The sequence below is a fragment of the Polypterus senegalus genome, chromosome 9, assembly GCF_016835505.1.
Source record: "Polypterus senegalus isolate Bchr_013 chromosome 9, ASM1683550v1, whole genome shotgun sequence".
Classification (NCBI taxonomy): domain Eukaryota; kingdom Metazoa; phylum Chordata; class Cladistia; order Polypteriformes; family Polypteridae; genus Polypterus; species Polypterus senegalus.
Genome location: NC_053162.1, coordinates 33,898,291 through 34,042,469, shown reverse-complemented (window position 1 = coordinate 34,042,469; position 144,179 = coordinate 33,898,291).

Here is a 144,179-nt window from a genome sequence, read left to right as displayed (position 1 = left end):
TACCTCCACTTAGCTAATGAACGAGAGCACTACTTAATGGATTTAGTTCGGGTTTTTTCCCATAATTTGCTTGAACATTCCGGTTGATTTTGCAACTTCTCTCATCGCGCTAAGAATCATAGTTCGCTTGCAGGAGCGATATATTCGCGCTAATCCGAGAGAGAGACTGCGGGCTGAGGGGAGGGGGAAGCGTGACGTCAGGAGTGGGGAGCCAGGCAGGCCTTCCTCACTGTCCTGTTTCACTACTATGTGGGCGGAGCCACAGGGAAGGCTAGTCTCAGATATAGCAAGAAAGTTCTATCTCATATTAACTTACAGGGGGTAAAAGACCATACCACATTCCAATAGATATTCTTCTGTAGGAGTCAAGCAAACACTAAAGCATTAACTTTCTAAGATTGGCTCTTACAGTCACTATAATAAAATATTCTGCACCTTCCAAGTGGTAAGCATGTTGTGCAAATCAAATGATGCTAACCTCCCAAAAATCCATCTCAATTCCTGGTTGTAATGCGACAAAACAGGAGAAACACTGAAATGGGGGATGAATACTTTTGCAAGGCACTGTAAGTATACATATAAACTTTATGCCTAATTGCTTGTTGTATGCTTTACGGCGCACCATATAAGCAGAATTCATTTTTTTTATTAAGGTAGAAAATACTTCCTTAAACACAGTATTTTGAATAAACACTCGGTCTTCATTGCAAATTAATTTTCCTTGATTTTCCGTATTAACTTTTACTGCCAATGTTGTTCTACAGTAGAGCGTGTAACATATGCTTGGCCATCTACAAAGCCTAAATAAATACCAAAAATATCTGGAGATATGGAGGAAATGGTACACATGCTTGCATGCCAAAATGTAGAATGAGCACACATGCAGTAATATAAAGGCACACATCAGCATCAGCCTTAAAATCTGAAGTGTCTCCAGAGTTTCTGCGGTACGTTTAGTGTTCACTACATATTCACCGTATTCAGTTCTGCTTGTTTTGCCACTGCATTCATTTTTAGATATTGCGTACCTTTATGCTACAGTATATGCTACATGGGAATACACGGGTGAGACTCCAATTTGTGAAATCTAAAGTGTTATGTGTGAGGCATAAGAATACATGTTGCATTCTGAGCATGCTAGCATATTTTGTATGTGCATTTTTTGTTGGTAGTGTACAACTGTCGAGATTCTGAGGAGCCACACAAGTCTAAATGTCACTGAAATGTATACGCATGACAATAAATTATCGCTATCGACAGTCTGTGTACAGTTTGCACGCACAATTTGTTGTACCGCCTCAATGTTAAATTCAGTCCGTATCATTAAAGGACAAACACTTCAGTTGGCATCTACATCGGTTTCCCTTTGTGCCAGCGGACTACAAAAATGGTGGTGAAGCACTTGGTCACCAAGCAATCATGTGTAGTGTTTCAGTTACTGATTTACAGAGATACTGGCAACACTGGGTGCTGTCTTGTTGCTCAGTGAGTGGACATTTTTTGTTTAGCCAATGCAACATACACATATACATTTCTTTATGAAGTCGGAGCTTCTAAAAGTAACCAAATGCTTGGCATCACGTTTATCTAATAGTACAAAGCTGTTAAATTATTTGATGGTGCAAACATAGGAGAGCAGTTTCATTATACAGTCACACCTCCTCTTAAGTGTACAGTCTTACACTGGCAGTCAGGAAATATAAAACAAAGTGCAAGAAGTCAAATAATATATATTAAATATATATTAAAAATAAAATCACAACTACACCTCAGCACAGACCCAAATGTTTTCTAGACATATGAACTGCGTATCTGTCTTAGCGTAGTACTTCACGTTTACCTATCTGGCCTGACGCACCTTTATACAAGGCGACTTACAACATTTATGATACAACGGGCTCCATTGCTTTTGGTTTTCCAGTTACAGCACAGGCAGGTCACGTGACTTGTTCACAGTCACTTGGTGTCAGCAGATTTGAGCCCCCAACCTCACGATTTGTAGGCCAAAACTTTAACCACTACACCCTATTGGTGTGTTTTCACAGGTTTCTTTTTTAACGTAACAATTTCATCTCTAACCTTAGTTTTAATTTTTGATTTAAGGATGTTGTTTGTTGCTACCGTGTTGTTTTTCTTGTTCACTTAATGACCTTTTGTCTTCCTTGGTCACAATCCCATTCTCATTACTACTTTTCTTACAGATATGGCAGAATGCAGCAGGTTCAATATTCTTTTTTAGATATTCTAAACAACCAAAAACATTAGCAGCAGTTAGCTTCTTTACCCATCAGGCCCCACCATTACTTCTGCACTGTTTCTGACGTCTAATTTCGTCTTTGCCCTTTGATTTTGTTTATTTGCCGGACTTCTTGGCTCTGACCATGTCTCATCCCCGATTTTGTCTTTTAGTCTCCATATCAGGGGTCTCCAACTTCAGTCCTGGAGAGCTACTGTGGCTGCAAGTTGTCATTCTAACCCTTTTCTTAATTAGTGACCAGTTTTTGCTGCTAATGAACTATTTCCCTTTATTTTAATTGAATTTTCTTGAGACTCTGTCTGCTGAATTGATTCCTTCTTTCCTTAAATGGCACCTAAACATAAATTTGATGTGAAGTGAGCCAACAGATGACCAAACTAAGTTGGGGCCTCAAACTCCAACCAGCCTCATTCAGATTCTTAATTTGAAGCCTATTCTTGTTTCTAATTAAACCCTGTGACAGATGGGGAATGCTATTGCCCCCTTGAACCCTCAGACCACATGTCAGACACCAGATAAAAGTCCCAATAATGACTTTTTTATTATAATAAAGTGCACAAAGCACCTCCACAATATTTCCAATAAACAATCAATACAATAATCAATCCTCCACTCGCAGACACTTCGCCACCCTTCCTCCCAACTCAGCTCACTGCTGGGATCTCTCACAGTCCAAAATTCTGCTTATGGTTTATAAAGCTTTAAATAATCTCGCTCCATCTTATATATCAGAATGTCGACACCTTATATTCCACATCGTAACCTCAGATCCTCAAATGAGTGTCTCCTTAGAATTCCAAGAGCAAAACTTAAAAGAAGTGGTGAGGCGGGCAGCCTTCTGCTGTTATGCACCTAAAATCTGGAATAGCCTGCCAATAGGAATTTGCCAGTCTAGTACAGTAGAGCACTTTAAAACACTGCTGAAAACACATTACTTTAACATGGCCTTCTCATAACTTCACTGTAATTTAATCCGGATACTCTGTATGTTCATTTCTTTATAATAACTATTCATGGTGGCTCTAAAATCCGTATTAACCCCTACTCTCTCTTCTGTTTCCTTTGCTTGCTTGCACCACCACCATCTGCTCAAAGCACCGTGATGTTCCAACAATGATGGATGCATTAAAAGGCAGAAGTCTGTATGACCATCAACATCAAGTGACTCCGTGAGAACCCTAACTACAAAGAGGACTGTTTCATTTATATTAGGTAGAATGCCCAGAGGGGACTGGGCGGTCCCGTGCCCTGGAACCCCTGCAGATTTTATTTTTTTTCTCCAGCCGTCTGGAGTTTTTTTTTGTTTTTTCTGTCCACCCTGGCCATCGGACCTTACTCTTATTCTATGTTAACTAATGTGGTCTTATTTTAATTTCTTATTTTGTCTTTTATTTTTCTTTTCTTCATTATGTAAAGCACTTTGAGCTACTTTTTGTATGAAAATGTGCTATATAAATAAATGTTGTTGTTGTTGTTTTAAAGTCCTGACCCGGAAGTGCTTCTCCCTCAGTCCACGTGGTCAGGTGAAAACTCCTTCTTTTCTTTATCCCGGAAGTACTTTCTAGTCACGGGAACGGAAATAACGAGCTAAAATAAAAATCCTTGTGCCTTCCTGCAGCGTCCCCTGGTGGCCCCCATGGTATCCAGCATGGCTGTGATGTAAAACTCCACTGTCTATGATGCCCGGCTGGAACTCGGGGCACCTCCATGTTGCAAGAAGGACTCCATCTGGCGGTGTGGGGGTATTGGCCGGGATGAACTGCCAGCCATATACCACAACCCGTTATTTAATTCCATGGCGCTCATTCTGCCTTGGCAGACATTTCTAAAACTGTTGATTTTCTTTTTTAAGAGCGCTGTCAAAATGTTTTGTTGATCTGAGCAGATCAACATTACTGTGGCCTTCACCTTTCTTTATTTTGCGTTATTGTGTGATGGACGCAGGTTGTTGTTTATGTGTTGGTTTATTTTATGTCTTAATATTGTTTGGTTGCTAATTAAGGACAAAAAGAAATAATTAAAATTTAGGCAAAGAGTTAATTAGCTGCAAAATCTGGTCACTAATTAAGAAAAGGGTTAGAATGAAAACCTGCAGCCACAGTAGCTCTCCAGGACTGGAGTTGGAGACCCCTGCTCTACATCATCTCACAGCAATTCTTGGACACACTACTGCGTCCAGAACGCTTACAAGGTGCAGCCAACAAGTTCTGCAGGCTCGTGGGTAGTTTATGTAGACACGGAAGAGAAGAGTTCCTGTTGACTGTAATCTGAATTTTAAATCGCATATTCATCAGACCACTAGGACAGCATTTTTTCACTTAAGAAACATAGCAAAAGTTAGACCTCTTATATCATTGAAAGATGCGGAGAAATTAATTCCAGCTTTTGTTTTCAGTCGACTAGATTACTGTAACGCACTCCTCTCAGGACCACCCAAAAAAGACATAAATCACTTGCAACGAGTGCAGAATGCAGCTGCTAGAATCCTAACTAGGAAAACAAAATCCGAACACATTTCTCCAGTTTTGATGTCACTACACTGGTTACCTGTGTCATTCAGGATTGACTTTAAAATATTGCTTATGATTTATAAAGCCTTAAATAATCTGCTCCATCTTATATATCGGAATGCCTGACACCTTATATTCCAAATCGTAACCTCAGATCCTCAAATGAGTGTCTGCTTAGAATTCCAAAAGCTAAACTTAAAAGAAGTGGTGAGGCGGCCTTCTGCTGTTATGCACCTAAAATCTGGAATAGCCTGCCAATAGGAATTCGCCAGGCAAATACAGTGGAGCACTTTAAAACACTGCTGAAAACACATTACTTTAACATGGCTTTTTTATGACTTCACTTTAACTTAATACTGATACTCTGTATGTTCAATTCATCATAATAACTACTCATAGTGGCTCCAAAATCCGTACTGACCCCTACTCTCTCTTCTGTTTCTTTTTCCAGTTTCTTTGTGGTGGCGCCTGCCACCACCACCTACTCAAAGCATCATGATGCACCAACATTGATGGACTGAAAGCCAGAAGTCTACGTGACCATCATCATCAGGTCCTTCCATGAAAACCCTAAATACAAAGAGGACTGTTTGACTTATGTTAGGTAGATTGCCCAGAGGGGACTGGGCGGTCTCGAGGTCTGGAACCCCTACAGATTTTATTTTTTTCTCCAGCTTTTGGAGTTTTTTTTTTGTTTTTCTGTCCACCCTGGCCATCGGACCTTACTTATTCTATGTTAATTAATGTTGACTTATGTTTATTTTTTATTGTGTCTTCTATTTTTCTATTCTTCATTTTGTAAAGCACTTTGAGCTACATTTTTTTGTATGAATATGTGCTATATAAATAAATGTTGATTGATTGATTGATTGATTGAAGAGAGAGGAAGATCATCCACTGATGGACACCAACGTCATACTAACATCTTGCACCTGCTTAAAAAAAAGACATTGAACAACTACTCTGTGGCGTTGGGTCCAACCTCGGGCATGGAAAAGAGGGGGAGACCCCAAAAATTTGAATACAGTGCAAAGTTAAACTGCCGTGTTGTGTGTCTCTTTAAGTGGCCACTTCATTTTTTTTTCTCCACATCTCGTTCATCACGTTAACCCCCCACTATGTGTGAAGCCCAGCTTGCAGCCACAAAGAATGTTGACATGGAAGGTGAAATTTCAAAATAGCTCTAATGTGTGCTCCTTCTTGGGTTTTTTTTTTTTAATCTGCCACTTTTAGCCTAATTATCACATTTTGTTTCCACAACTTCCTGGTATCAGTAATTATCAGGCGTATTTCTTTAATGGATCTAAGAGGAAAACAAACAGGAGAACTGTGCTGGAGTTCATCTGTCCAGGAAATCCAACCTCCACCAGGGTTTCATGTGAAAAATCTCAGCACCAAAGAGTTGCATTTTTTTTTTTTTAAATATGTGTCACGGCAAGCCAAAGACAGCGTGAGGAGGATCCTGCTGAAAAATTGGTGACATCAAGGCCCAAGTAAAACTCTTCAAGGTCCACATTCTGTTAGACCAGGGATGGGCAAAGTCATTCCTGGAGGGCCACAGTGGCTGCAGGTTTTTGTTCCAACTGAGTTGCTTAATAAGAAGCCCTTACTGCTCAAGTAACACTTGAGCTTCACTTTAGTTGTCTCGCTCGTTACGATTCGGAACCCATTGCTTGTTTGAGTCTTAAACAGCTGTTCTCTTGGTTTGTAATGGCTTTTTATTAGCAATAAGATTCAAATGACAAAAGAAAGCAGTTTTTCTCCATTTAGCTTGTTACCATTTACACTTGTGCATGTTTATCATGCACTATTGGGTTTAATTAAATACTTGGAAGGAAAGTGAAGAGAAAAAAGTGAAAGATTCAGTATTACTCATCCATTTTAGCCTTCAAATCATTTGGATGATTTCCTTACAAAGGGGAAGAACATCTAGGATATGAGAATGGCCTGATATGGCAGAGTTAAAGCACTAACAAGCCATGAAGTTAAATTATTTGCAAGGATTGTTTTCTAATTAAGCAACTAGGTTGGAGCAAAAACCTGCAGCCTCTGCGGCCCTCCAGGACTGACTTTGCCCACCCCTGTGTTAGACGAAGACATTGTCTTCCGCTTCCTGAAAACAAGTTGTGGACACTAGAGGCACTGTTGCCCCATTAAACCCACCAGACAGACGTCCAGGACACACGTTTAAAAGCGCCAAGAAGAATTCTTTAATTATTTTCTTCAAATAAAGTGCACACTCTGCACTGTACACTCCACAATTCTCCAATACCAATAATAATCACAACAATAATCAATACAATAAATCAATCAATCTTTCACTCCCAGCAGCTTAGTCACCCAACCTCCCAACTCCGGCTCTCCTTCATCAGTCCTTTAAATAGTCCATAACCCAGAAGTGTTTCTCCAGGGTTCAACGCCACATCATCCTTCCTCAAGTAGCCCTGAAGTACTGCGGGCTTTCGTCCTCGTGACTCCGAAATACTTCCCGGTTGTCATAACAGTAGAAGTCCCCAGGTTCTTTGTCAGCTTCCCCTGGCGGCATCCATGGCACCCAACAGGGCTGAGGAAACTGACTCCATGTCCCAGGATGCTTTGTGGGAATCCGGGGAACTGTTGCTGTCCAGGGGAGCTGCCACCTAGCGTCCCAGGGGAGGCAGTGTCCTGAAAAGGCTGCCTTCTTCCATTCTTTTATTCCAGGGACATCCCGGCTGGACTCAACTACCAGCTCTCCATCACAAAGTATATGGCTGGCAACCTCAGTTCTGGGGCATTTAATTTAACTCTTGTGTCAAATATGTAAAGTTTGAATACACAAACACAACAGAATGATACGAAAATGTAAATAAACAACACGTAAGCTTTGTTTATACTAAGCGTTTCAAAACGCCATAGCTTTTTTTGTATCCGAGATTTAACAGTTGTCGGCTGTCCTTTTATAGATGTTATTAAAAATGTATTTGGAAGGATGGCTGAGTCTAAGCTCAGAGCTCATTACTTATGTTGGTTTTTCAAATAACCGCCTGCACTGCAGTTTCCATAAGGGGATTTTGAGGCGAGCGCTGCTGCCTCACAGTTAGGAGACCTGGGTTCACTTCCTGGGTCCTCCCTGTGTGGACTTTGCATGTTCTCCGCGTGTCTGTGTGGGTTTCCTCCCACAGTCCAAAGACATGCAGGTTAGGTGCATTGGCGATTCTAAATTGTCCCTAGTGTGTATATGTGTGGGTGTGTAGGTGCCTTGTGGTGGGCTGGCGCCCTGCCCGGGGTTTGTTTCCTGCCTTGTGCCCTGTGTTGGCTGGGATTGGCTCCAGCAGACCCCTGTGATCCTGTAGTTAGGATATAGCGGGTTGGAAAATGGATGGATGGATGGATTCTGAGGCGTAACTGTTACTCGAGCTTACTTCACTATCCTTATTTGAGACAGCCTTCAGCACATCTATTATTGATGCAGGACTGGGACTTGATCCCAAACACTGGGCCTTAAATCTCAAACAAAGCTTAGAAACATAAAGCAGGTTCAAAAGCACAAAATAGGCCCAACACCAAAACTCAACAGGCAGGTTTTGCACCCAGAAATGGGGAGCAAAGCCTATAACTCCCAAATGGAAGAGGAAAACTGTAAAACTCCTGGCTCAAATGAACAAAAACTTTTATTCAAATGTTAAAAAACAAAGCAAGAAGCAAAACGAAAAAACAATTAGGCAAAAGATAATAAAACATCCAATGCATGAACTGTGCAAATTCTGTGATGCAAAAAAATCAACAGCCAAAAATGAGCACAAAGAATCCAGAAAAACACAAGTGCTTCTAAAAAACAAAAGCAGAACTCCAAAAAGCAACAACGATAGCCGAAAAACATGACTTTCAGCTGGCGAATGATTCAGCAAAGGTTTTGTGGCAGAACAGGGCTATTTATAACTCCGACGTTCAGCTCGATATATCAGAAACAGGAACGTTAATTAAAAGAATTAACATACCAACGCTCACACAGGTTTAAACGAGCCTCGCACTGCAATGGATACTCTTGTAGATGACGGATGAGACTGGCTGTGCTGCCAACTTTAGTGGTAATCTTATTTGAACAAAGTTTGCACAATACAGTACTTTGTTTCACACCCGTCCTCTAGAAGCCAAACCAATGCCATAACACAAAATGTGGAATTTCTTCGGTACAAAATCTTTATTCTCCTCTGTCTGTCCCTCACCTGTACTGCCTGCAGTCTCCATTTTGCTTCTTAATTTCATGCGCTTACACAAGGGCTTTGCGCTCAGTGATCACGAAGGACTGAATGAAAAGCGCAACTATGTTAACACAACGTTTACAGCATTGCCAAGGTTTGAATCTCCAAAAATACAATCCTGAATATGTCTCAAATATTTAATACATCGCACGCCGTAACTGAAGTAAAACAGAATCATTCTCTGCTTTAAGACAGATGATATTGAATTTCTAAACTTTTTAAATGGGAACATCTGAAATGTTCCTCTTTCAAGGAATTGAACTTTCCTGAGAAATGTTCTTGAAGAATAAATGTGCCAGATTTCAATAAAACCAGTCCAATAGGAGCCGAGCTAATAAATGCAGACAAACAGATGAACTTGACAGTGAAAATCAGCTCCTCGTATTTTAACTGAACACACGAAAAAATTCGGACATAGGCTTTGCACCCCAGGAACCAAGTTAGCCGAACGATTCTATACCATCTCATAATTATTTATTGCTCTGATGCTGATCTTTCCAATCATAAAACAGGCAATTATAACAGCAATTAATGAGAAGAATCCCTAATTAATTGCGAAATTACAGGGGGTTCCTCTAGAGGGGCTCTTTCTAATTGTACGATTTCACTCAAAAACGAATCAGCACATCGTCATCTCATAACAGGCTTAAGTTTCGAGTTTGGTATTTTTCCATCCTGCCGTTTTAGCTCTACACTGTCCTCAAGAAACTGTGACACACACCTATCCTCGAGATATCAATGTTTTCGGTATCAGGAGACCCTAAAACATCGAGATCCATCAAAAACCAGAGATTTTTGACGAATCTAAAGCTTTCTTCCTTCCCCATAGATGACGGGTTATGGTGGGGAAGGGCGCAAAGCAAAAGATCTGTTCATTTTCATGCAGTAACTCTATTTCATGCTCATCTTCATCCTGGATTTAAACTTCCAGAAGGTAATCTCTTAAAACTGAAAGGCAGATGGAGGAAGAGTGTGGAAGACCCGTGGCTATTGACTTTTATAGTCGCTTAACTTATTTTGATGATTTTAAGAAGACCTAAACCTTGTGATCACAGTGTAGGCTCAGCATTACACACAATTATCATTTCTATAAGGTAAAAAGAACTAACAAATATGTGACTTTCTGTGACAAATGACAGTTTTTAAAAATCGCATCTAAATAAACTCAAAGCCAGAGAAACTTGGGAACTGGAGGTAGATGGTCGGATTTCTAACTTCTGTCTTCTTTAACACCATAACACCAACATGTGTTGATCTTGAATGAAAAGGCAGACCGGTGCATATGCTCTCACACAGGTGGATATGGGGGGTATCTATCAGGTAAAAATGTCAGATCTGATTACAGCTTCATGCAGGGGGAGGCTGAGATGGAGGGCTGCTGGGTAGAAGAAAGCCAAGCAACAGACTAAGTGGCCATGTCTGTCACTGCTATGGGAAGATTCACCTTTAGTGTAGAGAATGGGTGCCAACTCCTGTGTTTCAGTGATGCTTCTGATCAATAATTGTCGGGTAGAGGGGTCCTTTCACCGGATTGGCTGGCCCAGCGCTGCCCCAGCTGTGGAATTACCAATAGGGGAGGCAGCTTGATGGCTGAGGTCTCCAGGACTCTAAAAAAATCTAAATCATATTGTGTGATACCATCTACTGTTGAATTCTGTCCTGTACTTGTAATATTTCTATCGCACTATTATATTGTATTCAGGATTACTTGTGTTCTGTTCTGTGTATTGCATTGTATTGACCCCCCATTTTTTTGACACCCACTGCACGCCCAACCTACCTGGAAAGGGGTCTCTCTTTGAACTGCCTTTCCCAAGGTTTCTTCCATTTTATTCCCTACAAGGGTTTTTTTTTTTTTGGAGTTTCCTTTTCTTCTTACTGAGTCAAGGCTGGAGGGCTGTCAAAAGGCAGGGCCTGCTAAAGCCCACTGTGGTGCTCCTTGTATGATTTTGGGCTAAACAAGAAATAATTGTATTGTACTAAAATAGGGAAGGCCGTCATAAAATTTACATTTAAACGCTCGTTTTTTTAATCATTTATAACACACCAATAAATTCCTCTTTCAGGTGTACATGAGGACTCAGCCTAAGGCCTTTATTCGGACATTGCATTGGGTAACTAGGAAGTGGTGAAGTTCCACATACAACGTACTGTAGATAGAATGGGTTACCTGGTGGTATCTCATCCCCAGACCCTTCAAATGGTGGCTCAACCACACTTTGGAAATATGAATTAGTGAGCTCTGCTGGGATGAATGGACGATTCTTGGGCAAACGTTTTCTCGTGTGCATCTTCTTCATCTGGTCCTCACCACTAAAGAGGGAGAGATTTTCGGGAAGAGACCTCAACAGAGCTCAACGGGAGTACAACAGGAACTCTCAAATGCTATTTTTCTAGTTCTTGTAGACAGAGCAGACAGCACAGATCCTGGATGTCAAATGAAATTCTGAATAAAGCTGTCAGATCAAGTGCAGTCAGTGGTTACATGGTCATGGTGTTGGGTACAATAAGGATTCAATCATGTTTTAGAGTCCGTTTAATCCAATGATAATGTCGTGGCGATTCAGAGTCTATCCTAGCAGTACCACTGAGAAGCAAGAACTAATGAGACGGGATGTGGGGCTCGCTTACATTTAATCTTTTGGGGCAGGTTTGTACTCATCTATGAATTCAGCATTCACATCCTTGAAATGTGGGAGGAAAACCCATGCAGGCACAAACCAGTGTGACATTCAAACCCAGTCTACTAGAGCTATGAGGCAGTGGGCATGAGGACAGACATACTCCAATTACAGTATTAATTATTCATCCATTTTGAAGGCCGCCTCTCCGGTATAAGGTATGGGGTAGCTGGTGCTTATCGTGGCACCTATAGGTGCCAGGCAGGAAACAACCCTGGAGAGGACAGCAGTGTATTGCATTGTCCACCCCGAAGCCGATTTAGAAGTGCTAAGTCGCCTTATGGACATGTCTTTCAGAGAAAGAAAGATCACACAGAAAACACGCACATAAATCCATAAAGAGGAGGCAGTGGCTGGAATTCAAACCTCAGACGGTACAACGTGAGACAGCAGGGCACCACCCAGTACTAACTGAACTTAAGCAGCTTGAGATTCCTCTCTCACCAGACACGTAAGAAGATGTTGAACATTAACATCTCAGTGCTTTTAGAGTCCCATTATGAGCGGGGACGGTAGGCCCAAGCCTAACTACAGGGGGGAAAGTGAGAGACCAGCCCATCATAAAAACACCAGGAATGGCCAACCTGTAAGACCCCCCCGCCCCCATCAGTGAAGTGCAAGCTCCAGCAGCAGCAGAGAGGTCTTTACAATTTCCACTCCCGCTCTGGAGTGTCAACTCGTCTCACTGACATTTCATTTTTTTTTTTTTTTGATAAATATATGAACACGTTACAATGAAGGGCTTTTGCCCCCCCTAGATTGTAGAGCTGCACGAGACAGCCAATCATCTTGCGGTGTTATTTTCTTCTCTTTTTACAAACCTTCATCACTGATGTCTGTGGTGTCAGTGGTTTAATGTACATCAGCAATGACAAGAAACAGCGGTGACAGATTAAAAGTACGTAAAACATAATATTCCCACAGGCCGCCGCTCAGCAGTGTACAAATAACACTCCTCTAATATCTGACGGGGGGAACTAATGTATATGTGCTGTCTGAGACGTTTATTTGTTAGGTCGATGTCATTTCGTAGACTCCACCGTGAGCCATGGCATGATATTGTACATTGTCTAAAAACAATATTGTGTGCGAAAAACATCAGCAGCCACAGTGCAGCAATTATCACCGTTAAATTTAGTCTGCAGGCTTTGCTCCGTTTTGTAAAATAATGTATGTCAGTGCAGACACCGCTTTAAGGAAGCTGAATTACATCAACACTGACAAATCAATGATTCCTGAATGTATAATTTTAGTCATCTGCACATGGTTTTCTTTTTTTTTTCCTCCACTAGTGTGGAAATAAAAGATTCATTTACTGACCTGCTGGGGTGTTCAGTCTGGATCATGGCCTACATTTTCCACCAAAAGCAAACCGAAGAAACTCAATAGATTTGTTCTACGGGATCTGTAACAAAGCAAATCCAGAAAGAAAGCAAAGATACAAACACATCTAAATAAAATCAAATGGAAAAAGATGAGGTACTTCTCATCTGACCAGTGGACGTCAACACCCAAGAGACAAAGGACGTGAAAGTCAATGAGAGCTTCGATCCAGTCCATTGAACCTTGTACAATGGCACAGCCAAGTCTCTCAGCCTAAGGGGGGTCCAGCCAGGAAACCAGCTTGTGAAAAGGCAAACTGTCCACCCCTCCTTCGGTTTTCTTTGCTCAAGGACCAAATGGAGGAGTCAGCACTGAGAAGTATCTGTGCCAAAAGGAGTGATGTCAAGGCCATCGGGGCTGGGCAGCTATCAAGTTAACAAAGTCAAGTCAGTTTCTTTTTGCATAGTCTTCCTCACTGAGAGTAGGCGGAGTGCTGTAGGTTAACAGCTAAAATACAAATTACACAACATATGAGAAACGCACGGAGAATTACTGATTAGGATAAAATGGAGCAATGTCAAACTGATGAACATACACATGTCTGTTATATTATAATATTATAGTTCAGTTACAGCAAGTCCACAACAGAGAACAACAATTCCAGTCAGCAACATCTCGGGGTCCACGCTCACAGTCGGCTAAAGTCACAGATAAAGTCAACTCCAGTCACAGTTCTAGTGACCAAGGCCAACTGGCTACTCACCCCCTCTGGGTATTCTAGTGCATTAGAAAAGTTTGGGTGGCGCCATTCAGTACCCTTCCCACTCTGTACCCTTTCATCCTTGAATTCCTAGGCTCTCTGCATCTCCGACTTCTTTCGGGTGAGTAGAACAGTATAGCAGTGGCACCAGCTGACAAAGAAAGATACCAAGAAGAGAAACCGAATAGAGAAGGGTCAGAAACAGTTCAGAATGTTTGTAATACTTACAGTATAATATTATACAATTGGGTAGCAAACAATTATGACTAATGACTGAGATGTAAGTAACATGTTCGGCCTACTAAGCCACCAGATGTCTGTCTCACTAAGATACTCCAATTGTGTTATTAGATAGATAGATAGATAGATAGATAGATAGATAGATAGATAGATAGATAGATAGATAGATAGATAGATATGAAAGGCACTATATAATAGATAGATAGATAGATAGATAGATAGATAGATAGATAGATAGATAGATAGATATGAGAGACACTATACAATAGATAGATAGATAGATAGATAGATAGATAGATAGATAGATAGATAGATAGATACTATATTAATCCCAAGGGGAAATTCACATAATCCAGCAGCAGTATACTGATACAAAAACAATATTAAATTAAATTAAATATTATTATTATTATTATTATTATTATTATTATGAATTCTTAGCTGGCAGGTTAAGAAGGCTAACAGAATGTCAGGTTATATAGCGCCTTGATGCATGGAGTAATAAGGCCAAGGAGGTTCTGCTCAACCTTTATAATGCACTGGAATACTGCGTGCAAGAGAAGAGCGAGTAGGTTGATTCCGGAGCTACAGGGGATGAATTATGAGGAAAGCTTAAAAGAGCGGAGAATATACAGTTTAAGATAAAGAAGATTAAGAGGAGACATGACTGAAGTGTTTAAACTTATAAAGGGAATTAACATGACATGAGTTCATCAGCCTACACATGTATTTGCTTCACACAACACATTTTCAGTAGCCATGGGCAGAGGCATCCACAAAATACACTTTAAGAGGCAAATGTTTGGGCACTCGCATTATTCCTCCTCCTGGCTAAAATAAACCATTTTAATATTTCAGAAATATAACTGTATGTTGATGAACAGAATGTACGTGCAAAACTCAGCAACACAATCTTGAAGTCGTAGGGTAACATGCAAAAAGTAATGCGCGTTAATTAGTCCAATTACTTTCTTAAAGTAACAAGTACCCTAATGCAATACTTAACATACTGAAGTAAATATACCTGCGTTATTATTATTATTGCAGCAGCACTGCCATGAAGCACATGCACCAGGCCCTTGGAAGAACTCAGTCGCACAGCCAGGCAGGAAACAGTGTGCTACATTCCTTCCGGTAACAGAAACAAAATAATAGAGTGTCAATTGGACTAAACATATTTATAATTCTTCTTCTTTTGGCTGCTCCCGTTAGGGGTTGCCACAGCAGATCCATTTTTTTCCATCTCTTTCTGTCCTCTCCATCTTGCTCTGTCACACCCATCACCTTCATGTCCCCTCTCATCATATCCATAAACCTTCTCTTAGGCCTTCCTCTTTTCCGCTTGCCTGGCAACTCTGTTCATATTTATAATAACCACAAGAAAATCATCACAGGCGCCATGCTTATTTCCGGGATCACGGCGGCCGATGATGACGTTTTAACTCTTTTTTTGTGCAGTTTAACGACATGGGGTGTTTTGACAAAGGAGAACTCCAGATTACTTGCCTATGTGCACGCTGATTATTAAGAAACCAAGTTGCTGTCTTAACCGGGCTATTCACCTTAATTCAATTATGTGTGTGCACGTAAACACACTCATTGTTTTATCTTCCAGTTATTAGAAGCAAATGATCTGTCTGCCAGACGCTTGTGAAGACAGACCTGGACCGTGCAGGCAGTAAAAGCTTCATGCAGCAGCCAAAGTGTCCTCTGCTCAGGGCTTTCAAGCCTTGAATGGATGTGCCAAAAATTAATTTCTGTCTGCTCTTTACACTGTAAATATAGACATTTGCCATAACATTTACTTGCTTAACTGATGTGTTTATTTTAACAACAAGTGTGTAACCCATTTCTTTCCATAGCAGCACAATGGAATCATTGTCAGTTTAAGTCTCTCGCTCAGGGGGGCGTAGTTAGTCAGTGATGAGCACTGAACCGACCATCACATGGTTACTCTCAGATTGTAATTGTGAGCGGTCTTACAGTCCACCATCAGAGTTATAAATGAATGGCATAAGGCAGTCAACAAACAAGGACATCAAGCTCATTCGGTTGCCTAAGTTGTTCTAACACCTCATCCAGCGTGTTTTTAAAAGCAGCACTCAAACATCAACTGAATGACTGGGTTGACAGAATTGCTGACCAGTTTACATCTTACATTTAATTTTCACTGGACTATGGGGATGCTTCCTTAGGCGTCACACTGAAACTCCATCTCATTCAATGACTTTCTCTCGATTTGGCTCTAGCTCTCTTAGATCCAAATAAGCAAGAAAAGAAATGGATGAATTGATGAATATTTAATTTGCCGCTTTAGGAAAATGCAAAAGGGTGCCAAGGAAATTAAGCAAGCAAATTTTATTTATAAAGCACATTTAAAAATAATCAAAGTGCTGTACATAAGTAAAAGGCAAGGAACAAGAACAACAAAGTTACATATAATCACTAGCACAGACACATTAAAGAGCACAATAAAAAATATGCATCCACAGTAGATAGACTTGGAAATCTAATAAAAAAAGGTGTGTGGTTTGAGTTTACATTTAAAAACAGCAAATCTAGCATTGTGGGGGTAAGCCATTGTAAAATCTGGTGGCAAGAACCTTTTAATCAGGATCGAGGTACACCTAATTATTGGGGACATAAAGATCTAAATGGCCTGTGGTAGAGTGAGGACAAAGCCAACTCAACAACATCAGCAATTTAAAGCCTTCAAAACAAAAGGCAGTATGTCAAAATGAATCCTAAAACGAAATGGGAACCAATGAAGAGAAGCTAAATTTGAAGTGATGCAACAATTCTTTTCCTAGTGCCAATCAATAATCTCACAGCAGCATTCTGTGCTGGTTTCAGGCAGAGCAAAGACTGAAACCCATATATAAAGAAATAGAATAAGATATGAATGCATGGATCACCGTCTCCAAATTACACTATTGGCTTCACCTTAAATATCGTTCTATTTTGAAAAAGAAAAAGCTTCCCTTAACCACCGACTTTACTCGCTTTATCAAAATTGAGGTCGGATCAAAAAATCACCCCCCGATTTGTAAGCTTGTGTTTTCACTTCTATCGACATGTGCTGTAAGCTTCCAGGGAGTCCAGACGAGATGTATGGATGCTATTTACTGGCCACTCCTCTGGGACATTGCCAGCGCCCCGGTGCTTTGTCACAATACGCATGATGAGAGCGAAAGAACGGCGATGAAGTGCGAAGTCGCGCGGCGCACTGAAGACAAAGCTCGAGTCTAGGCAGGCGAGCACGAGCGCCCAGCAGATGGCGCCCCCGATTCTTGGCATTTTCCAGCACCACCGCTCGGAAGGTGCTGTTAAATTGGGCTTAGCCAGTGCGCCGAAACGCGTGTTTGTTGAATTAAGTGGCGATTTCCTGCTTGTCGAAAAAGAAGGTTTTTCCTCGCGTGCATACAATGAGAGACTGCGGAGTTGACGAGCTGAAGAAAAGTTGGAGAGCAACTTAGGGGTTCACTCTTAGGCGAGAGAGAGGTACGTGGAAACAGATACGATTTCTGGAGCGTTCGACTGGAATGACATTCGTTCCGGACTGCTGGGTCGAATCAAGTTCGGTCTAAACGTGCAGACACGCTTGCCAAAAGTTTCAGCGGATCCTGCCTTCTTCGCATCAGCCTGGCTGAAAGAAAACTCATGTGCCCGTGCACGCCATCGTTACTTAAAGGGTTCAGTTCCGTTAGCCTGGCGTTTTCAACGTTTAGCTGGCCGGTCCATGTTGGTGACCAGGAGTGGCCGGACCAATAAGGATGATCACGCGTGTCACCAGCAACAAGCGGAGCGGAGTGGCTTGAGTGGCGTCGGCATGAGGCTGACGGACCAGCTGGGAATATGCAAAGCAGCACATTTGACCTTTCGTGCTCACTTGGGGTCACGAGTTCGAGGCGCGCGCCCAGTGCGGTGCGGCGTTACGTGACGTGACGTGTGAGGGAATCTGTTCTGCGCTGGCGGCGAGCAAAGAGCGCGCGCTCATGCGGCCGCTTCTTCAATCACAAGAGCTTTTATGTGATTGATGCCTGCCTGTCGGCCGGATGGGGAGAAACCCGAGACATCTCCAAAGTCTGTCGTGCGGGACTGTGAAAACTCCCGGAGCAAATCTGTCATCTGGCTTGTTTGCTTGCGACTGAATATTGAATAAATAATTAAGGGCGAGGTAGCGCTTGTCGCGCTACGCTTGCTTTTACTGGCGGCTGTGCCGTTAGACACGTGTAGTTTGTGGATTTTTTTCTGTTGTACGTCGCGATCAACGGGCTTCAAAGTTGACAGCGCCTTGTGTCTACACGCATACCGGGATTGCACACATAAATGTCGCGAAAGTGCGAACCTCCGGGCCTTTAAAGGCATCGTGGAGATAAGCGGTTCGCGTGTACCAGTAGTGATGTGCCTGATTACAAGAGCCTTTCAGCAGTCTCCTCCTGGGGCTTCCAGGGGCCGCACAGTGGGCCAATGTACATTTGTAAAAATTATACAGATTATCCGTTGATCTGGTGACGACTCAACGCCCGAAAGGTTGAGTTTAAAGTTTGTACTTTTAAGGGAGCTTTCAGCATCTGTCTGCCAGTCCTTGATAGTAAGTTTATTAGAGACTACAGTGGGACTGTCTGTCTAACATGAAGTGCCTTTCATATCTGTCTGATCAGCCCGTTCCAGACTGCAGTAATAATATCAGTCCATCAATCACATCTACTTTATATCATGTAGTGCCTTTGTTATCAATTTGTCTGATAATAAGCTTGTTCCACACTACAGTAATCATCTTTCACAGAGGGCCTGTCATATCTATTATAAGTCTTATGTAATAAGTAAGTTAGAGACTGCCATAGGGATATCCGTCTTAACTTATGTACGTATTGGCCAAATATGGGTGCTTTGTGTATCACCCGTGCTTGTTCTGCATCTACATGCTTGATAAAAACTGCAGCAGGTTAGGCACTGGATGGAAATGGCACAGATTTTTAAATAAACCGTTTATTTATCAAAGGCTGACACCTTTAGTTATGTATTTGAATTAGAGTTAATGAAGGCACAACATTGTCTGTACATGATTAATATTGCATATTTTCCCTGTTCTGTCACTGTATGGGTGCTATATGTGCATGTTTTGTACCAAAAATTAATATATAGAATATACTTTTAAACATGTACATAAATTAAAAAAAAAATAAAATAATGTGGTTTTACCAGTTTAGTTTCCATGATTAACTTTCCATGTTTCCTGTGTGTGTATAGTTACTATATGCATACAGAATGTATTTATACCAAATCTGATTATATAGTTTACGCATTTGAACTTGGGCTTATACTCTAAATACCAGGTATTTCAGCTTTTTTATTTTTCAAGGTTACCTTTTCATATATTTTTTTTTAGAAGCTGTCATTTTGCTTGACTTCTCACCACATCCATAACGGTTAACACGGTATAACACCCTAGTACTATAGGCCATGTCCTGAAATTCTAAAGGCAGATGGATTGTGTGTTTCTTCTTTGTTAGTTTCCAGGGTTAACTTTTATTTTTTTATGTATTTTTCCTTGTTCATTACACTATGTATGTGTGTATGTATCTTTTTACCAAATCTGAGTTCTTTATACAGAACTACATTCAAACAGGTGCCTATTTTCTAAATGCAAAACACTTTAGCATTCAGCTTTTTCAGTTTCCATGGTTAACTTTTCATATATTTTTCTGTTTATTGTATTTTGTGTGCACGTGTTCAGACACTATATGTATACATGTTTATGCAAATAATAAATGAAAGCTTGCATATTGTAATTTTTTTATTTAGCCAATAAAAGCTGTCATTTTGCTTGACTTTTCACCACATCCATAATGGCTAACACGGTATAACACCCTAGCACTATAGGCCATGTCTTGAAATTCTAAAGGCAGATGGATTGTGTATTTCTTCTTTGTTAGTTTCCAGGGTTAACTTTTATTTATTTATTTTTACTGTGTTCATTACACTCTGTATGTGTATTGGTGTTACATGCATATGCATATCTGTTTATACCGACAATGAGTTCTGTATACAGAATTACATTCAAACAGGTGCCTATTTTCTTAATACAAAACATTTTAGATTTCACCTTACTCAGTTTCCATGGTTAACTTTTCATATATTTTTCTGTCTATTATATTTTGTGTGCATGTGTTCAGACACTATGTATATACGTGTTTATGCCAAAAATAAATGAAAGCTTGCATATTGTAATTTTTTTATTTAGCCAATAGAAGCTGTCATTTTGCTTGACTTCTCACCACATCCATAATGGCTAACACGGTATAACACCCTAGTACTATAGGCCATGTCCTGAAATTCAAAAGGCAGATGGATTGTGTATTTCTTGTTAGTTTCCAGGGTTAACTTGTATTTTTTTTCCTTGCATTCATTACACTCTGTATGTACGTACGGTATATAGGTGTTACATGCCTATGCGTATCTGTTTATACCAATAATGAGTTGTGTATGCAGAATGATGTTCAAGCAGGTGCCTATTTTTTAAATGCTAGACACTTTAGAATTCAGCTTATTCAGTTTCCATGGTTAACGTTTCATATTTGTTCCTGTTTATTGTATTTTATGTGCGTGTGTGTAGGTACTATTTGCATGTGTATTTATTACAAAAATGATTAAATAGAATATACTTTTCAACATGTGCTTATATTTTAAATACCGTGTATTTCTGCATTTTTATTTTTCATGGTTAACTTTTCGTATTTTTTCTTGTTCATTGTACTTTGTATGCGTGTGTATCAGTACTAGGCATATGTTTATACCAAAAATGATTATATAGAATAGAGTAGTGAACCTAGTTTCAAGTTGTAAATACAGACTTATTGAGTAATTCTGCCTTTTTAATTGCTAGGCTAATGTTTCCTATTTTTTCCTCATGTGTGTCGGGTGCGGCCATTTACTGTACACAGAGCAGTCCACAGTTGTACTTTGGGTACTATAATGCATAAGTTTATACTAAATATTATATAGACAATGCAGTGTGAGTTAAAATTATGTTAACACTAATGGTACTGCTATGTATATACTTATATACAATTTATGGGCCACATGTGGTACTTGTGCTGAACGTGATGGCTGCTTGAAACATTCCTGTAAATCATCTTGCACATATGAAGTATGTTTTGTGAATACATTGTTTCCGCCATTCAAATGTTAACCTAATTTTGACTCGCCCCGTACTTGTGCACCTATATTTAAGTTGCCAACGAGTGTGCTTTTGGAGGTTCTGTAGTTGCATTGTCTTGTGTGTTGCTGTATCAGCACCGTATGCACATGGGTGTAAATTCTGTGTAAAACGTGTACATTCTAAACACATCCCAACTGGAGCTGTGCGAGTGCGATAACCCAAAATAAAATTGCCGACCACATGCTTTATCAAGTAAAAAAAAAAAAAAAGTGTGTTGTCTTTCCAAGGATCTCGAGTGTCAATGTGTTTGAGTCGAGTTGCGGTGTCATTGTCCTGTTGTGAACGTTTCAGACCTTCCTTCATCTTGTTCTGTTTTAATAACCATACGGTGGCCACACAGTGCTATTCCTATGACTGTGGGCGCAGTTTTCAAACAGGGTGGTCCCATCGTGATATAAAGCCTTTGTTTTCTTATTATCTGTTCACAGTTTGCATGAGCCAATTTTTTTGTTAGCAACGTTAAAGTCTTGAATGGAAGGTAAGAATGTAAAAATAAATTGCAAATAACAGCTCCAACATTTTAGGTTTTTTTTTTTCACTTTACAAATGAACGCTTTGCCCTTTCCACGTGTTTGACTAGCTAACACTTAAATTGCCTCAAATATTTTGAAGAAATCGCCTAAAGAGTCGGACGATTTAAAATGTAGCAGTAGCCATTGCTGCCTAGTTGTCATTTGAAATAAAATTCTCAAGAAGTGTCCAAAGTGAAGCGCTGTAGCCCTTTTTTTGTTGATTTTCTTCTCTTTTTTTTATCAATCTGACATTCTGTGTGGCCTTATAGACTTGGATTACTTTCTTAGGGTTTGTAATGTGTGTGTGTGGTGCGTGTTTTAGGTTTATTGCGATGTTTAGGTTTATTCAAGGATGGGTTAGTGCATTGGTGCAGATTCCCTTGTGTTTGTCTTCATATCCTTATGATCTGCAAGTTGAATTATGATTAATATGTGCACTACATAAATAAAAGCAAGTGTATGCTTTATGTTTATGTAATAAAATGTATATGTAGTCAATGCCTGTTTTACTGAACGAACATATATATCGATGCCACTTTTACTACTGTCTGTTTTCCAGATCTTTTAATTCACATCTTTTCGGATATTGGGCTGTGAATGAACTGATCCAGTAGAATAATAAAGTATGTGTCATGTCGAGTGTGGAACTGTGGCCAGATTGGCCATAACTGATCAATAATCTGCAGCTTGTGTTTGCATTATTGCAGTTAATAAGCAGAAAATGTGTTAGGGGATGGATTGTGTAACTTGTCTCTAAGCGGGGGGCTTTAGTCAAACCATCTCACGCTTCAGTATTTAATTTGTGTGATATCCAACGGGTGCTTATTACAATCTATTAGCACTTTCAGTGATCCACGGGAGGACAGTAGTAATGCAGCAGAGTTCATACAAGACGGTCGCACGTTGCTGCTCCCGGGGGTCTCCGGCTAGCGGCTTGGAATTAGTGAGGCCACTGCAATCCTTGAGCAGTTCTGGGGATTCGCTAGGTGTGTTCAGTGGAAAATATCTCTAAAATAAATAAATAAATAAATGAAGGAATGACTGCTTTTTATTATTTGGAGAGCAAGTCTTTAGAAAAGCCTGTTTAATGACAGCAGTAATTTCATTAATCATACTACTTGATTTCCATAAACACACATTCGAACAAGCATTGCATTTGCTAAATCCTGGAAGAAATACATAATTAATAATAAAATGATATAAAAAAATAGTGAAACTTCTATTTGAAAGTTGGATGCCATGAAGAAAGCAGCCCAAAAGAGTACAATATTAAACTGTTAATTTATGTGAATCATAAAACCGTGCTTATTGAAATTGTTATAAAGTGCCCGTTAAATGACTTGGCATACAGTTATTTTTTTTCTTTCCAGTTTAAAAATATTAATATGCCCTATCAAAACTGAATGCTTGATTTATCATTACTTGTATGTGTGTCACATCATTCTGCAAGCTAAGATGGCTCATTTTAAAACTTGACAGATTTGTGCAAAAATTAAGACAAGGAAAGCGCTGGCCTTCTTTTCTGTGATCAAACGAGTTTAATCCATTCCGATCTCCGGGATAATCATGAATTGTTTTGAAAAGCGAGCCCTGCCTCCCCTATTTTTACGACCCCAGACACACTGCTTATTATATAACGTCGGGAGGCCCTCGCCTTTTCATTTGCTGCTTCAGGTCAAGAACAAATCGGACTTGTTGGGCAGCTGCCGATGCGAGGGTCTAATCTGCCGGTCCCGTTAGTCGGTGTGTGCGCGTTGGGCTCCAAATGTAAATACGGCCTGGCTAACTGTTACTCGCAGACTCAAACATGTCACTTAAGCTGGATCAGGAACAGCTGTTGACTCTCTGATGTCCGGCGCAGCTCGAAAACCTGTTGGCAGCTTGTTTTAATATTTGTTTAAGAAATGGCCCGCTGACCCAATTTCAATTAATAATATTTAATTAGCAGTCGGAAACAGCAGATATTTACTTTAAAAAGTGATCTGTCTACACTCCCACCCCTTTGTATTTTATGATATTTTTTAAAAATAAAACTTTCTTGAATTGTCAGTTCAGTCGGGAAGCCCATTCATTGCCCAAGCTGCCCGCCGAGTGCAGTATTTTGGATTTTTCCATCAGCATTCCAAGTCGTTCCAAGAGGGTCTGCCGCCTGTTTTCTTCTGGTTTGGCACCAGTGCAGCTGTAACACGGTCAAGTCTGCTGCTACAGTCAGGGAACAGTAAAACATTCGAGTATGATGCGTGAAACAATAAAAGAAAAAAGCAGCATGCAGTGGTGCATGGGGACTTTTACGAGGGTTTGTGCAAGCATGCCATGCATTGGAAAAACAAAATAGTACACAGCGTATTTTAGGGAAGCAGAAATTCGTAATTATGTCCTGAAGTGTTTTTATTCATTCTTTCCAGTTAAATCGGAGCTGCAATAGCACATTTCAACTTTACCATTAACTGTGTAATGTGCAGTACCAACACATGCATGCTGTTTATTCCAAGTTTAATTTTCAGACATCACTGTACTTGCGTTGTTGGCAAAGAGATTATCTCTAAGGTATCTAACAAAACGGAAATGCATGCTCGCTTAAATTGCTTTTCTGTTCTTTGTGCCTTGCCCGAGAGTACAATGTGTGCCCTGCCTTCATGTTACTAATTGCCCTTTTCCTCCTTAATAGTTCGCCAGTATTTAGGTTGTATGTGTTTTTTTTCAGTGTTTTCAAGTAAGGAGGAACACTTTTGAAGTAAGGTCGTCCTGCTCACAAGTGGCAACGTGATGCATGTTGATTCGCACTTGCAAGCAAGAATTTCACCGTCTTCTGCACGCATGATCATAATGACTCAATAAACCCATAATCCATTATGCGAGGCACATGAGGAGCTGGAGAGGTAATGAAATGTTCGGGGTGCCAACCGAGTCACCCCATTTATTGCCAATGTCCAAAAAAGTGAACAAAAAGGAGCTTGTGTTGGTGCAACTGAAAATAGGAGCGAAATCTGCCTTTTAAGCCTCAGCGGCTTAAAAAAAATTTTTTTTTAACCTAGTATATGTTTTTTGTTTAAATTACAGCCCTATCCAGCAGGTCTGGGAGCTCACTCATACTGGGAAATATTTCCACCGCCTGAGACACGTGTTTCTGGGAGGATTGATATCATCCCGACCGGAAGAGGTGTGGTTTAATTGAGTAGGGGGTGGGGCTGGGGTTCCTTCATTGGGCTGCTTCTCAGGGCAAGGGAAGAGAAAAGAGGCGGCATTGTTAGCATTGGCGCCCCCTCTTGTCTTGTTGGGTTACTGCATCCTTACCCGAGCTTTGAAGGTGATTTTTAGGCGCCTGTGTCTGGCGGCATTTTTATTTTTTTGCTTTCTAATGATCCATCTTTTTTATCATCTGTCTTCATGTAAAGCTATGGCGTTATTTCAGTGCCACTATTCTGAGCGCACGTAAAAAAATATTGCAAGTGCAAGTGTTGCATTTTGAGGAGAAATTTATTTTGAGCGTACAAAAGCTGAATTTGAGTGAACAAAATTCATTGCTGCGTGCAAAAAATGTATTTCAGTGTTTGCACTTATCCATATACACACACACAATAGCACCCCCTCTCGCTCAGTTTTTTCATTTGCGCTTGCTCGCAATGTGTTGCTTGCGCTCACAACATTCTCTGCTGCAAGCGCGAAAACTCTCTGTACACCGTTTTAAGTGTGCCACAAAACCAACCAATCACAGACTTGGTTTCAAAAATTCTGATTGGCTCTTACGGTCTCCAATCAGCTCGCTAGCTGCTGCATTCCGGAAACAGTCCGAAATGTAGCTAAATCCAGCTAAACTCAATTAAACCCCAATTTGCGGATAATATCTTTAATTATTTTATTTTAAAATATATTATTTGTTAAGACTATCGTTGGTGTAGTATAATGTAGTTGCATTATACAACCATGCCAACTGACTGTTTCCGGAATGCAGCAGCTAGCGAGCTGATTGGAGACCGTAAGAGCCAATCAGAATTTTTGAAACCAAGTCTGTGATTGGTTGGTTTTGTGGCACACTTATAACGGTGTACAGAGAGTTGAGCGCTCGCAGCAGAGAATGTTGTGAGCGCAAGCAACACATTGCGAGCAAGCGCAAATGAAAAACTGAGCGAGAGGGGGTGCTATTGTGTGTGTGTATATGGATAAGTGCAAACACTGAAATACATTTTTTGCACGCAGCAATGAATTTTGTTCACTCAAATTCAGCTTTTGTACGCTCAAAATAAATTTCTCTTCAAAATGCAACACTTGCACTTGCAATTTTTTTTTTACGTGCGCTCAATATTTTTTTACGTGTGCTCAGAATAGTGGCACTGAAATAACGCCATATAAAGCCTTAAAAGAAGTCAGGAACTGGAAATGCCCTCATGATGATGTGACAGCGCTTCCACTGGAGGGGCCTTTTCCACTATAGGAGCTCAGAAAATTTGCTTTTCTTTAGAAAAAAATGAGGGTAGTTCTTTTGAGCTGTCATTTGTTTGTAGGAAACGTTCTTAATTAAATAACAGGGAGAAACTGGTAGCCTTTTTCAAATCAGCTGTGAAGCCCGTAGCGTGTACAGCCGCCATAACCCAACACAGACAGGCAGGACACAGGTTCCCTGCACAACAGACGTGTTTATTCTTCTCCACAATATACAATCAAGGGCAACAATGCTTGCACAGCCCTTCTTCCTCCAGTCCTTCACACCGGCTTTGTCCTTCATCCCAGGGCCATCTTAACAGCATTATAGGCCCCCCGGGCAAAGCAGTGCACTGGGGTCCCTACCTACACACCCACTCAGCAAGTCACAACATACATAGATTAGCATGGGGCCCTCAGGCAACTGCCCAGTGTGCCCATATGTTAAGACAGCCCTGTTTCTTCCTCCCGACTTTGGCTGGGCCCCTTTTATAGGACACCCAGAAGGACTCCTGGTGTCCAATGACCTTCTTCCAGCAGCACTTCCGCCAAACAGAGCCTAGCAAACGTCCAGGCACTCCCTGGCAGTGGTCACAGATGCCAGCTGGGTTGAGCTTCCATGCTCCAAACCTGTGGCCCTGCTGCAAGCCAAGGGGGCTGCCCTCTATTCGTCCGGGGAAAAGAATGTCCTGAAAAAGCTCTCTCTCCCGGTCCTTCCATTGTCAGGGCTTCCTGGCTGGGTCCACTACACAGCTAGCAAGTATAAATCATGTGCCATGCTCATCAGTTATTTAGAAAAAGACCAGGCTTCCCCAAGCATCCCATTTTCTTCTGTGATCAGTTCATTATCATGTGTTTATGTGGTTCTCCCTGTATCTGGATAGGCTTTTGTCCAGTTTTTCTTCCCACACCTGCAAAAAAAATGGAGGTTAGGTTGGTTGGTAATTTGAAATTGGTTATTGTTATTGTGGGCTCTGTGATGGGCTTTGCAGATGTTCAGGCCCTGTTCCTGCTCTGAGCCTGCCATAAAAGCTCCTGAGCTATACAGTATGTTATTTCATATAACATCTGTCCACCTTCCAAACCTTCTTTATCCTGATCAGGGTCATAGAGAAGCTGTAGCCTATCCCAGCAAACATAGGGCGAAAGGCAGGAACAATCCCTGGAAATGCTGCCACACACACACACTAAGGCCAAATTAGCATCACCAGTCCACCAAACCTGTTTGTCTTTGCTCTGTGGAAGGAAACTGGAGCGTGTCTATAAAATAAAACGCAAATGTCTGCGTGTGTCCGGTCCCTAGGTGCAATCTGATTGGTTAGTTTGGCTTTGGTCTGATTGGTCAGTTTGGCTTTGTTCTGATTGGTCAGTTTCACTGTGGCTGCTTAGTCGAACTTGATCGAGATAGGAAGTGGTGGGCAAGGGAGGTTGACACACATGAGGATACAGAGGAAAAGTGTAGGAGGAACACTTAAGAGTTGCCTTCAAAGATGAGAAGGATTTGCAAGAAGATGTGATATTTGCAAGTGATGTGAGTGACAGGAGGTGAGTGACGTGGTTCAAAACGAGTCTAAGAAGCAGGCGTTACAGGAAGACAATCATGAGAGGGAACCACTGGCCAGCACAAGTTGAGAAACAGGAGGATAATGAAGAACGGCATTGGATGAATGCTGAAGGTACAACACGTAAGGCAAGAGATGTCAAATATCAAAAATGTTTCCATTTCTTCTCATACCTGTCTGCAAAGGTAACATGGCTAGTTTTTTAAGTTACAACGGGAAGCGATCGGGAATACTGAAAGTTTGAACCTCGTCTGGCTTGAATGGGTGACATGGTGTAAATTCAAGGACCTCCACGGATGGCTGATGTGTGATCCTGACCAGGCCACTTAACCATCCCGTGGCCCCGTTAATTAGAACACATCTAAACAGTTCTGAGGTCTCCTGCAGCTCTACGTCACGTTAGCAATTTGTGTAATGATAAAGAGAGAATCCTGCAGAAAAAATATCCCCAAATTAATGAAAATGCTAGTCCCTTAACAAAAGCCTTGGAATTAGCCACCTACTGAGAAAATATTAAGTTGACAATAGTCACAAGCGGTTCATGTGCACACATCCCGGTTTCATTTGTGTGTGCGCGTGAGGGGCGCAGCAGGCGTTTATCCTTTGTTAATGGTTTCAGTTTTGGACAGTAAGTCCAATCCTGCATGTAGCATTATTTTTAATAGGACTATGGTATAAAGCTAATTCATTATTCATTTGCTATGTTTTGCATTCTATTTTTAATGTTAAGTGGATTAAACTCTTTACTCCATTGGCTTGGATGTCCTATATTATTAGGTCCGGTGAGTTCAGCCTGTGCAAATCTGCTAATACATAAGAAGATATGAAGCTGCTTAGTGTTCAAACCAGGTTACGGTGAAGAGACTCAAGATTAATATTTGATCATGCAAAAGGGTTCTTAATCAGATTTACTCATTTCTCAGCTGAGTGTCTCAGCAATTATCATAATTGTTGCGCTAAACATGTTTATCTTTCTATCTGGCTTTGGGCATTAGCTGAGCTCTGCAGGCACCGAGGGAGACACTCGGATTCCTGCACAAAACCTAATTAATATTGAGATGCCTGTCCCCGGCGAGGCAGCCGCACAGCCAACTCCGGTACGCTCCTGGGAAGTGTCTGTGGTACGCGAGTGACAGAGGACTTGTGAGGAAGAGGGGCAATTCAATAAGCCCTGGCCAGGGAAGCCAAGAGTCCTGAAAGATAAGAGTGAAGTATCTTCAAGAAAATGACAGTGGCAGCCCAATAGCGTTTCTAATAAAACACCCAGTGCAGAGATTTCCTGAGGTCACCAGGCTAGTGCTGCAATATTACGCCATTGCCGTTTGTTGTTTCATATCATGGAAGAGAAGTAAGCGTGCTGTTCTTTTTGTTTTTTAATATTTTTTAGGTAATGCAGAATGTGCGTTTGGTTCAATTATGTGCTGTACCCACTTAATCCAATTGCATGGTTGTAGTGAGGTGGAGCCCCTCCAGCACAGGCAGGTACCTACTGAGGAAGCTATGCCCGCCTGCATCAGGGACCCATTCTGTCCCTCACCTCTTCATACTATGCCAGTTTTGAGTTAGCCTAACCTGCTTGTCTTTGGGTTGTAGGTGGATGGCCACAGTACCCCAATGAAAACTTAAACAGCTAAACCATTGTGCCACCACATCTCTCCATCTTCCACCCATGAATTCTGAATTCCACTTCATTCAGTGCCGGGTCATGAGGGTTTGGAAGCTACTATTGCAGGACAGGGCCCAAAGGTGGGATTCAGATCGAGACTATTGCAGTGCCCACTCCCATATGCCCTCAAATTGGGCCAATTCAGAATTGACAGCCTACCGCAGATATTTTTGGGAAGAAAACCCTGAGAAACCCAGGAGATTTATTTCCGTAGAAGGACTATACCTGGCGATGCCTTGGTATAAATAAACAGGGAAGAGCTGTCTTTTGCAAATTCAACAGGGCTAAACACAACCCACGATGAAACAAAAAGATGTACATTTTAGACAAAAGATGTTATCTAGCGAGACAATGGAATTGTTATCCAAATTCAGAAGAAACGGGGTGGCGACTGTAAGTGTTAGATGAGAGGTGGCTACGAAATCCAGTATCCTATAACGATATAGCCCTGGTGCATTCCTACTGCCTGATGGGATTTGTAGTCCCCCATTGGTGCCATTTTTTGACATATATCCTATATTTTAATTTGGGACAAGGCACATGCAAAGTTTTGTGAAAATCAGTTTAATAATTTTTTGTGTGATTATTGAACAAACAATAAGCTTATTTATGTAGATTACTAGCTGCCCCCAGTGGCTGCACCCACATAGGACAAACTTTAAAAATCAATAGACGTTTGCAATATATCTGATCATGTTCAGGTCTGACGGGAGAGCGATATTTCTGCCAATGAGCAGGTACCCTCTAAAACACACGTAGCTCTGATGTCTCTCTCAAAAACGTCAAACGTTACTCCTTAACAATCTCCAGATAATAATGTCTGCTGAACAAACAGGCATCGCTAGCTAAGTGGAGGCAAGGTACACTCCAACACATAGCGACAGGCAGAGTGACTCGCACGGAGGATGGTGCGTGAGTGAGGAGGGCACCGCCCGGCTCTCCATTCCTGACGTCACACTTCCCCGTGCCCCGTGGCCCACAGCCTGTCTCTCGGATTCGCTGGTAGAAATCCGTGCCACAACTAAACTAGGATACTTAGCGCAATGAGGGAAGTCACTAAATCAGCCGGAATGTTCAAGCAAATTATGGAAAAAAAAGATCCAAATCCGTTGAGTAGTTTTCTCGTGAAAAGCGAACAGACAGCCAGACAGATGTTGGTCTTTATATAGATAGATACTGCTGTCATTACATGGTGTATGATACCAAGGATTTCTAAAGATAGATATACTGTAAATTCACATCAAATAAGAAGGTATTCCTGCTTCCTGTAAAAACTGCCTTAGAATGGTATCCCCTCTGAATGGTACTGCATAAAATAAAAGATTGATTATTTATGCATGTGCTGTATATTTTAATGTAGAAATGCAGAGAATATGTAATATTGTTAAAATCCATTAATATTCTGATTCACGTTTTTCAGTCATGCTTCACATCGTCTCAGATATTTTCCCAACAACATGGGGCAAGGCAGAGTTAACCCTGAATCAGAGTCCATTACAGGGTACCGTCACACACTCACTCAAGCCATTGTCGAGTCACCAGCTACCTTTCTGTTCTCGTGCAGAGAGAACAGACAGTGCCCATACAGATGGGGATAAGGCCAAGAGGTGAACCACCATGCTCTCCCTTTAGAAGGCTGCATGCTGTCATTCCTGGAGAAACGTGAACCTCCATTTGAAATGCAAATCTTTGCATAAAAGTACAGAATTTTCTTGTGCTATGTATTACTTTTTGTGTGTACTATCAGTCATGCAAGCTTTGGAAGTGTTTCATAGGCTCTGGTGAAGGAAAACATCTACGGGGGTTGGTCTTTAGGTGTTGAGCCATCACTAATCACATGCTGCATTCATTGTGGCTCCTAGAATGACAAACACACATGTCTTGACCCCACTTCCGCCTCCTCCATATGTCACAAGCCCTGCCCCTTCTGGTCACAAGGGTATTTATACAAAGAGTTCGTCGAAAGTCAGCACTCATTACCAGATCAGCTTCTGAAGAGGACAGAGCTCCCAGCCACAGAAGCTAAAACTCAAAACTGTGAGGATGGTATATAACGGCCCTGTTTTGCTATTATTTTCCAGTCCAGTGGACGTCAAGAGAGCCAGGTGGAATCTCCTGGGAATGGCCTACAGGAAAGGGAGAAAAAGAGTCAGTGCACTCCACCACATCCCAGCCTGCCTGACTTGAGGCTGGAATTGCTGCCAAAGGTGCATCGACAAAGTATTGAGCAAAGGCTGTGAATACTTATGTACATGTGATTTCTCAGTTTTTTTATTTTTAATAAATTTGCAAAAACCTCAAGTAAACTTTTTTCACGTTGTCATTATGGGGTGTTGTGTGTAGAATTCTGAGGATAAAAAAGAATTTAATCCATTTTGGAATAAGGCTGTAACATAACACTATATATATATATATATATATATATATATATATATATATATCCATCCATCCATTTTCTAACCCGCTGAATCTGAACACAGGGTCACGGGGGTCTGCTGGAGCCAATCCCAGCCAACACAGGGCAGGAACCAATCCCGGGCAGGGTGCCAACCCACCGCAGGACACACACAAACACACCAAGCACACATTAGGGCCAATTTAGAATCGCCCATCCACCTAACCTGCATGTCTTTGGATTGTGGGAGGAAACCGGAGCGCCCGGAGGAAACCCACACAGACATGGGGAGAACATGCAAACTCCATGCAGGGAGGACCCGGGAAGCGAACCCGGGACTCCTAACTGCGAGGCAGCAGCACTACCACTGCGCCACCGTGCCGCCTATATATATGTATATTATGAGAGGGTTTGACAACCACAGGAAGAGGCTTGGGGGCAGCTGCCCATATACATGAACTTGGCTGCCAGTAATGAAAGTTTGGTTCAAATGAAATAGGTCTCGAATGTCATCAGTCTAACATTACAACACACAGGCAGGCAAACATGGCGGTTTTCAAGTGAGCCGGGGGGAGTGATTATCAGGGCTGGAGCAGACGTGCCATCATCAAGGCTGGAACTGGAAATGACGTCATCGAGTCCAGGCGGAATCTCCTGTGCATGGTCTGCCAATGAAAAAGAGGAAGGATCAGCGCACTATGCCACCACCTGGCATGGAATTATCCGTTTTTGAGCCCTTCAGTTGTCTCCCATGTGCACGTATGTGACAATCTATCTATGTGAAACAACTGTGGTAAATGGAAGAAATCATTTATATTGTGTTATTTAGTGAGGCCCAATTTCAAGTAGAGGCAGCGTGGAGGTGCAGTGGTAGCACAGCTACCACACAGTAAGGAGACCATTTGCATTTATTTATTCAGCCGACACTTTTATCCAAAGCAACTTACAACATTTCTTTTGTTTTTCCAGTGGAGGACAGGGTGCGTGAAGTGACTTTCTCGGGGTTGCACAGTGTCAGTGATGGGATTTGAACCGACAACCTCATGGTCTGAAGTCGAAAGCCTTACTCACTGTGTCACGCTGCCTGCCACTACTTGAAAAGCCAGGCTTTGTGTTCCAGGTCCTCCCTTTCGCGGAGTTTGCATGTTCCCTCCGTGCCTGTGTGGGTTTCCTCCAGGTGTTCCCATTTCCTCCTGTAGTCTAAACACATGCAGGTCAGGTGGGTTTGGCTACACTAAATAGGCCCTAGTGTGTTAAGGTTGTGTATATGTGTGTGTGTGTCCAGGGAGGCCTGTCCAGGATTTCTTCCAGCCTTGCGCTGTACCTGCGACCCTGGTTTTGGTTTAAGTGGGTTAGAAAATGACAACAATTTTAAGTAAACTGATAAACGTGTGTTCGGTTCAAGGAGTGTATTTAGTCAGTTAAGTGGTGTAAACTGCATGTTGTCTTTTCTAGCTCGTCATGTTTTGGCGATGGAGGATCTTCTGATGTGTGGCTGTAAACCATGGAACACCCATCACAGTCAATAGACTGGCTCGAGGTAGGGCACCTGAATTGTAATCTTGTGTTTGGGTGAGGCTTGCTTCCTTCAAGTGTTGTAGTCTTTACTTTTTGTTCCACTACTCGGTCACACTGGGCCTATCCTGGATGGACAACAGTTGGACACTGGGCTTGCTCATTCACACACAATGGCAGACCAGTGTTGTCAAATGTAAGAGGTGCCAGTTTGCCTAACCTAACATGGGGAGAGCCTATCTATCCTGGTGGCTTCAAGGGGCTGAACAGGAACTAAAACTGTACTGGTTGTCATTCCATCATGTGGCTCACTCGGACACCATAGTGTTATGGAGAAGCAGGATGCACGTTCTTGAGAAGTGAGGGGGCTCTGTACTGGCAGCTGTTAAATGAGAATAGTCAGAGTTAAACCACAGGGACACAGAGAGAGAACACCGACTGTGACTAAGGCAGAAATGCTAAGAATAGCATCAAATTAAAAAAAAAAGAACTGTTACGGCAGAGAACGTAGAGAGGACAACACAAAGCCAAGTTGTGCTACAAGCAGTTTGGAAGACTGCAAAACACAGGAGTCCATTGCTGTGAGGGCCGCGTTCAGCAGAGCAGCACTATAAAGTGGTTTTCCATGGAAGGAGGAATGAGCGGCTCAAGACAACAAGAGGGACAGGAGAAAACAAGCATGGGGGAGCTTTGAAACTTGTTTAGAAAAATTGTAATATGTATTGTTTTTTCAGCTTAGCCCACTTGCCTTCATATATTTGTGATCGGTAAAGTGTGTTGGATTAGTGCATCTGTTGTGGTAGTTCAGCCTCGGCACAGACAAACACACACACAATGTTCCAAAAACACACTCTTTACTAATAAAAGTCCAGCACACAACACAGTGCCCCTGCACCAAACACCCTTCTTTCGTCCTTTTCTCTCCTCTCCGGACTTCTCCTTCCGCCTTTCCACCTCTCCTTCCGAGTGTTGCCTTCTTCTTCCCTACTCGGCTCTCTCACTTGGAGGAGGCAGCCTCTTTTATAATCACCTGGATGTGCTCCCGGTGCTCTCTGATGATTTTCCAGCAGCACTTCCTGGTGTGGCGGAAGTGCTGACACCCAGGGCTCCACAATCCTCCGGGAACTCCCCTGTGGTGGCCACTGGCCCCATGGGGTTGAGCTTCCCTGCTCCATTCCCGTGTTCCCCATACAGGCCAGGGTGGCCACCCCCTCGTGGCCCAGGGGAGGTATAATCCCTCTCCTGGTCCTTCTAGGCGTCCTGGCCGGGCATGGGTCCTGGCCGTCCACCACACTGTTTAAATGAATACAACAAGCATGAGAGGCATGGTGGAGCTTCAGTGTCTGTGTCATTCATGTCCTTCCTGGTGCCCCAGTTTCTCTTCCACAAACCCATCCAAGTTAGGGTTACCCGACGACTCTTAAAGTGTGCCCTCTAATGGCCTGGCACCCCATCTAGGGTAGTTTCTGAACAGGATTAAGGCAGATGTGAAAGCGGGTGGAGGGAAATGGCTCCCAAAGTGTGCACAGTGTACCGTTCTTGTTCATAAATACTGATGGTTCTTACCTGCTGCTTCCGATTTTCAGAGTATTGTCACGCTGCCCACCCAAAGCTGTCGAAGAGATCTGAAAACCTGACGCATGAACGACTCTATGGGTGAGTTTCCATGTGTCTGTCATCCCCCCGCCAGCCACCCACCCACCGAGCTAGCTACAAATAATCTGATCTGTTTGGTTTAATTCATGTTGTCCATTTCTAATTATAAATAAAACAGACATCTGATAAAGGCGTAAGAGCCAAGCCGTCATGTTTCTGTCTCTCACAATGAGGTCCCCCCCCCTCACCCCTCGTTCCATCTGCTGTCTTTCCTGCCTAATTGTAGTTTTTTTTTTTTTTTTTTAGCTTAATCCTAATTGGTTGTCTGGCTCAATTTCCCATTTACACTGGAATAAGTTGCCTCAGATACCAGCAAATTGTGTTCCAAGAATTTCACCACAGTGGCATGGAATTTGTCAAATGGGCTTTCCTTGTGGTGGTGTGTATGTTTAGGCGGGCAGTAATAATTGGGTTACTTGGTCAGTGGCTGTCAGAAATTGGCATCCTCACAGTGCCTTCCCAGCAGCATGTAGTGGTAAGCTGTTGTGGTGGTCGTGGAGTGAGCTCTACCTTTAAAAGTGGGATCCCCTGTGCTACTGCACTCACGTGGTCCCTGAACCCATGCCAGTCTGATCTGTCATGACAATCAAATGCTACTTTGATGTGTAAGCCGCTTTCCTCGGATTTCAGTCTGATCTCTCTCTCTCTCTCGCTCTCTCCCCACTTCCCACCACAATGACTACCAATTGCTTACCTTCAATTGTGCCTGTCTAATTTTTTAATCACCCCCTGCCTCCTCATGCTCACTCTCTAATTTATTCCCATTGATCCATTCACCCCTGCCATGGATGCCACCACTGCGCACAGAACGCGAGCGCGACTCCAAATGCCGTCCATCAAGGGCACCAGCGCTCAGTGCCAGTTGGCATTCTTTGCATGGGTTGCTCACATGAACACTTTTGCTCCAGTGCCAATGCGTAACCACCGTCTGCACCGTTTATGATCTCCTGCCCAGATCTGGCCTGGCTCACACAGTCCCGAATTAGGATCAGACGTGAGCCAAACCACAACGTCGGCTACGTCCATCAAGGACGGCTATTGGGAGCATCCTGTGGCGAATTACTGCACACAAAATGGTGAATGAAAGGGTGCAGACCTCTAGATATCTAAAAGTGGAACAGTGCTGCCCTGGGGGCCTCATTTTGAAATCTAATTTTAAAATATGTGCATTCTAAAAAATAAAAACCTGAAAACACGTACACCAAACAACAAAAAATCTGATTTATAAAACTGTCTGTATGCACATTTCTACGTAATTTATTATTTATCAATTATAATCACCTTGGTGCTAATATGGGTACATGAACGCGTCTCAAATGTTGCATTGAAACATTCATATATGGAGCACGTTAATCGATCTGTTACACATGTAGTGCTGCAGAACTTCACTGGCTGGTGGAGCCGCTCCATCCTGACGCATCGAGACCCCACCACCTGCATTCAAGAATATCTGCTTGTGCTCTGCAACTGACCATACAAGATCATGTGGCGACTTGTGCATTAACCTGCTTGGCATTACTTTTTTCTCAAAAAAGTATCAAAAGATGCGTCTACACTGTTGCCCAGGTAACGCTCGAGCCTGACGCTTATGCAAGACACGCCTCTACTGTTGCCCGAGTAACACTCAGCTCTAATGCCGTTGGCTCTTCTACAGCCTGAGTAATCCTAACGTCTTATTTGAGATGTTTCTACGCTGTTGCCCAGGTAACGCTTGGGTCTGACGCTTACGCAAGACACGCCTCTAACGTTGCCCGAGTAACACTCAGCACTAATGCTGTTGTCACTTTAACAGCCCAAGTAATCCTCATGTCTTACGTAAGCCACATCTGTGCAGTTTCCCGAGTGTCCCTTGGGACTAGCTAATGCTGTTGGCAGTTTTTACAGCCCAAGTGACACTTAGGTCTAACGCTAAGGGTGTTAATAGAATGTCACTGCTTACGGTTAATCAAAGCAGCTTGATTCTCGCTAGGTGTCCTTATTGCAATATAAGTGCAGTAAATTGATCCAGTTATGTTAGGAGAATCGGACTCTGCTGCAAATTGACTTTTTATATTGGCAGAAACAAGTTATGTTTTATGTATGTGCACCCACACCATACAAAAACTGGATGTAGCGCCTCACCGGTCAGTTAATGGCTTTCCAGCACAGCAGGTATGATGGGATGAAGCTTGCCTGAGATATTCCTGATCTGTCGGCCAGTTCGATGAGAAGTGACAGCAGGTAACCGACATAAACTGACAAAGAACAGAAAAAAGTTCTTCATTGCCAGTACGCTGCATGGGCCCTTTTTTGACGGCCATTGAAATGCAGCCTGAGTATCATATTCATAGTTTTTGAGGTGTAATGTGTTTGTCATGTCATGGTACATTATATGAATTATCACACATGTGAGTCATCATTTAGCCACTTTGGCTGAATTTCCGTACTTGATCAAGAATGTCCTCATTTCCCAGTTGGCTACGCATGGGTCAGAGTTGCCATAATTATTAGCACATTCCTCCATCAAGTTTTCTTCTATAAATTCTGACGTTTGTGTGGGAAGTTACGTACGCTCATTTCGAGCCTCTCTTTGTGTGTACGCAAGCTTTATAAATGAGGCAACAGTAGTTTTGAAAGGAAATGGAATCACGAAGTAGCAAGGATCAGTCAGAATTCCTTCAAGGATGACAATACATAAATGACAATGCTCAGGACGTGTATCCAAAATGGAGTGGTAAGTCGTAAGCCAGCAAGGGCACACATAACTGAAGCCAAGAAGCACAAGCCGTCAGTCATAATCAGAGGGCAGAAAAAAAATATCGTAATCGGTACATCCAAAAACTATCAATATCGAATGACGCAAAGTTTTTTCTTTTATGGATCAAAATTTTGGATGGATAGAAATATATGTCATTGGCTTTTTAAGACATTGCACTAGTGATTTCATGATCGTCATGATTCGGGCTGAAATTTGAGGTCTTATAGCTTTTTCTCATTATGGAAGCCATTTTTGTGTGCCATTTGTCAAGGGGTATTTCCTACATTTCTAGGGGTGTGGTCTCTGGGGTCGTGATCTCAAATTAATCAGCAGACAGGAAAAAACAATCTGCGGATAAAACCTTCTAAACCTTTGTGATTATGTTTGTGTCTTGTTTAGGTTTTTGACTTCTGGCCTGATTACTGACTGAGATTTCTGCCTCTCAGCCGGGTTTCGGTCACTTCGTTTTTATTTTATTTTCATTTGTTTTGCGTTTTGCATGAATCAAGAAGACAGTTAAACTGTTTTCCTGCTGAGTCAGGATAATGATGCGCAACCTCCAGGAAGTTCCTGCCAACAACTCTGATAGGACTCATGTCATAGCAAACAGTGTCCAGCATGGTGGTGTCCATAAAGAGGATAAGACGGCATCATGGGAGAATGTGAATACTTTTTGCTGATGTTAAGAACACAAGGAATTAAAAATAAATATAAAAACTAGATTCCTTGACCTCAGAATCCCAAACAACCATATTGAAATAATTTTTAGAGTGCAAGGAATAGTTAGAAAAATGGAAGATTATGACAATCTGGAACACAAAAATAGGCTTCACCCCAGGCAGCCTGACCCCAAATCGTACTGACAGGCTTCGGTGTGTCCAGGTCCCAAAAATGGGGAGCAGGCTTTTAAATGTTTAAAGTATTTCAAAGGTCCTGAATTAGGCCAAAATATACCTCTCTCTTTAAAACATTGTTATCACAAAAGAGCACAAAGGCAAAAAACAATGTGGCAAAAACAGTAAATCCTGAGTGATAATCCAAAAATCGTAAGCCAAAGACGGAATCAAACACTCAGAAACCAGAAAAGCTGTCGCACTAACAGGTGTTGTGCCTTTAAAGCAGCGACTGGGTGGAAAGATTTCTTTAAGTAGGGAATGGAGTGATGAAGCCTAGTCAGAAACCGAAAAGTTCATAAGCATGAATCAGTCCTGTGTTTTGACAAAACGTAAATCAGAAACAAAAAATCAAAGTCGAAAAATATCAAAGCGAAACGTCTTTACGCTGGAGTTCACAAATAAAACAAGGAATACCATAGCACACACTTGTGCACGGTGGTGACTTTTTAAACTGCTGCACAAAGATGACGCACACCTGCACACTCCCAGGCAGTGACCAGTAGTAACTAAAGACGCAGGAAACACGACCTTGTGAAGGCCAACACAAAACAAATTGGTGTCCGGAAATGAAAATTAACATGTTCAAAGAACCTAAGGCACATTATAAATCATTTTTTAGTGTGCAGAACCAGATTCAGCATCAGTTGAAACCTTTGTGCCATGCAAGGTGCATAAAAAGACCAGGAATATTTTTTTAAAATTCGGACATGAGCGTCAGTAGGCTTTGCGGCCTATGAACCATGTTACCCAAACTATTCTCTAACATTTCAGTAATTATTTATCGCTCTGATGCTGATCTTTCTGGATATTAAACAGGTCATTACGATAACAATTGATGAGAAGAATTCCTAATTAATTGCAGAATTACAGTATTTGAGGGTTCCTCTAGAGGGCATCGTTCTCTTACACGATTAGGCACAACAACTAATCAGCACATTGTTATCCCATAACAGGCTTAAGTTTCATGTTTGGTATTTTTCCGTTTTAGCTCAAGAAACTGTGACACACAGACAGACATGCACCTATCAATGATATATCAATGTTTTCGGTATCAGGGATTTCCTAAAACGCAGAGAAACAGAGAACAAAATTTTTGACAAATCTAAAGCTTTCGCTCCCCCCGCCATAGATGATTGGTTACGTTGGGGGAGGGTGCAAAGCAAAAAATCAGGAGTGGTCTCCCCTCGACTTTCTCGTATACTCAGATAAAGGGATGGATATTTGAGGAGTAAACCGCAAGACAATGATTATATTTTTATATTACATACAATAAAGAACCATCAACAACAAATCAAATCAAATTGAACAATTATTATAAAAGTAAAGTTGAATAAATCTAATTCTGCAGCTGCATGAATAAAAGATAAAGTACCACTTCTGGTTAACGGAAACACCCCAAAAGTTGATAGAAATCTACGTTTTGTACCTAACACTTGTGTGCAAAATTTGGTTGACCTAAGTGAAGGCATACTCGGGTTATTGTGTTTACACCCACACTCACACTGAGAGACACACAGACCTAATTCCAAAAATGGTATTTTCGGACTCAGGGAGGTCTAAAACGTTGAGATTCGTCAAAATCTCAAAATGAAATTTTTGGACAATTCCAATACTTTCCCCATACTTTGTATACGAGAAAGTCAGTTAAGTCTAAAACATCGAGATTCATCAAAATCTCAACATTGAATCTTTGGACGATTCCAATACTTTCCCCATACTTTGTATACGAGAAAGTCAGTTAAGTCTAAAACATCGAGATTCATCAAAATCTCAACATTGAATCTTTGGACGATTCCAATACTTTCCCCATACTTTGTATACGAGAAAGTCAGTTAAGTCTAAAACATCGAGATTCATCAAAATCTCAACATTGAATCTTTGGACGATTACAATACTTTCCCAATATTTATAAAAAGGGACCAACGAGAAAAACGAGAAAGCGTTCTTCACCACTGAAGGACCCATGACCCAACTTCAGCAGGCTCTTTCAGCAGTGTCTTCAGGGTGGCCCTGCCTCCTGCGGTCCAACCTACAAAAAACACGGAACATAAGTGAACACATCATATAAACAGTAGATACATTATAATAAATAAGCAGAAAAATATATTTAAAATGTACACACATGTCAATAAAAACACATGGAAAATCACTCTATTATAATAAATAAATCCTGGGATGAGATGTGACTTTTTCAGTGAGACACTTTCATGTAACACAAGACAAGACTTTGTGCCAAGAATTTTAACCACGCCCGGGCCGGAAATAAAAGACGTAGAGTAGATGACAAAATAGAACGTCTTAAAGAGGTTCAAAAACGTTGGCGTGATACACATGCAGAGCAGGTTAGAGATAATGGAAGTATGAAAATTCGAAAGTCTCCAAAAAATGATAGTAAAGATCACATTATCGCAAATAAATTAGAAATTATTATTCGGTGAAATAACGGAAAAGCGAAAAGAGATTGAAATATATTGATCAGATTTAAACTTTAAGTCGGAGATCATCTAGATCATCTAATTCGTTTTGCCATCAGGGAAAAGTAGTGTTTCTTCTCAATGAAGAGGCCTATCTGCGAGAATTAAAAGATTTGTTGTTTGGTGAAAGTGAAAAGCACTTACACAAGCGTCAGAGACACAAAGTGGCCCCTTGGCGAGTGAAGTGATCAGGAGGCGAATCCCCCTAGTATTACTTTAGAAAAAACTAGACGCGAAGAAGAAACATAAGCCAAGGAACAAGCCCTGCCTGTAGCGTAACACCTCCTGATGATGGATTCATTTCTGATCTACCTTCTGCCTCTTTTGAGTTTTTGACCAGGTGGTCCCCCCTGATTTCAGTGTCCCCATCTCTTTTTCCTGGGCCCATCTTCAGTTCCTACTCGGCTGCTCAACATTTGACCCATCTGCTCTCCCTCCATTGCTGTCGGCCTGATTTCTCAAGCCCTCTTTGACTTTCTGACTCCCTGGAGCCCCAGCCTGCTTTGTCCTGTTAAACTTCAAGGTGTTCATCCAGTCCACTGCTAACGTGCTTCTCAGATGTGGTCCCTCGTAGCCTCCCACCCCAGTCTAATTTCATCAAGGCCCAATTACAATAGAGGTGCTCCTGCCACAAGTGTGTCAGGCTGCTTCCAGGAGTGCAGGTGTACTGCATTATACTGGCACAATTGAAAATGGCAGGCTCCCATTTGTGAGGAATTTGTCGTTCTGACAGTCTCGAGGCGTTCCTTTGACAGGCATCGATACATATTTATTGTGCTGTGACATCTCCCAGATGATGAGCGCACGGCTGTAGAATTAAATACGTTCAATGAGGACTGCAGGTTGCTTGTCAGTTGCCTTTGATATGAGGTGACACGTTAGCTTTTTATACCTGAACGCCAGGGAAGCCTGCAAGGGAGATCGACATAGTTGCCGTTTGCAAGAGAGCGGGCTGTTCTTTTGTGCCATTTTTGCAGTTTGTCATCTCTTGTGCTCACTACCTAACAAGTGAATCAGATTATCTACAGGAAGGAAACTGAGTGAGCGCGTACCATCAGCAGAGCGCCACCATGTGCTCAAGCATGGGTTGTCTAATTTGACTCAATTAATCTGCCTACAGTACACCATAGAAGGACTTGTGGTGTGCCTTTAAATAAAGCACTGTGGCATGGTGGTAAAGCTGCTGGTTCAAATCCCCCTCTCGCAATTTGACCTCGCTCAAATAACTTGAACTGCCAGGGCTTGCATTGCACTAGTCCACCATAAAAAATGAAAAAGTGTCTGTCTGTGTGTCCATCCAGTTGCTCTGTCATTCCAAAAGATGGCACATCACAAACATTTAACTGCATTGCATTTGTCATTCCAACAGAAGGCACATTGCAATCATTAATTAAATCCCATACCAAATGGCATACAACAGATGCATTGCATGGTGCACTGCAAACATTTTTTCTGAAGACTACGCTGATTTGTAGATTTCTGGCACAGCTAGTATGGAAATAACAAAGCTTTACCTTTAAAACAAGCAATGTTTGGTATGTTGGCAAAGATGAGGGACTGTAACTCACAAGAATGATGGCTCACATCCCAGTACTAACTCACTGCTAAAATCACTTAACCTCTATAAAAATAGAGAAGTCATTTTCAACAAGCCAGCACTGTGGCCTTCTGGAAAAGATCATCGTCTGCAGCTTGCAAAGCTGGTGGTTCAAATCTCAATATGTGCTGTCTTTTCTGACCACTCAACCTGCCGGGGGTCGTGTTATCCAAATACCGAAGCAACCCTGAAGCAAGCAGTGCGGCACAGTGGCAAAGATGGTGATTCAAACCCCCTGTTAATGCCTGTGCAAATTACTGACCCAGCCTACATCCACAATTTAAATACTAAAAATAAAATACACAATTTTTACAGCTACCTGTGTGGCTAAGTGAAGAAGACCCTTTACTGAAAGTCACAGGGAACTGTGATACAGACTTACTTTACCAGTCTGACCACCGGCCTGCACTCACACTTTTGAAATAGAGAAACCATTTTGCAAAATCCTGTAAGGCAAATACGGTGGTTTATTGGAAAATGTTGTCAGGTGTAAGTCGCATGGATGATTGTTTATTAGGATATGTCACCCATGTGCGGGTGGTAGGCAGCAACAGGGTCTGGTTCATTCTAAAGCACGGAGATGCGGAACAAACCATGTGCACTTAATGCCTTCTCTCTTTCCTTGCAGGAATAAATAAGAGCTAACCCACTGCCTTCTGGCTACAGACCACACCCCTCATGACATCATTTCCTCCCTCCTCATTAGATGATCCACCTCTTCCTTCCTCACGACCATAAAGAACCAGCGAGTCTCACCTGCGGCAGTCTTGTATACGATTTTACTCAATACTAATGATTGCTCTTTTCCCATTTGTCCTGGTCTTGATACACATGTTAGAAAAAATATGCCAAGAACAGGCCATTCAGCTCAGCAGAGCTGATCAGTCCTATCCACTTGGTATCCCCAGAATAAAGAAAGTGCGGCCTATTCTCTAAGGAGCAAGTCTATACAGTACCTGTTAAAAAATTGTTCACCTCTTTGGAAGTTTTCACAATTTTATCGTTATACAACTGTCACTCATGCGCGTCTGTGGATCCCCCTCAGTGCTCCTCTAAGGTAGGTAATACCACTGCAGGTCAAGAGGGGGCGCTGTCTTTAATCATGACCTCTCCTGTTCCTTCAACAGCACTGAGAAGACGATCAGTGAGGGCACCTGACTCCACCCCTTCAGGTCTCCCGCCTATAAGTGACAGGGTTGGCAGAAGGAGGCCTGACTCCACCCCTTCAGGTCTCCTGCCTGTACGTCACACGGTTGGTAGAAGGAAGCCTGACTCCACCCCTTCAGGTCTCCTGCCTGTACGTCACACGGTTGGCAGAAGGAGGCCTGACTCCACCCCTTCAGGTCTTCTGCCTGTAAGTCACAGTGTGGGCAGAAGGAGGCCTGACTCCACCCCTTCAGGTCTCCCGCCTGTAAGTCACAGGGTCGGCGGAAGGAGAAGTCACTCGGGGACCAGAGCACGGCACAGGTCAGAGCACCTGCACAACTGACCAGCTTTAAAGAGTAAGAGGTCTAAAGTCCGATTTTGCTACTTTTTTGTTTTTTTTATTATTCTCACTGGCTCTCCGCTATTGGCCGCTTGTATTTTGTTTTATTTTCTGTTAGAATTAAACAGGAACAATCGGGTTAGCACTCCCAACATTTACAGTGTGATTCCTCACTTGACCACACAGCATTGAATTATAGTAGATTGAATTTGACTTTTTTTTGATACTGATCAATAGTGATGAGAGAACTCGATGAGAAATCATGGAAGTGATTGTGAATATCATCGAACTCAGCGAAATGCATTGAAGTCATTGGGAAAAGACTAACTGCAGGGTCCTCTTACCGGCAAAGTAGTCTGCTGGGTCCCCTGTTTTGATAGCAAAACAGAAACATGCATAGGCATCAGAAACACCGGGGGCATCTATGCTTCTGGGCCAGTGCCCATTGTGCCCATACATTAGGACGGCCCTGACTAACTGAACTAGATCTGACTGGATTATAATGATGCATTAACCTTTAAAGTGTCCGTGAGGGCTAGGGAAACATCTGCCAACTATACTGGACCGATTATTGTGGCCAAAAAGGTGACCTGAGCTGTGTGGCAGCAGTGCCAACCACTGCACCACCGTGCCCCCACGAGATCAAAGAAGAAAGAACGCAGTCAGAGACACAAATCACACATTTCGTCAAAACAAAAAAGGAAAGTCATAGTCAAAAGTCTTTATTGGCGTGTCATGACTGAAGCTGCACACTGGCTCATTCTGTTTTTTGAAGTCGTGCTGAAGGCTCTCCCAACTGTCTGTGCTGATACTTTGTACTTTTTCTCTTATCAAAAAGATAAAAACACCTTGTAAATAGTAATACATATTTCATTATTATTATTATTATTATTTCATGGAATCACCTGTGCATGTCGCCAGTATGCATGCATAGGGCATGCGCCACCTTCTCTTATACTGACGTGGAACTCGAAGATTGACCTGCATATTTGGTGACAAGCAGTGATAACTCGCTATTTATGATGTATATGTTTCATAAAAATTTAATTTGGAGAATTCTGCATTATTTACTAATCTGTTCTAGCAGTCCCACAGAGCCTGTAATGCAAATGATCAGCATTGCATACCCATTTTTGGGACCCAGACACACTGAAGCCTGCCAGTACAGTTCGGGGTCAGGCTGCTTGGGGTGAAGCCTCTTTTTGGGTCACAATATGCCTTATAATGTTGGCTGTTACAGCTCCTGGGGATGGTGTGCTGGCCACACAAAGCATTATGGGGTAATGAGGGAAAAAAGTTCTAAACTGACCAAATTATCTTCTTATAAAATACGCTACTGTGGCTGTCTGCTTGTCTGTCCAGGATTTTAAATCATAGCTCGCAAACCGTTTCACCTGTTGACCTGAAATTTGATACACATACTGCCTACTAAGTGATATCTACAATCCGCCTACGGGGTGATGATTGATCTCCAAGGTTATTCGTCTTTTTATTTTATTTTATTATAGAATCAGCTCTCAGCAGTGGCCAGCAGGGGAGATGGCAGCGCATGTCTATGAACGCCATTTTCATCCCTACCACCTTCGGCGTCATTTCCCCTACCTCTTCACATCTTAAATCGTTCTTGAGGCAGATTGAAGACGTAAGTGCCAGCGTAAGTGAAAAATTAAGAAAAACATATTAAGTAAGTGCAACACAAACACCGACTTAATCAGTTTTAATGTGAAAAGATGCCGAAGGAAGAAGAGAAGAAGCGGCCGCTAGGCTGCAGAAAATAAGAGCTGCTCAGGAAGCAGCTAGTGCATCAACCTCGGAGAAAACGAACGCTAAATGTACAGAGAAAGAGGATGAAAACTAGAAACGCTCAAGTCAAGTGGATTCACTGCACATTATCGTGCAGTACGCCGTTACTGGTCAGTAAATGATACGACAAACAAGGGAAAACATGACTGCAGCAAATTCGCTACGAGTGACGCTTTGGGGAAATTCGCTCATCAACACTACTGATCAAGACTTTTTAATGTAAAAGTGAACACAGATCTCGACAAAGTGGTCTCAATTAATTATAACTATAAAACACCAAATAATTGATCACCCACTTTAATATAACACACCTGGAGCAGACCATCATTAGTTCAGTGAAGACCACCCGCCCGGGGTTTCAGTTGACTGGAGTCTAAATGCTCCTGTTTATGGTGAGTCAGTATGGTGAGCTAACCAATACAATGAAGACACAAGAGCACACCAAGAAACCCGAGGATTGAAAAGCACAAGTCTGGATGAAGACTCCAACTCCCTGACTATCCCCTGGAGTCTGGGTAAATCAGACATTAAGAAACGGAAAGAGTGTGGCACGACTGTAAATCTACCTAGAGCAGGCTGTCGACAAAAACCGGGAGATCATGTAAGAAGACAATGAGCAAGAAATTCCACCAAGAGAGAACTCTGAAGGAGTGACAAGCTACAGCGGCTGAGATTGGTGACACTTTACAGCCAACAGCTGTGCTCAGGTGCTTCACCAGTTGCAGCTTTTTGGTTAAGTGGCCACCACACGTGACCTCACAGCAGAAGGCACATGGGAGACTCTGACATCAGCTGGGAGAAGGTTCTGTGGTCTGATGACACCAAAATGGAGGTTTTTATCCATCAGACTAAACACCATGTTTGAACAATGCGCATTATCAAGACACCATGAAGCAAGGTGCTGGCAGCATGATGGTATAGGAATGCATCTCTGGAGTCCATACAGTATCTCAGTCCAATTGGGAATTTATGGCTGGACTTGACATAGGTCATTGACTTGCAGTCCCCATGAACACCTAAAAGAGACTGAGCAGCATTGGAATGAAGAATGAGGAGATGTGGCAGTGTGCAGGTAGGCCGAGAGCTGTGCGCACAGACTCAAAGCTGTCATGGCTGCCAAAAGGTGCATTTGCTAAGTATTGACTTGAAGGGGGTAGGATGCTTATGTGGTCAGTTATTTTGTGTTTTATAGTTATAATTAATTTAGACCACTTTGCAGAGATCTGTTTTCCCTTGGACACTAAACAGTCTTTTCCCGTTAATCAAAAAAGCCAATTTAAATCCAGTGTGATTCAACTTCCAAGGGGCTGAACACTTTTTATAATCTGATTATAGCACTGATTCACAATGTGACCCCCGTAAGTCTTAAGATTGTGTAAGTGGGGTAATAATCAAATGACCCTCTACATGCAAAGAACTTAAGGTTTGGGCCTGAGACCCATAAGGATGCCCAGTGACACACTCTGTGACACTCAGGGTGACGAGTGTCCAGCCAGCACTGCCACTCTAGTAATTTATGAGTGCTGGTTTAAAAGCCACATATTCATACATTAAGGTAATTGCTCAGGTTTTCTTTTCTTTTCTTTCCTTTATGTTGTTTTTTTCTTTATATAGCGCCTTTCACGCCAAGGAACGTTTCACAAGTCAGCAGCCAGTTTTGCCTTTCCGCAGCTTCTTGTAAGTCACCAGATGCCCTCTGAATGCCAATGGAGACTCGTATCTCGACCGGTTGAGGAGACTGTGCTGCCGTTGACTCGTAGTGCCAGTAATTATATGTGAGGATCTAAATTCCCGTTGTATGCCTTTAAATACAATTTGTCTTGTACCGGGGATTCAGGCATTACTGCACGTTAAGTCCTAATAGGCGCATACGGCAGCAACCGGGAGATGCTGCCCTCTTTAATCTGGGCGCTCACATTCTCTGACAGTCTTTAAGATGAATTTAGCCCTCGCGAATCCGACGACGGCACACGGTTTGATCTTCCTGTTAGCATCCTTAATGCTTTACGGGACCCGTCACATGCCCACCCTCGGCCTGCTGCCGCTGCACGATAGCTGTCAGCCTGACACCAGCAGCTCCAAACTATCCCCTTGAGTTTGCTTCCAGGCAGCATTTAAGGTAGTAGGAGAGCTTTAATCTGTATTTACCCTGGAGGGGGAGTGACGTGGGGTGCCATCCTCTTCCGTACAAAGCAGAGACGTCTCGCCAGGGCCCCTCCTTTCACTTCAAGTTACCTTCACCAAGTAAAGCGGCTTTTTGTCAGCATCTTGGGGGATGATCCACTTTCACCTCTTTTTGTGTTCCCACTCTCCCAATAAAATGTAGCGGGCGATGGGTGCAAGGCAGCACTGGCCTCAGGTGGGATGTCACCCCACCTTTCATCATGTCTTTGAGCCATGAATGGAAATTGCAGATAAACTCGGTGAGTAGGCACATATGCCAGGTGGGAAGTGCTAACAGGGAGCCACACTGCCTGCTATGCTAACATGTGCTCATTTCAAGGGCCACAAGGTGTTATGGGCACAGCAAGGGTTGTTGCCCTTTCTTAAGTTTCTTTAATTTCTTTGTTATTATTAAAGTAAGATAAAATGTAGCATTTCTGGTTTTGTTCTGTCTGCTTTGTGCTTATGTAGTATTGTGTTCTTTATTAATTTTTCTATTCTACAGTACATTACTTTAAGAGTGTATTGAGTGTTTATTGCTGTCTGCTCTGTCCCCTGTATGTGGAGCCTAAGGAGGCGGACCTACCAACAGCAATGTACAACCTATGCAGCCAACCCCAGCAGCATTTAAGCCAAAGCGTCTGATGCTTCATCAGCTTCATTAGCTTCAGCATTGCACTTTTGATTTGCATTTCTGTCTTTTGTGATTGTGTTCTTCATCTTGGATTTACTGGTTTCAACCTGTTGTATTTTAAAGGTACTGGTTCTTTTTTTATGATTTAGTCTATTACTGCTACCTTGCTTTTGTGCAAAAATACTTATCTTATGAGTATATATATATATATATATATATATATATATATATATATATATATATATATATATATATATAATGTATGCATATATACTGTGCTTATACAACACTGGATCACAAACCCAGCCACAGGGGATGCACAAGCCAGTGTGTGTCTTTGTGCCGGTCCCAAGCCTGGATAAAGGGGGAGGGTTATGTCAGGAAGGGCATCCGTTTTAAAATTTTGCCAAATCAATATGCGGACAACAATTTTGGATGATCCGCTGTGGCAAACCCTAGTGGGAGCAGCTGAAAGAAGAAGATACAACACTCGATCACAGTAGATTGAATTTAGCTTTTTTGATACTGATCAATTGAAAAAGACACCTTTAATGTCAGAGTGATCACAGTCAATGTCAAAGTGGTCAAACTTAACTATAAATATTGTATAAAACAACTTAATTCCCCTCCTTTTAGTCAGTGTGTTTAGTAGATGCACCTATGGCATCCATGACAGCCGTGAGACTCTGTGCACAGGCGACTCTCTATCAGCTTTACTCAGCTAAACACTCTGACCCTGATTAATGAGTAAGTGTAGGAGGGGTGGGAGGGGCATTGGGTGTGATGGCAAAAGGCTCCAGCAAATGTCCCTGGGGTGGTTAGTACTGCATGTGTCCACCAGGGACAGCGACTGTCACAAATCCTACATGAAAAGTTATACAGGCCTGCTGAAAAAAAGAGAAAAAGAGTCTTTATATAGTGCCTTTCATATCTATCTATCTATCTATCTATCTATCTATCTATCTATCTATCTATCTATCTATCTATCTATCTATCTATCTATCTATCTATCTATCTATTATATAGTGCCTTTCATGTCTATCTATCTATCTATCTATCTATCTATCTATCTATCTATCTATCTTTATATAATGCCTTTCATATCTATCTATCTATCTATCTATCTATCTATCTATCTATCTATCTATCTATCTATCTATCTATCTATCTATCTTTATATAATGCCTTTCATATCTATCTATCTATCTATCTATCTATCTATCTATCTATCTATCTATCTATCTATCTATCTATCTATCTTATATAGTGCCTTTCATTATCTATCTATCTATCTATCTATCTATCTATCTATCTATCTATCTATCTATCTATCTATCTATCTTTATATAATGCCTTTCATATCTATCTATCTATCTATCTATCTATCTATCTATCTATCTATCTATCTATCTATCTATCTATCTATCTATCTTTATATAGTGCCTTTCATATCTATCTGTTTATCTATCTTTCTATTATATAGTGCCGGGGTGTGCCAGTCATAGTGCATCACCAGTGGTCTCAAATTGGGAGGGTGGGAGAAAAGCTACCTTTTTAAGATAGATAGATAGTACTGTGTAATAGAGAGACAGATAATATAGAATTTGAATCAAATATCTTTAATCAATACATGATATTTTTTAGTGCCTAACGAGCCTTATTTTGTTGGATTGCTACCCAATCCATTTACTTTAGCTTCATATACATTAATAATTCTTGGAATCGATGTATATATATATATATATAAAATATACTTATTTGCCTATAAACCTCTGGCTGAACCCCCCCCCCACTGAAGGTGCTACCCCTAGAAATGTGTTGTTTATGGCCAGAGCGCTGGATCTGCTCAAGGGGGCACAGGCCCCATGGCTGCGCCTTGGTTTTTAATGGCTGCACGATTTCATCAGCATAAATTAAAATTAAAGAGGCCTGTGATCGACGCCTTTATCTCTCTCATTATTGAATCTCGACGCACATTACTGGGCCACTGGAAGGAAGTCAAAAGCACTCGACACAACTTCATGGTGAAGATTCTCGGCAGGATTTATGCTTCTGATAAGAAATGGGAAAGGAAAAAAAAAATATCTGAACATATTTGACAGTGAGAGAGTTTCGGCGGACAGAGGCTCCAGTTGTCCTTTACTTCTTTGTGTCATGCGGTTTTGCAAAGCTGAGATCAGGACATGAAGCTGCATCGCTCATTGTAAATGAAATGGTGAACGTATGAAAAGCATTACTGCAGTGAACTGCACTTTCTAGGGGTGCTTTGTGCCGAGCGCCTCTGCGTGTTGCATTGACAGTTAGCTACTGGCTAACAGAGACTTCTGGAAGGTTCTAGAACAGGTACTGATATGCAGCAAGTGAAAAAGGCTGACAAGGCAGCCGGGAGGTAAGAAGTGACTAAGGAAGCCGTTTCTCTTTCTAAAAGTTTTTCAGTCCCAACCTTTCCTGGTTCTGACGTTTGCTTTGAATTTTTCCCCACAATTCTTGTCTGTCATTTGGACTTTGACACTCGTGCTGTTGATTTCCCAGATTTGACCCTTTTTTTTTCTCTTAACTTGTCTTTTCTCCCGGTCATTTCTAAAGTCGCTGACATAACACTGAGCAGTCAGCCCCCAACTACTGCCTGCAGGCTTCGGCCTATGCAGCCCCAGAATGGAGAGCTGGCTTTGAAAGTCCAAGGGAGAGAAAACCGTTCAATTCTGGCTTGTATGTACAATCCAGACAGGACGGTTAATAAATTGAGAATTTTTTAATAAAAGTCAGAAGGAGGAGACCAAGTCCCAATATACAATCATCAGGCAAATCCAAGAACAGAAGTAACCAGAAACAAGAAACAAAACACCAATGCTTACAAACCTCGTACAACAATCAATAATCCACTGGTGGACCCTTCTGTCCGACGCCAGCATAAAGAAAGAGGCAGGACCCCGCAGCAGTGACGTCAGGGTTTGTAACTTGCTGGGACAGGCTCCTCAGCTCAACTGGTTCAGAAAATGGTGCTGTCTGGATCCCATCTCTGGATGTCGCATAGCCCCTCCTAGTAGCTGCAGGGGGGTAATGCGTGAGAACTTGGGGGAGGTGAGAAACGGGGTAGAGATACAGAAGTAGGCAGCGACTAGTAAAGGTTTGTGGGGGTTCAAGCTAGGTAGAACGAAATTGGGAGATGACGACCGATTAGTGGTCTCTCAACTCTTACCCTGCAGGTGCCCCTCTGTGGTGGGTGAGCTTTTCCCTTGTGTCCATATTGACAGAACATCCAGATTTTCCTCAAGCGACTATCTGGAGGATCATCGAACCTCTCAGTGTCCTCACAGCCACTTGTTTCTGTACCTTATAGGCTTGCAGCTCCAGATTCCAGATGAGCTCATAGAGACCACCTTGAGGCCAAACAGCATCTTGTTTTTGGAAGCATCCAAGCAGGTGGTTATGGTGGAACTCACAGTCCCTTAGGAAGAAAAGATGGAGGAAGCCCCTGAGTTGGAGGAAGAATGCCACAGATGGCAGTGGTGTTTGGGTTGTTTGCCCATAGAGGTGGGCTGCAGATGTTTTGCCACTGTGTAAGGCTTACAGTCTTCTTGGTGTCACAGGGGTGCGCAAGATTAAAGTTACAACTGAGGCAGCAGAAAAAGCCTCCAGATCAGCAGTTCCCAAACCGGCCTACAGGGGCGCCGTGAAACATTCCAATATTAGACATCTTTTGCAACCGTAACAAATCCCAAAATAATTGAAAATATATACTCAGGGGGACCCAAAAATGACAAGAATTTTTTTCTGTAGGCTGGAGGGGCGTTAGTTGTGATGTTTGCTGCTAGGTGTGTGTACTAGACTGCCCTCTGCATCACTTGGCCAAGCAGCTTTCTTGGAGTGCTCAAGCGATGGTGTGATGCAGTGCGGAGATAACGCCCCAAATTGTGGTGATCCAGCGAGTGGCTTCTGCACCATGATAACGTTCAAGCCCACACAGCATTGAGTGTGCGGCAGTTTCTCATGAAAAACGGAATGACAACTGTTTCCCACTCCCCCCAACTCCCTGGATCTTGCGTCCTGTGATTTTTTCTTATTTCCAAGAATGAAGAGGGACCTTCAAGGAAAGCGTTTTCAGGATGTAGAGGAGGTCAAGAAGCAAATGAGAGTTTCACAGTTTTGAACCATGGAAAAAGCGGTGGGACAAGTGTATTGTGTCTCAGGGAGAGTATTACATTTTAGAAATATTCTGAGAAATATACGATTTAATATAAAAAAAATGACTGTTATTTTTGGGACCCCTCTCGTAGATAACAATATCCAACCTTTTTTCTAAGTGAAGTGTTTCTCCAGCGGTACTGTCGATTTATTCATAACAAATGATGCGCCCCTGACGAGACTGAACAGTGACCCGAACAAACTCATCCAGACGTCAGGCAACAAGCGTAGAGGCACGAAGCCCAGAAACCAGGAGGACTCATTTAGATCATTTATGTTAGGGTGGAATGCCCAGTGGGGGCCGGGTGGTCTCTTGGCCTTGGAACCCCTGCAGATTTTTTTCTTTTTTCTCCAGCCTATCTGGAGATTTTTTTTTTTTTGGTTTGTTTTTCCTATCCCCCCAGCCATCTGACCTTACTTTATTCTCTGTTACTTAGTATCGTAGCAAGCCTACATAGCACTACAATCGGGTTTGCCTTCTGGACTGCCGTCACTATATTATAGGGTCAGGATAATGCTGATGAACGAGTATCCCATCAGGCATTATAGCTGACGTCTAAGTCTGGCAGGACCCCACCCGGTAAGAATTCCAGCTGCCTAGAGCAGGTGTCATGTTTCTATGACGACCGAAGCAGGAAGTAGACCTTTCCATGGGAAACTTTTTTTTTTTTTAAAGGGGAACGGCTGACCACGAGAAGAAAAGGAAAAAAGAGAAGCAGAAGCCTAAGAAAGAGATAATGTTATGACTGTAAGAACGGTCAGAGCAGACTATACTTTCTGAGAAGGCTGGCGTCCTTCAACATCTGCAATAAGATGCTGCAGATGTTGTATCAGATGGTTGTGGCGAGTGCCCTCTTCTACGTGGTGGTGTGCTGGGGAGGCAGCATAAAGAAGAAGGACGCCTCACGCCTGGACAAACTTGTTAAGAAGGCTGGCTCTGTTGTAGGAGTAAAGTTGGACAGTTTAACATCTGAAGCAGAGTGACGGGCACTAAGCAAACTCCTGTCAATCATGGAGAATCCACTGCATCCACTGAACAGGATCATCTCCAGGCAAAAGAGTAGCTTCGGTGACAGACTTTTGTCACTGTCTTGCTCCACTGACAGACTGAGGAGATCATTCCTCCCCCACACTATGCAACTCTTCAGTTCCACTCGGGGGAGTAAATGCTAACATTATTCAAAGTTATTGTCTGCTTTTTTATTTATTATTTTTTTTTTTCATTTTTATTACTATTTAATTTTTTTTTTTTGTATCAGTATACTGCTGCTGGATTATGTGAATTTCCCCTTGGGATTAATAAAGTTTTTATCTATCTATCTATCTATCTATCTATCTATCTATCTATCTATCTATGTATTATATAGTGCCATTCTTATCTATCTATTTATTATATAGTGCCTTTCATATCTATCTATCTATCTATCTAAGAAGACCGTGAGATTGAACTTCACCCAGGGACGTCTGCTCCTTGTGGGTGATCACACCAAGAAGATAAGAAACAGCATGGCAAATCCCCGAGAAGAGGCAGTTGTTTCTTTATATGGCCCAGTGGTTCTTGGGGTACTCCCGTTGGTGAGTTGGACAGAGAGACAGCAGCCATATTCATCTACTGTCCACATGTGACGATACGAGTTGTGCGCCATGGCTCCCACTTCCCTTTAGGGAGCCTCTTGAACCCGACACAGTATGTAATGTAACCAGATGAGCTGGACAATGAGGACACCAAACGAAAGCAAAGGGAAGGTGGAAAGTGCAAACAGTGCTTTTAGTTTAAAACCAGAAAAACCAAAAAAAAGTGTTCAAAATAAAGTGCAGTGTTCCAAAATGTCATTAAATAAATAATCCATTAAAACCAGGGTGAAACAGTGGAGGTTGAAATCCAATAAATATTTCCATTAAAAGTGAGGTTAAAACAATGGCTGGTAGCAATCTTTTAAAAACAAGACCCGGTGCCGCCTTCTGCTGGCGGCTTCCCTGCTTCTCCCGTCCGGGCCATGCACCAGGGGGGTCACCCTACCTCAGCTGACTTCTCCTAAAGGTCTGTAGCCTTTCGGACCCTGGCTCCATAGGGCTCCTCCAGGCCGAGACTCGAGTTCCCCAGTGACCAGGGTGCTCACCCTGGGGTTTCAACCTCCCCAAGCCTCAGACTCCCGCTGCCTTCCTCAGCAAGCCAACCGCCTTCCGGTCTCTCCTGCTCCTAATGAGTGCCCAGCAGGAGCGACCACTACCTCCTGCCCCCGAGTTCCGGCCAAACAGCCCACTAATGGGCTTTTCCTCCAGGTGCCTGTCGATAATACTACAAGCCTACTCTCAGTCGCTCCCACACCAGCTCTCTGCTTCCAGCTTCCCTTTCTTCCTCCGTTCTTTCTTTCGAATCTTTTTTCTTCTTTCCCTCAGCGCTTGTGCTCCTACTATATATACAGTAATCCCTCCTCGATCGCAGGGGTTGCGTTCCAGAACCCCCCGCGATAGATGAAAATCCGCGAAGTAGAAACCATATGTTTGTATAGTTATTTTCATATATTTAAAGCCCTCATAAACTCTCCCACACTGTTAACATTATTAGAGCCCTCTAGACATGAAATAACACCCTTTAGTCAAAAGTTTAAACTGTGCTCCATGACAAGACTGAGATGACAGTTCTTTCTCACAATTAAAAGAATGCAAATAGATCTTCCTCTTCAAAGCAGCGCCGTCAGGAGCAGAGAATGTCAGAGAGAGAGCGAGAGAAAAGTAAGCCATCAAAAAATCAATACGTGCTTTTAAGTATGCCGAAGCACCGTGATAAAGCGCCATTTTGTAGAGGAGCGTCCGTATCCTCTAGACAAACAGCCCCTCTGCTCACAGCCCCTCCGTCAGGCGCAGAGAATGTCAGAGAGAGTGAGAGAGACCGAGAAAAGCAAACAATCAAGCACCACTCGGGAAGCATATCGTATATCATTGAGGAGTTTTAGTTAATACGCAATACATGCTCTGATTGGGTAGCTTCTAAGCCGTCCACCAATAGCGTCCCTTGTATGAAATCAACTGGGCAAACAAACTGAGGAAGTGTGTACCATGAATTAAAAGACCCATTGTCCGCAGAAATCCGCGAACCAGCGAAAAATCTGTGATATATATTTAGATATGCTTACATTTAAAATCCGCGATGGAGTGAAGCCGCGAAAGTCAAAGCGCGATATAGCGAGGGATTACTGTAATGGAGACGTGGCTCATGTGTGGCGATTAGCACCTCCCGGCATCAATCACAGATGCGGCTGACTCCTCACCTGTGCACGTAAGCGAGGAAACGCCCGCAGCACGTCACGTCCGAGAACCGCTCCGGCCACACTACCATGCCCCTTCTAAAAGCTGCGTGTGCTGCGATTATTTATTAAAAACTCACCTTTTTTTCTAAGCCGCGGACCCTCTATACCACACCATACTGTTTTTTCTCCCGATGTCACACAACGAGAACTGTAAGACCAGATTCCTTGTCGTTTCACACAGACTATGCGCAATCATCCTCTTTCTGATCTCCTCTTCTTTTTGTGTGTGTATTGTACCGGGGATTAAGGTTTGGCCGCTGTGGGTAGGGAGGTTGGGGTGGACGTCCGGGGACAAAAGGGATCACAACAAAGCACCCGGTCACCTTTGACGTATACAGTATGTTTACACATTGAATATTTAAGCAATCTAACTGTCATCTGGGTTTCTTTTAAGTATTGGGGGGGGGGAGAGGGGTCGAGGACCAAATATTTTTTAATGCTGATTTACAATTTTGAATATCGTCCACTGCTCTCTCGGGTGGTGAAGTGTAGCGATCGCACCCTAATATAAGGCTGTTGTTCCTTAGTGTGGCCTAATCTTACTTTTGTTTCATAAACACTTTTCTTTCTTCACTTTGAGCTACGCCATTTGTATGAAAATGTGCTACGGAAATAAATGTTGTACGAATCCTGTGAATATAATAGGCTCGTTCCATTCGTGATGTATGAACTAGTCGGGGCCAATCAACATGCGTAAGAGGAGTCGCATGGTCGTAATGTGTGTTTCCTGATTCACCTTAGAGAAGAACGGATTAAAAACTCTTCTGAACATTTGTGATGATTCATGTTTCATTTCACAAATCGTGCCAAGCCACCAACTGTCAGGTATTTATTAAAGAGCTATAAACGATACTGTGCCCTAACTTGGGGCAAAATCTTGAAACATTAAGTGCGCTGCTCTAGGTGGCTGTAGATGGAGAGGAGTGAACTGTGGTCACTTGCCACTTGCGCACAAGCCAGGAACTAATCACACCCGGTTGGGTCATCTGATGTTGGAAGACCCGAAACAGCCAATGACCCCAAGATACATCACTGATGAAGTGTCCGAGGGCATTGATACATGTATGTCGTACCCATCGGGTCATTGATTAGTGAGTCGACATCAGAACTTCCATCCTCCTTATAAGAAAAATCTCAGAGCATAATGATGTTATAATGAAGTTTTCTTTTTTTTTATTTTAACGGTATTATATTTTAAATTGTGTAAAAGTTCACCAGATATACAATTTACAATACACATAAAGTGCACCGGGCCTTTGATCAGAATGTGAGCGGCCTGTCGATGGCTCCAAATCGCCTTGCTTGAGCAGCACTCGCGCCCCGATTAGTACGCCTCCCTTTGTATTCATTATCTCCGAGCTGCTTGGTTAACGCCTAAACTTAATAGGGTGTATAATGTGAGCCGCACTGTCGACAGTATCTTAAGGCAGAGAATTGATTACCCCTTCAGCACTTGTTTGAATCTCAGGATGACAGCAGCAAATTGCTGCTGTCAGAGGACACCAATAAATTACAAATATGGCTGAATATTCATTTACGGTTTTTGCAGCGAAAAGCTGACGTGACTTATGAGTTTCCTTGCCTGAAAGAAAGCAACAAAGCTGGAGAAACAACAGACAAACATTTGTTTTTTAATGAATCGCAAGGTAATTTCCTCACAATCACATTGTGTTCAAACTTTATATCGTTGGCAGAGCTTGGGCCCCCACTCAGGCAGTGACAATGACAATTGGCAGCTGGTAACCTTTACAGGAAACTTTCAATTGCAGTGGCCAGGGATGACCTGACTGATCAAAAATATTACGTGGCCACTCTATCTATCTATCTATCTATCTATCTATCTATCTATCTATCTATCTATCTATCTATCTATCTATTTATCTTTCTATCTATCACATAGTGCCTTTCACATCTATCTATCTATCTATCTATCTATCATATAGTGCCTTTCACATCCATCTATCTATCTATTATATAGTGCCTTTCATATCTATCTATCTATCTATCTATCTATCTATCTATCTATCTATCTATCTATCTATCTATCTATCTATCTATCTATCTATCTATCTATATTTTATATAGTGCCTTTCAAACTCTGTCTACTGATTCTAGTGCAACTGGTGGCCTCCAGAGTTTAATGTCTCCTTTCATCAGGTCAGCTTTAGAGGACAGTATGAAATCCCTGATCCTATTTAAGGCAGGGTGTAGACCCTTTGTTTTGGTACAGAGACCCCCACATACACCACCACACAAAACCCCCAGTCTAGTAGCCAGTATCAGGGAGATGATGGAGACTCCTGCACTTAGGCAGTACAGTATCAGGCATTCCCTGTTGATCAAGGGGCTGAGGGGAGAATGATTTTCAGAAGGTAGAGATAGTAACAGATAGTATAAAGAATGGCGACCCTACCTGACAGCTTTGCACCACTACATGTTGTAATGACTGGTCACCCTGACTGTGGTAGAAATCCCAGTGGGCCACCCTTCAGAAACCTTCCCTATTGTTTTATTATTTTGTGTGTTTCATTTTATTTTTATTTTTTTTGTGTATTCAATTTTATTTATTATTTATTTATTAATGTATTATATTTTTTGTTTTGCTCTCTGTAATTCTACTTTTTCTGTAACTTCTTGTAAAGCCCTTTGAGTTTTATGTTTTGAATAAAAATGTGCTATGGAAGTAAATGTTATCATTGTTTGTTTGCTCTTCCCATCAAGTGTGCATCATCATGTCCCACCTATAAAAGATGGCTTTCTCACAGCTCCTGATATCCCTGTGTTGGATTGCTCTGCCTTTGCTACCATTACTGGAAGCTAAAACAGACTTCCATGATGACTTAAGGACTGTAAGGACTGTGCTAGCTTTGTTCATTTGATGATGATTCTGATTTTGTCTCTTTATTTTATTTACCCTGTTCTTTGATGCCACTCTATTACTTCCCCTCTCTACCACCAACCCCGTTGTATGTCAGTTTCCTGGTCTCTGTTATGAATTCCAACCCCCAAAACTCAAAACAAACCCTTCAATTCCGAAGACTCAGCCTGGCCAATAACTCCAGAAGCTGGCAAAATGGCCTGCATGGGTCAAAATGAAGTGAAAATTGGAAACGTCAAAGAGGCAGAATGGGTGTCCTAAAAAATCCATGGCTCAGGTGTGTTTCTAGTTCATTTAGTTTTGTGTTGTTATTTAAGTATTATTTTGGGTATTTTGTTATCAATTTTGTTTTTATATTTTCTTTGTATTTATGTAATTATTATTTGTAATTTTGTGTTTTGTAATTACTTTGCTATTTTGTTTTAATTTGAGTGGTTTACTTTTTTTTATTCACCCTGTCTCATGTAAGTTGAGCCCAAAGTGGTTGGGCCCTCAGATTATGAAGTTGATTAGCTGTGCCAATAGTGAAGCTAGTGACTTTGGCCTTCTAGTTTGACTCCTTATGTTCATCTATCTATCTATCTATCTATCTATCTATCTATCTATCTATCTATCTATCTATCTATCTATCTATCTATCTATCTATCTATCATATAGTGCCTTACCACTCTATCTATCTATCTATCTATCTATCTATCTATCTATCTATCTATCTATCATATAGTGCCTTACCACTCTATCTATCTATCTATCATATAGTGCCTTATCTATCTATCTATCTATCTATCTATCTATCTATCTATCTATCTATCTATCTATCTATCTATCTATCTATCTATCTATCTATGCTCTCTGCCTGTTATATGGTGTCTTTCATATTCTCAATCTTTCTACCTACACAAGGAACATTCAGCCCTCTCAAAATACACTTCAGCCACTATGGACTCCTACAAAGAGGTGACCCTCAGATCATCTGGAGACTTGTTTCAGTCCAACATCAACTGAAATGAAACTGAGATCAACCACCACAATGTCTACTTTTACAATGAAGTGACATTCAGATTTTCATGAGACCCTTCAGTCCAACATCTGCTTAGGTGGCACTGAGACCTTCATCAGATCATCCAGTCCAGTGTCTACTTTTACAGTGAAGTGACATTCAGATCCTGAGGAGACTCGTCCGTTCGACACCTGCTGAGATGACACTCCCATCTTCTTAATGTCCTTCAGTTGTTTAACTAAAGTGACTGTGAAAGTAGTTCTGACATTTTCTTGGTATACAACATTGAATCTCAATGGATTGAATCTGACTTTTTTTTGATACTGACCAACAGAAAAAGACCCCTTAATGTGAAAGTGAAGAGAGATCTCAGCAAAGTGCTCTAAATGAATTGTCTGAAACATGTGGATTCCATAATGTAGTTGCACTCAGATACTCATCATTTAAGGCGATCCTCACATTTTCTTTAGCTTCCCTATCTGAGCACCAGCCCTTTACCCTGAGGGGATCCTCAGATTTGCCTGACACCCCTCAGCTGATTAACTGCTACATGACAGATCTTCATAAGACCCATCAGTCCACCATCACAATCACATGAGACCTTCTACCCAAACCACTACCCTTACCCGGTGGTGATGTTCAAATCTGTGTGACTCTCCTTAGCTCTGCATCCCCCAGTATCAGCCTGGTCTCCACCAGCTGGCCCAGCAGTGAGAAGACACCCAGAACCTCATAATGCCCCCCACCCCTGGTCCATGATGGGATTCTCCTGTTTATTTCAATGACACTGAGGCCCACTTGAGGTCCGTCAGTCCACACCTACTAAGCTGATGCTCAGATTCATATTAAGTCCTTCAGGTCAGCACATACCCTTGCCCAGGTGTTGCATTGTGACCATTTAGTTCACTTGGCGCTTGATCTTCATGAGGCCCCCCCGCCTTCTCCTGTTAGCTCAGGCCAGTACACTCCAGTCCTATACCTGTGCTCATGTTGCATCAGTCCATTACTTGTTTGACTTGATATTCTTGATCCATGAAATAAATCAGTAAGTGACACTTGTTAGGTGGGGGTTTGTCCCAATGCAGTCATCACATCAGCAGCAGCACTACGGAGGCCAGCCGAGCCCTGAAGATATCCATCCAGTGCAACCGGGGCTGTGGAAGTGTCTGACGGAGTGCTCATCACTTCCAGCTCATTGATCCCCAATCGATGGTGGAGCTGTAGGAGCTGAAGTGTCTGATTAGCTGGCTCTGCACCCCCATTCTTTAATTTGAAACAAATTCCTCTGCTCACAGGGTCACGGCGACAAAATCTCCCGTTTTGCGGCCCTTTGTGTTTGTTGAATCTCAAGCCCCTGCAGCCTTTTTGTTTCGAGGCTGTGCCAGCCATTGTTCTTTGCCTCCTCTTGATGCTTCTATTGTTTTCAATTAGTTCTTCTCATGTCATACCTTCTTATCTCTGATTATTCATCGCTCTGCTGTCTGCCCTACAAAATTAATGGCAGCCACCGTCACAAAGGTCTTAATATAAAAGCACAAATAGCAGAGGGGCCTTCACAAAGGGAGACAACAGGAATAGCAGCAGGACGAGCGCTTCACGTGTCTCATTATTCATGAGGCTGTTTTTAGAATCGCTGGGATTATTTTCAGTCTTCTATTATTCTTGGTGGGTATATGTTTATTTCCCACCTGTCAAATGGGGGGCTTACCTCTCAAACTACATGACATTTTATATATATTAACAGCTTTCTCAGCGACATCTGTGTAGTACTCACACACGGAATGATGAGCAGGCGTAAGGAGGACATGAAAGGCCCCACCAAGTTGTGCTGGACACAAGGGTGGTACTGCCTAATGTGCCCACCAGGGGCAGCAACTGCTAGGAGTCCCCCATGAAAAGTAGGGTGCCATTTGCACAAGACACCTGAGAATAATAGAGGGAAACATCTGGGGGTCCGGGGCCTGGACATTCTGTGTTTCCTTTGCCTGTTTGTATCTATTTATCTATCTGTCTATCTATCCGTTATATAGTGCCATCTATCTATCTATCTATCTATCTATTATATAGCGCCTTTCACATCCATCTATCTATCTATCTATTATATAGTGCCTTTCACATCTATCTATCTATCTATCTATCTATCTATCTATCTATCTATCTATCTATCTATCTATCTATTAATAAGTGCCATCTATCTATCTATCTATCTATCTATCTATCTATCTATCTATCTATCTATCTATCTATCTATTATATAGTGCCTTTCACATCTATCTATCTATCTATCTATCTCATAGTGCCTTTCACATCTATCTATCTATCTATCTATCTATCTATCTATCTATCTATCTATCTATCTATCTATCTATCTATCTATCTATCTGTTATATGGTGCCATCTATCTATCTATCTATCTATCTATCTATCTATCTATCTATCTATTATATAGCGCCTTTCACATCTATCTATCTATCTATCTATCTATCTATCTATCTATCTATCTATCTATCTATCTATCTATCTATTATATGGTGCCTTTCACATCTATCTATCTATCTATCTATCTATCTATCTATCTATCTATCTATCTATCTATCTATCTATCTATCTGTTAATAAGTGCCATCTATCTATCTATCTATCTATCTATCTATCTATCTATCTATCTATCTATCTATCTATCTATCTATTATATAGTGCCTTTCACATACTATCTATCTATCTATCTATCTATCTATCTATCTATCTATCTATCTGTTAATAAGTGCCATCTATCTATCTATCTATCTATCTATCTATCTATCTATCTATCTATCTATCTATCTATCTATCTATCTATCTGTTATATGGTGCCATCTATCTATCTATCTATCTATCTATCTATCTATCTATCTATCTATCTATCTATTATATAGTGCCTTTCACATCTATCTATCTATCTATCTATCTATCTATCTATCTATCTATCTATCTATCTATCTATCTATCTGTTAATAAGTGCCATCTATCTATCTGTTATATGGTGCCATCTATTCTATCTATCTATCTATCTATCTATCTATCTATCTATCTATCTATCTATCTATCTATCTATCTATCTATCTATCTATCTATCTATCTATCTATCTATCTGTTAATAAGTGCCATCTATCTATCTATCTATCTATCTATCTATCTATCTATCTATCTATCTATCTATCTATCTATCTATCTATTATATAGTGCCATCTATCTATCTATCTATCTATCTATCTGTTATATGGTGCCATCTATCTATCTATCTATCTATCTATCTATCTATCTATTATATAGTGCCTTTCACATACTATCTATCTATCTATCTATCTGTTATATAGTGTCTTTCATATCTATCTATCTATCTATCTATCTATCTATCTATCTATCTATCTATCTATCTATCTATCTATCTATCTGTTATATGGTGCCATCTATCTATCTATCTATCTATCTATCTATCTATCTATCTATCTATCTATTATATAGCGCCTTTCACATCCATCTATCTATCTATCTATCTATCTATCTATCTATCTATCTATCTATCTATCTATCTATCTGTTAATAAGTGCCATCTATCTATCTATCTATCTATCTATCTATCTATCTATCTATCTATCTATCTATCTATCTAATATAGTGCCTTCATCTATCTATCTATCTATCTATCTATCTATCTATCTGTTAATAAGTGCCATCTATCTATCTATCTATCTATCTATCTATCTATCTATCTATCTATTATATAGTGCCTTTCACATACTATCTATCTATCTATCTATCTGTTATATAGTGTCTTTCATATCTATCTATCTATCTATCTATCTATCTATCTATCTATCTATCTATCTATCTATCTATCTATCTATCTGTTATATGGTGCCATCTATCTATCTATCTATCTATCTATCTATCTATCTATCTATCTATCTATCTATCTATCTATCTATCTATCTATTATATAGTGCCATCTATCTATCTATCTATCTATCTATCTATCTATCTATCTATTATATAGTGCCTTTCACATCTATCTATCTATCTATCTATCTATCTATCTATCTATCTATCTATCTATCTATCTATCTATCTATCTATCTAATATAGTGCCTTTCATATCTATCTATCTATCTATCTATCTATCTATCTATCTATCTATCTATCTATCTATCTATTATATAGTGCCTTTCACATCTATCTATCTATCTATCTATCTATCTATCTATCTATCTATCTATCTATTATATAGTGCCTTTCACATCTATCTATCTATCTATCTATCTATCTATCTATCTATCTATCTATCTGTTAATAAGTGCCATCTATCTATCTATCTATCTATCTATCTATCTATCTATCTATCTATCTATCTATCTATCTATCTATCTATCTATGTATTATATAGTGCCATTCTTATCTATCTATCTATTATATGGTGCCTTTCCTATCTATCTATCTATCTATCTATCTATCTATCTATTATATAGTGCCTTTCACATACTATCTATCTATCTATCTATCTGTTGTATAGTGTCTTTCATATCTATCTATCTATCTATCTATCTATCTATCTATCTATCTATCTATCTAATATAGTGCCTTTCATTATCTATCTATCTATCTATCTATCTATCTATCTAATATAGTGCCTTTCATTATCTATCTATCTATCTATCTATCTATCTATCTATCTATCTATCTATCTATCTATCTATCTATCTATCTATCTATCTAGTGCCTTTCACATCTACTGTCAAACTAAAAAGTATGTGAAGCCCTAGGAATTATCTATATTTATGTCTAATTCCCATATAAAACATGGTTGTATCTTCATGGCAGTCTCCTATAACTAAACATAACACAGATTTTCAGAGAATTGTTGACCATAATGAATAAATCATTCAAACTGTGAAGCTGATGGTTGCAAAAAGTAAGTGAACCCTAAGCTACTGACTTTTAAAGCTCATTGCAGTCTGAATTTAGCACACCTGGAGTCCATGTAATGAAACGAGTTCAGAGGTGTGGCTTTGAATTACTTTGATTAATAAAAACACTATAAAGTTTGAGTTTGAGCTTTTGACAAGAAGCCTATCCTGATGGGAATCATGCCTCGCACAAAAGAGCTTTCTGAAGAGCTACGATCGAGAATTGTTAATCTACATAAGGCTGGAAAGGGTTACAAAGTCATCTCAAAGATTTTAGATATTCATCAGTCTACTGTTAGGCAAGTTGTCTATAAATGGAGACAATTTGTTGTTGTGGCTACTCTGCCTAGAAGTGGGCGCCCTGCCAAGATGACCCTAAGAGCACAACACAAAGTCAGCAGTGAGGTAAAGAAGAACCCTAGAGTGACAGCAAAGGACTTGAAGAAGTCATTAGATCTGGCTAACATCTCTGTTCATGAGTCAACTATACGCAAAATATTGAACAAGAAAGGAGTCCATGGCAGGATACCAAGAAGGAAGCCACTGCTATCAAAAAAGAACATTGCTGAACGACTGAAAGTTTGCAAAAGAGAACTTGGACACTCCACAACGGTGCTGGGAAAAAGTTTTGTCGAGTGATGAAACCAAAATTGAACTATTGGGAGGAACAAGCAGAACTTCATTTGGCGTAAAAAGGGCGCTGCATATCAACATCAAAACATCATCCCTACAGTAAAGTATGGTGGAGGGAACATCAAGATTTGGGTCTGCTTTGCTGCATCAGGGCCTGGACAGCTTGCCATCATTGAGGGGAAAATGAATTCACAAGTATATCAATAAATTCTCCAGGATAATGTGAGGGTGTCTGTCTGTCAGCTAAAGCTCAGAAGAGGCTGGGTGATGCAGCAGAGCAATGACCCCAAACATCGCGGCAAATCCACAGCACAATGGCTTCAGAAGAACAAACTCCGCCTTTTGGAGTGGCCCAATCAGAGCCCAGATCACAGTCCTATTGAGATGCTGTGGAATGACTTGAAGAAAGAGAGAGAGCCATACACAGAAGACAACCAAAGAACATGGAAGAGTTAAGGCGGTTCTGCAGGGAAAAATGGCTCAAATTCCACCCGCACGATGTGCAGGTCTGATCTGCAGTTACAGGAAGTGCCTGGTTGAGGTCATTGCTGCCAAAGAAGGGTCAACCAGTTATTAAATCCCAAGGTTCACTTTCTTTTTCCACTACCACTGTGAACGTTGAATACGTTTGTAAAATAAAGACAAGAAAGAGTAGAATTTTTTGTGTGTTATTAGCGTGAGCTCATTGTGTATATCAGGACCTGTGACTTAGATGAAGATCACATCACTTTTTATGACCAATTCATGCATTAAACCAGATAAGATAATTTCAAAGGGTTCACATACTTTTTACTTTGACTCTATCTATCTATCTATCTATCTATCTATCTATCTATCTATCTATCTATCTATCTATCTATCTATCTATTATATAGTGCCTTTCATATCTATCTATCTATCTATCTATCTATCTATCTATCTATCTATCTATCTTTTATGACCATAGAGTTAGGACTTTTACGTCACTTCTGGAGGATGGCACCATATTTAAAGCACAGTGTCCCCTTCTCTGTACTGGGATCCCCCCGATGGCCCCACCATCACCTCCTCCTCAGTACTCCAAGCCTTTCCTAGTTGTTCACCCATCCAAGTACTGGCCAGGCCCTATCGAGCTTGCATGACCCATTGTGCAGTGCAGGTGATGTGACTACAATGGCTTTGCCCCCCTCTGAAGACCCACTCACGTCTGCTGGCCTGATGGAGCCCACTGCTAAGAACAGAGGGTGACATTCAGCAAAGCAAAGGCCACACTGTAGATGTGACATCCAGGAGGAGGAAGGCCAGCATCACCTTTTGTGAAGGCCACACTTCTGCTTTGGGGTTCCTCAGTTCTGAGTAACTTGGTGGCATAGCCTCCATTTCTCCAAAAAAGTAAAGTTTCTTATTATTGGATATTTCTGGTGACTTTGTCTTGCTAATATAATTAGGCAGTGCACACTTCACACAAAAAAAAGAAGTAGAAGAAGAAGGGCCCGCACTGAACACGCTGAAGTGGAGCAAGTCGGCTCTATAGGCGCCTTTCAGATATCGAAGCACTGACTATGTAATTAATAAATTTTGATAGTCACTTTAATCAGCAATCTTGTAATTGTAAAAGATCGCTCTCTTCACCGTAATTTTATGAGCGGAGGGGGAAAAAAAGAAATGTAGGCTGTACGCTTTATTTAGTAAAATCCAAATCGGAATCGAGTGTATAGTGACGACTCGCTATGTTTCGAGACATATTTACCGTACGTGGACGTATTAATGTTCTTCTATAATCCTGCCGTGGTAATTACTCTGCCAAGCACCCTGTTGGCATAATTATACTAAAACCCTAATTAGCAGCGTCAGGACTAGAATGGCTGCATGTCAGATCTGTAGAGCTTTTACTGACGGGGGATTTCCAACAGTTACAAAACATTCGATGCCTCCTATTAAGCGTCCTCATGCGTGTGTGAAACAATCCACATTTGTCGTTAAAGTCAAGAGGTGCTTCTAGTTAAGGAGGCAAAGCCGCACAGCAGGGATCAGCGGGTTTTTTGTTTTGTTCCTATTTTGTACTCCCGAGTCGGCACTCTGAACGAGATGAAGGAACGGCAACCCCCTTGCTGAAAACTTGAAACTCGGCCTGGCAAATTCAAGGTACGTTCAAAATGTCAGGAGGACGTGACAAGCCGGACATGCGGCCTACTAAGCCACCAACTAAAGCCATGCCAGGCGAGCGACTGAGAAACAAGAGAACTGGCAGAGTGGGCCACTCAGAGACGCAGAGCTCAAGTCGGAATGATCTAGTGAGCCTGACGTGAGTGCCATCCTCATAAAGCAACCTTCCTGGGACAGGGGCAACAGTGTAGAACATCAAGACTGGCGATGATCAGGAGTGGAGTAGGTGAGAAGGTGGCACACGGCGGTCACACGGTGTGAGAGTCTTAAGATTGAATCCTAGCCTGGGGTCGGGTCCAGTTCATTCTGGTCAGGTTTACTGTCAAGTGTAGTCAGGACTTGCATGTCTCCTCAGATGAGTTTGCACCAATAGACTACAGGTCAGGTCAGGTTGGGGAGCATGCAGTGGTACAGCGCCCTGCTGCACCGACCACACAACAAAACAGCTGGGGCAGACTTGCAGTCCAGTCCCACCCTCTAGACATGACCCTCTATCTGCTGCAGCCAGGTGTTACAGTACGTGGGCATCCCCTTGGCCTGGTCTAGTCGCTCAGGTCCGCAGCAATGAGGATCACCCTCAGATAATCTGACAAAGAGAAGCAGAAGCCTGATGCTCCAGCCCATCTGTGGTCGGGGAGGGGGGGTCTCTTTTATAGTACAGGACTGTAAATGAGGCGGGACTGAAATTATGTCACGTCTCTGAGGAGGTGTCCAATGGAAAGTGAGATAATGATCAACTGGCCTAAAGTGGCCTAATCAGCTAACATGGGAATGGGAAGAAGAACACCTCAGGTACCTGGAGAAAATCCATACAGTAGCGAGGTCAGGTCAGATCAGGTTGGGGAGCAGGCACTGGGATAAGGTCTTGACGCACCCACAACACGATGAAACAGCTCAGGATCTTGATTGGTAACCCCCCAGGCTGACACACATTCCTGTCCCACCCTTTGAAAAGGATGTCCCCTTGGCCTGGTCCAGCCACTCGGGTCCTCAATAGTGAGGATCACCCTCGGGTAATCGCACCACTTAGCCATAGTGCCAAAACTGACACTCCCTCACAATGCAGGTAATGTGCTTTATTCAGGACTACATGAGCAACACAAAGTCAAACCAGCGGTACTCAAGGATTCTCTGAAGAGACACAAGGAGTCCAGTCTCAGGTCATTGGATAGTGTCCATGTCTCACAATCATATAGCAAGACAGGAAGCACCAGGACTCTCTAGACTTGGACCTTCGTTCTTTTGCATATATATAGGAAGCACCACACACCCCTTTATAGAGACCTCATGACCCCCCATGCTCTCCCAATCCGTCTACTGACTTCACAGGAAGAGTCACCAGAGACATTAATGTTACTGCTGAGGTAAGTAAACCTCTTGACGAGGTTGACACTCTCCGCAGACAGACACGCTGCTGATGGCTGTGTCCAAACAGAATACCCAAAAAACAATAAATAAAATAAATGAAAAGTATACGTTACATGCAACATGAAAACCTGAAAACTTTAAAATTGAGATAGAGATTCTAAGCACCGTAGAGTAACATTGTGCTTACGTCTCACATCATGAAGACCTCTGAGTGACTGTTCTTGCACTATAGGAGTCCCCTTGTAGTAGACCACCTGCTCCTGTTGCAGTGTGCCTACTGGAAAAAAAAGACGAGTGGAGGATTCAATTGTCTGTCTGCTCCACGGGGCATATTCTCAACTGGGCAAAGCTGGCAGCACTGTGAGGGTTATGTTACTTGATCTCCCCTGAGCCTTCAGTACCCTCCAGCCACCCCTGTTAAGGGGTAAACTCAGAGATATGCTGGTGGGGGGGCCTGTGGTGTCCTGGATAACGGACTCTCTGTCAGGGAGACCACAGTCTGTGAGGCTCAAGGGCTGGACCACCAAAAGCAACAGGCCTGTCTGCTTTACTCTTCACTCTGCACACCTCTGACTACAAATATAACAGCAGGTCAAGTCACGTGGAGACATTCTCATCTGTTATGGGGTGCGCTGATAAGGGGGATAGGAGTCAGGGGGAGACGTCTGCTTCTTGGTACATCTTAACATCAGCAAAACCAAGGAACTGCTTATTGACTTTCACCATGCCAAAGCCTCTAAGTCCGGACACTATTCAGGAAAGGATGTAGAGGTGGTCAACCCAAGAAGCACAGAAGCACAGTCCGGCTTTACATCTAAGAGATCTACCATTGACCGCATCCTGGCACTGAGGGCTCTCATCAAGTGAATATCAGCAGAGTTTCTTTGCAGCCTTTGTTAATTTTTGTAAAGCGTTCGAGTCAGTTGATCGAGCTGCCCTGTGGGACACTCTGAGACTTTATAGGATCCCCTCGAGGTTGCTGGATATCATGGCTGGCCTGTACACTGGTACTGTGAGTGCTGTGCAGAGTGGAGGCAGAACCTCTGTGTTTTTCCAAGTTGATTCTGAGGTTCATCAGGGGTCTGTTCTTACTCCTACTCTGGTCAGTGCTTGTATGGACTGGGTGTTGGGCAAGATCGTGGGGTCCAGTGGCTGTTGGGGGTCTGTTGGAGAAGAAAGATTCATGGATCTTCACTTTGCAGACGATGCTGTGATCTTCATGGAGTCAATGGAGGCTCTGATCAGGGCGCTCAAGAGACTGAGCGAGGAGTCTAAGTGACTGGGCTGGCAAGTGTCCTGATAAAAACCAACATCCAGGCCTTTAATGACCTCTTGGGCACGGCCATCAGCAGTGTGTCTGTCTGCAGAGAGAGTGTTGACCTCATCGAGAGGTTTACTTACCTCAGCAGCGACATACATGTCTCTGGTGACTCTTGCTATGAAGTCAGTAGATGGATTAGGAGAGCATGGGGGGTCATGAGGTCACCGGAAAAGCTTGGTGCACCTGATATCTCTGCAGAAGGACGAAAGTCCAAGTCTTTAGAGTCCTGGTGCTTCCTGTCTTGCTATTTGTTTGTGGGACATGGACACTCTCCAGTGACCTGAGATGAAGACTGAACTCCTTGTGTCTCTTTGGAGAATCCTTGGGCACTGCTGGTTTGACTTTGTGTTGCTCACGGAGTCCCGAATGAGGCACATTACCTGCATTATGACGGAGAGTGAGCCATGTGGTGTGATTACCTGTGGGTGATCCTCACTACTGAGGACCTGAGTGGCTGGACCAGGCTAAGGGGACACCCATGTAACACCTGGCTGTGGCAGGTAGATGGACATTTCTGGCGGTGCGTCTGGACTGTGTGTCAGTCTTGGGAGCTGTTTCATCATGTGGTGGGTGCGGCAACACGCTATGCCAGTGCCTGCTCCCCAACCTGATCTGACTTAGCTCCTGTATGGATTTCTCAAGGTACCCAAGGTGTTCTTCTTCCCATTTCCATGTTAGCTCATTAGGCCACTTTAGCCCATTAGATCATTATCTCACTTTCCATTCGACGCCTCCTCAGAGACGTCACATCATTTCAGCCCCACCTCTTCTGGTCCTGTACTATAAAAGAGACCCCACCATCAGAGGTGGGTTGGAGCATCTGGCTTCAGCTTCTCTTTGTCGGATTTTATCTTTGGGTCTCGCATTTGTCTTGGGTTACCTAGTTTGTCCAATGGACTTGTATGAGTGATTGTTGGTATGTGCACAAGTGTGCCCTCTTATGGGCTGGCATCATGTCCAGGTTTGGCTCAATGGTGCTGGGATAAGCTTATGTCACTCTGAATTGGATTGATAAGTGACGTTTCAGGGCAAAAATCTTAATAATGTGTGGAAAGATTTGCACCACACTAACACACCTTACTTTTATCCATCCATCCATTATCCAACCCGCTATATCCTAACTACAGGGTCACAGGGGTCTGCTGGGGCCAATTCCAGCCAACACAGGGTGCAAGGCAGAAAACAAACCCTGGGCAGGGCGCCAGCCCACCGCAGGGCACACACACACACAGCACACACCAGGGACAATTTAGGATCGCCAATGCACCTAACCAGCATGTCTTTGGACTGTGGGAGGAAACCGGAGCACCCGGAGGAAACCCACACGGACACGGGGAGAACATGCAGACTCCAAGCAGGGAGGACCCGGGAAGCAAACACCTTACTTTTAGTTATTGCAAATTTTGTTTTACATTATTTTCACACTGAATTTAGGGCTGCCCTCTCTGTGTGTTTACAAAAATGCAGGTTCACAAATCAAAGTCACCGTATATAGCATCTTATAGCAGCAAGTGCCATCTGGAAGTGCCACGCAGCGGTGCCTTCTGGTTTAAAATGCTGATGCTGCCCAATGACTCAGGTCACCAGCCTGGCACAAATAGGCCAAGGCTCAAAAAAGAATGTGAGTGTATGATCTGTGGTCTATAAATCTGTATAGGCCCACTCCTGACTATATTTAACATTTAAAGAGAAGATCATCTTTTGTGGGCATCAGAAGAAGACGTGCTGGGGTGCAGAAGAGAATTCTTGACCCAGACTCTCATAAACTGCTGCCCGACTGGAAAAACACTAAAGAACAGGCTGGACTTCTGCTTTGTATTCACAGTACAGGAGCTTCCATCATATAAGTAGTGTGGGATACTCAGGGATGTCCCTACCATGAAGCACCTGGAGGGCTTCTTCTTGTTGGGACTCCTCCAATCAGGATAACTGCCCCCTCTCAACAACCTCCACTTTTGTGACAAAGCTTTTCCTTTCAGGATAGAACCTCTAAGATTGGTCTCCTCCAATCAGAATCCACTCTTGAGGTGGGCCTCCTCCAATCAGGATATCAGAATGAAGTTCTGAGTTGTGTCTCCTCCAATCAGAATGCATTCTTGAGGTGGGCCTCCTCCAATCAGGATATCAGAATGAAGTTCTGAGTTGTGTCTCCTTCAATCAGAATGCACTTCTGAGATGTGACTATCAGGATGAAGTACTGAGATATATATAACTCAATCACAATGCTCTTTCAGGTGCGGCTTCTCCTATCAGAATGCACTTTTGAATTCTCCAATTAGAATTCACCTATTAAGGGATCTTTCAGTCAGAATGCCTCTTCAGGTGTGACTATTGCATTTGGAATGAAGTTCTGAGATGTCTCTCCTCCAATCAGGATGCACATTTGAGGTGTGGCTATCAGAATAAAGTACTGAAATATGTGCCTTGTAGTCATAATGGCCTTTTGACATGTGGCTCCTCCAATAAGAATTCATCTTTGAGGTGTGGCTCTTTTGGTCAGAATGCATTTTCCAGGTGTGACTCTTGCATTCATAATGAAGTTTTGAGATATGGGGTTGACTTGACTCAAACCTAGTTTTGTAAAATTGGACTTGCTTGTATAGAATGTTATTTGACTTTAATAAATTCAATAAAATGTTTTGAGATTTGTCTCCTCCAATCAAAATGCACTTTGTAGGTATGTCTCGTCCAATCAGACTGCACTTTTCTGCTATGTCTCTTCCAATCAGAATGAAGTTATGAGATGTGTCTCGTCCAATCAGTCTGCACTTTTCTGCTATGTCTCTTCCAATCAGAATGAAGCTCTGAGATTTGTCTCCTCCAATCAAAATGCACTTTTCTGCTGTGTCCTTTCCAATCAGAATGAAGTCCTGGGATTTATCTTGTCCAATCAGAATGCACTTTTCTGCTGTGTCTCTTCCAATCAGAAAGAAGTTCTGAGATGCATCTCATCCAATCAGATTGCACTTTTCTGCTTTTTCCTTTCCAATCAGAATGAAGTCCTGAGATTTGTCTTGTCCAATCAGACTGCACTTTTCTGCTATGTCTCTTCCAATCAGAATGAAGTTTTGAGATGTGTCTCGTCCAATCCAAATACCCATTCCCGGGACCCCCTTTCCCCTTCTTCTTGCCTTTGCACTGCCCAGCTGTTGTGCTGACCTTCTCCGCCCTCCTTGACTGGTAGGTCTGTTTGGAGAGCAGTGCAGGCCCGGAAGGTGAATTGAGAGTTAAAGGCCCTCTACACACACACCCTGTCGTACAAAACAGAAGCCATTTGTTCTGCATCTTGCTGGCAATCCACTGAGAACGCGTCTAACATCTGCATACTTTATCAAAGAAAATGTGCACTCAAATATTAATTTTGTCTGTCACTTCTCCCAGCATATGAGCAGTATGTGGAAGTGTTAATTGTGTGAGTCCAATTAGCAGAGCTGAAGTGCAGGCGCACAGGCAGCACTGATGGGGTATTCTTGCCGCCATGCCCACAGGACGTCTGCTCCAACACCAGGTGTTTGTCGCTGAACCTGTTGAAGTTTCCAGAAGGTTTGTGCTACTCCCCAGAAAAATGCTCATCACAGCTGCAAGAGAGTCAAGGCATTAATGAGCCAAGAACTATAAGGGAAGTCCTAATGAAAGACAACAGGATGCCATGGGTTCAAGGCCTTTGGAGATGGAGCGTCTTCTTGCATTTTATGACATCCACCTCAATGAGAACTTTGCTACCATTCAAGACTGTAAGTGTTGTTAGGTTGAGAACACAAACTTCAGCTCTTTTCTTTTCTGCCCCCAAAGTCCTGCAAGTCAGCTTTGCATGGCTCTGACAGTCAAAATTTCTACAGCCAGGGCTGTTAACCTTGTTGGAGGTGGGAGCCTCTTGGCTTCACATCTTCTGATTTTCCACTATGGATGACAGCTCATGGGTGAGACTTCTAAAATTGCTTTATGTATGACAGTCCTCTTGTGGGCCACACTGAATGGGACATCTGCCCCAGTATGGAGAATTCTCATAGAGGGGAACACAAAACATGCTGCTTAACAGCGAGGTGTGGAAGTAGAAGTGGGCACTCACTCCTCTGTGCCGATGCCCACATCGGTGGAGTCATACAGCCCAGCTTCACTCCTAGACAAATTCTTCTGTGCCAGTCTCTGTACTTGTGTGCTCGTGAAGCCCCTCTGATCTCCACTCCACTTCCATTGTTTGATTTTTTTCTTTTTTGTTATCCAAGCAGCTGAGTTCCACTGTTAAGCCCACTCTATCTTCATCTTCGTGCAGATCTGGGACCCTCTGTCACCTAAGTGTGTCTCTCCACTTTTGTTCCAGCCAGGTATGCATCAGCTCAGCCAAGACTCCAAATGAACTCAGCGTGTCATGGACTGTCTTTATAGAGAGGGGACCACGTTAGAAGACACAGCCCACTGCCCAGTGGAGGTCCCGGGAATATCAGCCGGCAACCCTCTCAGCTCCATTCCTGAATCGGCCGGTTTGTGTTCGCCTGTGTGGTCATCTGTGCAGATTCTGGAATCACTGATCTCCACTCCACTTCCATTTTTGTTTGATATCCGGGTAGCTGAGGTCTCCTCTGACGCCCACCTTGTCTTGGGGTTGTGGGGCTCGTCTGTGCAGATTCGTGGTGCTGTCACCTCTCTGGGCTTCTCTACTTGTAATGCTAAGTCTGCAGCAGCTTGCCAACCCCTCAGCCCCATTCCTAAACATACCCTGTGGAGTCTCGCAGCCTCTTCATGTTGTCAGATGAACAGACGACTGCCACAGAAAAGGTTTGGGGCAGCCACCCAATTCTTGAAATCAGGCTGCAAAGTCAGCAGTTAAATGCGAGCTGTTTACGAATTCGAGTTCAAAAGAGAACTGACTGGATGAAACAAAATGGCGGCTTTATGGTGAGGCAGAGGAAGTGAGGTCAGCAGAGTCAGAGGCCAGAAATGATGTCATCGGGGTGGGTGGAAAGTGATGTCATCAAGACCAGGCTGAATTTCCCATAACTGGTCTGCAGAGGAAAGAGAGAAAGGGCTAGTGCACTCTGCCACACCCTGGCCTGGCATGTTCAGCCATCTTAACAGTTCTCACAATCATATTGGACGAATGTGCCAGTCTGTTCTTTAACACTGTGACATTTTTGTTTGACGTGTGCCATTGGTGACTGTGAGCTGGTCCAGTCTCGGATGGTTTCTGCAGCATGCCAGGTGGGGCCGTTATGGCACTAAGCAGACTCTTGCCACCGCACATCTGTGGCTGCTGTATGGCAGGAGACAAATCAGACATGGCCATGCACATCTAGTGGGTAGCACGGCACTGGGTTCAGAGCTAATCAAGCATGTTGGCAGCCCCAAAATTACCTGGACTACTTCAAGGCAAATAACCTCCAACACTCCTTTTTGTTTGTTTCTGCTAGATCCAGGAAGGAGGGCCTGGTGGTGCAGTGCTTAGTACATCCAAGCACTTTCCATGTGGAATATGCTGTGGTCGATTGAAGTACACACAGAAATCTCGGGGTGCCAACCTGCTTGTACCCATTTAATCTAATGAAAACGAATCAAACAAAAGTAGAAGCCCTGGGTGCAAAACAGAATACAAACAAAGGAGCTATCGGGTGCTGTAAAGAGTCTGTCATCGGGTCGGAGATTCGTCCTGTGGTGTGATCTTTTCACAGAGTGACCCCTCCTTCCATTGGCCTCAGGATTTATAGGTGGGGGACCAGTAGGGGAAGAGCGAAATGCCCCCACTGGGTGCACTCTCAGTACTGGGGAGGAATCAGAAGTAGACATATTTAGCGCCAGCGCATCCTCTCGCCCCGTATTGTTAGTACGTACCTCAGATGAGTCCGGAGAGTGATCCACTGAAGCCCATGAGTGACAATGTGGGTTCTTCCTGTGTCTGTGTGGGGTTTCCTTACATACCCCTAAAGTTTTAAGGTTTAGCTAGCCCTGGTTCGGGTTTATTCTTTGTTTGATGGTTTTGTTATTGGTTATGTTAATTTTTTTTGTCTTTTTTAAATGTAACTAATTCATAACTTTTGTTTGTATTGTTTATTAATTAGTCAGTATGTATGCATTAGGCAAACCCCTTGGCTTTCATTCTGTGCGTTTTGTGGGCTGGGCCACCATGACATCATTTCTGAAGGACCGCCCTCCAGCTGGGGAGCAGCTCCTTCAGTGGCCCCTTGACGTTCACAGAGTGTGTGTTCTTCTAAGTATTGTTTCACTTCTTAGGGTTTATTGGATTTCTTTCTTGGTTTCTAGGAATTTATTTATGGATTCTTTTTTCCTTGGGTTGCATTTTTTAGGCATGCCATTTTTGCCTAATTTTTCCTTTTTTTTAAACATTCTTAGGTTAGCTGAAACCTAAGATGCTGCATTGGACCTGTCCTTCAAGCCAGAGGGTTTACAAGTTTTCCTCTCCCTTGAAGGGTATTTTTGGTGTATTTTGGCACATTTAAGACAAGCTCCCTATTTAGGGGCTGCCTGAGGAGTCTGGGCTTGGGTTGTCTGGGGTGAGGCCTATCTTTAGACAGGCTAGTTAAGGTTCTAACTTGGATTATTGGTCTCCTGATGTACACTTCATGCATTATTATACTTATCGAATGTTTTTTCTTTGCATGAAACTACTTCTTTGGCATCTTGTAAAGCACTTTGAGCTGCAATGTTTGAATGAAAAGGTGGTATAGAGGTAGATATTGTTGTTGTCTAGCCTTTTTTGGTAATGGTGTGTACCTCTTCACCACACAAAGATAAGCAGTTGGTGATGCCATGCTGGTTTTCAGTGTTTTAGCCCACGAGGATGCCCTGCAATGCTCTGGCAACCTGCCTAGACTGGCACATCCCCCCAGCTCAAAATTCATTAAGTGGGTTTAGGGATGTTATGTTAGATTCTGTAAATGCAAGTGCCAGTCAGATGTACGATAATGCCAGGGTCTGCCTTTACAATCTGCAGTGCCAGACACTCTCAACATGATGATGTCAGAATTCTAGGTGTACTCTTGTGCCAGACTCTGTTGTGCCAGTTCTCTGCTTGTGTGGTGGTGCCAGTCTCTCTAAATACACTAACATTAGACTGTACTGTAAACACTGCTGCCAGGCATTGACTATGCCAAAGTCAGATTTCTTTACATCCTTTTAGTGTCAGACACTCTGCTTGTATATAGTTGTGCCAGGCTCTCTGAGTATACCAATATTAGATTTCTTGGTGTCCTCTGATGACAGACTGCTTTCCACTTATCCTCTGCTTGCATTGTGGTGCCAAGCTCCCTGAATATAAAGATACCAGATTTTATTACATAATCTATAGCAATGTCTTTCTGAAAATGCCAAAGTCAGATTTCCTTAGATACTCTGGTGACAGACTGATTTGCTTGTATGGTGGTGCCAGGCTCTCTGTATTGCACAGAAATGATACAGTCTCATTTGTGTGTCATTGTGCCAGGGTCTCTGTGTATTGTGTTTGTGCAGCTTGTGTGGTGCCAAGTGATGCTCTTGAGTTAGCATCAGACTAAACTGAAAGACCAGACATGGAGTCTCTCTCTCTCTTTATATATATATACCGGGTCCCATGCCCAGCCGGGACGCCTCTACTTGTGTTTCGTTGGAGCGGCCATGGGCTCCTCAGTACCTCCCACGTGACGCTTGGTGGCAGCATCCCTGGCTGACGATGGTGCCTCAGTTTCCCGCAGGGTTCCATGGGAGATGGAGTTCTCCTCAACCTCTGCGGGGATCTGGGGTGGTCACCAGGGGGTGCTGCATGGATCCCGTAGCCAGCCTGGACAACTCTACAGCCCTGCCCGGAAGTGCAATCAGGGACAGGTGATCAAGCACCTGGAGCACTTCTGGGTGAGCTATAAAAAGGGCCAGCAACCACCACTCAGGGCGAGAATCGGGAGGAAGAGGACGAGGTTGCCTGGGAGGAGTGGTAGTGCCAGAAGAAGATTGTGACAGATAGGGGGTTCTATCGCTCCCTTAAACCCCTGTCCAAGACTCCAGACACCAGATAAAAGTCCAATTGTTGACTTTATTTTTATGCCACAGTGCACAAAGCACCCTCTTCTCCACTATACTCATTAACAAACGCAATTCTCCAATAGAAATACAATCCTCCACTCTCAGACGCGTTGCCACCCTTCCACCCAGCTCAGCTTGCCGTCTGGGAGCTCCCAAAATCCTTTTATAGTCCCTGACCCGGAAGTGTTCCAATCCCCAGTCCATGTGATCTTCTATCACTTCCGGGTCAGATCAAAAGTCCTTTTTTTCACCCCGGAAGCACGTCATTCTCCTTGTCCATGTGACTCAGACGTACTTCTGGGGTGTAGGGTAAATAAACACTGTCCCTCCCTGCAGCGTCTCCTAGTGGTCCCCATGGTATCCAGTAGGGCTGTGTATAAAAACTCCAATGTCCATGATGCCCAGCTGGTCTTCGGGGAACCTCCATACTGCAGGGAGGGCTCCACCTGGCGGCTTGGGGGTAATGGTCGGGATGAACAGCCGGTCATACACCACTATATATATATATATATATATATATACTGTATAATTATATATATATACATATATATATATATCAGAGGATCATTCCTTGCCTGGCTGGGAGGTCAATTTAATATAAGGACTGGGGGAAGGCAACAATCTTTGGTGGCAGCATCCATGGGCTTCAGTACCCTGCAGGGTACCCACAGGGCATGCTGGGAAATGGAGTTCTGGGGTGCAACCCTGTGGCAGTTCTTGGGTACCCTCAGAGTGGTTAAGGCACTGGACTTCAGACCATGAGAATGTGGGTTCAAATCCCTGAGCAGGTCACTTTATACGCCGCTAGGAAAAACAAAAGAAATGCAACCAATTGTATCTTAAATGTTGCAAGTGGCTTTGGATAAAAGTGTCGACCAAATAAATACTGTAAATGTAATATAATGTCTATTTTATGGGACTTCCGCCAATGAACCCTGTTCTAGTACCAGAAGTGCTCCCGGGTCAAAGATAAAAGGAGCTGGGAGTCGGAGTTGGGAGGCAGAGGACAACACTTGCTTGGAGGAAGAGGAGTAGGATGGAGAAGGAGGAAGGTCTTTATTATTGTGGTGTGCCTTGGAGAGGATTCTAGAAGGGCTGGTAAAGATATTGGATGTAATAAAATCATTATATTTGAACTTGTGACTGTGTCTGTGTTATTTGTGTCCAGGGGATATATATTGTCACAGATGTCCAGGGACACTGCCTGGCCGGGACGCCTGGATAGTCCCCGACTTGGGCAATACTTCTCCTCAGCCACGAGAGGGCAGCCGTCGGGGTCTATTTGGAGGCCACAAGGATGGAGCTGGGACGCTCGTGAGAGGACGTGGCCACTAGCAGGGGGCGCCCGGACAGTTAGAGAATCCTGGATGGCGGCACTTCCGCCACACCAGGAAGTGCTGCCGGAAGTAATTCCAAGAAGACCCGGAGTGCTTCCAGGTGCTTTCCTGACACTTCCGCCACACCAGGAGGTGATGTCAGGGGGAGCACCTGGGGCTCATCCGGGTCCTAATAAAAGGGGCTGCCTCCTTCCAGTAGACGAGCCAGAGTTGGGAGGAAGGAGACGAAGCTTGTGAGGAGGGGACAGGAGCTCAAGAGAGAAAGAAGAAGAAAGGAAGAGAGTTGGTGAGAGAAGGAGAGAAAGAAGAAGAAAGGAAGAGAGTTGGTGAGAGACGGCATTGTGGTGCTAAGAATAAAAATAAAAGAAGTGTGTTTTGGTGTCGGTCTGTCTGTGCCTGGGGGTACGCTTTCCACAATATATATATATATATATATAAAGAGAGAGAGAGAGAGTGGGTGAATGATTGATTACAGGGTGAGTCCCAAAAAGTGTTGGGGTGCCAGCAGGGTTGCCTCTTTTTATTCCAAACAATTGTAAATCAAAATATGTGCACAAGGGTGCAAAACAAGAATAAGAATAATATAGCCTTCTTAGCTCCCTAAGATCTTAAGAGTGGGTCATTCAAGGGGGGGTCTCGGTTCTTTTGTTAGCCCAGGTCCAAATGTGACACCGACATCTGGGGGCGTCAGACTTTTTTAGCCCTTCAAGCTTAAGTTGCTGGGTCAATTGGCCTTAAGGGTGCAGAGGACAGAAAAGATGAGACTGTTAGCAGCAGTGCCCCCTTTCACCCTGGCGGGGTATTGCATACCTGTGATGAGCCGAAAGGAGCTCCTCCTTACCAATTGGTTGCCCTCTTGGCTCATCTGAGATGGCGCTAATCGTGTCCTCTTCCATTCCCTCCACATCGCCCAGTGAGGGCCTGTGACTCCGCCCCTTCAAGTCTCCCACCAATAAGTCACCAGAGGCGGGGTCACTCAGTGTGCAGAGCGTGCCGCAGGCTGTGACTTTCCAGAAGGAGCAATTCTTTAAGCTCTAATCGGCTCTCTATTTTGGCTTCCTTTTGGTTCCTGTGCGGTGCTAAAGAACGCTTGTTTTGTTTCGCTGTCGTTGCCCGTTTCTTATTCCATGGCCGCATCATAGCAGCTACATGTCAGGTAGAAGTGAGGGAGCATTTTGTATTTGCTGATACTTTAATCTTCATTGCTTGTATTTTCATTTTAAAGAACCTTTCGACCCAAACTCTTAATTTTTCCAGCTTTAGATGGGGGGAGAGGGCAGAGGGAGGTCACCCTAGGTGGCTTTACTGACTTGAACTACAAGACGACGAGAGCTTCAGCCCTACCAACCTGTCCGAGCGCAGGGTTGTAACACTTCAGGGTGAGCCCTAAGGTGCCCATGTCTTGCTCACCCCCATGCATTAGAAAGGCAGGCGGACCCCCTCACCCGAGGCCCAGTTGACAGTAGTGTTGTCCTATTGGTCTTTACCTCCCTTTGTTTTTTCTTCACTTTGGAGGAATGGGTCCCACTGACAGGATTCCCTCCATTTAGGATGGCCTTGTGTTTGTCCGACATCCTTGTCCCATGCCAGCCCTCGTTGGCTAATGCACTCCCCTTCAATTATTCAGGAGGGAGCCTTTTTTTTTATGTGTCAGCACTGATGCTCTCCGAGTCCATACTTTTACTGTGTCTGCCATTTTATGACTGACATAGCAATAAGCAGATTGCTCAGATATTTATGCCGTCTGTGGCTTAGCGGGATAATTAAAGGATATAAATTAATCAAGTGCAATTAATTAGAAACTTTATGTTCACAGCAGTACTTCTTTGCATGTATAATTTATATTTATTGATTTGTTTGGTTTCATTAGCCTATGGGATAACAGTGAAAATGCATTAGCAGGGAAAATGCACAATTAGCATGCGAGCAAAGCGGACCATAATTGATAGATCAGTGCGTGTTCCTGGCAAATATAAAGCTTTGTTAACTGTCATAAGCAGTTACTATTGATGACCCATATTTCCCATATCTGGGGGCTGATTGATGGCGTTCTCGAGAGCAGGCCCTCCTAATGGGAAGCGGATGGGTCCGGCGCAAGTTGCCGGGTATAATCAGAGGATTTATGGAGCCAGGGAGGTGAGAGTCGCCCCGGTGTGTTTTCGAGGCCTGGGTGTGCCACGCCTGTCCTCGGGAAGCCGGCTTTGACGAAGCTTTGTGGGGTGGGCTGGTAATTAGTGTTTATGGACTTCCTGCATATCAGATTCTCATTTACCAAAGAATGCCCGCTATTTTTTTTTTTTTTTAAATCTAAATTATTAAGAACGGGCATACTTCATCACAGGAACTGTGCTAGAAAACGGTTCTAAGGTTTCAGCTAATATGCGCCTGTGATATGGGCGTCCGCAGGCAGCGGAGCCATCAATAAGATCTCATCATCAAAATGACACATGCCATGCATTATTAATGAACCAAGCAGCTGCCTTTTCTCTGGTGTGCCGTCTTGTGGATACCTCGGCCCTCCTGCTGTTCAGACGGCCTCGTCGCACCCCTCTATGGGATGGTCACTTTATTTGGGCTTCTCTTGCCAGTTACTGTGCCCACGGGCACTCTTACATCATGGAAAGTTATTCGCATTACACCACAGCAGGCCTGCCAGTCTAGAGGCTCCTCAGGCTCCTGGGGCAGGACAGTCGCCTCCATCCTGGGGTGGGCCTGTTTTGCCACTGGCACGCTTGGCTACTCCTGTGTGAAAAATCAGGGAATACGTCAATTACTACTGTGGTCATGAGATCTCTTTCACATCACTTCCATTTTTCGTGTCCAGCACCATCTGACTCACCAGCACAAGAAAACCCTCACATGTGATACACCGGCCCACCCATCTTGATGTCTGGTTATGCAAGATGTTGAGGATTTGGGGATTATTCTCTATTTTTGGCCCCATAGACGCTAACTTTGTGGTCATTTTTGGGCTATATTTTGTGCACCCTTATGATAAAAATTAAATCAATAGGTTGGCTCATGGCTACATAGTGTCAGCAGTGGGACTGGGGCCCAGCCTTAATAGTGGGTCACAGCCTTAACAGTGTGCCACTGCCTGAAAGTGGCACTCGTCTGTCTATCCATCCTCTACTGGGCCAATGGCCACCGATGATATGGTCACACACTCTACTTCAGCATTTCTCAACCACTGGGTCAGCCACTGGCTGCTTCTGGTGGGTCACAAGTTGCTGTTGTTTACAGTCGTGGCCAAAATGACACAAGTGTTGGTTTTCACAAAGTTTGCTGCTTCAGTGTTCTTAGATCTTTTTGTCAGATCTTTCTCTGGTACACTGCAGTAGAATTACAAGCACTTCATAAGTTTCAAAGGCTTTTAGTGACAATGACATTAAGTTCAATATTTGCAGTATTGGCCCTTCTTTCTTTTCCAAGACCTCAGCAATTGGCCCTGCCAGGCTGTCAGTCAACTTCTGGGCCAAATCCTGACTGATGGCATCTTGCATCATCAATGCTTGGAGTTTGTCAGAATTGGTGGGTTTTGGTTTGTCCACCCGCCTCTTGAGGATTGACCACAAGTTCTCAATGGGATGAAGGTCTAGGGAGGTACTGACTAAAGACCCCTAATTGCGATGCTTTTTTCCCCAAGCCCTCTTAGTTCTCACTTGTGCCTTATGGCCCGGTGCTCCATCATGCTGGCAAAGGCATTGTTGGACACCAAACTATTTTTGGATGGTTGGCAGGTTGCTCTCGGAAGATGTTTTGGTCCCGCTTTGATGAAGCCTCATTTCTCACAATTCATCTGTTTGCGTTATCATATTAATATCATATCAGTGCTGAAGGTATTCACAACCATTTGTTTCTCCTTCTGCAACATCACTGCCAGTCATTTCTTTACCACGTGCCTACCCTTTCAAACCAAATTAGCACTGGCATCCTTTAACAACATGGGCCTTCTGCTCTGCTTTATTACTATAACAATACTCATTCACTGACATACAGTAGCACTTCTCTGACCTCAACAAAGCACTTCCCATGATGGTTGGGAGCAACTTCAGCCACCACCTAAGTGCAGCCCCCACCTGATTCCTTTATCATGTTTCAGTACATAGCTCAGTGCCATCCTCCTCATCAATTCAAGTCTCCTGCCACCTCTGCCCATGGAGGGCTCATTTGCCAATGATGGTCTTCTTTTCTGCTTTCGTCATATAGTTTTGTGTCATCATCATCGTCATCATCATCACCATCACATCATACCACTACAGTAGATGTCATCTTTATCATCATCATCACATCACTGCAGGAGACGAAGGCCTCATCCCACCTCGGCATGTTCTTCAACCCTGGATTGTGATCTTCTCAAACCACTAACAGTGAGTTCCTCCTTCATTTATTCTCCGAATATCTCCAAGTCCTCCTCATCTTTACCATCACCTGTTCTTGTACCATCTCTAATGTAGTCCACATGCTGGAACCTTGAACCCTAATCACTTTCATCTTGTTATGATTTGTGTTTGCTTTTTATACAATTTCCTGCACTCCTTTTGTAATCATTTCTATCCTTCCATCATTTTGGGCCACAGAATCCATGTTTGTCGTTACCTTTTAGTTGGACTTCTCTTTTAAGATAGTTCAGTGTTTTTTCCAATGATGTCTTTATCCAAAGGTGCCACCATTTTGAGTCGTGGCTGCTACAGTCTCTGATGCAATGTGTTCTGAGCTGATGTCTTCGTCACTTTGGGATAAAAGTTCAGGGTTGGGCACTTCCTGGCCAAACAAATAAAATCCAAGTGCAGATGTGTTTAGTGGACTGGTGTTAGACTTCAGCTTTCCGGCAATACGAGTTTGACTTCTGGGTAGTATTTTGGGCTGACGACACGCGGGATGGACCTTTCGTTTATGAATATTTTGATTAGTGTTCTCGACATTCCTCCTCTTGGTCACCTCCATCCTTTCTACTGTGCCTTTCCTTGCACTATTGCTCTTCTCAGACTGCTCACAATGAGCTCCTCCTTCATTATTTCTCTCCAGAGCTCAGTGTCATCCAAATCATTATCTCTGATGAAAACCTCAAGGCTGCACCTTAACTCTTTGCTTCTAAGTCCAGAAATTTCATCATTGTTTTTTTCTGATTTGCACAAACCACTAACAATGCGTTCCTCCTTGATTCATTCCCCCCAAAATTTCTATGTCATCCAAATCATCATCATCTCTTCTTCTACCATCTCCAGTGGAGACCTCATGCCACCATTTTGCTTCTAAGCCAAGAATGTTTTCCATTAGTTTTTGTGATCTTCTCAGACTACTGACAATGTGTTCCTTGTTCATTATTTCCCCTAAATCTCTGTGTCATCCGTAATATTACCAACTTTTGTCCACCATACCTGATGAAGGCTTCTAACAATGTGTTCCTCATTCATTATTTCCCTCAAATCATGCTACAGTATCACTCACAAAAATATCATCAACTGTTTTCCACCATGTCTAATGAAAACTGCAGGCCACCATTTTGAGTATTTCCTTCTAAGCCAAGAATGTTTTCCATTGGTTTTTGTGATCTTCTCATACTTCTAGCAATGCATTCCTCATTCATTATTTCCCCCAAATCTTGGTGTTATCCACCTCATGATCTGCTTTTCCTCCATGTCTGATGACGACCTCATGCCTGCATCTTGAATCTTTGCTTCAATGCTCAGAATCTTCCCCCGTGCTTTTTTCTCATCTTCTTAAACCACTAACAGTGGATCGCTCCTTGATTTATGCTGCCACGTCTCTGTGTCTACCATCATCTGCACCTCTTTATGGCTGCTCCCTGAATCTCCATGTTCTTCTCACACCGTTGCCTTTGACTGCCTTCCTCTTTCACATCACCCTAGATTGCTATGTTATCACCCTCGGCCTCCTCTCCACCATATTTGGTAAGTCCTCTGCTTCTCACTTTCCTCTGGTGAAGACTTTATTGGTATGTTCACCCTGTGCCATCCTAATCACATACATTAGACTGTTTGTCTTTAGTCATTAATATATGTTTGGCTGACCCCTTGATTCAAGAACTGTTTACATGTATTCTTTATAACTGGAGCCCATGCGGGTTACAGTAGGTCACACAGTGAGGCTGCCTTAGGGTGATTTAGGGTCTTATCTGCCTCACCTCCCTCTGCAATGTTATCTCCCAAATCACACCCACCTTCCTGGTGTCCTTTAGGTCTTTCTATAAATTCACTCTCCCCTTTAACTCATTACTCCATGTCACTCTCGTCATCCTCCTCCCTGAGCCCAGGAGATTTGTCGTCTTCTCCTTAACCCTTTCTCGTCCACCAGCCCTGATTAGTTCATTCCTGATGGCACAGTAACCAGATCAGAACATTCATTTTCCATATATTACAGAAGCTCATATTTCCCTAAGAGATTAGAAGAAGAATCCACAGGCCAGATGTGAATGTGTGGCCATCCTGTCAGAAAGTATTCAGACCCCTTGACTTGTTTCACCTTCTGTACAGCCTTGTGCTACAGTCATGTCATGTCACTTCATTTCTTCCCTCATCAAGCAACGCTCGATACCTGAGAATGACAAAGTGAATCCCACAAGCATTCAGAGGATCTCCTCTAGAACTTGGTTGAAGCATCGATTCCAGGCCGGCTTCTTCTTGGGTTTGACACAACAAGCTCCACACACCTGGAGTTGGCGATTTTCTGCCCTTCTTCTCCGCAGGTCATCTCAAGCTCTGGCAGGTGGGATGGAGACCATCGGTGGACAGCTGTGTTCAGGTCTCTCCTCTCCTCCTGGCTCAAGGCTGGGCTCTGGTCAGGTATCTCAAAGACTTCCCTAAGCAACATCAACATTTGTTTCTACAACAAGGGATGAAGCTCAAAGAGCTATAAAAAATGTCACAGAAACAGTTACAAGAAAAGAAATGCTATGCAATAATAATACCATATTATACAATAAATAAATGAATACAGGCTTTCATGACATATATATACTGTATATAATTAGTACACAAGTAGAGTCCTTATACTGTACAGAGTATTGTATTTTACGTTGCTACAGATGAGTACAATGACAAGGACAGATGGTCTGGAGGACAAAAAAGTGCAAAAAGATTCCGATGTGAGCGTCAGTAGGCTTTATGGCCTATGAACCAAGTTACCCAAACTATTCTTGAACATTTCAGTAATTATTTATCCCTCTGATGCTAATCTTTCTGATCATAAAACAGGTCATTACAGCAGCAATTGATGAGAAGAATTCCTAATTAATTTCAGATTAGCGGTATTTGACGGTTCCTCTACAGTGCCTCTTTCTTTTGCACGATTTGGCTCAAAAACTAATCAGCACATCGTCATCATCTCCTAACAGGCTTATGTTTCGAGTTTGGTGTTTTTCCATCCAGTCATTTTAGTTCAAGAACATCATCAAGAAACTGTGACACACACAGACAGAGAGACACACACCCATTATTAAGATATCGATGACCCTAAAACGTCATGATCCATCAAAAAACAGATATTGAAATTTTTGAAACTTTCGCTCCTTAGACAATAGATTATGATTAGGTAGGGCACAAAGCAAAAATATTAAAAAAATAAAATAAAATAAAACTCTAGATATGCTGGAGAAAAAAAAACAATATCTGCAGGGGTTCCAAGGCCAAAAGTCCAAAACTGGGCATTCTACCTATCATTGTCTCCAGGCTTTGTCCCAGAGGATTCAATTCAGTGGTTCTGCGTCATAAGACCACTCTTGTCGTCTCTTTGCTTTGTGCTTAGGGTCCTTGTCCTGTTAGAAGGTAAGGCCCAGACTGAGAACCCTCCCAGTTCTCTGGATCAGGTTTTCATTTAGGATGTCCCTGCACTTTGCTCCATTCATCTTTCCCTCAACCCTGTCTGGTCTCCTTGTCCCCAATGCCACTGCGTGATGCTGCCACCACCATGCACACCTGGTTTCCTCCAAATGTGCATGCTTGGAATTGAGGCCATACAGTTCAGCCTTGGTTCCAGCAGACCAGAGAGTTTAATTTCTCAGAGTCTGAGTTTCCTTTAGGTGCCCATTTACAAACTCTACGTGGGCCTTTATGTATCCTCTGCCCCAATCAGTGCCCAGATTTGTTCATTGTTGCACCTTTTTCTGGACATTTCTCCAGTCTTTCACACAGGTGACCATTGGGTTCTTGGTCATCTCTCTTACGAAGGCCCTTCACCTTGGGTTTGGCTGGGTGGTCAGCTCCAGGAAGAGTCAGGGTTGTTCCAAACTTCTTCCTTTAAAGAATTATGGAGGCCGCTGTGCTCTTGGGAACCTGCAAAGCTACAGACATATTTTGTAGCCTTCCCGAGCTCTGCGCCTTGACCCAATCAGTGAGCTCTACCAGCAAATCCTTCAACCTCATGGCTTGGTCTTTACCCTGATACACCTTCTCAGCTGCAGATCCTCTATAGCAGTGATTTTTAACCTTTTTTTGAGTTATGGCCCCCCTTTAAGAATCTGATGAAAGCTATGGGCCACCTTCCCCAGAAATATTCACATAAACACAACTTTGCATGCAATGAATATAATGCACTTGATTTATCGAAATTTGATTGTCTCATATGTACTGTACACAAAGTATTATTAAACTTTAAAGATAACAATCTGAAAAAAGTACCGTATATACTCGCGTATAAGTTAACACATGTAACATTGATCATAAAATCAGACCCGACTTATATGCCCATTCCTAAAATGCAACACTTAATTATTATTTTTACATCTTCCAGCCTCCTCCAATCTCGCATCAGTTTTTCAGACGCATCGAATTTTGTTGCAGCAGCGTAGTTACCAATTTCTTTCGCCACTTCAATGACTTTTAATTTAAAACCAGCTTCATATTTTCTTCTGATCGAATGCTCCATCGTAGATAAGGGATGCTCTTACGATAAAGGGTTATGAAAAATCTGTGCAAATGTCACTTCGGAATAGTTCAAGTATTACCGTGTGGTCATGTACGCATAATACATAGAAACAAAAGGCCGCGTGCTCCGTGGTTACTCTCTCAGGTGGACGTTAGCGTATCATAATCTCTTGGACCAATAGCATGAGTGTTCCACATTCGACTTACACGACCGACATTATAAATTATACGGTAAAATCAATGCCCGACTTATATGCGGGAGAACTTAAACGTGAATATATACGGTAATGGCCACTCATTATAATTCTGTAATACAATCCACTTGTACAAATTAAAACAGATCTACTATACGTTCTCTACTGCCATTACTACTACTACTACATCTACTCTCTCGTTATCTACTTTATTTCAATGAGAAGGTCGTTCTTGTTTGCCTTGAATAAGAATATGAAACCATGGAGTGGTCTTCAACACGGTGACACACATATCACCTTGACAGCCAATCTATTTTGACTTTTTCTTTTGATCGAAACAAATGCTAAAAGCCCTGATTCACTAAGTGAGTATAAATGTTAATTTTTATCTGACCCTCACAGACCCCCTGAAACCCACCCCTGGACCCCTAAGGGTGCACAGACCTCAGGTCCTGCCCTAGAGACAGGCGAGTGCCTTCACGAGTCACGTCTAATCAGCTGAACGGACCACAGCTGGGCTCCAGACAAGGTCTGCAAACATCTCAATGATGCTCAATAGGATGGACGGGTCTTAATGTTGGTGTCGGTGGGATAGTTCAGTTTTTCATTTTTTAACAAACTTGACAAAAATTCATGAAGACCAGTTGTCACTTTGTTATTTTGGGGTATTGAGTGTTGTTTGATGAGGGAAAAAAATGAATTTAAGCAGAAGGCTGCAACATAATAAAATGTGAGGAAGATGAAGGGGTCGGACTTCTTTGTGAATCCACTGGACCCAAGTGTCTCATTGAAGCACTTGAGTGCAAAGGCCTGAAATACTCAGAGGTTCTCACCATGGTGGTCAGCTGCTGGGGACTGAGCTATAAAAAGGGGTATGAGTCCAAAGACAAGCCCCCCGATGGGACATCAGGTCCTTATTCTGCAACAACTGGCTCTGACTGACCAGATAGAACCCCAGCTGGGTGTTAAGCTGACTGGCTACAAACAGGGGGCAGTAAAAGTAGGGGGGATGCCAAGTGACACCAGTGAGCCCTCTGTGGGCCTGGTGGTGGAGCACCAAGGAAGGAAGGTGACCACCTGGTGACCCCGATGACATATCCCTATCTCTGCTCACCACTCTGCTTGCTTTAGAGTGGATGGACTGCATGAAGGGAGATCAAAAGAAGAAAGGGGTATCAGGCGTATGAACGTCTGAAAGGCTTTAGAAGAAGCCCATGAGCTTTCCTCACTTTGTTATTTGCTCTGTAGTTTGCCTCCATGGCCTTCAGTCTGACGTCATCCATCATGTTCCTTCTATTCTCCTTAGTCTGATGCCACCATTTGCATCATTATTATCATCATCATCATCATCATCATATCCTAAAGTTCCCACTCAGGCTGCTCATCCCACTCTCCCACCTTAGATGCCACCTTAGTGCTCTCCAATTCCACCAGCTTGTCATCTGGGGTCACCATTACAGAAGGGTAGGGGGCACTAAGGCCCAGAGTTTGGAAGTGAGAAGTGGTAAAGAGAGCAAAGCCAGGGCCAGCATCTCTAATGCAGGACCTCCGGGGCCACGAGACACAAGATCTGTCAGACTCAGTGAGCAGCTTAATCTCTTCATATCGTTTTACAGCACACCCTTGTGAAGAGAAACGCTGTGGCTTTGTGTGCCGAGGTTTGCAATATAATATTATGCATTACTATAATTGCCGTGTTATTGTGTAACTATGACTAGAATAACAGAGCAAATATGGAAATAAGCACCTTTAATTATCATGTGCGGAGCAGACAATTGCCCGGAGCTGGGAACACGCACAACTTTGCTATTAAGCCACACAAAATCCATCTCGAAAACGGAATCACATATTTTTTGGATTATGTCACATGCAATTTTGAGCAGACCGGTGAGACGCTAGAAAACTGTGCCGGGTATCGGGTTGCACCGCGGCATTTGTGAAAGGAAGAAAAGGCCAGGGACTGTGCAGGTGTCACGTTGTCGGTGGGCCTGCAGCGCACCTGTTGACGCCAGAGCCGTTCTCCGTGTCACCACCAGGTGGCCAGCAGGGGGCAGCTTAGCACCTGGACGTGGTGCTGTTTTACCAGCTAGCTCGATGTTAGTTAGGCAGAGTGATGGCTCTGAGGCTGGCGGGTCTGCACTGGCAATTGGAAGGCTGCTGGTTCGAACACCAGAAGTGACTCTCCTCCGGTGGGCCATTAGCCTGGGTAGGACGTTAAACTACCAGCAGGTCCTTCAACTTATAGCACTCTGGCCACCATGAAAAGCCTCGCGCTGTCCTGCTGCACTTGGGTCCCAATCCAGGTGGTTTGTCGTGTCAGCCCATGCTCCCATTCCCCCTCTCTCTCTCTCGATGACAGCCCCCTCAGAGTGGATTTGTGTCATGCAGGCACATACAGGATAACGGTTTGGGCTCATAATAATTTGAAAACATTGTCAAGCGTCACCAGGGTGCTGCTGCCCACTACACTGCTTGACGACTCAGTGTCTGTGCGTCAAGTCATCTGCAGTCGACCTCCTGGTCCTGTGTGGCGTTTCTAGCAGACGTCACATTCACCGACATGTCACCGTGCTGGCGTGGCGGGCAGCTTTGGGGGAGCCATTAAGTTTATGAACACATCTAGCTGTGGGGTAACTTGGTGAGCCTTCAGGAGGAGCAGATGACGCGGGTTAACGTTTAGCCAAGCCTTCCCCCCATGCGCTGATGTCTTCACTTTCTATTTGCGTATTCTTTAATGGATTTTATTTAAATCAGATAACATCCCATACAAGCAAGTCAAGTTTAACAAAACTAGGTTCAAAGCAAATCGACCCCCAATGGATTCTTTTATGATTTATGTCATTAAACTTGTTCTTGTTGCCTTTTCTTTTCTTCTTCTTGATTTCTTTATTTAGTATGTTCAAGATTACTAATCACCTCAGCCGAAATAAAACGCAGAGATACCTCGGGTCAGTTGCTGAGCCATTAAATTTGAATCGTGTTGTTATTGGAATGTGAAGGTTTGGATTTTTGTAAAATCTTGCTTTGATTCTTTGATTCCGAGGATTATCGGCAGTGCCCCCAAATCAACCAGTAGACGATATGCAATATTTAGCCAAAGATGGTGAGATCCAAACAACCAGAGGGTCTCATTTATAAAGCACGAGTACGCACAAAGCAGAGACTTGAAATGTGCAGACACAAACGTCAGGAAAACTTGACGAGGGACCAAGCTGTCAGACGCGCATATTTGGGAGACAGTTAAAGATGGTAACTCTCCACCAATCCAGGGGGTGGCGCTGTGTGATAACCCTCCCTCTTTTAGTCCCTCTGCAGACCAGAAGACTGACAGCTCTCCACCAATGACATCACTTCCAGTACCCCACCCACCTAGACCCGCCTCTTCCTGCTTGGCAGCCTTATGACCAGAAAACCCGTCACCTTGGAGAGTCCGAATAGGACTGAGGTCTGAGAGGACTCGATATTTGCATTTTCACGATCAAACCTATTTCAGTTGCACAGGGTTTGCCCCAACACTCTCGCTGTCCCCTTTGGTCTTATTACAGTATGTAATGCATATTTACAGCAACTCGGACCCAGGCGTACGCAACATTTTGGAGAAACTGAGAAATGGCGACACCTTCGATAAAGAAGAAGAATGCAGCCAATTCAAGAAAATGATGACATGTATGCATTAGTGTAGCATCTTAATACATTACAATAATGGCTCTAGGAGTCAAATTATTATTAGAATAATTCATATTCTTATCGTCAAGCCGCTATTATAACGTGTGTTAATGTGACAAACATATCAAAGCCCAAAAGTGTTGAACATAACGCACAGACTGTACTACAGTTCCCTTTTAAGAGGGTCTATTCTGCGCATTTGCACCAGAGAATTTGTTTGGTTTATTTTGGCTACCTGTGGACACCCACAAAGCATGCTGGGAGTTGTAGTGCTGTAGAGCAGGCCTGTTGGGTTCACTGGGTGCCACCAGGGGGTGCTGCTAGGTGCTGTGCTCCTTGGTTTTTGGGACTTCAAATTGACCCTGACCCTCCCGGGTCAGAGATGAAAGAAAAGGCTCTACCACATCTGAACGAGTCGGAGTCGTGGGGAAGGAGGACAAAGCCCACCTGGAGGTGTGGAGGAGAGAAGTAAAAGAGGAATGGTGTATTGGGTGAGGCCTTATTAGTGTTAATAATTAACTTATTTGAACCTGGGACTTGTGTTTGTGTGGTGGCATCTGAGGGTTGGGGGGCTGCTTAACCCTTTACTGAGCACCAAAGAGACCTTGAGTAGGCCTTAGGCATTGCTGCATCAGGGGTCCCGCCCCCATAGGCTCACAGATAAAGATATCAGCAGAATTGACATAATTGACAACTATGAGAGTGAATTAAAATAAATGATTAGAGCAAAACAGAATACGGTTCATTCTCATTATCCATGGTAGATTTGTTCCTTGACAATCTTGCCAATATTATGAACATGGAGTTCAAAGCATTAAAAAGTTCCAAAGTGCCCACTGGGGGGCTTTATAGTTAAATCCAGCAAGATATATGGGCAAGCACAGGATCTTCATAAAATTAAAAGTTTATTTTCACAAAAATGCTCTTCAGTAAGAATGAAGCTCCGTAGAGCACAGAAGACAAAATGGAGTTTCCTAAAACAACAAGGTGGCCCAATTCTAACAAAAATCCCAATACGAGAATCCAAAGGGAACAAACAGTAAATCACAAAAGTAAATCCATGTGTAAAATCAGAGCCAAAAGCTCCTAGTGCATTTAGATGAACCACCAGGAACTGTGGGAAAACCCCAGAGGGCATCCCTGGCAGCACTGGGCAGGGGGTCTCGCCTCTTTTGGAACCCCCCACAAGACACAAGGCATCGAAACCAAAGCAGATTATAATAAACTAAAGTAACAGCAACATAAATAAATGACCTAAAAATGGACAAAAAGAACTTGGAACAAGGAACTGCACCTTGTGTAGCCAGGGGAGGAACTCACAGCAGACATGGAAAGTGCAGCTGCTGAAGCATTATGGGAAAGATGGGGTAAGGGTCTGGAGGGACCCCAGCTGGGGATAAGGACTCTTTTCATGTGCAGCTCCTAGCTGGTGGAACAAGCTGCCTGTCTCCATTCACCCAAGACCCCTCAGTGTGTTTGAGAAGTGTTTGAGGACTCTCTGATTTGGCAAATGTCCACCCAACTGACACCTCCTAATTGTAACTTGTAACTTCACTTGGGGTCATCAGTTTTGTACCCTTCTTGTGTAACACTAAGCAGTCCCCCAACTGATGACCCTTGATTATGTTGTCCTGTTTTGTAAGTCGCTTTGGATAAATGCATCTGCTAAACAAATAAAATTGTAACTGTGAAGTTATTTTTCATTTGAATCTAACTGGACACTTAACAGATATAAGGCCAACTGTAACTGAATACAATCCTTCATTTTGTGATTTAACATATCATCCTTTTTCTTTCCGTTTGGTGGAGTGCCCCCTAGTGATCACAATTATATATGACAAACTGTGCGCCTTTGCATTTGCGGGTGAGGATCCCACTATACTTAGTCAGATAGGAAAGTGGGCCCTACCCAGTCAGATAGGAAGGTGGTCCCTACTCAGTCAGATAGGAAGGTGGTCCCTACTCGGTCAAGTAGGAAGGTGGGCCCTACTCAGACAGATAGGAAGTTGGTCCCTACTCGGTCAGATAGGAAGGTGGTCCCTACTTGGTCAAGTAGGAAGGTGGGCCCTACTCAGACAAGTAGGAAGGTGGGCCCTACTCAGACAGGTAGGAAGGTGGGTCCTACTCGGTCAGATAGGAAGTTGGGCCCTACTCAGTCAGATAGGAAGGTGGTCCGTACTCGGTCAGATAGGAAGGTGGTCCGTACTCGGTCAGATAGGAAGGTGGTCCCTACTCGGTCAAGTAGGAAGGTGGGCCCTACTCAGACAGGTAGGAAGGTGGGCCCTACTCAGTCAGATAGGAAGGTGGGCCCTACTCAGTCAGATATGAAGGTGGGCCCTACCCAGTCCAGTTGGTGGTCACATCTCACATACAGTGAAGTCCATTCTGGCTTTTTTTTTTTCATTTGTTTTTCTAGACCACTCCAGGAGTTGAGAGCACCACAGCACTGAGTGGGCTTGTGGGTTGGGAGGCGATGAAAAGCCATTGCTGAATAATGCAGGACGTATCTGCTAGCTGGCAAGTAAGAGAAACCCTTTGACCTTGTGTCTGGCTCTCCACTGGATATTTACAGTGTTTACAAAGTCTTGCCAACTGCACCGCCATCCTGAGATAAGACAAAGCCCATAAAGCGTTTATTACGAAAAGCATCTCGTGATCCGGGGCCGATAGGAGCCTCTAATATATTGACGTGCTTGGACTTTTGTATTCCTTTGGCCCACCTTGGAGTATCTGATTTCCCTGCAATAGATCCCGAGGGAGGCCGCGCTTTGAGTTTTTTAACTTGTGTATAAGTAAACTGAAAAACCGTCTGGGAGGCCAAATCAATCTCGGCTATTTATTACTTGGAAATGTGACACCCATCTTAAATGTTTCATTCCCTCCTGGCCGAGTCTGGGCGCTGCATTATGTCTGCCGAGTGAAGGGCTCCGCTCGTTTTTATGACCTCCAGCTCGTGTGCGCTCACCCGCCCGCCCGTCTCTTTTAAGTACGCTTGGATTTATTCTCTGTGAAGACCTCTCTGGCAATGCTTTAAGTGCTGGGGCCAGAACTCATTAAGAGGGGCTGCTCTGCCAGGGCACTTCTACCACTTACCTTGGCACAATTGCTGTCCATGGAAGGGCATCAGACTAACTAAAAACTTGAAAGTTGGGTGGGCATTTGGGGACCCATACTTTCATGGTCTGATGCACCATTGAAGAGAAACAGGTGGAATTAGGCCTAAGCAGCATGCTGGGCACTCTGAGGACAAGTGATGTCCGGTGGTGAAGCGTACTGGGCACAATGAAAACAAGTGGCACTGGTCCCTGAAACATTCTGGTGATTTGTTTTGTACTGGGCAATGTCTCTGAAAGGTTATGCCAGTCTGTTAGTCAGTTGGGGATCTGGCACAACAGCCTAGAAGCTGGTGGCAGCAAGTCTTTTTAAAGCTACTGGGTATACTGGGAACAAGTGGCACTGATCTATGCTGGGACATCTAATAGAGCAACCTGGTGCCTATCTTTAAAGCATACACGGCGACATGAGCACTAGTGATAAAGCCTACTGTGAACCTAGGTGCCAGCCAAGCATACTGGTCTGTTGGGGAAACCAGTGGCTTCAAGTCTGTAAAGTGAAAAGGGCAGTTTAGGAATAAATGGCACCCATCTGGAAGTACCTACAGTACAAAAAGACCCCTGGCAGATTAGGACAGGGTACAGGGCCATGTGCACGCCAATGGTGCAAGGTCTGTGAAGCATTCTGCGAATCCTGGAAACAAGTGGCATCCAGAGTGTGGGTATGTTTAATGTAAAGGGAGCCCCCGGGCAGGCTGGGGACACACAGAGATGTGTAAAAGGTAAGAATTGAAGGTACTGTGAAGGACGACTGGCAACCACACCAACTTCAGGGACCCCAGACTCCACTCTTATTATGAGGTCCTCATACGGTTCAAATGGTGGACATCAGGCTGGTATTGTACCCCCACCATTATATTTTATTAATCAGACCTTGACACAATCCAAACCAAATAGTGGATAAATGCCCACCATGCCAGTTTTTTGCATCCCCACTCCACTCTTATTATGAGGTTCAGATACAGTTCAAATCATAGGCAATTGCCCACCATTCCAACTTCAAGGACCCTCAATCCACTCTAATTAGGAGGTCCTGACACAATGTACTGTAAATGGTAAACAATGCCAACTGTGCCACTCTTATGAATCCCCCCTCCAGTCTTACTGATTCTGGTCCATATTTAAATGGTGGTCAAGTGCCCACCATGCCGGGTCCTGTGCATCCTCACTCCACTCTGATTTTGATAAACTGGCACAATTCAAATGGTGGACAAGTGCCCACCATGCCAGCCTCATGCACCCCGACTCTTCTTCTTCTTCTTCTTTCGGCTGCTCCCATTAGGGGTTGCCACAGGGGATCATCTTCTTCCATATCTTTCTGTCCTCTGCATCTTGTTCTGTTACACCCATCACCTGCATGTCCTCTCTCACCCCATCCATAAACCTTCTCTTAGGCCTTCCTCTTTTCCACTTCCTTATCAGCTCTATCCTTAACATCCTTCTCCCAATATACCCAGCATCTCTCCTCTGTACATGTCCAAACCAACACAATCTCACCTCTCTGACTTTGTCTCCCAACCGTCCATCTTGAGCTGACTCTCTAATGTCCTCATTTCTAATCCTGTCCATCTTCGTCACACCCAATGTAACTCTTACCATCTTTAACTCTGCCACCTCCAGCTCAGTCTCCTGCTTTCTGGTCAGTGCCACTGTCTCCAACCCATATAACATAGCTGGTCTCACTATTGTCCTGTAGACCTTCCCTTTCACTCTTGCTGATATCCGTCTGTCACAAATCACTCCTGACACTCTTCTCCACCCATTCCACCCTGCCTGCACTCTCTTTTTCACTTCTCTTCCACAATCCCCATTACTCTGTACTGTTGATCCCAAGTATTTAAACTCATCCACCTTCGCCAACTCTACTCCCTGCATCCTCACCATTCCTTTGACCTCCCTCTCATTTACACACATGTATTCTGTCTTGTTCCTACTGACCTTCATTCCTCTCCTCTCTAGAGCATATCTCCACCTCTCCAGGGTCTCCTCAACCTGCTCCCTACTATCACTACAGATCACAATGTCATCAGCAAACATCATAGTCCACTGGGACTTCCATGTCTAATCTCATCTGTCAACCTGTCCATCACCATTGCAAATAAGGAAGGGCTCAGAGCCGATTCACTGATGTAATCCCACCTCCGCCTTGAATGCATCCGTCACTCCTACCGCAGACCTCACCACTGTCATACTTCGCTCGTACATATCCTGTACAACTCTTACTACTTCTCAGCCACTCCCGACTTCCTCATACAATACCACAGCTCCTCTCGAGGCACCCTGTCATATGCTTTCTCCAGGTCCACAAAGACACAATGCAACTCCTTCTGACCCTCTCTATACTTCTCCATCAACACCCTCACAACAAACATTACATCTGTGGTGCTCTTTCTTGGCATGAAACCATACTGCTGCTCACTAATCATCACCTCACTTCTTAACCTAGCTTCCACTACTCTTTCCCATAACTTCATGCTGTGGCTCATCAATTTTATTCCCCTGTAGTTACTACAGTCCTGCACATCCATCTTTTTCTTAAATATCGGCACCAGTAAACTTCTTCTCCACTCCTCAAGCATCCTCTCACTTTCCAAGATTCCATTAAACAATCTGGTTAAAACTCCACTGCCATCTCTCCTAAACACCTCCATGCTTATGTTATGTTCTGGACCAACGGCCTTTCCATTCTTCATCCTCTTCATAGCTGTCCTTACTTCCTCCTTGCTAATCCATTGCACTTCCTGATTCACTATCTCCACATCATCCAACCTCTTCTCTCTCTCATTCTCTTCATTCATCAGCCTCTCAAAGTACTTTTCCATCTGCTCAACACACTCTCCTCGCTTGTGAGTACGTTTCCATCTTTATCCTTTATCACCCTAACCTGCTGCACATCTTTCCCAGCTCAGTCCCTCTGTCTAGCCCACTGGTCCTTTTCTCTCCTTAGTGTCCAACCTCTCATACAACTCATCATATGCCTTTTCTTTAGCCTTCACCACCTCTCTCTTCACCTTGCGCCTTATCTCCTTGTACTTTTGTCTACTTTCTGCATCTCTCTGACTATCCCACTTCTTCTTTGCCATCCTCTTCCTCTGTATACTCTCCTGTACCTCCCCATTCCACCACCAGGTTTCCTTTTCCTCCTTCCTCTGTCCAGATGTCACACCAAGCACCCTTCTTGCTGTCACCCTTACTACATCTGCTGTAGTTTCCCAACTGTCTGCTAACTCTTCACTGCCACTCAGTGCCACCTCCTCCCTAAACTCAACCTTGCAGTCTTCCTTTTTCAACTTCCACCATTTGATTCTTGGCTCTGCCCTCACTCTCTTCCTCTTCTTGATCTCCAATGTCATCCTACAGACCACCATCCTATGCTGCTTAACTACACTTTCCCCTGCCACCACTTTGCAGTCTTCAATCTCCTTCAGATCGAGTCTTCTACATAGGATGTAATCTACCTGTGTGCATCTTCCTCCACTCTTGTATGTCACCCTATGTTCCTCCCTCTTCTTAAAATACATATTCACCACAGCCATTTCCATCCTGTTTGGCAAAATCCACTATCCTCTGACCTTCTTTATTCCTCTCCTTGACACCATACCTACCTATCACCTCCTCATCTACACTGTTCCCTTCACCAACATGTCCATTGAAATCCGCTCCAATCACCACTTTCTGTCCCTTGGGTACACTGTTCATCACTTCATCCAACTCACTCCAGAAATCTTTTTTCTCATCCATTGCACACCCAACTTGTGGTGCATATGCACTAATAACATTCATCACACCTCCAATTTCCAGCTTCATAATTATTACTCTGACACTCTTTTCACCTCCAGAACATTCCTGACATACTGTTCCTTCAGAATAACCCGTACTCCAATTCTCCTCCCATCCACACCATCATAGAACAATTTGAATCCATCTCCGATCCACCTGGCCTTACTCCCATTCCATTTAGTCTCTTGTACACACAATACATCAGCCTTCCTTCTCTCCATCATATCTGCTAACTCTCTCCCCTTACCAGTCATACTGCCAACATTCAAAGTTCCTACCTCCAGTTCCACTCTCTTTACCTTCTTCCTCTCCTCCTGCCTCCAGAAACATCTCCCCCATTCTTCTTCTTCTTCTTCTTCTTTGGCCTACAGTAGCCCAATTTCCGCCAGCACCCTTTTGGCTAACAGTACTGGTGGCGGTCATTGTTAACCAGGGGCTCGACCAATCCAGTATGGAAATTTGTATTGTCTGCATATTGATTTGGCACAATTTTATACCAGATGCTCTTCCTGACATAACCCTCTCCATTTATCCGAGCTTGGGACCGGCATGAAGAAACACACTGGTTTGTGCATCCCCTGTGGCTGGGTTGTACCCCGACTCTAATCAATCTATTCTAATCTAACAATTAGATCCTGGCACAATTCAAATGGTAGACAAGTGCCCACCATGTCATCATCATGGACCCTGACTCTAATCTTAACAATTAGATCCTGGCACAATTCAAATGGTAGACAAGTGCCCACCATATCAGTCTCATGGATTTCCACTCTAGCCTTAGCAATTATATCCTAGCACAATTCAAATGGAAGAAAAGAGCCCAACATGCCAGCTTTATGGGTTCCTACTCTAGTCCTAACAATGAGATCCTGGAACAATTCAAATGGTAGACAAGTGACCACCATACCAACCTCATGGATTCCCACTCTTGTCCAAACAATGAGATCCTGGCCCACTCCTCTCATATTATGATGCCCTGGTGCAACTTAAATGGTGGACACATACCTGCCATGCTGACCTCAGGGACCTCCTTTCCATTCTTATGGTTACATCTCAGTACAATTCAAATGGTAGAAAAGTGTCCACCATGCCAGCCTCATGGTTTCCCACTCTAGTCTTAACAGTTAGATCCTGGCACAATTCAAATAGTAGACAGGTGCCCGCTATGCTAGCCTCATGGACCCCAACTCTAATTTTAAAAATTAGATCCTGGCACAATTCAAAAGGTAGACAGGTGCCCACCATGCAAGCCTCATGGACCCTCACTCTAATCTTAACAATCAGATCCTGGCACAATTCGACTGATAGACAAGTGCCCACCATGCCAGCCTCATGGGCTCCCACTCTAATCCTAACAATGAGGTCCTGGCCTGCTCCTCTCTTATTATGATGTCCTGGTGCAATTTTAATGGTGGACATGTACCCGCTATGCTGGCTTCATTCTTATGGTCAGTTTTCAGTACAATTCAAAAGGCAGACAAGTGCAACACCGTGCCAGTCCTGTGTATCCCCTCTCCACTTTCATTATGAGGTCCTGACCCAGTTCAACAGATGAACAAGTGTCCACCACAGTGGCTCCAGGGACCCCACCACACCACTCTTAACTGAGATCCAATTGAGTGAAGCACTCCGCTCCCAGAGATCGACCCCTCCAGACAAAGCAGCCTTTCCAGGTTTCCTGTGACATGCAAAGAAAATTCGATCCTTGTGTGCTGGCTGGAGCCACTCCATTGCAGGGAATGGCAGAGCACTTCACACGGCGCAGGAGGAGGTCTGCGTGACACTCCATCAGCTAATGAAAGCAACATTTGATCCGGCAGGAAGGGGGTCAATAGCATCCAGGGCCGGCTGAAGCCTGCACAGCGTCTGAAGCCATTGTGAGCGGAGCAATCGTTAAGGTGCACAGCCGAGGGGTCTGGATGCATTATGTGGGAGGTGATGCTCGCCATTCCGGTGCACTTTCACTCCACTACAGCCAGGCGCTCTCTCTCTCTGTATTTGGTGCTTGTTACACAAATGTCCCCTTCTGTTCGGAACAGTGGCTACAGCGGTTAGTGGGCAGAAAGGTGAATCAGGGACCACCCTGGGATCTGTGCTGCCCTCAGCCTTGCTGTAAATGGCGTCCCCCACACACCCCCTTTGAGTGAACAATTGACTGTCAGGAGCCCAACAAAGCCCAGCAGTTCATCCACTTAATGGAGTGGAATCGTCACTGGCAGACATGGACTTAGAAAGCTGGGGACATGAGAGGGGAGAGGGGGGAAGACAAAATACGGAGGGTCTCAATACAAAACAGTGACTTTACAGTTTGAGGATATCTTATAGCTAGAAAAATACGCAGTTGATGGGCACCGTTGCAAAGAACATGTAAGAACTGGAATGTATTGGAAGACTTTCTTTCTTTCTTTGTAAGGAGTGACATTGCTGCTGAATGACCAGGCCAATGAGATGGCTACCATTAGACTGCTGGCTCCCACCTCAGCTCACTCCAGTGGAAGAACCTGATGTCATGCCAATCACAACATCAAAGGGATCAACTTAGATCGAACAATTCAAAGGTGGTCTACTAATAACTTAACATGCCCACCCATCACTGGCCTTCCCACACTTCCACTTCAGTGACTGATGATCTTCTGTGAAGTCCTTTCTTTCTTTCTTTCTTTCTTTCTTTCTTTCTTTCTTATTGTTTATTGCATTTAATGTTTTTGTAAAGTAGAAACAAACATTTTCCATGCTAAACGTATCACTACAGTATGTCTTATAGGTTTTGATTTAAACCACCAAAACAAAAACACAGAGAGGCCCCTTACAATGATGGTGACAGACTGTCTACTTCTAATCTTCAAAAGGCAGCTATTCATATATACATCTCATTGAAACTAATGAAATAAATTGACAAACTTAAAAAAAAATCACAAAAAATTAAATGAAACCAAAGTGTGATAAAAACTTTAACATCTTTACCCCCTCAGTCTTATTTACTGCTTCACATATGCAAATAATGGAATAAAACTGTCCAATCAGTGCACGACTTCAGCAAGGTTTTCCAGTAACAGGAGAGCTCTGGAGAACTGGGTTTAGTGCAACTGCCCCTCGCTTCAGCTTGCAGAATGGCGCCTGGACAAGCATGGGTTGGGTGAAACATTTAACTCCGCCCCTAAACCCACAGTAAGTTAGGTATTTAACTCTGCCCATTAATACCTCATTAAGTTAAACATTTAACTCCACCCACAACACCGCATTAGGTTAAATGGTTAACTCCACCTATAATCCCACATTAATTCAGAAATTTAACTTTGCCTATAATACCACATTAACTTAAACAGTTAGCTCTTCCCGTAAATTCATATTAAGTTAAGCATTTAACTCCACCCAAAAACCCACATTCATTTAAGCATTAAACTCCGCCTATAAGCCCACAGTAAATTAATCATTTAACTCCGCCCATTAACCCAAATTAAGTTAAGTGTTAAACTCCTCCCATAAACCAGCATTAAGTTAGGCATTGAACTCCACCCATAGTACCACATTAAGTTTAATGGTAAACTCCGCCCATAAACTCACATTAAGCTAAGCATTTAACTCCAACCATAACACCACATTAGGTTAAATGGTTAACTCCACGTATAATCCCACATTAAGTTAGGCATTTAACTTTGCCTAAAATACCACATTAAGTTAAATGGTTAACTCTGCCCATAAACCCACAGTAAGTTAGATCTATCTATCTATCTATTTAACTCTGCCCATTAATACCTCATTAAGTTAAACATTGAACTCCACCCATAAACCAGCATTAAGTTAGGCATTTAACTCCACCCATAGCACCACATTAAGATTAATGGTTAACTCTGCCCATAACCCGACATTAAATTAGGCATTTAACTTTGCCTATAATACCACATTAAGTTAAATGATTGACTCCACCCATAAATCATTAAAGTAAAACATTTAACTCTGCCCATAAATTCACATTAAGTTAGGCATTTAACTCCACCCATAGTACCTCATTAAGTTAAACAGTTAACTCCTCCCGTAAACCCACATTCAGTTCAATCTTTAACTCCGTCCATAAATCCACAGGAGTCACGCCGGATTACACTGTGGTTAAGTTTAGGGTGCTAGGAAAGTTTTTTCTCTCAAATAGAGATGACTGTTGAATTAAAGGTACACAAAAGTTCAACTTCCATCATTTCACGCTGGACACTGTTACGCATTAGGAGAAATGGGAGACCACAGCCCCAAACGTTTAGAGTGCACAGACCGGAGGATATTAGGGGCTGCCCAATTTAAGAGCCGGGCAGACCGTAGTTCACCCAGTCCATCTTGAAATCTCCAGGTCGGGTTAGGCAGACCAAGGGAAGTACAAACTGAAGAACACCGATACGGGAGAACAAGGCGAGAGGCGTCAGATGGTAGACATTTAAATCAGTGCACACAGCCGTAAGATTTCTGCAGGTAAGAACAATGAACTTGAGTCGGACCCAACAATCATGGAGGCCTCATCTGGAGTACTGAATGCAGTTTTGGTCTCCAGGCTACAAAAAGGACACAGCAGCTCTAGAGAAGGTCCAGAGAAAATCAACCAGGCTGATTCAGGGCTACGGGGAATGAATTATGAGAAAAAAATAAAAGAGCTGAGTCTTTACAGTTTAAGCAAATGAAGATGAAGAGGAGACACGACTGAAGTGTTTAAAATGATGAAGGGAATTAGTCCAGTGGATCAAGACTGATATTTTAACAAGAACACTGGGACATAGTTGGAAACTTATTAAGGGTAAATTTCACACAAACATTAGGATGTTTCACTTTACACAAAGAACCACAGACACTTGGAATAAGAGACCAAGCAATGTGGTAGACTGGAGGACTTTAGGGACTTTCAAAACTTGACTTGATGTTATTTTAGAAGAATTAAGTGGATAAAACCGGTGAGCTTTGTTGGGCTGAACGGCTTGTTCTCATCCTGATTGTTCTAATGTCATCAAAACACCTAGCAGGAGCCTGATAACTACTAGAACTGAATGCTTACAGCTCTCGGGGTCTTAAACCTGGGCACCTGAGCCCTGGGAATTTAGACCTGCATGCTTTTGAGACTGCTTGTCTGACAATTCTGCCTCACATTTTATGTTTTTTACCCCCCAACCCCCTTTCTGCTTTACTCCATTCCATACTCCATTGATTTGTTTCTGGCCGCCATGTTGTATTCTGTTGTCCAGGTAGCTTTGTCTGTCACTAGGGGGTGTGTCCACCGGGGTCGTGACCTGCAGGTAGCTGTAGTGCCTTCTGATTCGAGGTGAGTCTAACATTCCTTACTTTGTGGCTTTCTAAAAAAAATTTTATTGATTTGGACTTTTACTTCTTTGTCTTTTGCTGCTTTTTGGGGTTTTGGTTGTGAGCCTTTTGTTTTTCTGAATCTCCCAGTTCTTTTCTCCTGCTTACTGACACAATGGTATATTGTTTTTGTGTCATTTTCGACTTCCATTGTGGTGTTTGTTTAGTGTTTTTAATTTGTATTTTTGACTTTATTTTTATATGTATTTTTGATTTTTTATTTGTATTTATGACTATTTTATTTGAATTTTAGATTTTTTAATGTATTTTTGATTTTTTATTTGTAATTTTCACTTTTTTATTTTTAAATGTATTTTGATTTTTTAATGTATTTCTGATTTTTCATTTGTATTTTTGACCATCTTATTAGAATTTGACTATTTTATTATAATTTTTTATTTTTTAAATGTATTTTGATTTTTAAATGTATTTTTAATTTTTCATTTGTATTTTTGACTTTATTTTTAATGCATTTTTTGATTTTTTAATGTATTTTTGATTTGTATTTTTGACTTTTTTTAATGTATTTTGAATTTTTTTTGTTTTTTACCTGACACCAATGGTGTTGATCTCTTGACTGTGATGGTTGTGACTGTGATGTGACGAGATGAGAACCCAGTGAATCAGATGACCTGTTAACCCCATTACTACAATTAACTTTGGTTCACGACCCCAGCGCACACACCCCCAAGCTTCCTATAAGTACAAACCGTTCTACAAGGAGCAATTGATTGAGTGCGTTTAAAGTGGGATGAAACTGTTTCTGAACCGCGAGGTCCGTACAGGAAAGCTTTGAAACGTTTTTCAGTGGCTGAGACAGCGTTTTCTTGAAGCTGTATACCGATAATTCTCTTTCTGATCAGCTGCTGCTGTGATTCACACTCAGATACAGCGATATAAATATTCTGAGTAGTGCAGTGAGAGTAATATGGAAAAAAATGATCCGCTGTGGCAACTCCTAACGGGAGCAGCTGAAAGAAGAAGAAGGTGCAGTTAGAGTAACAACGCTAAAGCAGTTATGGTATTTGGAATACTATGGCTGTTCCCTGGACCATTATATTGTTACGAGTTAATTACAATCAGGTGCGTTACACTGAAACTAACCGCATATTGTTTATTAGTGTATTTATAAAGCGTTGTCAGGAAAATAAGGTGTAACCACACAGGAACAGTAGCACTGCTTTGACGCTGGGTGCCGCCAGTCTGCAAAACCGAGCAGAGAACTTGCGTACGACAAGGTATGAGGTACCGTGGAAAAGTGCGTGGCTTTACGCCAAGTGTAGGTTTTATACATCGCGAGTTGAACGTGGAAAAGTTCTTACGCAACGTTTCTGTGCGTACGCACCGTTTATACATGAGGCCCCTGGTTGTCCAGGATTACGGATGCACCAATAAACGTCTAATGTGATTTTTCCGAGATTTAGTGTTGCTGGTTTTAGATTTTTGCTTTTGAATTTCTGATGTCAATTCTGTTTTATGTTTTTGGTGCAGATAAATTGATTTCCAGCTTTTCTGGTCACACACTTTAGCAAGTCCTAATGAGCACATTTCGTCTCCTGAACCCTTAAGGTGTCAATCTGCCTCCTCCTCTCTTACGGCACAATATTTTGAAATTGCCATATGCTCTTGTGTTGTTTAAGAAATTTTACAATTTATATTTCAATGAACTCTTTAACTGTATGGAACTCTTCGGTGACTTGCTGTAACAGCCAAAGTGCAGTGAAACCTTCCACCACAAGGTACAAAAATGCCTGCTGGTCAATAAACACACAAAACATCCGAGGCAGCTCTAAATCAGGCCTCACCCCAGCTAGCCAAGCCTCAAACTCAACTTTAATAATTCAAAGTCACAAAATCTCCTGATACGGAGAGTAAACATAAAAGCTTTTAACCCAGAAGTTAAATTCCTTTAAAGTTTAAGAATTGAAAAAGCACACGAGAAAAGTTAGGATGCAAAAATAGGCTTTGCCCTAAAACTGAAAATTTTAAGCAAACAAATCCAACAGACGGCAAAACAGAATCAGCGCCTTATATGATAGGAGGGCTCAGGAGCCGGGAAAGCCAAAGAGAACAGTGACTTGAAAGAGCAGCACAGTCAAACCAGAATGACTGGGGCAGCCACACAATCGGAGGTCCCGCCTCCTTGGGCTCTACATACAGGAGACAGGACAGGCCAGACAACGCAAATAAACCGTCCAATGAAAAAGCAAGTTCAGTTAATGGGTGGATTGATGGATTCATCTGGAATTGAAACATGGCATAATAGCTCTGCCCTGCATAAGAACAAGAATATGATGAGGCTTCAATCACACACACATACAAAGAAAGAACAAAACCAAAACAGAACTGATAACAACACTAAATGGCGAAGAAGTAAACTTGAGCAAGGGCAACAATTCTGGCTTTGCCATAACTCAAGGTTGTTCTAATTAATTAATTAATTAATTAATTAATTAATTAATCATTTTTTTATTTATTAACTTTCCCCACCCCTTTTTTAGAATTTTTAAGTTTCATTTTAACTTGTGTAGGCTATGAAACATATTCTTCTTGAGTTTGGAGATGTTACTTTAGTTTTTTATTGCTTTCATTTGTTTTTTAATTTCTATCTGTGTAATTGTATTCTCCTGTGTTCCTTGTATTTTATGAGTGGACCCTCCCTCCCCCAAGAAGCAGCCCACCCCACCCCCATCCATTGCTGGTAGTGAGTGCCCTCATCTCCAGAAGTGGGGGACTGAGTGGAGTCCCTTGCGGTTCATTGAATGCATGTTGGCGGAGTGCTGGTGGATCTGTGTGCTCTCTTATTGGTTTTTCTGTTTTTATTTTCTCTCTTTTTGTTTCTAATAATTTCAAATTTTGTATTTTGCGTTGAGGCTTTTTTGTTTTGGAATTGCCTTTTTGGCAATTCCTTTTGCTTCTTTTTTGCTTTTAAGCGTATTGTTTTATCTTTTTGATTTGGCAAATAAATCATACAAAGAATCTTTTGTTTCCCATCTCACTACAGCCAGGGGTTTAAAGTAATCCCCTTCCTTGTGAGGACATATTGATTATATTTTGGGGTTTGCACATATGTTTTTTTCCAATCAATCCTGTAAAGTATGCACTCAGACTGCCCAAGAGTGTCCCTTTTCTGGGAAGAAGGAATAGGATTCTGGCCTTCATGGAGATTACATTTTGGCGGCCCTGCACTGCTTTGACCATTACATGTGCTGCACTCATAACAGGAGTCAGGCTGATTTTGTTGCTACATCTCAAAGGAGCACTGAGGCCTAGTCTTTAGAGTTAAAACCTTTCTTGAGTTTTGAGGGTCAGAATTTGTAACACCCACCGAGAATCAGACACGCATGGGCTTGGTCAAGCAAAAGGGTTGGGTCAAAGAACAGAGTAAATAGAAAGAGGGACAAAACCAAAACCATAATCTGTCGTGTTTCAGCCAGCATCTAACTCCTGGCTGGGGTTCAAAGAATTTATGGGATTGATGTGCTTTTGGGATACTCAGTTCACAATATCCAAATGAATGAAGCCACCAGGACTGACACTAAATGCTTTTCAGCTTCTAGTAACACAAAGAGAGAGAGAGAGAGAGAGAGAGAGATGGAGAAAAAGAGACAACACAGGGATATCAGGAGCCATGATGACACACACTGCCATGTGACCTCTGTGACCTCAACAGAATAGCAACCAACAACAATAATACTTATGTGGAGAGCACACTTTATACAAAATCGACAGCTCAGAGGGCTTTACAAGAAGTTTAAGAGAAAAATTTGTATTACAAAGAGCAAAGAATAAATAAAATGAAAGACACAAAAGAATAAATAACTAATATAACGGGAGGGGGGTGTGAAGGGTGGAACATTGAGAGCTCTGCCACAGCCAGGATGGACCCTCAATACAAAACATGATAGTAGTGTAAAGCTGCCAGGTACGGGCATCTGTTCTTTGTGTCACTATGCCTGGCATTAGCCACTCCTTCTGAATTCTTTATTCTTTGATTTGGGTGGATTTCATGATCTCCCTGATACCAGTTACTAGATAAGGGAACGGCTGTGGGGGCCTCTACACTAAAGCCAACTGCCTTAAAGAGAACCGGGCATGTCAGACGAGGCCCTAAAGCTGGCCTGATGAGAGGAATGGATTTAATGTTGTCTTACGTCTGCACCCTGGAGAGAATTAGAGGCCTCCAGATGTACCAGAGAGATCTGAAAGGTGCTATATAAAAATAGATAGATAGATGTGAGAGAGATAGATAGATAGATATGAAAGGCACTATATAATAGATAGATAGTAGATATGAAAGATAGAGAGAGAGAGATAGATAGATAGATATGAAAGGCACTATATAATAGATAGATAGACAGATATGAAAGGCACTATATAATAGATAGATAGATAGATAGATGTGAAAGGCACTATATAATAGATAGATAGATAGATAGATGTGAAAGGCACTATATTAGATAGATAGATAGATAGATATGATATATATAGAGAGAGATAGATAGATAATGAAAGGCACTATATTAGATAGATAGATAGAGAGATAGATAGATAGATTGATCCTTCACATCTGATTTTCCGTCTCTCAGGTTTGTTGCTTTGTATATTCACGTCTGTCCTTTACTGATTCCCAATCTAAAGGTCTCTTACTCCAGCAGCGATTTCAATCGTAAACCTGGCGCTCAACATTAACATTCCAACAGCCCCCATGAGTACCCAAGTGCCATCTACAGAACTTTACACACACACACACAACATGACACCAATCATTGAATGATACAAAGGCATCTTGGCCCTGTGTCAGAGTGTCTGGTCTAACTGGTTACGGTGAAGAGGACCAAAATGGAGAAAGCCGCATATCAGTCTGGCGGCTAAAGACAGAAAGGAGACCCTGCAGTGCCTCCTTTATTAGGCACTGAGGGGCCTGTTGACATGTCATTGCTGCCCCGTACTTTCCTGCTCCCCTGCACTGAACTGCAGCTGCCCACCATTCCTCTTTTTTTGGCTGCCTGTGGTGTCCAGGGTCCCTCCCTACTGCCCTCCGTATGACTATGTCCTGAGTGTCAGCTGATGCCAAAGTTGAGTTTTTGCTCAGTGAAGCCCACCTCTCATGAAGTGGCACTGCCCTCGCAGTTACTGTCACGTGCACCCTAAGACTGTAATATTATCCATACATGCTGAGGTGCCACTTTCAGGTAACTGACACACTAACTTTGACTTTTGCGGTGCCAGTGTCAGTGCACGCCTGAGGTGGCAGCCACACGGAGTCCTTGCCCCCTGTAATGCGCTCAGTTAGCCCCCACACAAGCTGCTCTTCACTCTGTGGTGCCACTGTGTCAGGCCCTGCCAACTCTGCCCAGTCTTGGTGAGTCCTAATCTGGCATGGGACGTCACTGCTGCCTCCCTGCCTGTTGCCACTGTGCCCGTGCTCAGTTCTGCAGCAGGGCGGGCACCCTTTCTCCTGCTCATGGTGCCTCCTAACAGGCTGTGCTAGATCGGTCCCGAGCGCTCATTACGAAGCCAGTTTGCACCAGCTGACGAGAAAAATATGTTTTTGCCATGATGTCGGCAATTCCTCGTAGAGCGTATTGTGAAGTGATTTAGCACATGCCATTAGCACGTTTAAATATGTGTTTGATACATTTTTTAAAGATGTCGTAAATGCATATTTCTGTGAGCGTAATATTGAACATCATTTAAAATGTGTGACTTATATAAACCATAAATACGTTGCGCCTTGCGAACAGGGCCGCCCCAGGGTACCCGGCTGCTCACACGCCTGTTGAGGGAGGGAAGGAAGGAAGGAAGCGAACGGGTGGGAGAAGTGCATCTGCCTCCGTCTCCTTGGCTTTTTTCTCTTTTCTTCTCCTCTCATTTGATTTCCAGTCCAAGCTGTCATTTGAAAGGGCCAGGGTGACCCAGCGAGAGCAGATTTTCAAGGGGGCCGAGCGGCGTCCTGGACGGGGGCCAGGTCACTCCTGATGTGTGATTCTTTGATCTGTTTACAAAGCCAAACAAATGTGCGCCGCGCTCTCGGCCTGAAATATTTCAAGGTTATAACAACCAGCGAGCGCTTCGCTAATAACATAAACATGTGATAACAGGCGAGGGGATCGTCTCCAAACTGGCCGTGGCGGGCTGGACGAGAGCCGCGTCTCCAGGGGTCAGCCACCCTGGACCACACCGTGTCGGGCCCAACATCTGTGATGAAAGGAGGGCAAGGGCAGCGCCACCTGCTGCTCAAAAACTGAAGCCATAGGGCCGGTCAGTGCCAGGGTGTCGTCACTTCCAGAGCTGGGTGGTGAAGAGAGCATGGAGTGCAACTGAGAGGGTCAGCCATGCCATGTGGATTAAGATGGCAGTGCTTGATCATGAAATGCCAGTGTGACTGTGCTGAAGAGAAACCTGACGGGAAAACGTCACCACAAGAGGGACCACGGCCACCATTCTCAATCACAGCCTTCATTTGTATAAATTGAGCAAGCAGCCACCGTTTAGGGAGTGTGGTACCCCCAGGGACTCAATCGTAACGCTCTGCCACTCTCCATGCCCACATCAAGCCTGCCTGGTTTTGTTAGCCGCCTCTGGGGCAGCCGATCATCAATGAGTGGGCATCCGGAGGTCTGCTGCATACAACATGACTGCAAGGAAAGAAGAAGAATGAGTGTCTGGGTGGGGAGCAAACAGAAGAGGGGCTCGCCATACCTGGAAAGCATTTGTGCAGCCACCAGCACCGTCAGAGGGCAGTGACAATGAGGGGACATCATTCGCAAAAAAAAAAAAAAAATGATTTAGGAAAATCTGAAACTGAGTGTGAGGCAGACATGAAATCCGTCACCCTTAAAGTGACGAGTCATTAAGTGTGACATCCACTTTCGTGTGCCACCTTCATGATGCTAATAAACTCACTACAGTCCTCTGCTGAAGTCTACCAGCCTGTACCTCAGTGTTGGGAACACCAAGATCCTCTACTGAGATGCCCCAGGTCAGGAAACTGAGCCCCCAGTAAGGTCAGGTAAATGAGCCCCCAGTAAAGTCAGGTAAATGAGCCCCCAGTAAGGTCAGGTAACTGAGCCCCCAGTAAGGTCAGGTAACTGAGCCCCCAGTAAGGTCAGGTAACTGAGCCCCCAGTAAGGTTAGGTAAATGAGCACCAGTAAGGTCAGGTAACTGAGACCCCAGTAAGGTCAGGTAGCTGAGCACCAGTAAGGTTAGGTAACTGAGCCCCCAGTAAGGTCAGGTAAATGAGCCCCCAGTAAAGTCAGATAAATGAGCCCCCAGTAAGGTCAGGTAACTGAGCCCCCAGTAAGGTAAAGTCAGGTAACTGAGACCCCAGTAAGGTCAGGTAATTGAGCCCCCAGTAAGGTCAGGTAACTGAGCACCAGTAAGGTCAGGTAACTGAGCCCCCAGTAAAGTCAGGTAAATGAGCCCCCAGTAATGGTGGTCTCTGGGGGGGTGCTGAAAGCCATTACGCATTTTCAGTACCTCAGGAGTCTATTGTGATCAATGGTCTGTGGCCCTGTGTGAATTTTAAATGAATTTTCACTCCCCAAAGAGTGTCGGCTCCAATTGGACGTAGGGGTGTGCCAGTGCAGTGTGCCAGCTAATTGAGGTGCTGGCTGACCATCCCGGACAAACGAGCAGAGGCGGGCGGTTCAGTCAGGTGTCTCAATGGTGCCACGGAGGAAGCAGCTCCTCATACCTGTGCCCAGTTAGGAGTGGCAGGATAAGAGAAGCCTGCCCAGCGGAGGGGGGGCATGGGAGGGGTGTGAGGAAAAAGAACAGAGAGAACAGGTACAGAGCTGTGAGGCCGGCATGGGGCGGAGCCAGCCAGCGAGTGTGGGCGGGGCAGCACAGTCATAAGCCCCGCGAGGAAGTGGCACTCTAGAGGTGGATCATCCCCATTGAATATTTTTTTCAGGGAGTGGGTACGATTGTGGGTGGCAGAGCCCTCCCCAGGGATCTAAAGCATGCCAGGGGAGTGAGTAGGATGACAAGAGGACAACTGGTGGGGGTCAGGTGGTGAGGACCATGGCCGAGTGAGTAAGGGGGGGGTCCGGGTAGACGAAGAGGGAGTTGTGCTGGGCTCGTCTAAGATTAGAAGTAGCATTGAGGACCCGATGACTGCGTTGGTGTGCCTCTCAGTTTTAATGCTGGATTTTAAACTCGCAGCCCACCACTGCTTTAACGGGATGATTTATTTCTGATTTTGAAGTGAGCATGGCACTTGTTTTCTTTTGACTGATGGACTTTAAATTAAGGCACTTTTCACTTTTTACTCATAGCCCTTGCTACATCTGTGTCCTCATTTGCCCAGGTCATCCCCTGGTTAGGTTACAGATGGTCCGGGTTCAAGAAGCTCCTATGCGCAATGGAGCCAACTTGCCCAGTCACATCTACCATTCCAAAAAACAACCGCTGAGTCAAAAATTCGACACCAGGCAGATCCTTCAGGAAACTGACCTATTAAGAATTCCCCAATAAGACCCCGTGTTTCAAGTAGGAAGGGGGCATCTGACCTAGAGAGATGTCTGCTGGTGGACATGACTGGAAATGGAAGGTGGGGTCTTTCCCATGAGCTTCTGCTCTACTCCTGAGCTGCACAAAGGGGTCTTCTATTGGGACGTCTTCCATTGAGAGAAGTCCACCTGTGTCCCAAAGGAGCAGACCTCTGCCATTCTGTCCTGCAGATGTCACTGTCATGAGCCTTCCCAAATCCTCTGAGGCCTAAAGTTTGAAGATTTGCACAACTTGGTTGTTGTCCTTACTGCACCAACTTCCTGCTCCTCGGCACATTGGCTCTCCTTTGATGTCTCCCTTCTGTTATCCTAGTGGTCCCTACATTGGTCTTCCAATTTAAACTTTAGCTGAACTAAAGACCCTCTGCCAGTTTTCTACCTGTCACTTTCTCAGATCTTCCATCATTAGATGTCTCACTTCCAACCTGTGAAGCTGTCCACACCAGAAACTTGTGACCCGGACCCCAAGCCAGCAGCCTGCACCTCAGGAGAGGTCACCCACCTGAAGCTCAGCGCGTTCAGATCTGGCCAGTACTTGGATGGGAGACCATCTAGGAAAAGCTTGAACTGCTGCTGGAAGAGATGCTGGTGAGGCCAGCAGGGGGCGCCCACCATGTCACCTGTATATGGAATCCAATGCCCCAGCACGGTGACGGGGACACTATGATATAAACTTGTGTTGGCCTTCAGAGGAGATGAAAAACCGCCAGTCCTGACTTCCTGTGGTCATTAAAGATCTCTGAGCATCCTTTGTAAAAAGCAGGGGGCATCCCAATGTCCTGGCTAAATTGCCCACCACAGCCTGGTCATTCTCCCCCCTTGTCCTTTACGGGCTAACTATCTCACATTCCTTCCCACCTAATAGTCTAGTCAGTCTGGCCCCCTAATCATCCCCTGTCTCTAATTGGCTAACTGTCTCTCATCCTTCACCACCAAACAGCTAATATGTGGTGAGGGTACAGGCACAAAATGGATTCCATCACATCATTCAGGTGGGTGGTTGAAGTGGCTCCTCACTCATTTTGAGTTGTGAGAAAAGCGCTATATAACTGAAAAGAATTATTATTATTATTAAAAATCACAAATCAGTGAATTTGAAATAGTCCAAAATGATACCCACATGCTTATGTTTGAAATTTGTCATTTTTAACCTTCTGGGAGTGGCCCTTTGGACCACTAGGACCACCAGTAAAGAACTGTATATCAAAAGCATTATAATATTTGTGATCCTCGACCTCAGAATAGCATAAAATGACCGTCCACGTGCATATATTACCCATCACCATTTTTTCAAGCAGTAACTCTGACCCCTCGTATTCCATTAGGGGCTGAACCCCTGGGGTCAGCTAATGTGGCCGAATAGAATTGAATACATGGCATTGGTCTTCAAATCACGTGACAGGACCCCCTGTCCAAATGTAGAGGGAGGATGCCTCAGATTTAAATACTCTGAGGGCATAAAACTAACAATGGGTCCATTAAATGTATGAGCTTCTGAGTGCAGACGACTGCCACTTGGTATCATGGTGGGCAGGTGCAGCCTGACGCTGTATATGTGAACTTGCTGGGTTAGACGGGTCGAAATCTAAGGAATCAACTTCGACCAGAGTGTTAACGTTTGCAATGCACCATCTATTGGAAGGTACTTTGTAAAGCAAAAGTCGTTTTATTTGTCGTTCCAAGTGATGGCGCATCACACACATCTGTAGTAATAAAATGCATTGCTACAAATGTTTATGATGTGCCATCTGTTGGAATGACAAGCACAATGCATTTTATGCTACAAATGTTTGTGATGTGCCATCTGCTGGAGTGACAATTGCAATGCATGTGTCTCTGTTATATGGCATTTGGTATGGGATTCAGAAAAGCAGTGTTAATGTGTATAATGTTGGAATGACAAGTGCAATGCATTTTATTGCTACAAATGTCTGTGATGTGCCATCTGTTAGAATGACAAGCACAATGCATTTTATGCTACAAATATTTGTGATGTGCCATCTGTTGGAGTGACAATTGCAATGCATGTGTCTCTGTTATATGCCATTTGGTATGGGATTCAGAAAAGCAGTGTTAATGTTTATAATGTTGGAATGACAAGTGCAATGCATTTTATTGCTACAAATGTTTATGATGTGCCATCTGTTGGAATGACAAGCACAATGCATTTTATGCTACAAATATTTGTGATGTGCCATCTGTTGGAGTGACAATAGCAATGCATGTGTCTCTGTTATATGGCATTTGGTATGGGATTCAGAAAAGCAGTGTTAATGTTTATAATGAGCCCTCTGTTGGAATGATAAGCGCTATGCATTTTATTGCTACAAATATCTGTGATGCGTCATCTGTTGGAATGACAGAGAAAATAGCAACTGGATGGGCAGACATTCGGACAGACCCTTATCCTTCTATTAAGGGTGCTAGGGGTTGTGGACTACATACCCACCTTAGAATTTGAAGCAAAGTTCAAGTGGATGACCTCAGAAGTTCTAGAGGACACTTCGGTCCCTACAATTTGTTTCTGTCCATTAATTCAGCTGGGGCTGTGAAATAAGCAGTCAGGGGTTCAACTGGTAGAGGGCTGAAGAGAATCCAGACTTTGAGATGGTGTAGAAGGTGAAGAAAAAAGGTGGGCAGCTTGTGAGGAGTGGCGCAGAGAGGAATGGCATTAACTCCTGATATATTGTATAAAGACCCTGATCATTTGGAATATATTTGTATTTATTTAAAATGTAAGTGGACCCCTCAGTACATACATGACCCACGTTACATGCATATCAGCAAACTGAAAACCCCAAAGCTGACAGACCCTCATTTTACAATGCGTCGCGAGGGGCAGCAGATGCCGACAACAAACCGAGCAGCGACAGTAATTTGGTTCCACTTCACGGACTCATTAAGGTTTGTTTTGAAGTTAAATGAGAGTGCAAGAGGCTCGGAGAAGAACCCCCCTAGAGACCCTCAAATGGGTCTGAGGCGCTGAGTCCATCAAATCCTTGAAACACCCCCTACGTGTGAGGGGTTGAGGTGGGGGGCTGGACAGAGGGGGACTTACCCAGGTGAGCCACTCCTCTTGCTTGTCCTTCCATTGCCTGTTTGTTTTCTAATAAAGTGGCACCTTTGGCGTTTATTCTGGGCTCAGGGACAGCTGGACAGTGCCCCCTGTCTTCCACAATGGATTGCATACTGCGTACCGTCCCATGCTGTGGTGTTTATTTTTCTAAATATCCGTCACCGGGGACTCAGTGCTTGGTATTTTGATTTTGCTTGTGATGACGGAATTTGTGAAAGGCGCTATATCAAGTAATGGGCCGACTGCCTGTATCCTACAGGTATTATTTTCCTTTTTCACATGTAAACGTTTCATTTGGGGATATTGTCCACTTTTAATGCATCACCTGATGTGCCTTATTTTATTACCTTGGTGGTCACAAACTGATTTAGCTCCCCACTTATGTTCTCAGCCAATTTACTTTAATATGAGGATGAGATATGGGGGCAAATAAAAAAAAAAACTCTGCAAGGGGCTGCTCTTGCCCACATACCTTGACACCCTGCTAGTTATGCAGAGCCCTCTTAACATATGGGCACAGTGGGCATGGGTCAGGGGGGCCCCAGGAGCCCACGATGTTTCTGATGCCAATGGATGTTTCTGTTGTACAATCAAAACAGGGGCTCCAGTGCACTACTTTGCCAGGGGGGCGATGATGCCATTAAGATGGCCCTGCTGCAGCATGACTCTGGGGGGAAGTCAGCCTACTCTGGGACCACGGTGGAACATGCAAGCGCTGTACAGTCAGTAGTAAAGGGGCCGTTTGGATTCATTAAGTGACATTGGTGACAGCTCTCGGTTGTTAAAAACTGTTACTTTTTTGGATTCTTCGGACCCTAAGATGGATTGTCCCTCCCTGCCTGTCCAGGGATTATTCCTACCTTGAATCCTATAGCTGATGAGATGGGCTCCACCTTCTCGGTGACCCTTCTCTAGATAAGCAGGTTTAGAAAATGGATGGATGGGTGACACAGGTGACACCACAGACAAAGTACATTTCCTTGATAGTGCCATACATGACCTATAAGTGTTATGCAGACCCCCCAACATGGCCCAGGCCCAAGTGCACCTAACAAAGGGGACCCCAGTGTTCTGACTTGGCTCAATTGCCTCCCCACTTGAGTCCCATGCCATCGACGGCAGCAGCTGTCGGGTGGCTTTGTAAGTCGCTTTGGATAACGAAATGAAACCCACAATGCAATTGTCGGCGCACGTCTTCGGGGACCGCGTGGGGGGCAGCGGGACGGCCAAGGCCGGTGGACTCGACCGGTAATGGATAAGAAATGAGTTCAGTCCCCTCATGGCCGGCGCCTGCGCTGCCCTAATTTCATTCGAGCGGCCCCTGCTAGATGGGATCTTGTGAAGCGCTGATTGTTTCCACGATTAGGTGACGGCGAGCCGGCCCTGTGTTTTTTCCTGTGGAATCGGCCCGGCGAAGGAGACAGAAAACAATAGCGAGCTGTCGCGGCCGGCTGATATAAACCTTTGATCAGCCAAATGAATGTTGCTGGCATTTCTTATAGAGTGGAGATTGCTTATCGATCTATATCAAAATATTCATGCTAATCCTGCCGAGCAGAGAGTATTTTCAAGCAGAGTTAATAATCTGATTGCTGGGCTGTCTCGAGCAATTCGCTGAACTGGGCGCTCTAATCAGTCCCGGGTCTTGCAGTCAAATGCACTTTGCTGTTTAAATTTAGAGCGCTGGCATTGATTGAGGAGTCCTTGTAAAGGTGTTGACAAACCAAATTGTTTGTTCCAGTAGTGTTTTGCCAGAGATCAAGTCCCCCGTAATATACAGTGAATTTGTTCATTACTGGCCGGGGTGGAAGGAGTGATAAAATTTCACCTGAATCATTACGGCTGACACGGGGGGCAGATCAAAGATGCTTCAGTGCTTTGGGTTCTGAGAAAAGGGCCCCTGCTACTTGGCGAGGGTGCTTTAATTAGAGAGCTGTCAAGCAAATCAGCTTGGTGGGGGTGTGTGGAGTGGGGGGTTGCAGGTGTCTCGAACCCGAGCCCACCCATCATCCCACCCACTCCTGGTAAATGCTTAAGCACTGGTGGAAATAATGGAGGCTCATCAGGGCTGGACTTTGACATTGGTGGTCTCTGGGAGCGGGCATCAGCGCTTGTGCCCGGGTGCCTATTAAAATGGTGAGTCCATACTGTTCAGGACCCCTGGGGAGGGCTGAGGTTGGAGGTGGTGGGGTTTCAGATGACCAGGACTCACAGTAGGTGGGCCCTTTGGCACCGTCACTGCAGTATAAAGCACAAGCCTCAATCACTCAGCTTCTAACTGTAGAAAATATGCAGCTTGTGTGACCTGTAGGAGGCGTAAGAGACCACCAAACACCCTGACATGACTGCCCCGGGTTCAAACCCTGCTTAGGTGAAAGGATGTGCCTTAAAGGGGTTGCTGACACAATCTCCATGCTTTGCTTTCAGCTTTTCTCCTCCTCTTCCTCATCTTCCTCCTTCCAAGGCGTGAGTGGTCCTTCTCCTCTCTCATCTCGAAGCCCCCAATTGTGATGAGGAGGAGGACCCAGAAGTACTCAGGAAGCCATTAACTGGCATTCTGGCCTGGAAAGGACCTTCTGTTCATCCCTGCTGAGATGCCAAGCTTTCCATTTCTTCTACCATTTCATGCCCACAGGGAAGTCTCCTGCCTCGCTTTTACCGAGTCCATTAAGTTTGCCAATTACGAGGACAGGATCCAACTCAACTGGGATGCCAGTCCATCCTTGAAACATTTCTGGAGAAGGATAAGAAAGACGCATGTTCACATCTAGTCCTACACTTTATATATGTTGTCAAGCACTTCCAGGCATCAGAAGGCAGAAAGGGGGCACTGATGCCAACTCCGCCTCAATTGAGACCCTCGCCAGCCAGACAATGAGTGATGCTGCATGATGCTATAAAAACAGCAAAGCCATCTTGAAGAGCAAAGCCTGAGGTGGTAGAACGGACCGGTCGCCGGTTTCTTTTGATTGGCAGTATGCCCTTTGCTGTGCACCTTGGTCTGCATTTTTCATGGATTCCAACATCATCATCAAGCAGGGCTGGCACCCCAGCTCTTATTCCGCTTGCTGTTTCTGCTTTTGGTCTTATGACATACAAACATTACAGAGATGGAAGGCACCATATGAGATTATACACACCAGATGCTGTGCCACCTGCAAAAGATACCAGGGCATCAACAAGATAAGGAGGGTTCAGACTCCACCAGCCCTGGGCAAACCACTCAACCTGCCCGCACTCTGAAGAATAAAACACGACAACGCAGAGCTTAAGAAATCTGACAACAAATTCATATAATAAAATAAAGGCTACCAACCGCGAAGACCTGGCACTGGCACACTGGGCCAGCCACCCTCCAATGGCACATTCTAAACACAGAAGTATGTGTCTGTGTACGTTTACTATGACAGGCGCTATATACCATTATCTTAGCCAGGCACCACGGCCCTCTGGCAAAGGCACAAAAGCAGAAAGACGCCTGTCTGTTCACAGCCCACCCATGGCACAAGCGCTATAGAAATCATTTTATTTATCACAGTGGTGGGGTGGTGAGGCATGAAAGGCGCTATATAAAAAAATATCAGACACACTGGCGCAAATGACGACATTTAAAAAAGAGAAGGAAATGCAATAACTGGAACGTGATGTACCCCCACTGGCACTGCCTGACTACACTGTGGGCATCGAAGTAGGGTATGATTGATGAAAGGTGCTATATAAAGCAAAGCTTGCCAGACACGGGGATTCAAACCCAGAAGAAGCTCATTCACTGTGTAATCCTCTCTGCCTGCCTACACCGTAAGAACTGAAATAGGAGGTCATTGTTGAAAGGCGCTATATAAAGCAAAGCTTACCAGACACTGGGATTCCATTCCAACAGCAGCCCGTTCACTGCTTAATCCATTCACCCTGCACACACTGTAAGCATTGAAATAGGAGGTCATTGTAGAAAGGCGCTATATAATACAAAATTGACTCAATCTCAGGAGAAGCTCGTTCACTGAGTAATCCACTCAGCCTCCTTACATTAATAAGAATTGAAATAGGATGGCATTGTTGAAAGACGCTGTATAATGCAAAGCTTACCAGACATCAGGATTCCATACCAAGAGCAGCTTGTTCACTGTGTAAACCACTCAGCCTGCCCACACCATAAGATGTGACATAGGGGATGATTATAGAAAGGCGCTATATAATGCAAAGTATACCAAACACTGGGATTCAAACTGAAGAGAAGCTCATTCACTATGTTGTCCTATCTGCCTCCCTACATTATAAGAACTGAAATAGGGGATCATTATTGAAAGGCGCTATATAAAGCGCAAAAAACACTGGGATTCCATTCCAAGACTAGCTTGTTCACCGCTTAATCCATTCATCCTGCCTACACTGTAAGAAATGAAATAGGATGTCAGTGTCATGGCTGAAAGGCGTTATATAAAGCAAAGCTTACCAGACATCAGTTTTCCATCCCAGGAGAAGCTCGTTCACTGTGTAATTCACTCAGCCTGCCTACACCATACAAAGTGAAATAGGGGATCATTGTAGAAAGGTGCTATATAATGCAAAGCTTACCAAACACTGGGACTGTGGCTCATTCACTGTGTCGTCCGCTCTGCGTGCCGGATTCTCTGCACCATAATGCACTTTAAGGTGTTGTACTCCATGACAGACGCTATTAATGTAAAATACTGTAGATGTCACAGGGTGCTTTGTCCCATTGGAATGATCCGAGGACAGGACTGGCACAACGTGTCCTGGTACAGCCTGCTCTTTAGCTGCAGAAATATGTTACTGTGAATAAAGGTGAATCTCAGCAGGCACCGTGCCACACTAGCATAGAAGGGGCTGAATTTAACACAGAAGGTTGCCAATTCCGTCCCCACCTCTGCCACAGCAAGTGACCCTCAGCAAACGTCTCAGCTCTCCTGCACTAATATAAAGATTTATTACGGCTTTACATATCGTTTACCAAGAAAGGCACTACAGTATATAAAGTAAAGTTTACCAAACATTGTAACCCAGTCGGAAACAGGATGGGGTGTAAACAGCAGGCTCAAGACCCCCCACCTCCCACAAACTGGCACACCAGGTACCCCTGGACACATAGCCATACAAGTGTGCATTTCTGTACAGACCGAGGGGGTTTTCACCATGAGAGGCGCTACAAAAAATAAACTGTTCTAGGCACTGCAAACCACCCTATCCCCAGAAGTGGTACAGTGGATGACTCTGAGAAAATCTCCTGACCTAACCGCATTTGTCTCAACATTGCCCACCATGAATGGCGCTATATGAATGGCCCGTGTTGGAGTAGGACTTGGGTTCAGTTCATTTCCCTGGCACACCATGCTCACCTTGGCCTTTCACATCACTTGCCTTTGCTCTGATTATACTATCTGGTCACCTTGAAAGGTGCCACACAACAGAATGTTGAAAGCCATTATGACTAAAGTACAAGGAAGCGGGTTCAGTCCCCAGCACTGGCACACCAAAGAACTTGCCGCCTGTAAATGACAAACAACTAACAGATCTGCACGTGCAAACTGTGCTGCGATGTGTGCGTCCAAATGAAAGGCGCTATAAAACATGAAGGGACCCTGGCACTGTGGTTCACTGCACAGGCAGTGGGCATGTACAGCTCAGGAATGCACGTTCAGTCCCTACTGTGCCCACATCCTCTTGTTTAAGATGACTCAGTGGGTCACGGTGCCCATTACCCTTTGCTTTATATAGCTCCTTTCATGTCCTTGAACACGTCACCTCACCTGTCTTTGCTTTATTGTCCCTTAAATCATTTGGGAGTGGGCCCGGGCACTGTTCACTATAAACTGTGGTTCGTCACATTGCAGAAATCATCTTTGGGAACTGTGCCCCCTTTTTACTGTATATAGCGCCTTTCAGAGCACATTACAATGCACTGAACATGTCATGAGATCAGTGATCCCTGAAGACCACCGTAAGACTAATGGGGTCCCTTAAGCTCTCATCACCCTCATCCCAGTCCAGAGTGGTGGAGATCACAACCTTCAGGTCCCCTGATTGTCCATTCACTGGCCCCCAGAAACTCCCAGCTCAGACACTGACACCCACCATCCCCATGAGAACAGCTCTGTGTCCCAATTTGCTTGTGGAACACACTGGTGTTGAAATGAGGGTGGGCACCACCCTCCTACTCTCCCCCTTTCTAATATGCTCCCCCCCCTAAGCCACACCCACTCTGCCTCTCTCTCATGCACTCGGCTACTCTTACCTCACAGCTCCTTTGGACTTCTTGAACATCTAATAAGAAGAGAATATCCCAGAAAGTGACTGTGCTGGATGGTACCACAGTCCTTGAGTGCCAGTGACAGGTGCAGGCAGGTGTCCCCAAAGGAGTCAGGAGGGAAGAGAATGAGATCACAGCCATGCCATCTTGACCAGGCAGTGATGACCACAATAAGCACTTTGCCAGTCTTCCTCAATGGAACAATTAGGACAGGGAAAACCACACAAGGGAGACAAAGTGTACATAGGTGTGCTGGGCACAAGGATGTCTAGACAGTGGGCACACAGGAGCAGGAAAATAAAATTGGGCACAGGCATAATTACATAAGGAAGGCACATTGGGCTTACAGGGCAGAGAAGCAAAATGCAACATAGTGGCACGCACAGGACATAGTGGCAAAAGGTAGCAAAATTAAAATGTCGTGAATGGAAGAAACATGTGGCACACGGGCAATTACTCCATACAGGGGAGCATCATTGAGCACAATGACGTCTAGTCAAAGGAGCAAACCTGGGCACACAGGACCAGGGAAGCAAAACTGGACAGCGTACAGTAAGACAGTGGCACAACACTGAGCACCAGTGCAGCTAGACATGGGAGACAAATTGGGCACATCAGGGGGTTCTACACTGGGCAAAGGTGCACCTCAGCAGGGCAACTTCACAGGGTACATGGGCATGGGCACAACTTGGGCAAAATACCATTATACAGGGCAGTAACACTGATGCAACTAGACATGGGCACGAGGGCATGTTATACAGAAGAACACCAGTGGGCACAGGTATGTCTAGACAATGGAATAAACCTAGGCACACAGAACTGGACAAAGGGCATCTTCTGGGCACAAGAATAACTAAACACAACATTGGACACCTGTGCAACTTGACAGGTGAGACACTTTGGGCACATGATGGGGCAACACTGGGCAAAGGTGCAGCTAAATTGGGCAGCATTATGGGGCACAGGAGCATGGACACAGCATAGGCGTCAACATTGGACATTGGTGCAGGTAGGCAGGAGAGACACACTGGGCATTTGAGAAAAGCAATGCAGGGCACAAGGGCAGAGAAGCAACGTGGACATGGGCAGTTACGAAGGGCAGCAACACAAATAGATAGGAGAGACACAATGGGCTCAGGTTGGGCAAAACAGAGGACCACAGTACTGGGCACCTGGACAATGTGCCTAGTGGTACGTAGCTATACTGAGCTAAACCTCATTCTGAAGGGCAGTGGCCATGTTCACCCACTCAAGACCCCCCTCCGGCTGGACGTTTGTGCAGCTCGAGCCGTTCCAAGCAGATGAGACGTACCAGATATGTAAATGACATGTGTGTGTGTGTGCGCGCGATGAAAGCCATCAGCCGGAGTGTTGCGTTTTCTTTTTTTTGCCTCTCAATGCAGACACATCTGTTCACAGCTCTGTGTGTGCGCGCGAGTGTGGAGCTGTGAATACACTTCGGTGGGCCTGTGTGTGCGTACCTGCCTGCTTGTGGCAGACGGCGGGAGTGTGTGAGTGTGCGTCTCGGTGTCTGGATGTGAACGACCTGCGTCTGTGTGTACACAGCCGGGTCCTCGCGTGCCCTGTGTGTGTGTATCTGGGAATGTTCTGCCAGGGTGGCACACTCACTCGCTTTGTGTGTTTCTGTCCGTGTGACATTTTGTGTTTGTGTGACTGTCCTTCTGTTTGTGCTTTGGTGTGTGTGTGTGAGGGCCCTGCATTCGTGTCTTTGTGCACCTGAATACTGCAAGTGAAATGTCTGTGTGGGTGTGTGTGTGTGTTTGTGTGTGAACATGGCATGGTGTACTTGTGGGTGTTTTAAATCAAGCGAATGGTTGCAAGTGCCTGTGGCTTTTGGGGGCTTTCTGGAGTTATGTTCTGGTGTGCCCACCCAGTGTCTGTCTGTGTCAGCAGGCTGATATTTTATGCCTTCCTCGCTAGGTGTGCACAAGCCTGGCTGTGTGTTGGGTTGTGTGTTTGTGTGGCGTGTCTGTGCGGTAGTGCTGGGTGTGCTGACTGGTTTAGTGCGCCACGTGACCTGTTGTGTATTTGTGTGCCAGCGCTCCATTGTGCTTATCCATGCACCGTTGTGTGAATTGTCAAGTGTGTGTCGTGGGAGTCTGATGGTCTGTGTGGCAGCCTGGCTGTGTGTCGTGTTGGTGCAGTAAGTGCTCTGTGTGCCAGCGCTTGATTGTGCCAATCACTTCATTGTCTAGGTGTTGATTGTGGGAATTGTTGAGTGTGTGTTTGGCTGTGCTGTGTGTCAGTGCTTTGTGAGAGAGCAATTGTGATGAATGTGTGATTGTGCTTGTGTGTCACGTGATGTGTTTGTGTGTCGTGAGAGTCTGACTGTTTGTGTGGCGCCCGGGCTGTCTGGTGTGCTTGTGGAGTAGTGCTGTGTGTAGCACGTGATGTCTTTGTGTGCCAATCCCTGGCTGTCTGTGTGCTGAGTGTGTCGCGTGAGTGCCACTGTTTGTGTGGTATTCAGAATCTGTGGTGTGTTTGTACCATCGTGCTGTGTGTCTCACATGATGGGTTTGTGCATCAGATTGTGCCAATCTCTGCCAGTCTGTGTGTTGACTTCAGTGAGTTATTGAGTGTGTGAGTCTGACTGGCTGAATGGCACCCTAGCTGTGTGGCGTGTTTGCACCATAGTGTGCTGACTTACTTAGTGCATCACATGTTGTGCTGTGTGTTTGTGCGTCAATACTTGATTGTGCCAACCACTGCCTGTCTGTGTGTGCATTGTTAAGTGTGTGTCATGTGACCTGGCTGTGTGGCATGTATGTGCAGTAGTGCTTTGTGTGTCACGTGATGGGTTTGTGTGCCCATGCTGGATTGTGCCAATCACTGCACATCTGTGTCTTGTGTGAATTGTCGAGTGTATGCCATGTGAGTGCCACTGTTTGCGTGGCACCGTGGCTGAGTGGCGTGTTTGTCCATTAGTGCTTTGTGTGTGACATGATGTGTTGTGTGTTTGTATGCCAGTGCTTGATTGTGCCAATCACTGCATTGTCTGGGTGTTGACTTGTGGGAATTGTCGATTTTGTGTCGTGTGAGTGCCAATGTTTGCATGGCACTGTGGCTGAGTGGTGTGTTTGTACAATAGTGCTTTGTGTGTACTGATTTGTTTAGTGCATCATATGACATGTTTATTCCTTCCTCGCTAGGTGTGCACAAGCCTGGTTGTGTGTTTGTGTGACATGTCTGTGCGGTAGTGCTGGGTGTGTTGACTGGTTTAATGTGCCATATGACGTGTTTTGTGTTTGTGTGCCAGCGCTCCATTGTGCTCATCCATGCACTGTTGTGTAAATTGTCGATTGTGTGTCGTGAGAGTCTGATGGTCTGTGTGGCGTGTTGGTGCTGTAAATGCTCTGTGTGCTAGCGCTCAATTGTGCCAATTTCTGCCAGTCTGTGTGTTGACTTGTGTGAATTGTCGAGTTTGTGTCGTGGGAGTGCCACTGCTTGCGTGGCATCCTGGCTGTGTGGCATGTTTGTGCAGTAGTGCTTTGTGTGTCACATGACGTGCCTGATTGTGCCAATCACTGCCTGTCTGTCTGTTGATTTGTGTGGCGTGTTGGTGTGTTGTGTGATGTGCTTGTGTGCCAGTGCTCAATTGTGCCAATCTCTGCCAGTCTGTGTGTTGACTTGCGTGACTTATGTGTCGTGTGAGTACCACTGTTTGCGTGGCACCGTGGCTGTGTGGCATGTTTGCGCAGTAGTACTTTGTCTGTCACAAGATGTGTTGTGTGTTTGGGTGCCAGTCTCTGCCTGTGTATGTCGTGTGAGTGCCACTGTTTGTGTGTCACATGATGTGTTTGTGTGCCAGCCCTTGACTGCGTTCATCATAGTTTGTATAGTGGGCCCTGTAATGGGCCGGGTGCCATCTTTTTCCTTTCTCCCCTTTCTTCTTCTTGCACGCCGTGCAGCTGGAAGTGAAGTGCGATTTCTAGCCGGGGTGCGGCATTTTGTGTGTTTTTTTCCCATGCGAGCTGCACGCTTGCCGGGGTGTGAGATGCTAGGTGTGTGTGTCATTAATCATGTTATTTCATTGTCACCTTGTGAGTAAACAACAGTTGTTTGGTGTAAAGGTGGGATTGAATTATGGGAGTCGTTTTCCATGGCAGATGGGTGCAGCCTTCCTGTATGTATAAATAGTGAGAGGCCCATTTCCATAACCCGCCGCAGATGGCACGCCGCCGCTGCTCGGGTTGCACTTGACCTCGGGCTCATGTCAGGGTCCCAGTCAGGGAGTCCAAGGGCCCAAGTGCCACGGTGCAGAGCTGGCTGCCCGCAGATGAGAATGCAAAGATGGTGCCCTCCGGTGCCCACAGAGAGAGGGCTTCAGGTGCCAGTACCGGCCAAAGAGCAAGGGTGCAGCAGTCCTATGTGCCAGCCAGCTAGACCGTGATGGAGAAATGAAGAGCATAACAACAACACGTCTCAGAGAAAGAGCCTTTGAAAGAGACCTCGAGGAAGTGTCGTTCATTAAATGTGTAAGCAGCTCCGCCGTCTAAAGACTTTACAGTGAAGTGGTGAGAAAAAGACTTTTATAAAAGTACCGCGCTGACAACATTTGAAGTGAAAATTGCCAGAGTTCTTTACACGTTTTCGTGACTTATCACCATTTCCTAAGAATTTCCAGAGTCTTGTGTGAATCCTGCCTGCGGGCTGCATATGTTAGGAGTTAACAAGAAAATACGGAGCGCCAATCTGAAGACGGCGGAGCACAAAACACACACACACACACATGACAGACAGGCAGACAGACAGATGGACGGACCCCCAGGGGTGGACATGAAAGTGGACTGCTTGTGTTGGGCATCACTCAAACTGGCACCAGGGTCACAAGGAGGAGGTGGCCATTGCATCCCAAGTGATCGCAGCCAGCCATTGGGCGAGTCCTATTGGTGCCCCCCTGGGGTGCTGACTGTGCTGGCGCCAATGTGTGCACCAGGAGTCCATTCACCTTGCCCTATCAGAAGAGTCCCCAGCCCTGGGCTTTGCACTCCATTGTATTGCCACTGTGCCAACAGCAATGGGTCATACCCAGAGTGCCCCCAGCATTGCAGACAATTCATCAGTTCCATGCATCCAGGTTGTTAATTACCCCTTATATGCCCGCGATCTCAACAATACAGGGTCCTCTCTGCGTGTTCCTATATAGAAATGGTTTTTCCTCTCCTTTTGATGCCCACAGTGTCCCTAGTACTGTTGCCCATTTATTTAACCATTTGTAAGGTGTCCTGAGCACTGGACCTGGCACTCCCTTAAAAGTCTTCAATACCAGTTTCCCTCTGATACAGTATGCCCATATTATTCTGCTCTGTGTTCTCCTTTATATCCTGTATGTTCACTGTACTGGCATCCATTCATGAAGCCTTGTCATAAGGGGCTCCCTAGTATTAAGGGTTTGTGTTTCCTTGCACAAATGTCCCCAATGTCCTCAATGTCACCAGCTCTACTCTACATCTACTCATATAAGAGCTGTCCCTAACATTAGGCTCTGTGCACCCTTAAATATGAGTGATGCCAGCAGCATTGGGATCTATGTGCCCTCAGATGACTCCAGTGTCCCCAACCCTGGTGTCCATGCATCTAGTCATTTATGAAGTGACCCAACCTTAGGGTCCATTTATCTAGTTATATGGCAGGTGTCCCCAACCCTGGTGTCCATGCATCTAGTCGTATCTAAAGTGTCCTTGACGTTGGTGTCCATTCATCTAGTCATATCTGAGATATCCCCAGCATTGGACTCCCTTATGCCCATTTTATTGGGTTCCTTGGGTGTGTAGGGTGCCTCATCGGCAGTGTCCTCAGCACTGGTCTCAGTGTTCCTTTATACGTCTGCATTGCCCACTGATATTCAGGGTGCCCAAGTAATTGGCTTCAGTGTTCTCCTTAATGTTCACAGCATTGCCTCCGCACATCACATCAAGGTGACTCCAGCACTTGTCTTCAGTGCCAACAGCAGACTCCCTCTGGTATGCCCATTGTGATGGACGGCCGGCGTTTCAGTCCGGCCGGGACGTCCCTCAACAAAAGAAACCCACCTTTTCAGGGCACTACATCCCCCGGGATGCTAGATGGCAGCTCCCCTGGATGGAAATGGTTTGTCGGATTCCCGCAGGGCAGTATGGGACATGGAGTCCATCTCTTCAGCCCTGTTGGGTGCTGTGGGTGCCGCCAGGGGGAGCTCACCAAGAACCCGGGGAACATTACTGTGACACTAGCCCAGAAGTACTTCGAAGTCACGAGAACGGAAACACGCAGTACTTCCGGGACACCTGAAGAAGGAGTTTGACCCGGAAAAGGAATACTTCCGGGTCATGGACTTTAAAAGGACTGTGGGAAACCCCAGCAGGGAGAGTCAGAGTTGGGAGGTTGTGTGATGGAGCTGCTGGGAGGTGGAGGATTGTTTATTGTATTAATTATTGAAGAATTGTGGAGGTGTGGTGCTTTGGGCACTATTATTGAAGAAATTATTAATAAATCTTCATTGTGCTTTTATAAGTGTGTCTGGGACGTCTGTCTGAAGGGTTCAACGGGGCAACAGCGCCTCTAACGTCCACACCATATTATTGGATTCTGTGCTCTCCTGGCTATCCAGTGTGCCCCCTAGATTGGCATTGATACATAAAGCCTTATTATGAGTGACTCTGGTATGAAAGTATCCCCAGTGTCCTCCAAGTCCCCACCACTGCCCTACGTCAACTGTACAATATATAAGTTGTGCCTAACTTTGGGCTCTGTGTGCCCTTATATGTGAGCAGTGCCAGCAGCATTGAGAGTTATGTGCCCTCAGTGGTCTACAGTGTCCTTAATCCAGGTGTCCATTCATCCAGTCATATCTGTGTTGTTCCCAGTGCCAGAGTTGGCACTCTCTTATAAGTCCTCAGTGCCAATGGCAGCTATGCCCATATTATTGGGTTTCATAATGCATGTAGGGTGGCACATCAGAACTGTTATATGTCTGCAGTGCCTTCTGATGTTTAGAGTGCCCATATTATCAGGCTCAGTGTCCCCCTCAACATCCGCTACTGGCGTCTCTTGTTTAATGGTTTGGTGCCCTCTTGTATTTGTGTGGTTCCAGCAGCAGTGGGTTCTCTGCTCCCTTTGATTCCTCCAGTGTCCATAGCACTGGAGTCCAGGTCTCCCCTCATATCAGAGGTGTCCCCAGCTCTGTGCCCCCCTTACTGGTTCCTGCCAACAGCATTATTGAGCTCAATTCTCACTTTAGAGCATCCAGTCAATTGAACTCCATGTTCCCTTCAATGTCCAGACTGTTCTATTCATGAGTGCCAATGGGCACGTATGGGCACTGGCAGGTGGCCCATGATGTTTCTGATGCATTTGTATGTTTCTGTTATGCTATTAAAACAGGTGTCCCAGTGCCCTACTTTGCCCGGGGGCCTATAATGCTGTTAGGATGGCCCTAAGTCACAGTTTTCTGTGGGGGTCCCCAGCAGTGCATGAGCAGTGTGGTGTTCACAGCATGCGGACACATAGAGGGGTGACAGATTCATTCAACAAGGCTGCACAAAAGGTGCAGAAAGTGACCTCAAGCCACCACTCTTGTGATCACAGTGACACCACAAGGTGAAGAGGGTCGTAAGGCGTCCAAAAAAGAGCAAAACCAGGCCATGACTTTCACTGCACTACCTAGAAACTCAGCAGGCAGGCTTCACGGCCTACACAGGTCCAAACTGGAGCCCAGGCTTGTAAAGTTCAGAAATGGGCTTTAAATGTCCTAAATCTGTAAATGTGCCCTTCAAGGGACAGGAAACCACTGGCTTAGAGGACAAGGCAGGTGAAAAAATCTTTATAAACAAAGAGTCTATTCACAAAAATCTAAAAAGAGAATAAAAACAGGAGAAGGAACTGGCTAAAAAGGCAATCCAGAACAAACCAGTCTGAATCCCAAACCGACAGGAGAATCTAATAAATAAGAAAACTTAAAAAGCTCTGTACTCCAAGAACTTCGATGATGCTCTGAGGGAGCCATCTCTGCCCGCTCAGTATAAAGGTGGGGGGGCAGGGCCTCAGCAGTGATGTCATGGTGGCCCCGCCTCTTGAGGGCTTCCACCCACAGAATTCAAAATGTAGAGCAAGGAGACAAATTTACATAAATCAAAATCACTAAATAATATTTAAAAAGCACAAAAATAGCATAAATACATGAAAAATTTAACTCATCATCCCCACCCTTCCCGTGGTGGGGGGTCTTGTGCCCCTGAGTGATTGTCAGAGCTTGGTCAGGTAGGGTCAAAGAATGGCTCACAACGAATGTACAAATTATAAGACAGCGTACCCTGCCTGAGATGGGGCTTGGGGGGCTATTTGTTAGCGGTCAAGCAACCCACATACTGTAGACCAGCTGGGCTGAGCCAACAATGGCAATATGGAGCCAAATTGTGGGACCACCACTGTTTCTGAAATCAAGATGGACCAACACTCCCCTGAGAGGACACACGTCCAGTCTAATAGCAGCCAGACGACTCAAATGTTTCTCAAGTTTTCTTGGGCTTGACGGTCATATTGATGGGACTGTAGGGTCACTGTGGAGCCTCTTCTAGAATAACACAATGTGGTGTGGCAGAATGGCGACTGGGGCTACACCTCATTCAGGATTCTGACTTTCGTTTGCTACTTGGGGGTATCAGAGCAGGAGCATCGGGCACAGGGCAAGAAAAGCCCCGGAGAAGACCCCATTGCCAGACTTACTCACACGTAACATTTTTTAATTGACTTAATGGTGACAGGGTCTTCTGAATAATGGTCTCAATTGTTGGGGAGTGTATTTTGGCATTAAAACTTTGAAGTTTTCTGGTTGGTGACTTAAAAAAAAAAAAAATAATAGATGGACTTGGTAGATTCTGAAGGGGGCTTCCATCTAGCTGGGCTCTCCCTCAGGGCCCCACACAAAACTGCACATTCGTTACTGGCAGGTTCTGTAAATGCCAACTGGCGCCGGACCTTGGCATATTATCTAAGAGCTGCAAATACCTGAAATGGACCTTAAAACACCCAGGCACATTCTAGATGGGCTTTACCCGCACAACATGGATGTGAATTGTGTACCCTGCAGGGGTCACTCTTGAATGATGCCCAACACAGAATGCTGCCCGGACTCAAAGGAGCTAAGTCAAAACAAAGCTATTGTTGCACGTAGAAAGGACCGTTAATTTTCTACGTGGCCATTTGGCGTTTCATCAAGAACCCGGGTGACACATTGGATTTTTATAATGACCCGCCTGGCTCACACAAAACTCCAAGTGAGGCTTCACCTTCTACAAGAAGGCCGTCCTGCTCCAGTGAGGCCAAGAAACAAAATTAGCCTGCCAGTCAAACCTTGATGGCACCAAAAAGGAGCCAAGCTGGTAAAAATCAAGAGGGAGAGGGGAACAATAATGAAGCCCCTGGCTCAGAATGACAAAAAAATGATGTTTCCTCATATTAACGTTATTACACACCCCGAGAAAAAACGAGAACTAAGAAAAACATAAGCAAAATGTACACCTGGAAAAGGCCAATGAAAGCAAGCAAATCCAGTCTGTAATCCGATAAACGTAATCCAGAGTTCAAACAGCGAAGATCAAAAAAAGGAAAAGCGCCCAGAAATGTCACAAAATCAGGAGAAAAGAAACGGCCGCTTTCAGTCAGGCTGCTCTTTGTGCTTATGGGTTAGTGAGTGCAGATTGACTGAACAGAAATGGCAAATCGACAACACAGTAAAGTGTGCAGAAAGTGAGGAGGTCTGATTGCTTTCTGGATCCGCTGTAAACTGGACCCCCGACTGCAGTGTTTAGGGGTCCACATCTGTACTGACTGCACTAGACAGAGGAATCAGGATAAAAAAGAAACTGGAATTGCGCTATGTAAAGCAGAACGTAAGACACAAATCACATTTATGGCCAAACCATAAAACTACACGTTAACTGAGCCAAAGATGGCGGTCATGAAACAAAAGTTTATAACCAGAATTCAAAGATTTAAAGAAAGTAATGCAAGGTTTTTTAGGCCGTATCCACAAACCTCGACAGCCAAGCAAGTGTCCAATGCCACCCGCTAGCCGGATATGCCCAACACTGTGATGTCACACTTCCTGTTGGCTTTGCCTAGCAACTGCCTAGCAACAGAGGCAACAAAGAGCATCTGTAAAACAAAAGCAAAATGTCACCCAGGGAGCAAGTCACTCATTTTTAACATACATATGAGATTATTCGCCTTGATTTTCAGAAAGAGGAGGCTCAGGGCGTAGTGTGGAGATGGATGCAGAATTGGCTAAAACATGCAGAGCAGAGGGTTATGGTGGAAGAAGCCTTATCAGGTTAGATTAGATTAGGTGATGTTAAAAGTGGTGTCCCCCAGGGGTCAGTGCTGTTTTCAATAGATATAAATGACTTGGATAGCAGTAGAAGTAACAAGCTGGTTAAGTCTGCAGATGATACCAAGATAGGAGGAACACTGGACTGCTTCATGTGTGTCTCTTCAGAGAATCCCTGGGTTCCGCTGGTTTGACTTTGTGTTCCTCATGGAGTCCTGAATGAGGCACATTACCTGCATTGTGACGGAGCGTCAGTTATGGTACTACGACCATGTGGTGCGATTACCCGAGGGTGATCTAGCTCATTGTTGGGGACCCAAGTGGCTGGACCAGACCAAGGGGATGCCCATGTAACAACTGGCGGCGGCAGATAGAGGGTCATTTCTGGACTGCGTGTCTGCCAGGGAGGTTGCCAACCAGGATCCTGAGCTGTTTCATCGTGCTGTCCCAGTGCCTGCTCCCCAACCTGACCTGACCTGTGGAATGGTAGATGATTTAGAATGCATTGGAACATTACAGGTCAACAGGTTTAGGGAGATTAGTCGCAGATGAAATTTATGTAAGTAAATGTAAAGTATTGTATGTAGGAAATAAACATGTTAGATTTAAATACCCAGTAGGAGGTGTTAAGCTGCTTATGAGAAGAACTTGGGCCTCATCACTATAAACCTCCAGGCAGTGCACAGGAGCGATCGTGAAAGATAATAAATTAGGTGTTGTGACGGACAGCCGGGTCCCATGCCCGGCTGGGATGCCCCTGCTGCTTATGTTCTGGGGGAGCCACCATGGACAGCTCAATACCTCCCCCGGGACGCTTGGTGGCAGCCTCCCCGGCCATTATTCGTTTCCCAGTCTCCCACATGGCTCCATGGGACATGGAGTCCTCCACAGCCTGATTGGGAGATGGGGTGGCCGCTAGGGGGTGCTGCCGGGAGCCAACAATCAGGTTGGACGAGTTATCAGCCCCACCCGGAGGTGCAATCAGGGCCAGCTGGTCAAGCACCTGGAACACTTCCGGGTGGGCTATAAAACGGGCCAGCCTCCCTTCATTCGTGGCCAGAATCGGGAGGAAGAGGACGAGTTTGCCTGGGAGGAGTGGTGGTGCAAGGAAGGGTTGTTTGAGCCGTGTTTTGTGCTTTCGGAACTGTGTTGGGCCTGTGGGACACGGGGAAGACGTGCCCCACGGCTGAAGAAAACTAATAAAAGCCTGTTTGTTTTACACGTGCCTCTGCGTAAGTCTGTGCCGGGTCGGGCGCTATATAGCGCCTTTTACAGTGTGTAGTGCAAGTCAAGGGAGTTAGGGTTAAGCTTTATAAGGCTCTGTTTAGACTTCACCCGGAGTGCTATGTGCACTTCTGGTGTGCAAAAAAGACATAAGAGCACTAGAGGAAGTCCAGAGAAGAGCACCGAGGCTGAGCCCCAGACTGAGAGGTACTGCATGAGCTCTGAGGAGCGATCGAAGAAGCCTTTGCAGTTTAAGCAAACCGAGATTCAGAGGGGACTCGACTGAAGTGCTTAAGAGGAATTAGTTGTGTGGATCTCAGCTGTTACTTTAAAGAGAGTTCAACAAGAGCACAAGGACAAGGGTAAATAACACACCAACATTTTTGTTCACACAGTGAACCACAGACATGTGGAGTACGTTATCACATAGTGCAGTAGACAGTGGGACCCTCAGGACATTATAACTCGGCTTGAAGGTATTTTGGAGGAATTAGGTGGTCCAGATTATTGAGTTTTATTGGGCTGAATGGCCTGCTGTTGTCAAAATGTTTCTAATGTTCTAATGGTGAAAGCGCTTCACGTCTAAGGATAAATGTAACAACCATATCTCATGACTACTAAAGCCCCTAAAATAATATTTCAAATATTTGTACGGGGCAAGAAGCAACAATAAAAATGAACAACAAAGGCCAGACCATGGCAGTGCCCTTGGAGAGTCTAGTTTGAGGCGAATTACATAAAGAAATAGAAATTGACAGTAATTAATATAACCAATGGACTGAACAAAATAGTTACAGAAAAGAAACCAGAAGCTTATTACAAAATAATATTGTAAAAGAAACAAAGAAATGAAATAAAAAGGCAATTCATTAACAATTAACAATTCTCCAACTGGTCCACTCTCAGATGATTGGCTCATTCCAAACTGCACATTCATGATTGGATAATACACAAGTCTGCTCTCATAAGACCTAGATTTTGTGGGCGGGGCTAAACATTTTTGAATTATGGTGAATAAGGAGAATGGTTGTTGTTGTTGTGTATCTGTTTGACTTTATGTGCATTTTTATGTAAATATTAAAGTCAGTCACTTTCAAACCTCTTCGTCCTGGACAGGGTCACGGGAGTGCTGGAGCCTAATTTTAAAGTACAGGGTGGGCCATTTATATGGATACACCTTAATAAAATGGGAATGGTTGGTGATATTAACTTCCTGTTTGTGGCACATTAGTATATGTGAGGGGGGAAACTTTTCAAGATGGGTGGTGACCATTGTGGCCATTTGGAAGTCGGCCATTTTGGATCCTACTTTTGTTTTTTCAATAGGAAGAGGGTCATGTGACACATCAAACTTATTGAGAATTTCACAAGAAAAACAATGGTGTGCTTCATGAGTTATTTACAAGTTTCTGACCACTTATAAAATGTGTTCAATGTGCTGCCCATTGTGTTGGATTGTCAATGCAACCCTCTTCTCCCACTCTTCACACACTGATAGCAACACCGCAGGAGAAAAGCTAGCACAGGCTTCCAGTATCCGAAATCCAAAATGGGGAGAGGGAACTGGAAACCTCAGGCTTGTGCAGACAATCCAAACCAATATTCTTTATAAACTGACAATTGTTTAGCAAACAATTATCAAACAGAACAAAAGACATTAAAAGGTTTTGCCTTATAGGCCATCTAATGTCAATAAGTCCCAATACACCATCCAAAATCAGTAATCCAAGAGCAGAAGCAATAATGTGAAATAAAGCAATAAACTAAAGGAACTCAATGATCCACTGCCGGGACCCTCCATCTGACCCCAGTGTAAAGGCAGAGGGAGGGCCCAGCAGCAGTGACGTTGTCAGGGTCTCCGGTTTGGAATATTTTATTAATCTCACTTAGAGGTTATCTAAAAAAACTCTTGCCTCTATTATTATTATTATTATTAATAATAATAATAATAATAATAATAATAATAATAAACCATTTTATTTATATAGCACCTTCCCCACCTCAAGGCTCTTAACAAGTGTTAGAAGTGCAAATTTAATGTAAATTTTAATGAAAAGTGCTGTTAACAGGGAGAAGTGGCAGCAACATGTGTGTGCCAACGTTCCCTCCCTCTGTTTCTGTCCCTAAAGAATCCATTGACTTCATTTATTTTTGAATTAAACTTCTGGTTCTGATTGTCGCTTGATTTGACTGTTTTATCGCCACCATCCTATTGTTGGTGTCTGTTGCTAGAGGGGGCGTGTCCTCTGAGGTCACGACCCTGTCAATCATGACACAACAGGAAACAGGCCACAACACAGGTATATTTCCTCACTCAGCTACACTGATTCCAAACACCTCCAAAACACCTCACATTGTTTAACTTCTCCTGTTTTTCATCTCTCTGCAGTCCTTCTAACTTCGATTTTGTCTCGCGATTCTTGCCGTTGGTTACTGATATTTGTTTTCCTGGTTCTTACCCTCGCTTTGTTTTTTATTGACGTTGTTCATTTCTTCCGGTCGCTCTCGTAAATCTCGGGCCTGCCAGGGCGTAATGGATGACAGGGTGGCCCCGCCTCCTGATGCTTCATTCACAAAACACAGAAAATGGCAGAACATTTAAAGATACTACACAACGTTACAAAAAAAATTTAAATGCAAAAATTACATACAAAAAAATTAACCAGATTAACAACAAAACATAAGTCAAGGAAGAATCCCAGGCTGAAACGTAACACTTTGGATCCGTCAGTCCACATGTACCTTTGGGTTTGGATTTCTTTCTGTGCTTTCCTGTTCAGTGAGATGTTCTCATTGATCACAGAAAATCCTTACTGAGCTATGGAGAATTCTGGGTAAACCCATTTGACTCCTTCATTGCAGATTGTGATTTTGTTACTCTAGTTGGAGGTTAAACCCTTAGTGAACTGTAATATTCAATCTCTGTTTAATTACGGGAATCATGGGTCAGACCTTGAAAGGTAGACGTTGATGATGAAGATGCTGAATTGACCAAGTGGGATCAACTGGAGCTTAATTGCTGTCCAATCAGGAAAGATATCCAAGTCCTGGGTGAAAGTCAATTGGATGACACAACATAACACTTCATTATATCCAGCAGTGCTGGGCCATGGCTGGACCTGAAGTGGGTCACTCTCCAGCCTGTAAGGCAGCGTTTCTCAACCTTTAAGTATCTGCGACCCGACTTTTCATAACAGTTTTAAACGCGCCCCTCTAACATTTTTTTGAAATATAGATGCATATTTTATTATACCTACTTAACTTTTATCGACATTTATCTAACTCTACTGTATATTTATTGTTCTAGTATCAGAATGTAGTTTAAGTTAATTTGTTTTGGTTTCAACAGAGGTTTTTTTCATATTTTTGATTCTTGTTTTCTTTTTTCAAATCTTCGCGCCCCCCTTTTTGTTACTTTGTGCCACCTTAGGGGGGCTCACCCCACAGGTTGAGAACCACTGCTGTAAGGAATTCTCAGTCACGTCTAGCTAAGCCACACGTGGTTTTGTGTACCTGCTAAAGGGCACTTGGATACCCGAGCCAGTCACATCTATTCATCTTCTGCGCGGGACTTTAGGGAGCCGGAAACTACCCTGGCAGTATCGTAATCATATCAGGGGCTAAGCGTGTAAGGATTCATTCACTACTCAAATGAATTGTGCAACTCGTTCATTTATGTACGTGAATCACAATGACTGTAATTAGTGAACAATAATAAAATATATTATGGAGGTTCAGAATGACCCCACATGGATATGCCTATGCACTAAACACTGTAGGCTCCTGCAAGTCCACCCCTACACTGCCAATGCTTCACCAGCTACTGACTCCGTGTTTGCAAGTGTTTAAGTGGCTAATTTAATCATTTTTAAGGATTAAGGTTTAGTTTATGTTAACAATTTTGTTTGTGACTTGCAAGCCTCTTCTTACAGGCTCACAGTGCCAACATGGGTGTCAAATTGGGGTCCAGATGCCAAGCCCACTACTCATCATTACTTCCCTGATCTGACCGAGTCAATTATATGCACAGGCGTGTAGTTTACTTGTTTAATGGCTGAATTCCCATCAACTCTTATCAGTTATTTCCTTCTTATTGAAATACTGAAAGGACTCTTAGGTGTCATCCTTGTGCTTTCCAATTGATTCATATTTATGTACAACTCATTAGTTCATGGACTTGTGAACCCCCACAGCTTAGTCCACCCACCTCTTCACTGTGGTGTCGGCTTCAAGTTCATGGACTTCCATCCCAGCGCTTCTTCTTCGTTTCCACAGTAGCTAATTCATCCGAATATTTAGTTGAGAACAGGCAGTTTGGCACAACAAGCTCATCAATCCCATTGAATTACATTGTCCAAAACAGCATCAAGTCGAGATCTGAAGACTCCCTAAAGTCCTGGGGCCTCATATATAAAGCCTAGCATAGAATTCACACTTAAACATGGCCTACGGACAAAACTAGAAATGTGCGTATGCACCAAAAAAATTCATTTCCACTCACTTCCGCTTTATAAATCCCATTTAACGTGAATTTTAACACACATGCATGCGCCTACAGCCCTACCCGATTCCTCCTCTGAATTTTCCATTTTTGAATATGCAAATCAATATAAGTAGCCCCTCCTGTTCAGTGCTTTGTTTAAAGACAATGGCAAAAGCAGATGGAAAAAAAAGAAGAATTTAGTGAATGTGAAGTGAAGGCAAAGAAAAATGTACTACCTGTATTTGGTGGCTTAGGCAGTGGTATAAGCAAGAAAAGGAAATTGATGACACAGCGTGGCAAAGAATCTTGAATGTTCAAGTTCAGAGAGTCGCACAGTGCCTGAAATGAAAAAGAAGTGTTCAGATATCAAAGTTGACGTGAAAAGGCGAGTCGCAGCCCACCGTCTGAGTGCCAACACCACTGGGTGAGGTCGCCTCACACCATTTGGGCATCTCGCCTCAGCGTTAATGAAATACATTTTCACATCACAGAACAAGAGTGGAAACGTTTTCTATTTACATAAGCAAATTTATTCTCTGATGGCGGTGCCTTTAGAGTGATGTGTGCACAGTTGAGTGCTCCGATTACATTAAAAAAACTGGACTTAATTGTGAATTGCGCTTTGATGTCTGCCAGTTCAACCACAGGGTAGTAAGGAAATCTTATCTTTCTGGATGACAAGCGGATAATACCATCACATACAGCTGGCACAGCGCGACTCAGTGATGATTGTGAAATACCTGATCGGTCAGCCAATTCACGATGAAAAGCTCCTGTGGCTAAAAACCTGAGAGTGGACAGAAGTTGCAAAGGAGCAGGTAGAGCACAGTTGGCCTTTGTAAAGAGGGCGCCAGTTCAGCACACAGCGCCAAGAGAAGAGCTCTTGGACATCGAAATTGAATCAGAAGCCAAGAAATCAGAATGTTTGTGATGTCTTCTAACAACGCTAAAACAGCCATGGGAGTTGGAATAGTTTGGCCATTCTGTGCACCCTTATATTGTTACAGATTTATTACAATCAAATGCCTTAAATTTGTAAACAATATGCAGTCAGTTTTGGTGGAGTTGATAGCGCCTGCGTCATGGATGCAAAACTAAAAAAGGAATGGAGACCACACAGAAACTGCAGCACTGCTTTGATGCCTGGTGCTGCCCATTTATAAAACGGAGCAGAAACGTGCGTACGCATGGTGTGAGGCTGCCGTCAAAATGTGTGTGGCTTTTTGCCCAGAGGGGACTGGGCGGTCTCATGGTCTGGAATCCCTACAGATTTTATTTTTTCTCCAGCCGTCTGGAGTTTTTTTTTTCTGTCCCCCCTGGCCATTGAACCTTACTCTTATTCGATGTTAATGTTGATTTATTTTTATAATTATGTCTTTCATTTTTCTATTCTTTAATATGTAAAGCACTTTGAGCTACTGTTTGTATGAAAATGTGCTATATAAATAAATGTTGTTGTTGTTGTTTTATTGCAGTGAGTGTGGAAACGGGCGTAAACAACGTTTTTTGCATGCTCACCATTTATACGTGCTGGGCACCACAGTACCTGGGCATTTATTACCACTGGCCAACATGCAGACGGGCTCCCCAGTTTAGAAGTACTTCAAGTCGCACCTTACTCAGTGCCTTTTCTTGATGAATGCCACCCAAAGAGCTCTTCACAGATTAGTTATGGACGGCCCGGGCATCCTTCAACGAGTGAGGTGATGAGGTTGACCCACTCGGCCCATTATTCACTGTAATCTTCTTAAAATTTGTGACGAGTATGCGGCTCGCTACTCGCCTATGAAATGAACTCTATTTAAACTGTTGCCAAACTTAATCTGTACACTGTTGTTTAGACACAACTTAAAATTTGACGACATGCTTAGAAATAAAAATTAATGAAAAATAAAAATGTAGTAACACGGCTTACACGTTATTAGAGTACATGTCAAGTGTCAATGTCATGTCCAAGTGCCAGTACCCAAGTAGGCTAGTAGCTTACGCAGTTCGCTGCTTTTATCAGCCACATCATCAACAACACCGTTAGTGTCGAGTTTGGCTAGGATACTTTTCTCCACCGACATCAACATGAACGCCTCAAGATGGTCTTGCATCACTGTGCTTCTTAGGTAGCTTTTGATTCCTTTCAACGCAGAGAATGATCTTTCACACTGCACTTGCGACCCAGGCAGCGTTAGCAGGAGCTCGTAGGCAAGCCCAATGCTCTTGTAAGCAGCGGTTAAGAGGTTCAACAGGAGTAGCACCTTGTAGAATTTAAATACTAGATATGAGATAAATAAATTGCAATAATGAATATGCTATCAGCAAAAATCAGCAAAAGGCAGTTTTGATCAAATCTTTCGCTGCAACGTTGTGTACTGCCAACTAAAACAACTTGATGACGTAATACGGTATATTATATAGGACTATATTAATCACAGTACCGGACAGATAATGTTTAGTAGTTTAGAAAATTAATTTTAATGTCAGCCAGTGACCAGTACATAAAATTTATTTCATGACCTGACCAGAGTCTGCGGCCCACCGGGCATTGCCCAAATGCCCTAATGGCCAGTCCGCCCCGGTTATGGATTATGTGTAGATTGTGTGTCACGATGCCCCCTTCTGCTACTTTGTTACAGTTTGCTGTCACTGATACCCGGTGAAGTGAAATTCTTGAAATTCAGACTAGAGATGGCAGTACAATGCCAACACCAGACATTGAGTGCAAGTTCACACCTCAGAACCACAGTCAGATGATACATCAAAGACACACTCGGGCTGTTGTGCCAACAGGCCAGCTTGCCGACCTCAGACTTTCAGCTTTAATGACTCTATGTTCCCAATTTCCACTTACAGTTCAAAAGACGTGCAGGTTAGGATTGGCCCTGTGATGGGCTGGCAGCCTGCACCTTCGTACCCCGATGTCTGCTGGAATAAGCTGCATCTGCCATGTTAGCCTGCTCCGGATAGGTGGATTTGGAAGATGGATGAATGGATGGATGGATGGATGTTTGTGTTAGCTAACCAGTCGGAGGAAGGCTGTTTTAAGAAATAAGAGAAACTGCTGTTAGGAGGAGTCACAGGCTGTGGTGCCACGTGTGCCGCTCATTAATAAAACCCTTTACTTCTCCTGCAGAAATGAAATGAAATATTTTGGTGAAGATGTTGAGAGTTTGTTGAGCCCAGTGCTGCGACAACAGGCATCAGACCCCCCAACAAGTCTGAATTGGACTAAGTGGCTTTGTGGATGATGATGGTGATGATGATATTGTGAGTTTGTCACTCATTTCTTTGTCTGTTGTTGGCACCTTTCACTGTCACATCTCATATAGCCCAGGACATCACCGAGCCTGGGGGTCTTTCAGACTCTATTAGTCTGCGAACTTATTTGCTTTCTGAAAGGTTAAGCGTGATTTGCCCCCAATTCTGTTATAGCTCCTTTCATCACACTTTTATTAAGAGATGGAAAACCCAAGAGCTTCTGGGTACATCAGGTGGAAGAAGATGACAGAGAAATCTAAGACCATGACACCTGGCACATACATATTATATCTCAAAATGACCGTGATGGTGAGTGAGTGCATTCCTCCTCCTCCTTTAAGCCCATTGTTCTGCTCCCGGAGAGGAAGCTGGGAGCATTTACTGTATGTAAGTGGCGGCTCATATGGTTGCATTTACTTGTTTGCTACTTTGGCTCTTCTGAGAGAGATCACAGGATGTTTTTTTTTTTTGTAAATGCTCTGCCGTGATGATGACCTAAACAATGGCGCTCCTCCCCAGAGACATCCATTCTGACTCCACTGGCAGTGTTACAATTAAGAATAGAAATGTGATAAAGCTTCCACATGTGCTGTTACTAGTCGCATTAAAGGTGTAAAGGAAAAAAAAAAACAAAAAACAGCAACATGCACCGCCTCCCTCGCCAAAAAAATGGCTGAAAATCTCTGCCGGGAATTTCTCTCAAAGGCATCACTGTAGGTTGAGTGGAGGGAGATGCCCCTCTAGTGCCAACCTATGCCCCTGCCCAGAGTGGCCGAGCACATCATTTCCCTGTTCTGTGCTCCACCTTGAGAGTCGTCTGCCTGACTGGCCTCTTAAAAGGTCCCAAATGATGCTCCAAATATTTGTAGTCCCCCTTAGAGCTGCTCTTGTCTATGGAGTGGCTTCTCTGTAGATATGTCCGTCAGTGCTGTGTGCAGGCGCTCGGTCCTCCGCCTGGTGTCTTTGCTTTTCCCTTTAGTGTTTTGAGAAGTCAAGCAAAATGACACCTTCTATTGGCTGACTAAAAAGATTACAATATGCAAGCTTTCGAGACAACTCAGGACCCCTCTTCAGGCAAAATGTAATCAATTACAATTACAAATTCCATCTTGCCTGAAGAAGGGGCCTGAGTTGCCTCGAAAGCTTGCATATTGTAATCTTTTTAGTCAGCCAATAGAAGGTGTCATTTTGCTTGACTTCTCACCACATCCATAATGGTGGCACAACACCCTTTAATCTATAAACCAACTCTTGTCCTCATTCTTGGGTCTGTACAGTAGTGGCCAGAAGTATTGGCAGTGAGACAAACGTTGTGTTTTGCCAACTTTGCTGCTTCAGCATTTTCAGATTATTTTTGATTACATGTTTCTTTGGTATACTGAATGACAATTCTAAACATTTCATAAGTTTCAAAGACTTTTATTGGCAAATACATGATATTTATGTAAAGGGTCGATATTTGTAGTGTTCACCCTTCTGCTTCAGAACTTCCATAATTCGCTCTGGCATGCTGAATATCAGCTTCTGGGCCAAATCCTGCCTGATGCTGATCCATCCTTGCCTTTCTGGTTCTTGAACACAATTTGGGGGCTTCTGCTTGTCCGCCTGCTTTTTGAGAATTGATCACAGGTTTTTAATGGTAGTTTCCTGGTCACAGGTCCAAACTTTCAATGTTGTGATCTCCAAACCTCTTCGCAGTCACTTTTGCCTTATGACGAGGTGCTCCACCATGCTGGGAAATAACACAGATCATCACCAGATTGTGCCTGGATTGTTAGGAGAAGTTGTTCTTGCAGGACGTTTTGATGCCACTCTTTGTTTATGGCAGTGGTCCTAACATCCCTTGGAAGAGTAGCAACCCCACACGTGAATTGTCTCAGGATGCTTCATTGTTGGCACAGTGACACACGACTCATGGTGTCGTTCACCTTTTTCTTTGTCCAACGATAACCAACTCTCCAAATGTGCCCAAGCAGACAGAGACATCCGAACAAGTACCTTGGCACCAGTCTTCTGCTGTCCAATCCTTGGTACTTCCTGCGGAATTTCAGTCTGTCCTTGGTGGCTTTCTTGAAAAGACGTGGCCCTCCTTGACATAAAGTCCCCAAGTCTTGGTCTCACTGTGCATGCAGATGCCCCTCACAGCCACCTGCTGCCACTGGTGGCAACACTGGCACTTGCTGG